The sequence below is a fragment of the Lampetra fluviatilis genome, chromosome 25 (genome assembly GCF_964198595.1).
Source record: "Lampetra fluviatilis chromosome 25, kcLamFluv1.1, whole genome shotgun sequence".
NCBI lineage: Eukaryota > Metazoa > Chordata > Hyperoartia > Petromyzontiformes > Petromyzontidae > Lampetra > Lampetra fluviatilis.
This window is the reverse complement of record NC_136299.1, coordinates 10058377-10202555: the sequence shown is the minus strand read 5'-3', so window position 1 is coordinate 10202555 and position 144179 is coordinate 10058377. Positions and strand designations below refer to the sequence as shown.

The 144179-nt window shown below is 49.8% G+C and overlaps 4 protein-coding genes across 8 annotated transcripts; all 4 read left to right on the top strand.

Annotated features, from left to right (window-relative positions):
* The first annotated feature begins 13598 nt into the window (after window positions 1–13598).
* Window positions 13599–33599, top strand: LOC144941907 (homeobox protein six1-like). Of its 2 annotated transcripts, XM_078868410.1 has the most exons (3): window positions 13599–14164; window positions 33083–33398; window positions 33534–33599. In XM_078868410.1, exons 1-3 carry the CDS (start codon window positions 13599–13601, stop codon window positions 33597–33599), a joined length of 948 nt encoding a protein of 315 aa, XP_078724536.1. The 2 variants fall into 2 exon arrangements, with proteins under 2 accessions (XP_078724536.1, XP_078724535.1); XM_078868409.1 differs by having other exon boundaries at window positions 33083–33599.
* Window positions 33600–72116: 38517 nt separating this feature from the next.
* Window positions 72117–114300, top strand: HIF1A (hypoxia inducible factor 1 subunit alpha). 4 transcript variants are annotated; one of them, XM_078868240.1, is made up of 17 exons: window positions 72117–72253; window positions 91791–91984; window positions 97704–97843; window positions 98549–98633; window positions 100106–100215; window positions 102276–102481; window positions 103676–103782; window positions 104785–104932; window positions 105348–105571; window positions 105798–106033; window positions 106482–106592; window positions 107259–107390; window positions 108219–108380; window positions 109012–109286; window positions 110002–110101; window positions 110812–110920; window positions 111498–114300. In XM_078868240.1, the coding sequence occupies exons 1-17, from the start codon at window positions 72228–72230 to the stop codon at window positions 111647–111649; spliced, it is 2517 nt and encodes an 838-aa protein (XP_078724366.1). In that variant the 5' UTR covers window positions 72117–72227; the 3' UTR covers window positions 111650–114300. The 4 variants fall into 4 exon arrangements, with proteins under 4 accessions (XP_078724366.1, XP_078724365.1, XP_078724367.1 ...); XM_078868239.1 differs by having other exon boundaries at window positions 100103–100215; window positions 109015–109286; XM_078868241.1 differs by having other exon boundaries at window positions 72122–72253; window positions 91794–91984; window positions 100103–100215.
* Window positions 114301–117301: 3001 nt separating this feature from the next.
* Window positions 117302–131777, top strand: SNW1 (SNW domain containing 1). The gene is made up of 14 exons (XM_078868237.1): window positions 117302–117389; window positions 118236–118389; window positions 119187–119348; window positions 120180–120275; window positions 121372–121478; window positions 122328–122432; window positions 123723–123792; window positions 124197–124262; window positions 125316–125432; window positions 126993–127134; window positions 128494–128596; window positions 129063–129183; window positions 129581–129738; window positions 130584–131777. The coding sequence occupies exons 1-14, from the start codon at window positions 117373–117375 to the stop codon at window positions 130789–130791; spliced, it is 1626 nt and encodes a 541-aa protein (XP_078724363.1). The 5' UTR covers window positions 117302–117372; the 3' UTR covers window positions 130792–131777.
* Window positions 131778–141351: 9574 nt separating this feature from the next.
* Window positions 141352–142239, top strand: LOC144941906 (type II iodothyronine deiodinase-like). The gene has a single exon (XM_078868408.1). The coding sequence runs from the start codon at window positions 141352–141354 to the stop codon at window positions 142237–142239; it is 888 nt and encodes a 295-aa protein (XP_078724534.1).
* Window positions 142240–144179: the final 1940 nt, after the last annotated feature.

Below are 144179 nucleotides of genomic sequence, written 5' to 3'. Positions count from 1 at the left end.
GTTGGAATTAGGGGTCAATGTTAACGCTGTGGTTAGTGTTATATAACAATAATAATACAAAAAGATGTCAGATCATGCGTCAATTCACTACTGGATAAAGATCCCCCACGCCGAGTCAGCCACGAAAGCGTATGACCATACTTCACCACGCCGGTTCGCGCGGGTTTGTGAAACGGCGGTGTTGGGGGGTGCGTGGGGGAGGGTGAGTGGGTGTCACAACGAGGACGTGCTCACAAATCACTCGCCACCGATGTTAACCGTGGGCGGAAATCGAACCGGAGAGGGCTGGGTTCACATCGCTGCGCGCTAACCACTGCGCCACCGCTCCTCTACCCCACCCCCCACCCCGTCTCTCTCTCTCTCTCACCAGGGTTAGTGTTACACCCAACCCCTGCATTTGGAGCCGGATTCCAATTACAATGCAATCTGTGTACGGAGCTCGGGTTACGCAGCGCGTCGCTATGATTACTATTTCTCAGAGAGCGAGGTTTGCCGATCGCGTTTCTTCCGCTCCGAATCTCGGGCTCAAGTCTCCCCCGGCTTCTCCTCCGCCATTAATTCCCCCTTTTGAGAAATACAAAGAATAACAAGAACCTTCACTGACCCCGATTTAAACAAATATTGTTCTACGCCGAACAGAGCGCGTTCGATGATATTATTAATTATATTTTTAATTCATCATAGGCGCCCCTGGCGCTTGGGTTTTCAGTCACCCGGGGGGGCTTGTGGAGGTGGTGGAGGTTTTTTTTAGTTTTTCGTGGTTTTTTTGCTTGGACACTTACAGCCACTTCTTTTTTGCTGATCCACTGCTGGATGAGTTTCGCCTCCCCACGCCTGGTGAGCAGTGGGGGTTATTGGACTGCTCTTCCATCAGGTAATTTTTTGACCTATCGTCGTTAGCTTGGGTTCCGTTGAACCCCAACAACTACTCGTGTGGCCTTTTTTCGTCAATCCGCTGCTGGATGAGGGCCTCCTGTCTCCCCAACTCCTTGCGGTCCGTGCGGGATACAAGATATGACCATACTTCACCGGGCTGGTCAGTGCGAGTTGGTAAAGGTGGTGGTGGTGGTGGGGGTGCGGGCGGTAAGAGCCACAGTGGACGTCTCTGCACTGCTCTCCGCTACCCACAATGCCCACTGCACCTGACACCTTTGCGCAGGGCGAGGGTTCGTCCATCCAAGTACTGTCCAGGCTCAACAATCCGGCCTTAGCTTCCGAGATAAACTAAACTTTAAACTATTTGTATTTTTTTATTTTACCAGGTAAGACCCCACTGGGTTGTGTAGCTCTTTTTTAAATCATTTATATTAAGTTCACTTCTTCTTGGTTCTTTCGGTAAAGTCACGTAGAAGGGAAGTAATAAAATAATAAAAATAAAACATAATAAAAAAAAATTGTTTTATAATAAAACATAATAAAACAATTTTTTTTTATTATGTTTTATTTTTATTATTTTATTACTTCCCTTCTACGTGACTTTACCGAAAGAACCAAGAAGATGAATCCCTGCAGTCACGAAAGCTTTAAATCGAAAATTAAGTTCACTTGTTTGCTTGCTTGCGCGCTTACGACCGTGCAAATCTTTCGGTCGTTTTTTAACCCACTTCCCGTGATCCAATCGAGCTGACATTTTGCACACAGACTCGTTGTGCGTGACAATTTCTATATAGTTAATTACCAATTGCTTAATGGTGGCAGGCAATCATCTGACCCATAGGTGGCAGCCATCTCAAGCCAGAGGACGAGATGACTCTAGCCGCCACGCATATAAAGGATTTATAGTGAAAAACTTTGTTTTTACGGGTTAAATTTTTTCAGAAGCGACCTAGCGATCACAGATGATAGCTCAATGAAGAAGTGGCTTACCGTCGTGTGGACATTTATAGCAGCAGCAAAATAGTCTTAAAGCGAGCGATTTAGTGATACCATACCTGTCAACCCCTTATCAGTGCCCTACCTCATTACAGACCAATTCAGACCGCATTGGTCACCCCGTGCCGCTTATAAATCTCGACGTTCATCCGACAAAGTCCCATCACAAGGGAGAAACACAAACAAATAGATACGAAAAACGTTTTGCCCCGTGTTGAAACGGCTGTACGCCGTATGGACCTGACAACCCCAATTCTCCTGTTCAAGAACACGTGTGGGTTGGCAGCGATGTGATAGGCGCAAGTCCAAGCACAGACAGCCGTTGGTTTGTCAATCCACTGCTGGATGAGAGTCTCTCCACGCCGTGCGGGCCGTGCGGGTTGTCAGCGCGCGCAGCTCTGCGTGTTGATGGCCAGGGGGGGGGGCATAGAAGTGAGGTACAACGATGGCGTTAGAGCGGAGAACTGCCCTCTGCTGCCCGCTACTCGCTGGCACGGGGTTCGTAGCGCAGCGCGCTAACCACTGCGCCACCGCTCTCCACACAGACACGCGCCGAAACACACACACACACCACCAGTCTCTCTCTCTTTCTCCCGTCACCGATTCATGTATTATTCAAGATCCAATAAAGGCGCCGGTTTAAATGTCTTTTTAATATCCGAGCAGATATCTGTGTCGAGTTGTGAGCAAATGCGTGCAGGGACTCGGCGTGTCCTCTTACACCGTTGTACGCTACGATCCATGCGTCCTAATTGATGCGACATGACACGAGCGCTCCGCTCAGGGTTAAGCCGCAGACAAAGATCCCCCGTGTAGCCTTCGACAGACTTGGGGAGCGCTTAGTGCCTAGTATGCAGGTCCTTCCCCCGCGCAACGATTAGTAGCAACGGTTGAATACGTACGGTGCGAAAGAAGTTGAACGTATATACTCCCTCCCCTAGGCCGTGGCGATCGTCTGGGTTTAACGAGCGAACTTTACCACGCCGGTCAGTGCGCGGGTTGGTTAAGGATGTGGAGAACGAACCCAGGGCCTGTTCGAATGTGTCACTCGCCACCGATGAGTGGCCGTGACAGGTCATTTGAACTCGGGACGCCGGCTTCAATAGCGCGGTGCCCCAACCGCTGCGCCACCGCTCCCCCGCGCCCAGGCGCAATACGGCTATAACTCGTTGCACGCACGCATGGCATCAGATAAATCGGTGTGCATTGTACCGCAACAAACGTGGTCTACGGAGTATAACGCATTGGCGTGTTTGTAACCGCTGAGTTTGTATTCGCAAAGACAAAGATTCCAACGTCCCGCGTAGCCTTTGACAGAATGTTGGGGCAAGTGCTGTTAGCGAGCACCTATGATGGCCGGAACGGCGCACGAGGGGGTGGGTGGCGAGCACTACGCCCGGCCGCCTTTGTCTCCCGAGTAGCGATGTTTGCACACCGCACCAGTTACTCGCACGGGGCGATCACCAAGCCGTTTTAAAACCAGCACATGAATACTGAGTTTCATTCATTTCTCGCGTGTATGACTATACAGTATATATAACAGTTTGCATTTAACAGTAGCTGTTGACACGCGTGTATAGATATAGACCGAGATCTAAGCAAAACTCAATTGTCTGTCTCTCCACGCATGCAAATGCAACTCTTACGATGACGCCGTGCGAAAAGCGGCAGTGAGCGAGAGCTACAATCACGCGATATACCGTACTGTAGATGCAATGACATTTGTGTGCGCGTGTGTGCGTGTGTGTGGCCTTCATGATGGGGAGCGGTGGTGTAGCGGTTAGCGCGCTGTGCTACGAACCTTTAGAATCGGGTTCAATTCCCGCTCACGGCCAATACCAGTGACGATTATTTGAACCGGTTCTGAGCCTCCCCTAGGTCGACTCAGCCTCAAATCAGTACCTCGTGCGGTGTAAAAAAAAACATTGCCACTCAGGAGACAAAGGCGGCCGGGCGTGGTGCTGGCCATCCACCCCCTCGTGTGCAGTGCCGGCCTTCATAGGTGCTCGCTATCAGCACTTGACCCAACAGTCTGTTAAGGTTATAAGAGGGGACTTTGTCTTTGTATAGTAGCGCTCCCAACCATGCGAGCCGAGTTCGATTCCCGCTCACAGTCGACAAAGTCTTTGTTTTGTGAATCTGTGTGTGCGTGTGTGCGTGTGCGTGTGCGTGCGTGTGTGCGTGTGTGTGCGCGTGTGTGCGCGTGTGTGCGCGTGTGTGCGCGTGTGTGCACGTGTGTGCACGTGTGTGGCTGAGTATGGATGGACGAGCGATCGAGGAGGAAGAGATTATGAACGACTGCGAAGATGCAGAATGATCGAAGGAGAAATAGAGGGATGAAGGAGTTAGGAAGGAGGAATGAAAGAGCGTGGAAGGGATGATCGATAAGTGGCGGAGGAATGAATCGAGAGAGAGAATGAAGCGGCCTTGAAGGAGGAATGAACGATCGTTGAAGTAGGAACGAACATGCCACGAAAGGGGGAATGAAGCGAGAGAGAATGAAGGAGGAATGAATGATGAAGGAAGAACGGAAAACAAGACGGAGGGCGGCTCTTCCCCGCACCTCGGGGCGCGGATGGCGGAGGCGTGGAGGAGGTGCGGAGGGGAGGGGAGGTGTAGGGTGGGAAGGGGAGGAGGAGGGGGTTGGAGGTGTAGGGTGGGAAGGGGAGGAGGAGGAGGGGGTTGGAGGTGTAGGGTGGGGAGGGGAGGGGGTTGGAGGTGTAGGGTGGGAAGGGGAGGAGGAGGAGGAGGGGGTTGGAGGTTTTACGCGGCGCGATGTCTGCACAGCGTCAGCTTCCCTGCAGCGCCACGCGCTCGCGAAGACGCCGGAGCTCAGCGCCATCCTCCTGTCTCCTCCTCCCGCCGCCCGATCTATTCCATCTTCTATTCCGTCTTCTATTCCATCATCTTCTATTCCATCTTCTATTCCATCTTTTATTCCGTCTTCTATTCCATCTTTTATTCCGGAACTATGAAGCGCCCTTCTTCCAGGGCGCTTTTACGATGATCGCCGTTTATCGATTCGGCTCTCCGAGCGCCGCTGTGGCTCCCCCCCCTCACACCCCCCCCACCCCCCCGATCAGCATCCTTACACCCACACAGACGCAACGCACCCAGGAATTCCTCCCCCCTTCTCCCCCATCGGGAATCGCTCACAAGTCTCGGACGATGCGTACTGCTTCTTCCACCACCAAGTCTCTCTCTCTTGTTGTTGTTATCGTCATGATTGTTATTGTCTGCGCAATGGGGTTCGCGGGTGGGGGGGCGTCGCTCAAGTAGCAGCCGGAGCTCGCGACCTGCGCATTGCGCCCCCGTCTCTGTCACAAGGGGCCTGCTCAAGGCGCGGCTCCGGCTGGAGCACGCCATGTACCACACACGCGTGCCGGTGATGTGCAGCGCGTCTTCTTCGAACGCTGGGGAGCCGGACAAGCCCCTCTCTGTACCAGCGTGGACGGCAACCTCGTGGTGTTCACCTTCTGAAGCGCTCGCTCGTCGCCGTGGCGTGCGCGATAACCACCACCACCACGTGACTTTTCTTTCGTGTTGTGCGCGGTGCATTTATCGCGTGGATTTATAGCGATTATTTGTGTTGCTCGTGGCTTTGTGTATTTCGTATCGGAATCGCCTCCAGTGCTGTTGCTGCTGGCGGCAATAAAAGTTGTTTAAAAGTCAAAAGTTTCTCATAAGCTCAGCAGGCGAGAAAGAGGAGGAGGAGGGGGTGGTGGTGGTTGAGACGTCTGCCCGGTGCTCTGGACGAGTGAACGCCGTGCACGGCACGTGCTGCAGGGGCCTGCGTCGTGGTGGGGGTGGGGGCGGGGGCTACGTGGGCGTGCAGCAAAGCGTGGCGCGAGTCGAGTCATCTGTTGTGCTGTACTACGTCTATGCTCCTCGGCTTCTACCAAAACCATCCGCGTTGAACAGCAACTCCCCTGGACGGCGTGGAGAGCGGGCCCTCATCCAGCAGTGGATAGACAATGGCGGGGTGGGGACTGTGCATATACCACGTGTACTCGCTTAATATATAATCAGTAACACATTCCTGCGGAGGGAGCTGGTAGGAACGTTGGGTTGCTCGGTCAATGGCCAGGGTCAACGGCGGCGTGGTGTATTCCGCAAATATGCCCGACTGTGAGGGCGGGCACAAGCCGGCGTGAGTAGGTTAAACGTTGAGTTTTATAAGGGCACCACGGGGTGACCAGCCCCTCCCCACCCAGCCCCACCCCTCCCACCCCCCACCCAGCCCCACCCTCCCCACCCAGCCCCTCCCCACCCTCCTCTCCCCACCCAGCCCCTCCGCACCCTTTCCACCCAGCCCCTCCCCACTCTCCCCTCTCCACCAGCCCCACCCCTCCCATTTTTGGATGCACGACGGACGGACGGATACAATAATCCCCTGGGGGCTGGTGTAACCAGGAGGTTCCTACCAGTATAACACGCACGTTTATTCTAATAGAGTATACTATAGAGGTCGTGTTCCGTGTATACAGGCGTTGTGTTCTGAGGCCTGATTGCATTGTAATCGATTCGATTTGTCGGCTCTAGGTTTTAGGGGGTGTTTGCAATTAACATCGTGTTCATGTCACGCGCACGTCACGTTCAGTTCATATGCACGTAATGTTCATGTTACACACACACACACACACGTGTATGTCACACATCATGTGTATATCACACGTCATGTGTATGTCACACACACACGTCATGTGTATGTCACACACACACACACGCCATGTTCGTTATGTATATGTACACAGTGTTAATATCAGCCGCAAAAGTCCAGAACAGTGTTCAAGGGATACATATCGGGATGCCAAAATGGAGTCTATATATACATGGGGATGCAATAACAGAGGATTACTACGCACAGGCGTCATTTAAACTCTCGTGGTAGTGCAGATAATCACCGACTTCTCCCAGCCGGCCTCGCGGCATTTGGGAAAATATCGAGTGAAGACTTGCACGTGTACAGCATGTGGACACAAAAGTCGGCACATTCGTCAATAACACCGTGGCCTTCAATTGAAAAAAAAGTAGCAGACGACGTTTCAGGCAATGTCCCTTCTTCATAGCACATGTGTAGTATGTCGCCTATGATATATGTATATACATTTGTTTTAAAGCCACTGTGTTATTCACGAATGTGTTGATTTTTTTGGTTATTTCTACCTGTGCACCACTACTGAGTCACTATCAACATATAACTTGCCTTATGTATATACATTTACACCGTTGGAACCTCCTTTGCCAGTAGCTACTGGCAAAGGAGGTTCCAACGGTGTAAATGCTTTACCCCGAGCTCTCATACTCTGATGGTGCATTGCTTTTGAGTTGTGCGCCTTTTGGCGTCATCTGGTCCAACACCATGTGAGACTAGGCTCTAATAAAAGCTGTCTCGGGTGCGGACCAATCAATTTCAAGGACAGTGCATACATTATCAGAGTTGTGTTTTGTTTGCATTCCGACTGCAGGTATTGTGGTGAATGCAAACATGACTCCTTGTAAAAAAAAGGTGTCAGTTTTGTTGCCAGAAAAAAGGATTAAAACCAATTATTATATATACATTTATTTATATAAACTATGAAACTAAACTATGTTTTTTTTTTATTTTACCAGGTAAGGCTCACTGAAACGGACACAAAATGATAGCTCAACAAATTGGCTTATCCTGTGGAAATGTACAGCAGCCAAATATTCTAAACGCGTGGTGATGTTGAGTCTAAATGTGGAGGGCAAAACCGGAGGACCCGGAGAAAAATCTACGCGACCACGGGGAGAAATAAACGCACACTCCAACTATAGAGCAGGTGTCAGGGGTCGGGATCGAACCCACGACCTCCTGTATACCAGGCGAGGTAGTTAACATCTCTCCACGGTGGCGTCTCTATATTGTATGTGTGTGTCGTGATAGTTCAATGGTATCAAACATCTTAAACCAAGGCATCTCAAACGCTGGTCTCCGTGACTCGCCATGGCTCGTCACGTCACATCGGCCGGTCAATGATATAAACGCAAACTTACTCATGTTACACGCTGCACGCACCTGATGATTAGTCAATTTAAATCGGAGCTCTCTGCGCGCACGTGTCACGTGTTGAGCAACCGTCGGACTCCGGCGATTTCCCTCAAACGAAAGGAACGTTTAACTGTCGGAGGAGCATAGTTTGGTGAAACAAAACGGAGTTTCTATTAAACAACATAAGAGAGGCATTGAAGGCGGATCTAGATCAGACGTGTGGGCGACAGGAGGTTTGGGGTGCTTTGGGAAATGTTTATTTGATAGTTTAAAAAAAACAACAACAACAACAACAACTTCTAAATATCCTATCAACGCGTTCGTCACCTCAGTGTTCACCCGCTGTTGTTACGCACCACCGCCAAACAACAATGGAACGACATCTGACGAGTGTGAACATTGGCACGGGTAGATGGATGCACGTCCTGCGAATGAATGTGTGTACTTGTGCAATGTGAACTTATATAACTTAATCTGTTCATAGTGAGTGGCTTACTTTCCTATTTTTTTGCGCTCAGTTTAACACGTAGGCTTACAATATTATTCATAATAAACGTGTTTGGGTTAGATCGCGTTATTTATAAATGTGTCGTAACCCTCCACCACCCGACACGGCCAAACAGCAAAAAAGTGTCACGTTGACAAAAGATAAATAGTTCACTGCTTTAGCCCACCGGTGTGTTGAAGCGTGAAACCACACCATTTACAATTTTTGAGTTGTACGACGTTTCGGCGAATTGCCCGATGATGCTGGATGTAATTACCAGCGAAACGTCGTACTCAAAAATTGTAAATGGTGTGGTTTCACGCTCCTATCGTGGTTTCCTTTCGTCGTTTGTTGTTGTAACTTTCTGAGCCCGTGCCCCCTTACTACTGGACACGTGTGTGGGGAAAAAAGCTTCATAGCTCATCGGATTTCTCCACGATAAATAAAGATTCTGATTCCGAGGTAGGAGGGAGGAGCCCGCGGATGAGAGAGCATAGGCCGGTCAGGCACTCCGCAGTTGCGCGCTCGTGGCAGGACACGTCGCTCAGTGGGGCAGATGACCAATGAGCGAGACTGGTCACGGAATGGCAGTCAAACGACGGAAAGACTAAACTAAACTATTGTTTTAAATACTAAAAAAAAAATATCCAGGTAAGGCCCACTGAGCTCTGTAGATATTTTCAGAACTATTTTTTATAATTTTCAGAGGTGGCCACAAATGAGAGGTCAACAAAGCGCCTTGTCATCGTGCAAAAATGTATATAGCAGCCAAAATACTCTAAACGCGTGTTAATTTTTTTTTTTACAAAAGTGAAGGCAAAATAACCGGAATATTCTATATTTGAAGCTTTCGTGACTGCAAGGATTCATACTCTTAGGTTTTTTCGGTAAAGTGACGTAGGTAAAAAATAATAAAAATAATAGAAATAATAATAGAAATAAAATAATAAATCACGACGTTTCGGAGGCAACACAAGTCTCCGTCATCAGACGAGACCGTCACAGCTAAATTTACTGTATCAAGCGAGGAAAATTCAAGAGACAAGACCCAGAGAAAAATCCACGCGACCACGGGCGAGAGAGAGAGAGAGACACGCGCACTCCAAATATACAGCAGCAGCAGCAGGCGTCGGACTTGGGGAAGGAACCGACGACCTCCTGTGCACCAGGCGAGGCAGTCAACATCTCGCCACGGCAGTGCCCAAGGCACCCGCGAGGGGGCGACCACCGCGGAGACGGAACAGCGAGACCAGCTGGTGCCAGCAAGCGAGATGTCATGTGTATATCACACACAGATCGTGTGTATGTCACACACAGATCATGTGCATGTCACACACGCGGCATGTGTATGTCACACACGCGGCATGTGTATGTCACACACAGATCATGTGTATGTCACACACGCGGCATGTGTATGTCACACACGCGGCATGTGTATGTCACACACAGATCATGTGTATGTCACTCACGCGGCATGTGTATGTCACACACAGATCATGTGTATGTCACACACAGAGCATGTGTATGTCACACACAGATCATGTGTATGTCACACACGCGGCATGTGTATGTCACACACAGATCATGTGTATGTCACACACAGATCATGTGTATGTCACACACAGATCATGTGTATGTCACACACACACATCGCCAGGCATTGAGCGACAAAAACGACGCATGGAGGGGGGGGGAGAGAGATTGGTCTTCATCTAACGGTTGATAGAACATGGTGTTATGATCATCGTTGCTATACGGTATGTATTTTCAGGCCCGTTCACAGGAGGGTGCGGAGCCCGGGGAGAAATTCCACTGTCACCTCCTCCCTCCCGCCCCCTACGCTTTCAAAATAAACTGGAAGTATTACATCCGACGCTGCGACGTCCCCCAAAGCGTGGGGGCCCGGGGCGGTCGACCCGATTCACCGTACCCGAGACACGGCTCTGTTCTGTATAAACCCTTTGTTTATCTCTGTTACAGCACGCAAATAACAACAAAGAATCGAACAACAAACACTCTATACTGGCATGTACACAAATATTACATCATAATTATGAACACGTACGAGTCTGTCTCTGTATTATACAATCAACATTCATCTGTGCCTCGAGTTTACTGGCTGGCTGCTGGCTAGGCTCCTCACCACCCCCAACAGTACCTCTGTTGTTGTTATTGTTGTTAGCGGCTGCTGCAGGCCGTTGCCACCGATTCTAGCTGGGTAACTGGCTACACGGGATTTCCCGTGTAACAAATAAACATTGAATTGCGTTGATACGGTGGCAGAATAGGAATTTAGGAAGACATTTAATCATAGATCGCGACACCGAAGAGATGGAAGTAGCGAATTACAGGAACACGACTCCTTTAAAATTGCTCGAACTTTTAAATTTGTGCTCCTATCAATGTGACTGTCATTCTGTCGCCAGAATATTCTTAAAATCTTAAAGGAATATTTTTTGTAAAAAACCTCACAGTACATATTATCTGAGTATTGTATTATTACATTTTTTAAAAAGCTGAAAACTTTTAGTGCTCGCGGAGTACAGGAGGATTGTGAGCAGAGCTTGCTCGTGACAGCTGTCCTGCTCTTCGCGTGGCAGAGTGGCAGATTGTCGAATGATATAAATTTTAATTAAACGACTCTGCAAGTCCATCGGCCTATGAACCCTCCGGGGCAACTGTTCTCTGGGGGCTGTTGTCTGAAGCAGATGTCTCGGTGCAGGTTTCCACATTTCGTGTCTCATCAGCAGGGTGCGGCCCGACACACAGATGCCGCTTGCTTGTCTGACGTTTGAGGCAGGAGTGCTAGCCACCCGGAGGAATGTGTAGCGGTACGCTCAATCCACTGCCGGATGAGGCACCGTCCAGTACATTTGCCAAATCAGATATTAAGTTGATAATTGGTTTTTTACCCTTCTATCTGGCAACAAAACTGACACCTTTTTTTACAAGGAGTCATGTTTGCATAGACCACAATACCTGCAGTCATAATGCAAACAAAAACATAACTGATAATGTGCACAGTCCTTGATGTTGACAGTGCATACATTATCAGAGTTATGTTTTTGTTTGCATTATGACTGCAGGTATTGTGGTCTATGCAAACATGACTCCTTGTAAAAAAAGGTGTCAGTTTTTTTCCCAGAGAGAAGGGTAAAAAAACAATTATCATATTTTTTACTGGCAAATGAGGTTCCAATGAGATATTAAGTTAATCTGCAGTTTACAAACGACACGTGACAATCGCGTGTTCGATACAAAGCCAAAATTACACGACACGAACAATACTCTCGAAACCTACCAGCAGTAACGACACCACCGGCACTTACAATATCACCAACAACACCCACATCACCTACAGCCTAACCACCAACAGCAACACCACTAATCAACGTAAGCGCGACCGCCAATAGCAACAACATATTTATAGTCGCACCACCAAAACTTTAAACTCAACCACCAACAGCGCCACCACCAATACAAACGTCTCCGCCACCATCACCACTAACACCTACAATATCAACAATACATACAATACATTACAATACACAACAATACACTACAATACACAACAATACCTACAATAAACTACACTATAACCAATACCATTTCCCCTGCAGCAGCAGTAACACCACCAACACACAAAGACAAAGACCCCCCCCCCCCCCCGTATAGCCTCGAACGACTGTTGGGGCAAGTGCTTTTAGCGAGCACCTTACATACCACCTACATACAGTACACCAACACCCACACATACAATACCACTATCAACAACACATGCACCACCACGAGCACTCACTACCAACACCACCACCATCATCAACAACAGCAGCAACTGGGCGTAACAATGATAGCACCACCAACATTAATACCATCATCACCACCATCAAATGAACAGCACCACCACCACCACCACTTACAATTCTGGCTCTGAACAAGACAACCACAAAAGCCACCAGCAACACCTACGATGCCACAACCATCACCCAGCAGTAGCAAGGCAACCACCACCACCACCAACAACAACAGCAGCAACAGCAACGCACCGAAACGCGTGCGCTGTGTCTGCTGTGTCCGCTGCTGCTGCTGCTGTACCCGAGGAACGCCGCGCATCGAAGTCTTTGGAGCGGCCCACGGTCTCACTCCCTCCTGTGGGGTGAGGGCGCAGGGTGGGGGGGGCGGGGTGGGGGGCACGAGAGAGCGAGTGTGGGTGGGTGGGAGAGGGGCAGGAGAGAGCGAGTGTGGGTGGGTGGGAGAGGGGCAGGAGAGAGCGAGTGTGGATGGGTGGGAGAGGGGCAGGAGAGAGCGAGTGTGGATGGGTGGGAGGAACGGATGGGGAAGAGAGAGAGGGAGGAGACGGGGGGGGGAGATGATTGACGGATGAGAGTGGGAGAGAGGGAGGGAGGAGGAAGGAGGGAGGGAGTGACAGAGTGTGGAAGGGAGAGAGGAATGGGGGGGAGAGGATATCGAGGGGTGGTGAGTGATGGAGCGAGGAAGGGGGAGAGGGAGTGACGGAGTATGAGAGTGAGGGAGAGAGAGAGAGTCCGACGCGTGAGAGACGGGGAGGAGCCGGGAAGATGGAGGAGGAGGAGGTTGTTAGTGTGGAGTTACGGCTGGGATGATGCAGGGGAGGAAAGGGGGGGGGTGCAGTGTTTGGTGTTGACGGACGGACTGTTAGCTACAGCAGCAAAGGGGGGGAGGTGCATGGGTGGCGTGGGTAGCCGGGTGGGTGGGAGTGTGAGTGGGTAGGTGGTGCTGGTGGTGGTAGGAGGAGGAGGAGAGAGGCGGTTTCCACTTCGGCGTATAAACCGCGAATATTGCGCAGCGAGGTTGAGTGAGCGGAGTTCGTTCAGGAGCTGCTCGCGCGAGACCCGAGGAGTGGTCTCCCTCCGCTCAGCGTTGCGCAAACTTTGAATTCGCGTCGTCTCACTGCCCCACACGCGCGAAGGGTTCCCCCTGCAGAGGCCACGCAGGCTTGTCGATTTGGTGAGCGAGTGCGGTGCGGTTTAGTGAGCACCGCGCACAGACGGAGGAAGAACGCCGGAGCACCCCAAGCACCAACCCCACCCCCCACTCCACCCTCCGGCCCCGCACAGCTCAACACACGCTCTGCGTCGAGGGGCAGGTGCTGCTCGCCAGTGAGCCGCCGACACCGTCCCCGCGCTCGCGAACAACGCGCGCGCGCACGTGCAGACGACAGCGCGCGCGCGGGCGGGCGCACACAGCATGTCCATGCTGCCCACGTTCGGCTTCACGCAGGAGCAGGTGGCGTGCGTGTGCGAGGTGCTGCAGCAGGGAGGCAACATCGAACGCCTGGGCCGCTTCCTGTGGTCGCTGCCCGCGTGCGAGCACCTGCACAAGAACGAGAGCGTGCTCAAGGCGAAGGCCGTGGTGGCCTTCCACCGGAGCAACTTCCGCGAACTCTACAAGACGCTGGAGAGCCACCAGTTCTCGCCGCACAACCACCCCAAGCTGCAGCAGCTGTGGCTCAAGGCACACTACATGGAGGCGGAGAAGCTGCGCGGGAGGCCTCTGGGCGCCGTGGGCAAGTACCGGGTGCGGCGCAAGTTCCCGCTGCCGAGGACCATCTGGGACGGCGAGGAGACGAGCTACTGCTTCAAGGAGAAGTCGCGGAGCATCCTGCGCGAGTGGTACACGCACAACCCGTACCCGTCCCCGCGCGAGAAGCGCGAGTTGGCCGAGGCGACGGGGTTGACCACGACGCAGGTCAGCAACTGGTTCAAGAACCGGCGACAGCGCGACCGCGCCGCGGAGGCCAAGGAGCGATACGGGTGAGGGCGGGTGGTCACGTGGTCACGGTGGTGGTGGTGCTAGTCGCAGTGGCGGTGCGTCAAAGTAGTGGGTGATGGTGATAGCTGGTGGTGGTGCTGGTGGTCACAGTGGTGGATGATAATGATAATAGTTGTGGTGGTTGGTAGTCACAGTCGTGGTGGTGTTGGCTATGACAGTTGTGGTGGTGGTGGTGTTGGTGACAATGACAGTGATGGTGCAGGTGGTGGTGATATAATGATGACAGTGGTGGTGACGACGTTGGCAGTAGTGGCGGTGGTGATGACAATGGCATTGGTGATGGTAATGACAGTGGTGGTGGTGGTTGCGGTGGTGGTAGAAACCACAATAATAATTCCCGTCATACGGGAAAGCCTCGCAGAGTCTCATGACATTCTTTCCAGGGAATCCTGCGTTGAACCGATTGGCCAATTTAAGTATTGGGCTGCTTGGCTTCGTGTAGAACGGCACCACGGATTTGCCGGTGGCAACGACGCTCGAAACTCCGCACGGACGAATTCAAGAATCCATGCCTCGGTGGTAGTTGAACACAGTATTGAAACTTGACATTGCCGATGTGTGGAGGAGCGGTAGTGCGCTACGAACCCGGAGACTCGAGCTCGATTCCTGCTCACGGCCAACACCGGTGACGATTATCTGAACCGCTCCTTGTCCTCCCCTTGGTCGACTCAGCCTCAAATGAGTACCTGGTGCGGTGTGAAAAAACATTGCCACTCGGCGGCCGGGCGTGGTGCTGGCCACACACCCCCTCGTGTGCCGTTCCGGCCTTCATAGGTACTCGCTAACAGCACTTGCCCCTACAGTCTGTTAAGGCTATACGGGGGGGGGGGGGTCCTTGTCTTTGCGTGTGCATATCTGATTGTGTCTATATTCATGTGTATGTCTGGGTGTCTGTGTGTGTGTTTGTATTCATGTGCGTGTGTTTACATATAAGCGTTGTGTGTCTGCGTGACTGTGTGTGTGTCCATCCGTTGGTTTGTCCAAGTCCTGTAACAACGTCTGCTCGCACACACATAACCGAATAGTGTCAAATATACGTATAATTCTCAAGTTGACTTGAAGATTAAATTACCTGGTTGATTATTGTCCATTTAAAAACATTTAAAGAGACAAACTGAAAATAGCATCGCAACGCAGCGGCGTGAATTCCACACGAATGGAAACGTGAATCGCTTCGCAGATGCTGACTCTTCTCAATTAGAATCGATTTCGTGTATTCCTTCACGACAGCCAAAAGGCACGTGGCGGATATAATCTAGCTTAAAAAAATGACAACAACACGTTTTAATATACCTAGCGAATGAATACAAATATATATTTTAATGCATCGAAGTTACGTGCGTGTGTTAATGTTAATGTGCACGCGAACACATTAAGCGCAATAGCATGTTAAGGCTATACGTTGGGTCTTCGTGTGTCTAATTGTGTCTATACTTGTGCGTGTGTGTCTCTGCGTAATCTGTCTTTGTGAAGAACACACACAACGCACAATGTGCTCGTCAATAAAACGCAGCCTGGCTCTACACGTGGATGATTGAAGGAGCTCGGTTTAGCAATAACCTAGTTAGCTGCGTGCAAAATACAGCGCGTGGCGAGGCCAGGATAATCTACAAAGATCCCCCCGTATAGCCTTAACAGACTGTAGGGGCAAGTGCTGCTGTTAGCGAGCACCTACGAACGGTACACGAGGGGGTGGGTGGCCAGCACCACGCCCGACCGCCTTTGTCTCCCCAGTGGCGATGTTTACACACCGCACCAGGTACTCATTTGAGGCTGAGTCGACCGAGGGGAGGTCCAGGACCGGTTCAGATAATCGTCACTGGTGTTGGCCGTGAGCGGGCATCAAACCCGGGTCGCCAGGTTCGTAGCGCAGCGCGCTAACCGCTACACTTCCGCTCCGGATAATCTACACACACATATATACACACACATACACACACACATACACACATATACACACACATACATACACACATCTACACACACATACATACACACACATATACACACACATACATACACACATCTACACACACATACATACACACACATATACACATACACACAGATACACATACACACACACATATACACACATATACACACACGTATACATGCACACGTATACACACATATACACACACATATACACATACACACACATACACACACATACATACACATACATACACACATATACACATACACACACACACATACACACATACACACACATATACACACACATACACACACATACATACACACATATACACACACATACACACACATACATACACACATATACACACACATACACACATACACACACATATACACACACATACACACACATACATACACACATATACACACACATACACACACATACATACACACATATACACACACATACACACATACACACACATATACACACACATACACACACATACATACACACATATACACACACATATACACATACATACACACATACACACACATACATACACACATACACACATACACACACATACACACACATACATACAAAGACAAAGACAAAGATCCCCTGTATAGCCTTAACAGACTGTAGGGGCAAGTGCTGTTAGCGAGCACCTATGAAGGCCGAAACGGTACACGAGGGGGTGGGTGGCCAGCACCACGCCCGACCGCCTTTGTCTCCCTAGAGGCGATGATTACACACCGCACCAGGTACTCATTTGAGGCTGAGTCGACACATACATACACACATACACACACATACATACACACATACACACACACGTATACATAGAAAGGCAGTGTTGTGTGTGTTGTGTGTGTGTGCGTACTGCGAATTTAACCAAGCTACATATGTATAGATTATACCGATATATGTTTTTATATGCTTTGAGATTAATGTTATCTCGTTACAATTATATATGTATCTTGAACTTCTTTCGCACCGTACGTAGCCAACCGTGTTAATCATAACAGCAGCAGACACGTACTGCTATGCGAGTGAATACACCAGTCATACTAAAATCATTGTATTCATTATACATTATATTATGCTATACATGATACACGATCATAAACAATCGTGAATCGTATATAATGTATCTTTACAATACACAATGTATACATTGACGTGAGCGCATCATTATTATATCGTATAAGCGTGTGTATAAGTATGCCAGTAGCATTATGAACTATTATTCTAAGCGTGCGTCTAATTTTTCCTATAGCGATATGTGTACACACGCGTATATGTATCGGCTACACATGTATGTATGTCTGTATGTACGCGTGTTCAACTTTTTTCGCACCGTACGTAACCGACCGTGCTTAATCGGCGGTGCGGCACCCGTGCAGCAATTCCATGAACCCCAATTCCCTGCGTTCGATTCCCGGCCGCGGCTAGCATCAGTGGCGACTGATACCTGAACAGGTCCTGGGCACGCTTTCTTCACCAACTTGTGTTGACCAGCGTGGTGAAGTATGATTAAAATAAGCAAAAACCTTCCCGTGACCAACAGAGAATGGGGGAGGCATTCATCCGACAGTGGATTAACCGAGGGTTGAAACTGCGTAATACGTTGCATACGTTACATGCCCGTCAATACACGCGTGTGTAATGTACATATGTAAACGTGTGATGTGCTATATGTGTGCATCTGAGATTTATTAGTAATGTGTTTCTACGGGCAAGCTTAACACTGGCACAGGCTTCCCTCGCTTTACGCGGGTTCGGTTTGTGCGATTTCGTGTAGATGTCACGAACCTATTTCTACTCAAAATTCGCTATATGCGGTTTTAATTCACTCATATGCGGTGATGCCGTCGGACGTGGGACAACATCGTTTGTGGTGTATGTGTACTGTGTGTGTAGTGTGTGTGTAGTGTGTATATGGTGTGTACTATGTATACTGTGTGTGTACTGTGTGTACTGTGTGTACTGTGTATTGTGTGTGTACTGTGTGTGTACTGTGTGTGTGTGTACTGTGTCCTGTGTGTGTCCTGTGTATACTGTGTATTCTGTGTGTACACTGTGTGTACTGTGTGTACTGTGTGTGTAGTGTGTGCGTACTGTGTATACTGTGCGTGTAGTGTGTACTGTGTGTGTACTGTGTATACTGTGTGTGTACTGTGTATACTGTGTGTGTGTACTGTGTGTATACTGTGTGTACTGTGCGTGTAGTGTGTACTGTGTATACTGTGTGTAGTGTGTACTGTGTGTCTACTGTGTGTGTACTGTGTGTGTGTAATGTGTGTGTACTGTGTGTGTACTGTGTGTGTGTGTAGTGTGTGTACTGTGTGTGTACTGTGTGTGTGTACTGTGCGTGCACTGTGTACTGTGTGTGTATACTGTGTGTGTATACTGTGTGTAATGTGTGTATACTGTGTGTGTACTGTGTGTACTGTGTGTGTACTGTGTGTACTGTGTGTGTGTACTGTGTGTGTACTGTGTGTGTGTACTGTGTGTGTACTGTGTGTACTGTGTGTGTACTGTGTGTACACTGTGTGTACTGTGTGTGTGCACTGTGTGTGTGTACTGTGTGTACTGTGTGTGTACTGTGTGTGTGTACTGTGTGTACTGTGTGTGTACTGTGTGTGTATTGTGTACTGTGTGTACTGTGTTTGTGTAATGTGTGTACTGTGTGTACTGTGTGTGTACTGTGTGTACTGTGTGTGTACTGTGTGCGCTACTCGGCAAGGCAGCTGTCTCCGCGCGCGGTGCATTGTGGGTTGGGTGACCGTGCGTGCGGTCCACGCTGCGCGGTTTCACCTTTTAAATTTTGGAACGCATCTACTACCACTACTACGTCTACCGCGTAAAGCGAGGGGAAACCAGTTTATTTACAATTAAATTTTGAGAAAATATCTCGAAATGTCGCAGTGAATAACCTCGGTGGAGGCGTGTTCTCCTTTGCCTAACCCCCCTTCTAATGCCCTTGATGAATATGACATGTTTCATACAGGCTCGACTCATTTATTATACGTAATATATAGTTCATCAAACTAGTGTGCATCTTTGTTAAACAAATGATATCTGATGATGATGCTGCTGCTTTGGCAGATATGCACAAGTACAATTAACAGCAACACAAATCTCAACACATTCGTCAATAACAGTGTCTCCAAAATAATAATAAATATAATAGGCGACGTTTCGGACAATGGCTCTTCCCCATATGACATGACATATCTTCGTTCTTTTGAGTCATGCGGGTCTCTATCCAATGTGATGTACGTGTGCAATGTCTACTGAACAGCTGTGAAAAGGGCCTTTGTAGCTCATCGGATTCCTCCGGTATTAATACATATTCTGATGATGGTATAATCACCGGTCCTGCCTCTGCGCGGAAACCGAAAAGTCACATTCGTACACAAAAACCACAATCACCTCGCTGATCTCGTCAAGGAACATGTACCATCACACGAACGCCGATTATCCTCGCAGCAGCAGCCACGGATTTTGGCTGGCCATTGAACAAAGACGCTCACTGCATCGCGCACTTTCGGATGCGCTTCTGCGGCCGTCTGGAACGCTCTTCTACCAGATGTTAGGAATCCACTGGGAGCTTGACTCTTTTAAATCGAGATTGAAAACTGATTTCTTTCAAACTGCTTTTTTGTATTTAGTTTATTGTCCTTCTCCTGCACCTCCGATTAGCACGGTTGGCTAACGTACGGTGCGAAAGAAGTTCAACATACACACATAAACATTACAATGGCCCTGCTTACAACGTGCTCAGTACACGTTCACCATCATAGACTACGATCCCCCGTGTAGCCTTTACCACACTGTAGGGGAATATAAATTTCGATTTGAAGCTTTCGTGACTGCAGGGATTCATCTTCTTGGTTCTTTCGGTAAAGTCACGTAGAAGGGAAGTAATAAAATAATAAAAATAAAACATGATAAAATAATTCTCACGACGTTTCGGCCACAACGCAAGCAGCTGTCCTCAGGTGAAGACCAGGTCTGTCGGGGAGACAGCGTCAGACGCTGTCTCCCCGACGAAACGTCGTGAGAATTGTTGTGGCCGAAACGTCGTGATAATTATTTTATTATGTTTTATTTTTATTATTTTTATTATTTTATTACTTCCCTTCTACGTGACTTTACCGAAAGAACCAAGAAGATGTGGGGGAATAGGCGCTTTGAGCGAACACCACACGCACAGCGAGCACCGATGAAGACCCCGGTACTGCGCACGAGGGAAGGGGTTTGGCCATAGCACCACGCTGGGCCGCCTTTGTATCCCCGCTGCTGATGCTTAGACGCCGCACCAGGCGGCATGCATTTAGTGCTGAGATGATCTCGGGAAGACGAGGCCCAGAACGGGTTCTGACATTCGCCACTCATGGTGGTGGCTGTGGCCAGGAATCGCATTGACTTCGCTGGAGTTGAATTGCAGTGCGCTAACCATTACGCCACCGCTCCACCCGAACATTTAACAATATCAATGTATCGATACACACGCCGATTGTATTATCGACTGCGAGTGAAGAGGCAGTCGAGTACATTCCACTGGACCCCTGTACTTGTATTGTTATACACTCATAGAAAATACGGCCGTGAGCGAATGAGTGAGTGGACGTGATTTGCTTTGATGTTCTCGAAGGGCTGGACACATAATACGTACAGACGGATCGGCACTGAGCGTTGCATACAATAAGTAGATACGGTATTTGAAAAGGGCTAGAAAGCTGAAATTTGGCACAGACATAGTGGAGTCTGCGCTTATATAACCGGAAAATTCCTATAAAAAACACATCATGGAATGTGGATGCCCCCCCTCTCCCCCCCCCCCCCCCCCCGTTCCTTCTCCGAATAATCTACAACGGGAATTACATTGCGAACGGCGATGATTTGTTAAAGTCGTGAGGCCGGGTCAGTCTAAACCTCGACGAAGCGTTCACGTCTCGAGACGAACACAAGTAACTCGCAATCACGATGCCCCATCACCACCACCACCACCATCATCATCAAAGACCCGGCGAGGAATTGCTTTCTCATTGAGTGTGACGGGGAAGCCGATAAAAAGCGGGCGATTAATCACGACCGTGATATCGTCCCCATCATCAGTCGTGAGCCCCCTACCCCCCGCCCCCTAACGCGTCGTCGCAATCCCACGCGGTTTTTGCGAGGGATGCAACAATCCATGCGGCTCCTGTTTTCATCGCTCCATCGCCGCCGTGCCATTATTACTCTCAGGCGTGTCCCCCCCCCGCGCTCCCACCCTCCTTTGGCTGACATTCCGTTGCTCGTCTCGCCCACCGGAACACCACCAGAACCCCGCCACGTGTCTCAGCGCACAATCAAAGAGCATCCCGCCGAAGGGTCGACCCAGCTCATCATCCCTTTAAGGGGTCGATAAAGCACGTACCACGTTGTGGGACGCCAATAGCGAAATGTTGTGATGGGTAGACTCGTCCCCGCCATAGGAACGTGTACATTCCACCATCGGCTAAAGGGCAGCGAACAGATATGAACTCAGCTCGTTTGACCAGCGTTGTAAATGATCTAGAGTTCCCTCCGCAAGCAATTTATATACTGTATGTACATTTATACATTCAGTCGAGGATCGTAGATACTGTATGTATATTGGACTTCTTTCGCACCGTACGTGAGGTGCGGGTGCAGGACAACAAACTAAACACAAAAAGCAGTTTTAAAGAAATTACTTTTCAATCTAAATTATTTAAAAGTGCATAGCTTCAGTGGCTTCCGAATATCGGAAGGAAAAGCGCGTTCCAGACGGCCGCAGAAGCGCATCCGACAGCGCGCGATGCAGTGCCCGTCTGTATGCTACGTAGCCCGACCATCTGCATTCACGCATTATCGAAAGATATTGGACTTATATCCAAACGGAAGCTCCTGGCCTCCAGATGTGATAAATGGAAATTCAAATGACGAGCTGTGCGTGTTTGGGGGCGGGGGGCGTGATTTTTGTAAATTTAGTTTGTCATCCAAATTTTAGAGAGAGAAAGAGATGGAAAAATTTTTTCGAAAAAAATAAAAATTAAACATTTCGCGAACGCAAAAGCGACCGAGAGATTCTGCTGCTGGTGGCGTTCGCGACGAGGCTTCGCCACCGCCGCGCGAATGATCCTCGGGGATGGTCAAGTCGCCATCCGATTACCTACAACCACGACAAGACGTATCGAGCATTGACAACCCACGATTCTCGAAACCCCGGGTCGCTCCGACACATCCGCGCCTCCGATTAGCGCGGTTGGCTTCGTGCGACGCGAAAGAAGTTCAACTTATATAAACGTGCATTGCCCAAGGCACACCAAATCACCTTTAGGATGCATGCAGATTCACTGCAAATCAGAATATGTCTTTATACTGGAGGAATCGGTTGAGCTATGAAGCTATTTCTCACAGATGTCCAATGCAAATGCTAATACAGAAGTCACAAGCCAAAATTCAGGAAATCAGAGGAAGGACCGTTGCCTGAAACGTCGGTTATTATTTTTTATGTCAAGACAGTTTTTGATGAATGTGTTGAGTAACTCCCACGAGTAACGAGGAGGAATTTCCCGATCCGAGTTGCACGTCTGCCTTGCTTCGAGTGGGTACAAATATCACAGAGTGCGTCACGATGTGAATGTGCGTCTGTGTGTGTGTGAGTGTGCGGGGAGCGGTGGTGCAGCGGTTAGCGCGCTGGTGACAATTATCTGAACCGGTCCCGGGCCTCCCCCCCCCCTAGGTCGACTCAGCCTCAAGTGAGTACCTGCTGCGGTGTGCTAACCATCGCTACTAGGGGAGACACGTGTCGCTCTGGGCCTTCATAGGGTTGCTACTCGCTAACAGCACTTGCCCTAAAACTCCAGTTAAGGCTATACTGGGTATCTTTGTCTTTGCCTTGTGAAGCTATAATTATGACAGCGTGTCCGGTGTGAGTCACGAGATGCATTACCGACTCCTCCCATCGCTGGCTGTCTCCTCGGCGCGTCCGTTGGTGGCCCCCGTCTCTCCACACATATCACTCACGGCTGGTGACTCCCGATTAGTACGGGGTTGGCTGCGTACGGTGCGAAAGAAGTTCGACGTACGTCATCCTCGCGACACGAATACGCAGGCGACAGGGCCTCGTCTCTCCTCCTCCTCCTCCTGCTTCACGTATCTGTCTCTAAACAAGGATGTGAAGATTGGTACACCCCGGCCTTCTGCGAGTGCATAATTTTAGCAGCTTTGGTTCAGTTCAAGCAAATCTCTGGGGGGCCGGTGTCGGGTCCGTGTGGTTCGTGACGATGGCTCTGTGTAGATGGGAGTGCTGCAAATTGATGCGGAGGGTGAGATCATGTGGAGGGTGCGCGACGTCCATTCGCGGTCGTCGTTTCGACTCGTCCGCAGCAACGCAGAATGCGCTGTGCGTAATCTACCGCTGACCATGATCGATCCCCTGCTGAATGAAGGCCTCCCCACCGGGGCGTTGCCGTCCCTCGAGATCACGCGATGCGACGATTCATCCGAGCCGTGAACAATCCCCGTCTCAACACAACTCCCTCGATGATCGTTATAATCAAAGCGAACTCCACGCGGTCGTCAGTGACACTGCGGCATTTAAAAAGAGAGAGGTAAATAAGTAAATAAGTTGGCGACGTTTCGGGCAATGGCAGGCAGTTGAGTTTGGTTAGGGTCCATCGATTAATCAATTTCAAAGTCGATGTTTAAGCCCATGACTTGCGCAGCTTTGCTCGTACCGCACTGGCTAAAGCGATGATGAGCGAGGCAGTGCCGCATGGCGTAGCTCTCAAATGTGTGTAGGCGGTGCAACTGCACAAGGGGAGGGTGGGTGGGTGGGTGGGTGGGGGGGTCACGTCCCTCGGGCCACAAAGACAACGAGCCCCATTGAGTTGCCTGCAACCAGGGCCCGTGCGAGCCACCGCTACGCCACTGGGAGGTGGTGTGGTGGCCGGGCACGTTGGTGGTGGTGGGAGGGTCAAGTGCCGTCCGTGTGGGTTCGAGATGGCTATCAACTCCCCGCGCACGGCGACGGATGAAGGACGAAGCGTGGAGGAGATCAACAGCAGGGCTCGTGATAATTATCCGAACGGGAGGGGGTGGGGGTGGGCGATGTGCTTAACTCGCTGCCATGTGAACCCGGCCACCTGCGTTCGATCCCCAGCGACGGCTAACAACGGTGTCTTGAACCCTTGCCCACAACCCGCTTCTCCACCAGAACGACTCCCATAAACCGACACCACCTCCAACGCAACCATCAAACGTACGTGTGTTGAACTTCGTTCGCACCGTGCGTAGCCTACCGTGCTAATCGGAAACTACCAATCTCACCATCACCTACAAACAACAATCATCCCCCCTCTCCACCTATGACCTGAACATACTTTTTGGGCAAGTGCTAAACAGCGAGCACCTACGAAGGCCCGCATGGCACACGAGTGAATGAGTGGTTGGCTAAGATCACGTCCCGGTCGATTTTGCCTGCTTAGTGGCGATGCTTTTCACACATCGCACTAGGTACTCAATTGAGGGCTGAGTCGGCCTAGGGGAGGCCCACACCCGGTTCATGTAGTCTTCATTGATGTTGGTGACCCTGAACGGGAATCGAACTCGGGTCGCCGACCACGACGCGACCGCTCCCCGCGAGTGCCACCATCACCACCGCTACCAACACGCAATAAACCATCATCACAAATCAATACCACCGCTACCAACGCACAATAAACCATCATCACAAATCAATACCACCATCACCACCGCTACCAACACACAATCAAACATCATCACAAATCAATTCCACCATCATCACCGCTACCAACACACAATCAAACATCATCACAAATCAATACCACCATCACCACCGCTACCAACACACAATCAAACATCATCACAAATCAATTCCACCATCATCACCGCTACCAACGCACAATAAACCATCATCACAAATCAATACCACCATCACCACCGCTACCAACACGCAATAAACCATCATCACAGATCAATGCCACCATCACCACCGCTACCAACGCACAATCAACCACCATCACAAATCAACACCACCATCACCACCGCTACCAACGCACAATCAACCACCATCACAAATCAACACCACCATCCCCACCGCTACCAACGCGCAATAAACCATCATCACACATCAACACCACCATCACCACCGCTACCAACACGCAATAAACCATCATCACAGATCAATGCCACCATCACCACCGCTACCAACGCACAATCAACCACCATCACAAATCAACACCACCATCACCACCGCTACCAACGCACAATCAACCACCATCACAAATCAACACCACCATCCCCACCGCTACCAACGCGCAATAAACCATCATCACACATCAACACCACCATCACCACCGCTACCAACACGCAATAAACCATCATCACAGATCAATGCCACCATCACCACCGCTACCAACGCACAATCAACCACCATCACAAATCAACACCACCATCACCACCGCTACCAACGCACAATCAACCACCATCACAAATCAACACCACCATCACCACCGCTACCAACGCGCAATAAACCATCATCACACATCAATACGAGCAGCGGCGTCAGTACCCTTCCTCCCCCTGATCACCGTGACCCACCACACCGCGCACCTCCACACGAGGTTCACACAGTTCGCCCCCACCCTCCACCCACCCCCAGCTCGTCTAATTAGGTGGGGGGAGGAGGTGGTGGTGGTGGGGTGGGAGATTTCGTTTCGCGGAGTCGTGAAGTTGCCGCGGTCACTGACACCCAGAGGTGGCAGCGCGCACACAGAGTCGCCTAAAATTAGTGGACAAGCGGACAGGGCCACTGCCAGCCAGCCACCAGCAGCTCCTCACCACCGCTCACCACCGAGCCTCCCAGAAACTCACCACCACTCACCACCGAATCCCCAGATACTCACCACCACTCACCATCGAACCTCGCTGGTACTCACCACCACTCACCACCAAATCCCCAGAAACTCACCACCACTCACCACCGAGCCTCCCAGAAACTCACCACCACTCACCACCGAATCCCCAGATACTCACCACCACTCACCATCGAACCTCGCTGGTACTCACCACCACTCGCCACCGAATCCCCAGAAACTCACCACCATTCACCACCGAATCCCCAGAAACTCACCACCACTCACCACCGAATCCCCAGAAACTCACCACCACTCACCACCGAACCTCGCTCCTCACCACCGCTCACCACCGAGCCTCCCAGAAACTCACCACCGCTCACCACCGAGCCTCCCAGAAACTCACCACCACTTACCACCAAATCCCCAGATACTCACCACCACTCACCACCGAGCCCCCTGTAACTCACCACCACTCACCACCGAATAACCTGTAACTCACCACCACTCACCACCGAGCCCCCAGAAACTCACCACCGCTCACCACCGAGCCCCCAGAAACTCACCACCACTCACCACCGAATCCCCAGATACTCACCACCACTCACCACCGAACCCCCTGTAACTCACCACCACTCACCACCGAGCCTTCCAGAAACTCACCACCACTCACCACCGAGCCCCCAGAAACTCACCACCACTCACCACCGAGCCTTCCAGAAACTCACCACCACTCACCACCGAGCCCCCAGAAACTCACCACCACTCACCACCGAATCCCCAGATACTCACCACCACTCACCACCGAACCCCCTGTAACTCACCACCACTCACCACCGAACCTTCCAGAAACTCACCACCACTCACCACCGAGCCCCCAGAAACTCACCACCACTCACCACCGAGCCTTCCAGAAACTCACCACCACTCACCACCGAACCCCCTGTAACTCACCACCACTCACCACCGAGCCTTCCAGAAACTCACCACCACTCACCACCGAGCCCCCAGAAACTCACCACCACTCACCACCGAGCCCACAGCCACTCAAGAGTTGCCCATTGTGTGCTGACGTCATGGTTCAAATTTGACAAATTCAATCCCAGAAAAAGACTGGCTTGTGATTACACGCGACAGGACCCTCCTGCAAACAGCGTCATGAGACTCGGCGAGGCTTTTCTTGATAAACGAGCGAAATAATAATCAAATAATATATATTTCAAGAGTACTCGACATTGTTCGAGTAATGATTCTATTAGCAAACTTAAATCTGAGTATTAAGGAAGGATGTTTAAACTTGCTAGGTGCGATATACTGTAGTTTCATATACTGTGTGTATGTATATATGAGTAACATCAGCACTTTCTCCAACAATCTGTTAAAGGCTCCACGCGGGTCTTAGACATACATATGCGTAAGCATAGATTGATGCATATTCCAGTAAACGTACGTATTCTATATTTATTTCGTGTGTGTATGTAGAGTATATGTATGTATGTTGAACTTCTTTCGCACCGTACGTAGCAAACCATACTCATCGGAGGTGCGGGGGAAGGACAAGAACACTAAACACAAAATGATCATTATAAAATAATGAGTTTTCAATCGAGATTTAAAAGTGCACATCGCGTCCAATGGCTTCCTAATAACAGAAGGAAGAGAGCGTTCCAGACGGCCGCAGAAGCGCATCTGAAAGCGCGCGATGCGGTGACCGCCGCCTTGGTTCGATAGCCACACAAAAGTTTCTGCTGCTGCGAGGATGATGACCCGAGTTCGCGTGCTGGTGGTTTATGCTCCCTGACGAGATCAGGGAGGTGTTGTGGTTCATTTGCGGCAAGCGCTTTGTGTGTAACGAGTGCGACATTTTCAATGCAGAAAGAGCATATATGTAGAGTATTTGTGCAGCACTTGCCCCAACAATCTCTGCAGGGCTACACGGGGAACCTTTGTCTTTGTGCGCGTGAGCGCCCGCGCGAGCGTGACGAATGTTGCACCGCAGTCGGGAGGTGTGGACCATGAAAACTCGGGGGCATTTTTTAAAACTCAACATTTTAAATCCAACGACGACTTACGTTTCTTATTTTCTGAGTGTCACGTTACTTAATAAAAACCAAAATCATGCATTTACATGAATATAAGTTGAATTCATACAAATGTTCATGTTGGCCCAATTATAATAATAAAAAAATTGCGAAGTGAGTGTTTGCTTTAAGGGTGGGCAATGTTTAAAGTATATGTACAAGTTAATAGATGCATGGCTTTCGTCTTCATTAGGGGAACAATACCCATGAGTATGTGTCTTTATATATTTTATATATACGTATGCCAATGCGTGTGTGTGTGTTCGGAGCGGTGGCGCAGTAGTTAGCGCACTGCGCTACGAATTCGGCGAACCGAGATCGATTTCCGCGCGCACGATCAGTGGCGAATATTTGAACCGGTCCAGAGGCCTCCCCTAGGTCGACTCAACCTTAATTTAGTATCGGTTATGCTTTATGTAAACATCAGCACGGCAACTCGTTGTGCCCTGTCGGCCTTCATAGGCGCTGGTAAACAACACTTGCCCCCAACAGTTGCATAAGGCTATACGGAACGGTGGAATCTTTGTCTTTGCATAGACATACGCACAGTTACAAACACACCCTACATTACTCCGTGCATTTATCTGATGCCACGTTTGTTGGAATTCATCTGATGCTATTTGAACGTGCAACGGTTATAGCCGCATGTGCACGGGGGAGCGGTGGCGCATTGGTTGGCGCACTGCGCTATCAAACCCGGCGTCCCGAGTTAAATTTACCCGTCACTGCACTCGTGGGTGGCGAGTGACACCTTGAACCGGCGCTGGGTTTGTTCCCCAATACCCTGAGCTGACCAGCGTGGTGAAGTATGTTTCGAGTAAACCCCGCGATCGACAGGAAGGCCTGCGGAAGGCATTCATCCAGCAGTGGATTGAAAACGGGCTCCTGCACAATTGCGTTTACAAGTCGATTTTGGGGGGGGGGGGTTAGGTCAACGTATCATATGTCATTTACATTGAACAGTCGTACGGTATTTATGTAGTTTTAATTTATTTATACAGCCTACAATATCGTCTTTATACCCCGTAAATTATTCACGAGCAGAGTGTGCGCGCGTGTATTTACACGCGTACACGTGTCGCGGTATTGTATTACACACCCTGACCAGTGTGCAATATATAGACACGTACACACGCACACATCCAAATACTGCCCACGCAGAGACAAGCAGGCAAAGACAAGGATCCCCCGTGTAGCCTTTAACAGACTGTTGGGGCAAGTGCTGTTCGCGAGCACCTATGAAGGCCGGCACGGCACACGAGGGGGTGGGTGGCCAGCACCACTCTCCACGCACACAAAGGCAAATATCACCCGTATAGCCTTAAAGTATTATTGGGGCAAGTGCTGTTCGCGAGCACCTATGAAGGCCGGCACGGCGCACGAGGGGGTGGGTGGCCAGCACCACTCTCCACGCACACAAAGGCAAAGATCACCCGTATAGCCTTACGAGACTCTTGGGGCAAGTGCTGTTCGCGAGCACCTATGAAGGCTGGAACATGCACACGAGGGGGTGGGTGGCCAGCCGCACCACGCCCGGCCGATGTTGTCGCCCGACGTTTACACACCGCACCGGGTACTCATTTGAGGCTGAGTCGACCTAGGGGGAGGCCCACAACCGGTCCAGATAATCGTCACCGGTATTGGCCGTGAGCGGGAATCGAACTCGGGTCGCCGGGTTCGCAGCGCAGTGCGCTAACCGCTACGGCACCACACGTGCGGTGTTGGTATGCCCAGGATAACGTTCTTGCGTAAAAGCGGTCACTGTGCGATTTAGATTTGAAGCTTTCGTGACTGCAGGAATCCATACTCTTCTATCTACCACTGAGTGGATGTGTAAGAATAATGCTGTAGTAATAACCATCATCATCATCATACTTTGTATCTATCCGGGTAGAATCTCACCGATTATCAAGGCTCGTCAAGGAGGCGTTCTGCTACGCTGACATGTTTGGCAAGTTCCTTTTATTAAAATTTAAAAAGAGGATTTCGATTCGTGTCGCTGGTAAGCCGAGAACACGGAGGACACCTTAGGGAGGCTCACGGGAACGTGATGACGCTGCGATCCACGCCAGATGGAGCCACAAACCGTCTTGCTCTACTGCCACCCCCTGATCATCACGCAACCCCTCGATCAGCGCGTTTGGGAACTTTACCAATCTTTACGTGGTCCAGCAACCCTTGCCAACAACTCTCGCGACCTCCTCCCGACGCTCACGGGGTTCATCCCCGTGTCCGACCGGAGCCCTACAGGAACCCTTATTCGGGGTACCCCTTTCTATATACCCCCGAGCGGGTCTGGTCCCCTGACCAAACGTTCCCAGGGGTTCCTCTTTGTGTGTGTCCCCACGGGAAACCCCCCATCACCTACTTGGAACCCCTCCTCTGGGTCCCCCCCTCTCTCCCTGTGCCCCCCCCCCTACCGCGGACCCCTACTGGGACCCCTCCTCGCCCCCCCCCATTCCCCCCCGAGCGACCCCGGGCCATTGCCAATAATACCCTGACGAGACCGGGAGTCGCATTCGTCAGCCATCAATCAAGGGGGCAGCAGCAGCAGCAGCGCCGCCATCGCCGACCTAAACTTTGCTCTGCGGAATCCCGATCCGTTTCCTGTCTGCGGGGGGGGGGAGGGGGGTGCGGTGGTAGGGAGGGGGGGTAAAGGGGGGGGGGTCGTGCAGGGGTGATGGGAGGTGGTGGTGGTGGTAGTGGTGGTGGTTTAGAGGGGAAGCTGTTTCCCCGGCCACACAGCAAGGCGAGGAGGGCTGTGAGCGCGCCTGCGTTGGCGGCCAGAGGCAAGAGCTACGAACCCGGCGACCCCCAATTCGAGTCCCGCTCGCGGGCGAATGTCTGGACGGGGCATGGGCCTCTTCCCCCTAGGTCGACTCGGCCCTAAATGAGTAGTTGTTGCGGTTTGTTAAACATCAGCGCTGGATGGGGAGACAAAAGCGGCCTGGTGTGGTGCTGGCCACTCACCACATCGAGTGCCGGTCCTCAGAGCACTTTCCCCCAAGCGTCTGTTTAAAGACTATACGGGGGATCTTTGTCTTTGTGTGTCTTTGTGAGGGTGTCACGTGTGCCTGTAATTAAGATATGTATATGTGAGTATGGGCTATTATGTGTTTACGTGAGTGTGCGTGTATGTATGTATGGGATCCTTGTTTTGTTATATGTTTATGGGACGGTGTGGGTGTGTGCGGACCTTAATCGATGCTACTCGCTAACAGCACTTGCTCCAAACAGCCTGCGCAGGCTACACGGGGAAACTTTGTCATTGCACGTCGGCATCCCCATCATCAGCGAACCGAGTAATTCGCCTGCTGAATGGCTCTGTAATTGGGAACAACAACAGAGGAAGACAATATTATAACCCTATTACTCTTGCTGTTGTGGCTTGGCTCTCCATCACACCGGTTAGTGCTGTACTAGTGACGAATTGGCCACGTTCCGTTTACGTGACAAACCCTTACTAGTTGGCTGTGTCGGGTGGCGGCGGGTTTTAACGACACATTTATACATTTGCGCGATCTCACCCAAAAACCTCTATTATGGATGATATTGGTCGCACCTATAAACGTGTTAAACGCCCGTTTGTTTGGCTTATTATTTTGAAGGGCTTGACGCTAGAGCTGATAAAAAGCTGGCCGAGACGGAGAGATTTGTATGTGTGTGTATATATATGTGTGTGTGTGTATATATATGTGTATGTGTTTGGAGGGTTAGTGTAGCGGCTTGCACGCTCACGGCCAACACCAGTGACGATCATCTGAACCGGTCCTGGGCCTCTTCCCCTAGGTCGACTCAGCCTCAAATGAATACCTGGTGCGGTGTTTAAAATCATCGTCACTGGGGAGACAAAGGCGAACGGGCGTGGTGCTGGCCACCCACCCCCAGTGCGCCGTGCCCACCTTTATAGGTGCTACCCACTAACAGCACTTGCCCCAACAGTATGTTAAGGCTATACGGGGAATATTTGTCTATGTACGGCAGATGCTGGAATGAAGCACACCTTACCGCCTAAACCGCTGGATAAAGTGTGATGTGTGGACTGAGCTCTTAGAGTTTGCGGATGCCCTCTTTGCAGAGTTATATAAGCACCGTGCTCGATTAGTGTCGTCACTTTTTCCCCACTGTGGATCCAACCCGGACTGATGTCTCCGTCAGCAATGGGACTATCATAGCCGTGCAGTGTTACTGGGATACATTTCAACACGATACCAGATCTCGGGTACAAATCAATTCCTGCCACCCAACCACAGATGCCAACACCCGGACTGTCCGTTTCAAACCCGATATAGGCACATGAACTCGTTTTTATAGACCCATATTTATTGCATCATAAAAAAAAACATTTCTATTTAAATTATCTCGTTCAATCCCTGTTCCATTGGTTCGAGTTTATTCATTGGTGATGGCGGTCTGTCTGGACCCCAATGTCAGATATAGGGCGTCACTGTGGTGAGATGTTACGTACCTCGCCTGGTACACAGGAGGTCGTGAGTTCGATCCCAATCCTGACACCTGCTGTCGATTTTGAGTTTGCGTGTCTCTCTCTCCCCGTGGTCGCGTGGATTTTTTATCCTTGGTCCTCCGGATTTTCCATCCACGTTTAAAATGAACAATGCGTTCGTAGTTTTTGGCCGCTAAGACGAAATAGTTCGGTGGGCCTTACCTGGTTAAAAAAAGAAACTTCAATTTTTTTATTCAGTATTTGCTCCCATTGACTGCGATTCCGTCACCAGTCTCGCACATTGGCCAGTTTGTATGTGGCAGAAAAGCGACCTCCTTTCGACAGGTCTGGCCACCTGTTCTCCAAATTGAGAGGCAACGCCAAACGGCGAACGAGGTCTTTAACGTCGCTCCTTCGGCTAAAGACGCACCCCCCCCCCCCCATCGCCGTTCTCACGCCACAGACACTCCCTTCGCCGAACTAAACGTGGGATTGATTAATCACCCCCAGCGCGTGAATTTCCGCAGAGAAAACAACGAAAACGCCAACTCCAACACGGGCGGAGGTGGCGGCGGTGGCGGCGGCGGCGGCGTCGGTGGCGGCGGCTCCCAGCAGAACCAACTCACGTCCCCGTCTCTCAACGGTAGCAAGCACCTCCTGGCCAGCTCAGACGAGGACAAGAGCCCGGTGGGCACCCCGGACCGCGCGCACGTTTCCTCGGGCTCGTCTCACCACGCGGCCGCGGGCCCCGGTTCAATCCCCTTCCCGGGACTGAGCGGGCTGGGGGCCGCGGCGTCTCCGGCGACGGCGGCGGTTCTGCTGAGCGGCGCCGATGTCCTTCACCAGCACCACCATCACCACCAGCAGCAGCAGCAGCAGCACCACCAGCACCACCACCACCATCATCATCAGCAGCAGCAGCACAATCATCACCACCACCATCAACAGCAGCAGCAGCACCATCAGCAGCAGCATTTGCACCACGGTTTACAAGACTCTCTGTTAAGTCCAATGTCGTCTGGCATTGTTAACATCGGCTCTTAATTGATTGAGGCTGGGTCAACAGTATTGTATAAATGTACTCTTTTAAATGTGTGTCTGTGTGTGTGCGCACTCTGATGAGGTCTCTACGTCTTTCTCTCTCTCGTCTTTCATCTGTTCGCTCAGTAATCGCGTCTGTACGTGGGATCGCTTTGTCGGATTTGCTAGACTCGGGATACGCCGCTTTTCTACATCACGGCAATCGTAAAACGAGCACGTGGCGGCTCACCAGACAGAAGGTGGTGGTGGTGGTCATTGTTCGTGTTTGTACCTCTATGTTTGTGTGTCTCTCTCTCTCTCTCGTGTAGCCGTTCCGGCCTTTATAGGTGCTGACGAACAGCACTTGCCACAAAATATGTTAGCTCTATATGGGGAATCTTTGTCTTGTGTGTCTCTCTTTCCACCCACGGTTGGCTATGGGAAGCGACCCCACAGCACCCGAATTCGATTCCCGCTCACGTCTCTACCAACGAACCAATGGCGATTATCTGAACCGGTGCTGGGCCTCTCCTAGATCGACTCAGCCTTAGACGAGCACCAGGTGCATCGGTATTGGGGAAACAAAGGCGGCTGGGCGTGGTGCTGGCCACCCCCCTCCACCCCCCCCCCCCCCAAACCCCCCTCGTGTGCCACAGTGCCGGCCTTCATAGGTGCTACTCGCTAACAGCACTTGCCCAAGCAGTCTGTCAAGGCTACACGGAGCATCTTTGTCTTTGTCTCTTGGTGCCCTCCCGTTGTATATTCTCGGTGCCCCTCCCGCTCGTACACTCCCTACGAGGTCCGCTCCGTGTAATGTATACGGCGCAGAAAACTGTGGTGACAGCAGTTCCCCGGTTAACGTCGGGGATGCGTTCCTGAATATCCAAACGGGTAAATCAAAGCGATTTACGGGGTAAGGTGGCGGTGGTGGTGGTGGTGGAGGCTGAAAGGCGACGTAAAACGAGAAAGCATGTACGGACGAGGCTGTCAGCGACGTAAGGGTGGGTGGGTGGGGGTGGTCGAGGCAAACCAGAATCGGGTGGAAGCGAAGGTTGTTCAAGTTGCGTGAACGCGTTGCGGCGGTCAGGTCAGCCCCGGCCTGTGTGTTTACGCCTGTGCCATGGATCGAAACGATACTGCCAAACGCTTAATCGTTATCGCTGTTGTTGTTGTTGCTGTTGTTATTGTGTTTGTGACTGCGTATTATCACATCACGATGCACGCGCGCGGACATTATTTAGGTTAAAGAAATCCTTATTGATATTTTTTTTTATTCTAAGTTGGATAATAACTTGCTTAGCTATCTCGGCAAATTTGCACCTCGGATATAAAATAAAATAATAATCTTGAAACCAATAATCTTGAATCCACGGTTATGGGTTGTTTTTTTATTATTAGTCGCGCGCCTGTTACCTGTCAAAAATATCGGAATAACAAACGCTTTTCAATATCCGTCAGTGTACTATGAGAAGATCGTGGGGGAGCGGTGGCGCAGTGGTTAGGGCACTACACGAGCTCCATTCCCCAGCCTCGGCTCACATCAGTGACGAGTGAAATCTGAACCGGTTCTGGGCATGGGCCCAACCGCCCCTCACCAACCCACATTGACCAGCGTGGTGAAGTATGCACAATCAGCCCACGTGACCTGTGCGGTGTGGAGAAGGAATTTAATCCAGCAGTGGATCGAGAAAGGGACTGTAAAAGTGCGAGAGGAGTCGTCATGTTGTTGAAGCCCGACCTTTGATCACATCACACAATTACCGCTCGACCGCGCGGTATTGGCAATGCGTCTTGTTGATAATGATCAGAAACGCGCGTGCGCGTGTGCGGGTGGTGCGGTGTCTCAGGGGGTTCGTAATGACCGTGGCAGAGACACCGAACCGGCACCGCTGTGACCACGGGTTCGAATCCGGGGTCTCAACCACCTCCGATTAAACGGCGTTCTCAAGTTGCCGTGAAGGCGGTGGTCTGAGCCCGGTCACCAATGACTGCACGCACACACACAAATCCACCGTCGCGTCAAAGTTTGTTCATGTCGCTTTAACTTCATCACCATAAATTCGGCTCCTTCAAAATTCAACGTTTCGTTACGACTACCACGAGACGACTACTCCGTGCAGCACAACGGCGGGGAGTCACCCAACGTGCGGACACAACGGGCAGCTGGAGCGACCTCGGAACTAGTTCTGTAGTGGCCATCGTCCTCCGGAGCCGTTGTTCGTTGCAAGGCGGCGCACTGCTCGCTTGCGAGAGTTCACAAAAAAAACTAAACAAACAAAACGCCTTCGTCTCGTCTCCTGACGCTCGCCGCACATCAACATCATCACCAGCCGTCATCAATCCACTGCTGGATGAAGGCCCTCCCCAAGCCGTCGCCGCCTCGCACGCTCAGCTGAACGGTGTGGAACCTTTGGCCCCTGAAGCCCGCGGGGCAGCAAACACAGCCGTGGCTTCGTTCCGTACGCCCCGCGGACAACGGGGGATTGTATTTCGCTTCGAGACGTTCTAAGCACGGCATGTATCCGTCGAGGCGAGCATCTTATGCCGCACCAATCGGGCACTCGAGGGGGAATGGTTGTTTATTGTTTTGGTTTTTTTTCTCCTCTACCGTGCAACAGCGCGAGCTCCGCGTGTTAACGCGCTCGGCCGCACCTCTCACGGCTGCGGAGGCGAGCGCTCCTGCGTGTCAATGTCTACTGACTGTGGGTTTGCCCGCAAAGAAAAGGGATATTTTGAAAGTCCTCATCCGCGGCCATCTGCGAGGCAAACGCGTGCCACGTACCAGCCCGCGGGTCGCGTGCCGACAGCGTGGCCGCAATTGCATTCGGAAGAACAAACACACGAGCCCCTGCTCACGCGCGCACGTGCGAGTCAGTGTGTGTGTGTGTGTGTGAGTAGGGGATTTTATACAACATGGAGAAGGACCGTTGCCCGAAACGTCGCCTATTAAATACTCTCCCCCCACCCCCCCCCCCATAAGGCGGTGTTACTGACGAATGCGTCGATATGTTTTTGTTACTTGCGTGATATGTGATCGTGCACCGCTGAGTGTCAAAACAAACGTGTGGCCAAGTGAGGACTTACGACCAACCGTCGGTCCTGAAACCCGGCGGCGGTGTCTACGCCACGCGTGGCTCGCCTCGTGTCATCCAGCCACTGCGGAGGCAGCGGCGAGGGTTAGCGGAGCCCACGCTTCCCGTTGTGAAAGTCGCTTCCTGTGCGAGTCAAGGAGAAGAGCCGTGATACAGCAGCACGTGGACTCCAGCTGTTCCATCTGTACGGGGATCGAGCGTTGCCCCCCCCCCCGCCCCCTCCCTCGCACGCGTGAAGTTTTCTACGGGTGTTCCGATGTTTTATTTTTTGTTGCCCCACGTATAAGCACTCATTTCATTGGCCGAAAACACCTCGATATGCAGAGGACCGCAGAGCTTGGGTTTGAGAATGTGGCACCGGCTCACCACCGCGTGGCTCATGCTGCCGATTTCCACACCCGTCTGTGGTTACCAACCTCGAGTCTCTGAGTGGCCTTCTCTCTCTCTATATCTCATCTCTCTCGCTCCCTTCGAGATCGAGGAGGGAGACTACTGTGCAGTGGCAACGGCGCGTTGTTCCAAGTTAAAATCGTTTTTTATTGTTGTTGTTGTTGTTATTAGTGTTATTATTCAACGGCAGAACCGACGAGTCAGCTTTTGCATGCATTGAATGCGTATTTATAAAACATTGGTAAGAAACATCTCACACGTGCCGAGATCGTTGCGTTTTCTCTAATGTTGTGCGTACCTTGTACCGGGGGGACATCCAGCGCCAGGCTGTGTGTGTCTGTGTGTGTTTGTGTGAGTTTGTGTGTGTGGCCATGTACGTGTCTTTGTGTTTATCCGTGCATGCAACAACAAAATACAGCCGGTCTCCTTGTGAAATCCGCAGTGAATATTCGTGGTGTTTAACAAACAAAAATAATGGCACGCGAACATACTGCAGTCAACACGTGCACACGGCCGGACACATAAACGCACACATGCATATTTTAAATTGGTAAGTCCTCGCTTAACGCGTGTTCACACGACGCGTTTTCACAATAACGTGCTTTTTTCCATTTAAGAAAACTTCTCGCACAACGTGGAGCGCGCCCCGTTATAACGCGATTTCTGAGCGGCCGATGACGAAACTACTTTCTTGAGCAGTGTGGCTGAGCGGTATGACGCAGTTCGCGGAGTGATATGGTAACGCGCCATCTCACTGCGCGTGTGCGCAGTAAATGGTATATATCGTCAAACTCACCGCTACCACATTATTTATGGAGGAATTATTTTCGATTCACGCGTTTTTCGCTTAACGCGACGCTTTTCAGGAACGCGTCTACCGCGCTAAACGAGGACTCGCTAGATGCTCTAAAAAAACACACATCATATTCTTGGTTCTTTCGGTAAAGTTACGTAGAAGGGAAATAATAAAATAATAAAAATAAAACATAATAAATATTCTCACGACGTTTCGGCCACAACTATTTTATTATTTCCCTTCTCCGTGATTTTACCGAAAGAACCAAGCACATGAATCCCTGCAGTCACGAAAGCTTTAAATCGAAAACAACAACAACAACACATCGTTGCTGAGCACAAGGAGACAAAACAAACGTCAATCGGCCAGCTAATAAAGAGGCATCATCGACGTTTGAATAGAAAGCAGTAAACACGTTTCTACACTCGAGCAAGGTTTGAGAAAAGGGTTTTCCTCCTTTTTATGGCAACAAAAAAAACATTTTACAAGGAGTCATGTCTGCATTAACCACTATACTTGTGGTCAGAATGCAAACAAAAAACACACACTGATAATATATGCATTGTCCTTGAAAGTGATTGGTCCACACCAGAGACAGCTTTCTTTTGAGCTGTATGCCTTTTGGCGTCCTCTGGTCTAACACCCTTTGAGACGAGGCTCAAAAGAAAGCTGTCTCTGGTGTGGACCAATCAGTTTCAAGGACAATGCATTTATTATCAGAGTATGTTTTTAGTGTTTTCATTCTGACCACAAGTAGTGTGGTTAATGCACACATGATTCCTTGTAAAATGTTTTTTTTGTTGCCAGAAAAAAGTGGAAAAACCTTATTCTCATATGTTGGTACTGGCAAAGGAGGTCCCATGATCGAGAAAAGTTGTTATGCCAGCCTGGGCAAAAGAGGCAGGAAAAAACGCAAAACAAGTGAATTTTTTTCTGACCTGCAGATTTAAAGAACAGCACCGGATACTCATTTAAGGCTGAGTCGAACTTTCAGGTGGACGAGTTCGTAGCGTTGGCGTGCTTACCACTACGCAAACAAACGCGCACACACCAACAAGGGCAAAGATCCCCCGTGTAGCCTTAACAGACTGTTGGGGCAAGTGCTGTTAGCGAGTAACACCTCTGAAGGCCGGCACGGCACACGAGGGGGTGGGTGTCCAGCACCACGCCCGGCCGCTTTTGTCTCCCCAGAGACGATGTTTACACGCTGCACCAGATACTCATTCAAGGATGAGAGCGACCGAGGCAAAGCCTAGCTGTGAGCAGGAATCGAATTCGGACCAACGGGTGTGCAGGGCAGTGCGCTAATCACTACACTACCGCTCCCCATACACTCGCGCATTTCCACACGTGCACACGCAAATGCACACAAACGCTCACACCAAGAGGCGCCATTCGCCACACGTGAAATGTGGAAGGTTCGCTGACAGGAGGTCATGGGACAGACCCATGTGCCATGGGTTGACTGACTGAAATATCTGACAGATGCACCACCTGTGCTCCCGACTGTGCCAACTTGTTGAGTTTTTAAACTCCAGGTGATCCGCTCGTTGTTGTGAGCATCCTTTGTTGTTGCTGGAGGGCGACTGCCTCCAACTGCACGGTAGCGTCCTTCACGAGCCTCCTCCGTAGAGGCCGATCTTGACACCGCTGGTACCAGTCATCCATCGGTAAGTCCAATCAGCTCCACATCCTCCTGGACCGCATCGACCCATCTCTTCTCGAGCCCGTGCCGAGCCCGTTTAGCTTCCTCTGTCCGGCCAAGCAAAAGGTGCTTAGGCACGCGGTGGCTGGGTATGCGAACCGCATGACCCAGCCAACCCAACTTCGCCTGCCAGAGGAGCTCACCGATGGGATGGGACCATGTCCAGATCTTTCAAAAAATCTGCGAGCACCTCGCATACGCTTGCACCCAGTCACGCGCACGCACGCGCACGCACGCACGCGCACGCACGCGCACGCACGCGCACAGGTGTGTGAGTGACGGCTGTAAGCGCCGCGTCTCCCCCGTGGTGTCCGGTGAACGCCGCTCGACCTGCGGCTTCCCAATCCCCCCATGGCATCGCTCGCGTTATTATCCGCGCCACGTTACCACAAACACAATTACCACCCCCCCCCCCCCCCCTTCGTGTGTGTGTGCGAGAACACACACAGACACACTCAGAGAGAGAGAGAGGGAGAGGGGGAGCCGTAGCCAGACATTGAGGCGCCCGGGGCGAGGTGTCATCATCCTCCCTCGCATCTCCGTCGCGCCTCCCTCGCCCCGCTGATGCTGCTGCTGCTGAGGCGCCTGCACCGCCCCACCACCACCACCATCACCACCACCAATGTGTTTGAGCAGCAGCCACTCGCTCGCTGCCTTTTGCCGATAATTGGGCCACTCGTTCGAGCGGCACCACCCTCGTGATGGGCCCCGACCCCAACCCCGCCCCGCCCTCAACCCCGCCCCGCCCCTGCTACAGCACTGGACACGCAGTGAGTGAGTGAGAGCCACACACACAGACACAGATACACACACAGACACAGATACACACACAGACAGACACACACACAGACACAGATACACACACAGACACAGATACACACAGACAGATACACACACAGACACAGATACACACACAGACAGACACACACACAGACACAGATACACACACAGACACAGATACACACAGACACAGATACACACACAGACACAGATACACACACAGACAGACACACACACAGACACAGATACACACACAGACACAGATACACACAGACACAGATACACACACACACATATACACACATAGACACACACACAGACACAGATACACACACAAACAGACACAGATACACACACAGACACACACACAGACACATATACACACACACAGACACGTGCGCGCACAGATAAATAAACACAGACATCCACCCACACAAAGGTGCGCAGAGCCAATGACCTGAGAGACACGTATACACAACTACAAAAAACAAAGAATCCTCTATCGCCTTAGACTATTCGGGTAAGTCCGGTTAGCGAGCACCAATGAAGACCGGCACGGTACACGAGGGAATGTTTACATACCACAGCAGCTACTCATTTGAGGCTGAGTCGACCTAGGAGAGGCACAGAACTATTATTTGGTTCTTTCGGTAAAGTCACGTACATAGAAAAATAATAATACAAATAAAGTGAATAAAAATTAAAATGATAAAAATAAAATAATAAAAAGCAAAAAAACATTAATGTAGACTGTAGCCTGGTTCTTAATCGGAGTGAGTGTACTGGCAGTCAATAATGTAGACTGTAGCCTGGTTCTTAATCGGAGTGAGTGTACTGGCAGTCTATAATGTAGACTGTAGCCTGGTTCTTAACCTCGGTGAGCGTACTGGCAGACTATAATGTAGACTGTATCAATAATTATCAAACTGGTTCTTAACCTCGGTGAGTGTACTGGCACAGAACTGTTTCAGATAATCGTCACTGGTGTTGGCCGTGAGCAGGTTTCGAACTTGGGATCACCGGACTTACAGCGCAGCGCGCTACCGCTACAGGACTGCACACACACGCACACACGTGCACTCACACGCCACGTGCCACACTCACCACACCGCCACAGTCACCACCGCACCACTCACCGGCAGAGTTCGCTTGCCAAAGCCCCCAAAATTGCTTAAAGAGCGGAGCCCCGGGAGAGGGATATGATGAAGGAGGCGACTCGCAGTGCAACTCAGCTCACACGAGGTTTTGTAGAGCGACGGCCACGTGACACACACACAAACATCAAGACTCACACACACACACATCAAGACTCACACACACACATCAAGACTCACACACACACACACATCAAGACTCACACACACACACATCAAGACTCACACACACACACATCAAGACTCACACACACACACATCAAGACTCACACACACACACATCAAGACTCACACACACACACATCAAGACTTACACACACACACATCAAGACTCACACACACACACATCAAGACTCACACACATCAAGACTCACACACACACACAGTCTCACACACACGAAGCCTCACACACACACACACATCAAGACTCACACACACACATCAAGACTCACACACACACACATCAAGACTCACACACACACACATCAAGACTCACACACACACATCAAGACTCACACACACACACATCAAGACTCACACACACACATCAAGACTCACACACACACACATCAAGACTCACACACACACATCAAGACTCACACACACAAACATCAAGACTCACACACACACATCAAGACTCACACACACACACATCAAGACTCACACACACACATCAAGACTCACACACACACACATCAAGACTCACACACACACACATCAAGACTCACACACATCAAGAGTCACACACACACACATCAAGACTCACACACACATGAAGTCTCACACACACGAAGCCTCACACACACACACACATCAAGACTCACACACACACACATCAAGACTCACACACACAAACATCAAGACTCACACACACACATCAAGACTCACACACACACACATCAAGACTCACACACACATGAAGTCTCACACACACGAAGCCTCACACACAAACACACACGCATGTATATACAACAACAACAAACAAAGATCCCCCGTATAGCCTTAACAGACCGTTGGGGCAAGTGCGGACACATATGAAGGCGGAAACAAAGACACACAAACATACGTACATGCACACAGGCACGGTAATGATAAAGGTGCAGCCCTGCAATTACTTGCTCACGCCGCTGCTGGCGGAAGGAGCAGCTATGAAGGCCGACACGACACACGAAGGGGTAGTGTGGCCAGGACCACGCCCGACCGCCTTTGTCACCCCAGTGCGGATGCTTACACACACGCACCAGATACTCATTTGAGGCTGAGTCGACCTAGGGGATGGCCCAGGACCGGTTCAAATGTTCGTCACTGCGGTTGGCCGTGAGCGTGAATCGAATTCGGGTCGCCGTGTTCGTAGCGCAGCGGCGCTAACCACTACACCACCGCTCCCCACACGACCACACACACACAAACCCCATCACGTCACTCAATTCGCCCGTAATCTCGCGGATAAAGGGTCAACATTTTAAACACTGCACTCACTGTGTAAGCGCACCATCAAAGTGATTGTTAATCCCCCTGGGCGTCAAACGGTTGCCGCTAGGGTACAGACACCACGGCCGACTCCGCTAATGACTTTATTTGTCATCTAAAGCGGACATATTTCAAACGGTGCACAAGATAAAGATCCCCCATATAGGATTTAACAGATTGTAGGGGCCAGTGCTGTTAGCGAGCACCTACGAAGGCCGGAACGGTGCACGAGGGGGTGGGTAGCTCCCACCACGCCCGGCCGCCTTTGTCTTCCGAATGGCGATGTTTACACACCGCACCAGGTAACTTATTTGAGGTTGAGTCGACCTAGGGGAGGCCCAGAACCGGTTCAGATAATCGCCACTGGTGTTGGCCAGTGAGCGGGAATCGGACTCGGGTAGCCGGGCACACACGGGGGGAACACCTCCAGTGGCAATCCACTGCTGGATGATAACCCTGCTGACGCCGTGCGGATTCGTTCCGTCCCTCTCCGCACGATGGGTCCCGTGCACACTTCAAGCCAATTGCTACCGACCGCGGCGGCGTTGCGGGCGGATATTGATGATGACCCTTTAACCTCCTCGCTCCAGACCAAACGTCTCACGCATGCCCCAACTTCTTGACCAAGAATTCTCCTGTTTCCTGCCAACCATACAAAGTGTCATCATCGTCATCATCGTCATCATCATCCGTGGTCAATTTGCTGCCGGATGACGTTCTCCCCCAAGCCCCAGCGAACCACCCACGATCTCCGCAACGTGACCAGCCAATCATCAACGTACACGCGGGCCGCGTGTTCTCGTCGCTCCATCTCCTGCAGGCCGGACCGCCTCCTCGGACGCGTTCCATTCCTTCTTCCCGTGCGGTGCCTTTGCGTTCCGCACGGCAAGGCCGTTTTTATAATATATATTGGGGGTGGACACACCCCCCCCATATTCAAATATGCTCAAAATGTTGCCCCCTAATATATATTGCTATAAAAAAAAAATGTTATCATAATTGCTATTCTATGTAAATAAAAACAACAATTTGGTAAACTTTGGCCACAATATCTGGACTTGTCTTCATATAAATCAATGCATAGATTTATGTTTATATGATTGTGGTTATGGTTGTACTTTATTAATCCCTAATCTCAAACATCACATACAACTAAACAAGAAATATGTAAAAAAGTAAAAACAGAGCAATGTAATACAATACACTATGAGACAATATCGTAAAAAAAAGGTCCATCCCATGTGTTAGTGCATTTTTTTTTATTTTAGGCAGGAAATGGCAGGAAATGAGTTTTCAAATGTCGATTTTTTTTTTTTCTGGGTTGCGACCCCCTGGAAGATTTGGTCCCCCCCAATGTTGACTCCATGGCTACGGCCTTGCCGCACGGATTCATGCACACATTGCGACGTCGCATGCTTGTACCACCACGCTATAGGTGGGGAGGTGGGCGGCGGGGTGGGGGGGGGGAACATGTGTACTGCATATGTCAACGGGCCGGGCATGCTGTGTGTAATTGTGTTGATGAAATGCACCTTGGCACAGATTGGCCTTCTGGGTGTTGCGCCGGTGAGTGTGGAGTTTCCAGCCAATTTTGGCGAAAGGGCCCCGCGGACAGACGCACGGTGAGACCCCGACTGGGCACCCGACACCACCAACCCCCACCACCCCCACCACTCCCCCACCGCTCCTGCTACGACCACCGCCTCCACCCTCACCTCTTCGATAGTCACCTGGGGCCACTCACACAGCACGGGAAGTCGTAACGCACACCGCACGCTCGCCGCACACGCACGCACGCACGCAGATCAATCTCCATCACGCACATACTTATAGACGTAATGCAGTCACACAAAGACAAAGAGCACCCGTATAGTCTGCACAGACTGTTGGGGCAAGTGCTGTTTGCGAGCAGCACTCTACGAAGGCCGGCACGGCACACGAGGGGGTGGGTGTTCAGCGCCCGCGCCCGGCCGCCTTTGTCTCCCACGTGGCGATGAGTCGAACTAGGGGATGCCCAGGACCGGTTCAGGTCTCAGCCGTGAGCGGGAATCGAACTCGAGTGATCGGATTTCGTAGGGCAGCGGCTACACCACCGCACCGCACCTCCCTCCACGTACACACACGCACAGAGCAAACACCCCACCTCACTCCAAAACCGACCACAACGACCTCGTCACGCACCTCTTCCCCCCCCCTCTCCAAACACTCCCGCCCCCGCGAGCAGCGCGCACTCTCACGGATTCTGTTTGACGCGAGTTCTTGCCACAGGAAGGAGAGGATTTCTACAATTACAGGAGGCTCTGGAGCGCGGGCCGCGTGATTTGTGTGGTTCGTGTGGCAGGCGATGTAAGCATCGCCGCTAGGTGAGACAAAGGCGACCGGGCATGGTGTCGGCCACCCACCACCGCCGTGCGGTCGTGGCCGGCCTTCGGAGGTGCTCGCGAACAGCACTTGCCCCCAACAGTCTGTTAAGGCTACACGGGGGATCTTTGTCTCTGTGTGTGCGCGTGCGTCGTGGGGAGCGGCCGCGTGGCGGGTCGCGCGCTCTGCGCTCCGCACGTGGTGACCCGAGTTCGATTCGCGCTCACGGGCCAACACCGCTGACGGTGATGTCAACCGGTTGTGGGCCTCCCCTAGGTTGACTCAGCCTTCGAATGAGTAACCTGGTGCGGTGTGTAAACATCGCCGTTGTGGAGACAAAGGCGGCCGGGCGTGGTGTTGGCCACCCACCACTGAATGTGCCGTGCCGGCCTTCATAGGTTGCTGCTACTCGCTAACAGCACTTGCCCCCAACAGTCTGTTAAGGCTATACGGGAGAATATGTCATTGTATGTATAATGATGTGTATGTGTGTGTGCAGTATATATACTGCGTGTGTGTTTGCAGTGTAAATACTGCGTGTGTGTGTGCAGTGTGTATACTGTGTGGGGGAGAGCGGTAGTGTAGTGGTTAGCGCGCTGCGCTACGAACACCGGAAAAATTAATGTTGGCAAGAAATTAGTGTAGTGAGTGACTTTATGTTTGATTACATTACCATGAATGGAATAAAATTGTTTGTTTAACAATACGCAATGCATGCTGAGGCCTTTCCCTCCTATTCGCCTTATGTCCATCGTAGCATGAATTCGGATCTATTTTCACACAAATACGGACCCGTTAACGACGTAACTCCAACCTGCAAGTGACATTATTGTCCAACTACCAGTGGTTTACAAGCCACAAGTTATGAAGCTGCGTGTTTAAAGCAGTGGCAACGGTTAGCTTTGCACCAATCGAAAATGTGCGTGTGTATGCGGAACTTCTTTCGCACCGTACGTAGCCGACCGTGCTAATCGGAGTGTGCGGAAGGGGGGGGGGGCAGCAAACGAATCGAATGAAGTATCTTTGGTTACTTTGGTAAAGTCACGTAGGTAGAAATAAAATAAAACTATTTTATTTTTCTATCTACGTGACTTTTACCGAAAGAACCAAAGAGTATGGATTCCTGCAGTCACGAAAGCTTCAAATCAATAATGAAATGAAGTCTAAATTACGTGGTGGTTGTTGTTGTTGTAGGAAGCTGTTGAAAGATCGCGTGCGTTTCATTCTGGGCTCAATGAAGATTAACCAGCGCCGTTGCACTCCGTGGGAGTCTCTGTGATGAGAACCCTGGCGTCGAAGGCATGCACTTCTTTTTTGACGATGCTGCTGCTGCGTCGGCAGTGGTGCACAAACAACAACAAACGTAACAAATTTGTGGACTTCAAAGAAAAAAAAATCAACGACGTTTCGGGCAATGACCCTTCTGCACAGCACATAAATACGTACGTTATTAAATTTAGATTTTCTGCAGGTATTCATATTCTTGGTTCTTTCGGTAAAGTCACATAGAAGGGAAGTAACAAAATAATAAAAATATAAAACAATACAATTCTCACGACGTTTCGACTGCAACACAAGCAATCATCATCAGGAGAATTGTATTGTTTTATATTTTTATTATTTTATTATTTCCCTTCTACGAAAGAACCAAGAATACGTACGTACTGTTTCCTAATGGAACATCTTCGCCGGTTACAAACATTTCGGCTGGCCTGCTAACGATCCATCCTGGGTTTAACCATATATGTGTGTGTGTGTGCGTCTAAATAGATGTGTTTCTATGTGTGTGTGGGTCGATGTCTGTGTGTAAGTCCACGTGTGTGTCTGCCTTTTTCGCCCGCGCAACGCCAGGTACTTACCGCTAGTAGCACATAAATACGTACGTACTGTTTTATATTTATAACATCTCTTAAGGCAGTGCTATTTCCGAATGTGCTGAGTGAATTTTGTTTTATTAAGTTGGCGAAAGTGGGAGGAATTCTTATTTTGGCGGAATTAACCAGGGCTGCCCTGAGGGCTAGAACACATTTTTGCTGTTGTCAAAACCTCTCGGTGTTTTTCCACGTAATTATTTGGTTTTACTTTTTGGAACAAGCCGCTAACCGGCACCACAATTCACGCCAGCGCATTGGCAGCCATGTCGGGTAAACGCTCTGCAATAATAGAGGACGTTTTTACCAACATATACACACAAGGCAAGGACAAAGATCCTCAGTGTATAGCCTTAACAGATTGTCGGAGCAAGTGCTGTTAGCGAGCACCTTTTAAAGCCGACACACACATGAAGTCTCACACACACACGAAGTCTCACACACACATAACATCTCACACACATGATGTATCACACACAGACACACACGCATGTATATACAACAACAACAACAAACAAATATCCCCCGTATAGCCTTAACAGACCGTTGGGGCAAGTGCTGTTAGCAGACACCTATGAAGGCGGGAACAAAGACACACACACAAACATACGTACATGCACACAGGCACGGTAATGATAAAGGTGCAGCCCTACAACTGCTTGCTCACGCCGCTGCAGGCGGAAGGTTCCCCCACGAGCTAGAAGTTTCTGGAAGTCTCTAGCTAGAAGTTTCTGGAAGTCTCTAGCTAGTGGGGGCCGCCACTTACAGCAGGAATTGTGGGCCTCCTCTTCCGGCACGTTGTGTTTGGGGAAGAGGTGGTAGTGGCCCACAATTTACCCCACCAGACGCCATCTGGTGGGTGCTGTGCGTGTTGACGGCGATGATGGGTGAGACAGTTGCATTAATAATAGTGGGCGGGGTTATGAAAACGTGCAACCCTTGTTTCCGCCTGCCGCGCCGCTGCACGGGAGATCGAAATTGAACGCGCGAGCTCCGGATTGCAAGTAGGGCTGAACGATTTGGGGGAAATATCTAATTGCGATTTTTCTGACAGATATTGCGATGTGATTTACGATTACAATTTTGTAAGTCAAGCTTCAGTTCAATATTCACTGTGTAATAGATTTAAAGCATGTGATGGAGCATTACCACGTGATACCATAAAAATATGAACTGCTCTATATATTTTAATGCAAGGATGAGAACTTAAAAGATATGAATTGCTTCCAACATGTATTTATTAAAATATTTTCATCTAAATAGAACAATCAAACATAGAACAATTGTTAAGTTAAATAAATAAAGTTATAATTATAAAAAAATAAAACAATTCAATAACAAAGTAATATGACTTTTCAAATCGCAGCCTTTGCGATTTGCTAATCGCATTGTTTAAAATTGCGATTAATCGATTTGAAATCGATTTGAAATCGATTAATCGTTCAGCCCTAATTGCAAGTGCGGTGTGCTAAACCACACATATATATATACACACAACTACAGCTAGATAAACGCATCTATGTCGATCTCAAGCCATGGGTGTAACCTATCAATTCAAGTGTCATATTCGGAAGGAAAATCTCGACCAGGACGTATTTTACGGCCTCAGTTCTGCTTCTACGCAATCAAATTCGATCAACATTTTTAAATAGGCCCTGTAACAATAAATTGTTATATCTATTTGTGTATATAGGTGTTCATCATAAACACTTCACGTTTGTAAAACCACGTGTTCGTGTGCTTATTTAAATAGATACTAATTAGAGCTAGAACTTAAAACAAATGAAGTCTGGTCGCACTTGCGCTGGGTATATTAACCCTTGGAGGTCTCATGGAAATCAACGACAATGACCATTATTACAATGCCCACAATTACAATACCCATTATTACAATGCCCATTATTACAATGCCCACAATCACAATGCCCACAATTACAATACCCATTATTACAATGCCCATTATTACAATGCCCACAATTACAATGCCCATTATCACAATGCCCACAATTACAATGCCCATTATCACAATGCCCATGATTACAATGCCAGTTAAAACAATGCCCACAATTACAATGCCCACAATGACAATGCCCATTATCACAATGCCCATGATTACAATGCCAGTTAAAACAATGCCCACAATTACAATGCCCACAATGACAATGCCCATTATCACAATGCCCATGATTACAATGCCAGTTAAAACAATGCCCACAATTACAATGCCCACAATTACAATGCCCACAATTACAATGCCCATTATCACAATGCCCATGATTACAATGCCAGTTAAAACAATGCCCACAATGACAATGCCCATTATCACAATGCCCACGATTACAATGCCCACAATTACAATGCCAGTTAAAACAATGCCCATTATTACAATGCCCATTATTCACCCTGTTGCTGGCTGTCGGTGTTAATTCCAAACGTGCGCATCTCCCCCCCCCCTCCTCTCTCTCCACGCTCCTTGGGGTGCCTCTCCAGGGTCGCTCCGCGTCTTCGCTGTCCCCACGTCCGCGCTTTGCTCTGACGCGCGCGCCACGCAGAGCGCGGGTAACGCGCGCTGATTACAACACGGGGGAGGGGGGGTGGGGTGGTGTGGCTGGGGGGGGGGAATGTAAAACACGGAGTGGCCGACTACAAACCTGGGGCGGTTGTCGAAGGCGGTTCGGGAGCAAAGTGACGGAACGAGGACGAGGCTGGCGACAAGAAATATTGGACGCAATGATTTATTGCAGCATCATCATTTTATTATTTCTTCTATCTACGTGGCTTTACCGAAAGACCCACGGAATATCATCATTGTTATTATCATGTTCAAATCAAGATTATTATTATGATTATGTTGTTATAACACTGAGCTCACAATTCACGCATTGCCGCTCGGGAAAAGTCGCCACCGCCGGTCGTCGACGATGCCTCTACGCGGGCATCAGCAAGACAGCCGTGTGGGGTGTCCGCTACGAAGCGACTGCGTAGGCTTCCTCTGTTTGTTGGTTTAAGTTGTGTTTGAGTTCCAGTCACGGTGGCTGCTGAGCGCAGGACGATGACTGCCAAGGGGCCAGCGACAAACGGCACCGCCGAAGGTGTTGATGCGAAGGTGAAAACGCGTAACGGTGACGGGTAAAGGGTGTCAAACCGAAGTGATTTCTCACGCTGGCGGAAGGAGGTCATCTTCCTATGGACAAATTGTAACGCTAACCACTGCGCCACCGCTCTCCACGCGAAGACACGAGCAGACATCAGACACTGAAACGAAGCGAAAGATCCCTCACATTGTCTTTGCCAGAGTGTTGAAGCAAGTGCTGTTAGCGGGCACCTCTTGAGGCCGGAACGGGAGTGGGTCAGCCAGCACCCCGCCCCAAATGCTGGATGTTTACGCACCGTACAGTAAGCAGGTCCTCATTTATAATCATGCCATGAGTCGACCTCGGGACACAAAGACGGGGACACACACACACAACAAGACAAAAATCCCCCGTATAGCCTCAACAAACCGTTGGGGCAAGTGCTGTTAGTGAGCACCTATGAAGGCCGACACGGCGTACGAGCGGGTAGGTGGCCAGCACCGCGCCCGGCCGCCTTTGTCTCCCCAGTGGCGATGTTTACTACACACCGCACCAGGTACTCATTTGAGGCTGATTCGACCTAGAGAAAGGCCTAGGACCGGTTCAGATAATCGTCACTGCTGCTGGCATGAGCAGGAATCGAACTCGGGCCGTCAAGTTTGGTAGCGGGGCGCGCTAACCGCTACCACGACCGCTCGCACACACAGAGACTCGCACACGCAGAGACACACACAGAGACACTCACACGCAGAGACACACACGCAGAGACACACACAGAGACACACACACAGAGACGAGCACACACAGAAACACTCACACGCAGAGACACACACAGAGACACACACAGAGACACTCACACACAGAGACACTCACACGCAGAGACACACACACAGAGACACACAGAGACCAGCACACACAGAGACACACACAGAGACACACACAGAGACACACACAGGGACCAGAGCACACACAAGGACCAGCACACACAGAGACGAGCACACGCAGCGGTCGGACGGTGGACTGACTCATCATCAATGGCATCGCGCAGCGAATGCGCCAATCAAGCGGACGAGAAGCGCTCATGAAGCGTCATCACTCGACACCGTCGTTAATTCCCATCACTCGACGCCGCTCCGTCGGCGGGTGGCGGCTCTCGGTTCGAGGGGTCACGGCCCCCGGCGACTCCAAATCATTCATCGCTGGGGCGGTGTTGAGCGGCACAGCGGGGCGTTGGGGTGATGAGGGTTGGGGGCGGCGTGGTCGGTGCTGATGGTGGGGAGCGAGAGGTGTTGGGGGCAGGTGGGAGAAAACTTAATTTGGAGCTTTCGTGACTGCAGGAATTATTATTTGGTTCTTTCGGTAAAGTCACGTATAAAGATAAAATAATAAATTCAATTAAATACTAGCATACGACGTTTCGATTGCAACACAAGCAATCGTCATCAGGTATAAATTAAATAGAAACACAAATCTAGTGTACTTAGAAATGTAATGTAATACAACAGAGAGTCGGATAACATAACAGTCAACACCCTGCCTGGTTGATTACGTAGGTGGGAGTTTGAGACGAGATATCCAAACCAACCCCGACCATCGATGGGGCAGGATATCGTTACGTGCGCATGAGTCTGGACATGTGTGAAGAAGAGCGCCATAGCTCATCGGATACCTCCAGTTTTAAATTTGTTTTTTTTATTGTTATTCTGGTTCTGTGTTCCACAGCACACGAGGTCTTGCTGGAGCCGCAGACTTCTCAGCCACCTCCTTCCCCCTCTCTCCTCGTCCTCCTCCTCCCCCCCAGCCACTCAGCACGGCCGCGGCTCCTGCCTGCATGACTGCGCAAAGTAGCTGGGGTCGAGTTTCACCTGTACAGAGCCTGGCGCGATATAGGCTCCCAACACACGCACACACACACACGTGTACACGTATATACATAAACAGAGACAAAGATCCACCGTATAGCCTCAACATACTTTTAGGTCGAGTGTACTTAGCGAGGGGGTGATTGTATCCCCCGGTACTCATTTGAGACTGAGTCGACCTAGGGGAGGCACACGACCGATTCAGATTATCGTCGCCGGTGGCCGTGAGCGGGAATCGAACTCGGGTGGCCAGGTTTCATCACCGCTCCCCACGACACACGTGTACACACAAAGACAAAGATCCCCCGTATAGCCTGTAACATACTGTTGGGGCAAGTGCTGTTAGCGAGCACCTATGAAGGCCTGCACGGCACACGAGGGGGTGGGTGGCCAACACCACGCCCATCCGCCTTTGTCTCCACAGTAGCGATGTTTACACACCGCAGCAGGTACTAATTTGAGGCTGAGTCGACCTAGGGGGAGGCCCACGATCGGTCCAGATAATCGTCACCGGTGTTGGCCGTGAGCGGGAATCGAACTCCGCAGCGCGCTAACCGCTACACTACCGCTCCCCACACGCACGTACACACAGACATACACACACACACAACTACACACTGCACTCGCACGCGCCTCGCTCGGCCAATGTAAATGTTGTACAATGGCATCTCTTACGCTCAGCTCTCGCCGGTATCTCGGGCTCTTAGGGAGAGTCTATTGTTCGTGTGCTTTTTTAATTCTTTCTAGTCCGCGCTGATATTTTTAGTGTCAATTTTAGTTTTTTTTGTTATTTACATTTTAGCTCATCCGTGCTCCGGACTTTCACCTCGTCGTGAAATGCATCCGTGAGTCACGTCTTGTTTGTACCTGCAGCACCTGCTGTTTTCTTGATTTCGTTATCCACGAGAGCCACCCGGAGCCGTAGCACTTTTGGTGCAGGAGGATCCTGCCGCTACATTTGGGGTGTTTTCTTTTTACATCTTTAAGATGTTTTCAGACAATTTTGCACGATCGATGTGACACGTAGCAGGCTTTCGCGACAAATATCATACGTCATAAAGGATTACTCGTTGGTTCTTTCGGTAAAGTCACGTAGGTAGACATAAAACAAAATAAATCAGCAGACATCGCGGCTATCGAGATTTTCACCTGAAGACGGGCGCTTGTGTTGCGTTCGAAACGTCGTGATTTATTTTGTTTGATTTCTACCTACGTGACTTTACCGAACGAACCACAGAGTATGGATTCCTGCAGTCACGAAAGCTTCAAATCAAGATCATAAAGGATTGTTTTCGTTTAGATCGCGTACAGTGATGCCATCATCCAGATCGGAAGCAGGAAAACTATTTCACAATTCTGGCAAACCGACTGCTGAAGCTGGCTGTAATCACCTGCGAAACGTCGTACTTGAATTTTTTATGTTGTGGATTTACGCTTCAACACATCGGTGTGCTGAACTGGTAACGAATTGTCACGTTTTGTTCGCGCGAAAAAAACATCCACACGAATTGGCTGTGCCGGGCGGTGGTGGGTTAACGACACATTCTCTACGTCCGCGATCTAAACCCCAAAACCTCCAATACGAATATTAACGATGAGCGTTCATTAGACAGTCGACGCGAGATAAAATCCGGGGCCACGTGGCCACCTTGCGCGTCAGGTGACGCCACCGCGTGTGTGTTTGTGACGCACGCAGCCCGATCGAGACCACCAACGCAAAAGAGTCAAACGCGTGGCCATGTGACTTTAAACAGCAGCGAGACGTGATGAGACGTGATGGCAGGGCCGATCATCGTGCGGGCTGGGGTAGAGGTGGGAGGGGGGGCGATGGGGAGGGAAAGAACGAGGTGGTGGTGGATTTTTGTATGAGACGGTGACGCGCCCGATGTGGGGGCACACACGTGGCCGTGCACAGGGAGAGGAGCTCGCAAACTCATCGACGTCACTGCACTTCCAAGACGAAGGAACGAACGCGCGCGTGCTCTCTCGCGCCGCTCATGGGTCCGGGTCTCGCTCCGCGAAGCGGTTGAGCGGCGGCAGCTGAAACCGAAGACTTTTTGCTCCGCGGGGCCACTAACCCCGCCCCCCTCATCGTACCCCCCACCCCACCCCTCCCCTTCTTCCTCCCCCCCCCCGCATCAACCCCGTACCCCCGACCCCCCCTCCCCCCTTTCCACCCCCGGCCCCCAAACTCACGGGGAAATGAGATTCGCAACCCGACTCCAGAAGAGAGAAAGCGCGGATTAGGGAGGGAAGAGTGGAGAGGGGGAGATCGGGGAGAGGGGGCGAGGGAGATGGGGGGGGGGGAAATGGAAGATGTATAGCAATCAGAATAAAAATATTTATTTTCCTGGAGGAATCCGATGAGCTATAAAGCTCTTTTTCACAGATGTCTAGGAGCCGAACACAGAGACAGAGAGAGAGAGACAGATCGGAGGAAGATTGGAGCGAGTGAGAGAGGGAGAGAGATATTTCATAGAGGCCGTTGTCCTTCCCCCGCACCTCCGATTAGCACGGTCGGCTACGTACGGTGCGAAAGAAGTTGAACGTACATCCACACAAAAACGTGGGCGTCTGACGGAGTCGTTGGCACATGGCGGGGCGATGGGAATCCATGAAGATCCCTGAAGAGAAACCGCGCGCACATCGCCCAGGAATGAGATCGCATCGGTTGAAGAGGAGGCAGTTCCGGTTGGCACACTGGGAAAAAAATCAACTCCGCCCTTCGCAATTATACAAATTATTTGGTGACGCTGCCTTGGCAATGGGTGCACAACCTCACTTTGATTTCTCAGATTTCTCAACCGCAGGAATGCAGGGTGCCATTAAAATCATTTTCATTGAAATCGTAACAGGGCCCCAGGAATGTGCTGCTCACAAGAACACATCTATCCCACAATGCAATGTGCCAGCAACGTTTTTATCATTTTAATTTTCATTCTAAACGGGTTCGTTTCGTAGCAATGTTTTTAGATTATGGAAGGGTTTGTCTTTTACCCAATAGCTAACTATTAGTGTAACTAGTGACACGACAATTTAAAAACTGGTTTTCAGAAAGGGTTTTCAAAAAATAATTTCTCATCAGGTCCCACGGTGTAAATGATCATCTCTAACGCTTACCAACAACTCAATCTCTCGATTGAACCTCATATTTACATGTCATGCAGAAGGAAGGGCCATTTCCCGAAACGTCGCCTATCACACAGGGTGGCCCAAAAGTCACGGGGCTTTTCGTTCGTTCGCTGTACACTACTATACACTGCACTTTACACTACTATACACTACACTATACACTACTATACACTACACTATACACTGCACTTTACACTACTATACACTGCACTTTACACTACTATACACTACACTATACACTACTATACACTACACTATACACTGCACTTTACACTACTATACACTACACTATACACTACTATACACTACACTATACACTGCACTACTATACACTACTACACTACACACTACTATACACTACACTATACACTACACTTTACACTACTATACTATACACTACACTATACACTACACTTTACACTACTATACACTACACTATACACTACACGTTACACTACTATACACTACACTATACACTACACTTTACACTACTATACTACACACTACTACTATACACGACACTATACACTACACTATACACTACTATACACTACACTATACACTACTATACACTACACTATACACTGCACTTTACACTACTATACACTACACTATACACTACTATACACTACACTATACACTGCACTACTATACACTACTACACTACACACTACTATACACTACACTATACACTACACTTTACACTACTATACTATACACTACACTATACACTACACTTTACACTACTATACTATACACTACACTATACACTACACTTTACACTACTATACACTACACTATACACTACACTTTACACTACTATACACTACACTATACACTACACTTTACACTACTATACTATACACTACGCTTTACACTACTATACACTACACTATACACTACACTATACACTACACTATACACTACACTATACACTACTATACACTACACTATACACTACACTTTACACTACTATACACTACACTATACACTACACTTTACACTACTATACACTACACTACTACTATACACGACACTATACACTATTATAAACATACTCCTCGCTCTTCCTGGGGAATTCCCAGGCGTTCCCAGGCCAGCCGAGCGACGTCGTCCCACCGCCAGCAGCAGCAGCAGCAGCAACAGCAGCAGCAGCAACAGCAGCAGCAGCAACAGCAGCAGCAGCAACAGCAGCAGCAGCAACAGCAGCAGCAGCAACAGCAGCAACAGCAGCAGCAGCAACAGCAGCAGCAGCAACAGCAGCAGCAGCAACAGCGTGGTCCTGGGCCGGCCCCGGGGGTCCTCACCCAGTGGGACGTTGCTGCTGCTGCCCGGTAGAGTTCCAGAGGGAGTTCTCCCGGGGGGAAATACATTCACATGGTAAAATATAAAAATAAAATAAAAAAAATTAAGTTAATAATGATAATAGATCCAATATTAACTTAAAGAAAAAAACAATGACACTCTTTTAATGCGAGTGTGAAAACAAATTAAATAGCCCTATGTGTCCTAACCTTTGGGCCACGCTGTATATGTCTTATATCAAGACCGCATTGATCATTATTGATGAACTTGCCTGAGTTTGTTCTGCTCTTCGCGGTGTCAAAAGTGTCTGGGGGAGGGGAGGATGGAGGGGAGGGAAGCTCCTGACCCCGATGAAGTATCCCGTGGGCATCATCATCATCATCAAAGCAGTGGGGACCCACTGATGGAACAAAATAAAAAATTCAAATACTGAAATACTTTGGTCAATGCGCAAGTCGCCGTGCCATTCGCCACTGCCGACGGCAGTTCCTGCGACCTTGATGATCTGACAAGCCCGAGAGGAACTGTTTCTCTCTCTCTCTTTCGTTCCTTTCTCTGTCAACTACTGCAGATTCTAGATTTGAAGCTTTCGTGACTGCAAGGATTCATACTCTTAGTTTTTTCGGTAAAGTCACGTAAGTAAAAAAATGAAATTAAAATTAATAAAAATTTATTTTTACAAAAATATTTTATTACTTTATTTTTATTAATTTTAATTTCATTTTTTTACCTACGTGACTTTACCGAGAGTATACTGCTGATTCCTTGCATTGCATCGACGCCGTACACTCGGACGTGGCTCGTTCCTGCGCAGCGTTCGCAATCAAGTCCAGCACCGCGGGCTCTCTCCGGCGGTTTATCAGCCTTGAGCGTCACACTCAATCATAATCACCACCGCCACCACCACCATCATCATCAATCATCATCATCGGCAGCCATGATCTATCAACTGCTAGACGAAGACCACCCACGCAATGTCTCCGCCGGTCCGCAGACACGAAGCGAGACATCGCAGCGCGCTGCTCCTGACGCCGTCATCTGGGCTTTGAGCACCCGCGATGTGAAATTGTTGTTCGTTGTTGCTCTGCCATCTACATCAGCAGCCGTACGAAAGAAGAATGAGATGAGGAGGAGGAGGAATAAGGGAAAGGAAGTAGAAGAAGAAGACACGTCTTCAGCGCGCGTTCCCCGAATTCACGTGGCAATTCACGTGGCAATTCACGGCCATATTCCAGTTTGGTTCACAGCGGTGGTCTTCACTCATTTTCAGAAGTGGTGGTGGGGGGGGGAGGGGCAATGTCGCCGATAAGACATCGTCAGTGTGAGGGGTCGCCACACCGCCTGCTGCTACTCGCTCGCCTACTCTTTCATTATCATCGTAGTGGTTTGACGAGCTTGTGCGAGCGCACGCCTTTTTTTCGTAAACTGACACCTATTGGTGGAGTTACGTAACTTTTATTCTTCACGTTAGGACACTCATTTGAAACAACAGCACGGTGACGATGGTGATGATGGGGGGGGGGGCGTGTTCAGTGTGTGTGTGTTGTCGCTAGTGGCCGCGAGTCAGGTGCCGCACTGAAGGCCACCAGAGGCCACCAGAGGCCCGCGGGCCTTGCGATAAAGAACGCAGATTTTCTGTGTACAGGAGATTGCTGAAATAACAAACACGTTTGTGTGAGGTGTGCGGTGGCAGAGGTGGGTGGGTGGGGTGGGGGGTGCGGTGCCATCCAGGTCTCGCTTCTCTCGGAGCGGGCAGGGTTCAGCGACAGAGGCGCCTTGTCGTGACCACGTGCAACTGCGGCTAATTTTAGGGCGTTGCGCGGGTGGAGCGGTGGCGCAGTGGTTAGCGCGCTGCGCTACGAATCCGGCGATCCGAGGACGAATCCCGCTCACGGCCACGGACGTCAACCATCGGTATCTGAACCGGTCTTGTGCCTCCTTTCCGATACTTGACACTGCTATCGCGTTTCTGTGTGTTGTTGTCACGTTCTGACATGCACCTTACTGGACATCTGTAAAAAGAAAAATGGCTTATAGCTCATCGGATTCCTCCAGTGTAAATAAATATTCTGATTCTGACTCACCCTCGAATGAGTACCTATTGCTACGTGTTAATAATTGCCACTGGGGAAGACAAAGGCGGTCGGGCGCGATGCTGGCCACCCCCACCCCGTCGTGGGTGTGCCCGTGCCGGCCTTCATCGGTGCAACTCGCGAACGGCACTTGCCCCAAAACGTCTGTGCAGGCTATACGGGGGATCTTTGCCTTGTGTGTGCGCGCGCGCGCGCGTGTGCGTCTGCTTTCAAAGCGTCCCTTCTGCAAAAAGGCGGCGCGCTCTGGACCCGATCGCGTTTCCACGCCGCACGGAGTGCACAGGAAACGAGATCGGGTTTCCACCCCGAGAAGGCCGAGCGAAGCCGGGAGAGAGAGCGAGAGCGAGCGAGCGAGCGAGAGAGAACGACCCTGAACCCAGCCCAAGCAAAAAGCCCACGCCTCTTCCCGAAGTACACGTCCCACCCCGGCCCAACCTCCACAACAGTGGGCTTGTTGTTTGCTGCTGCTGCTGCTGTTGTTGCTGTTTGTAAAAAAAAAAATCTTTGTCGTTATTCCAACACTCGTCCGGCGTCTAATTCACACAGGCACCCACAGTGGCTTGTTCCCCCCCCCCACACACCCTCCTTCTCAAGGCGCCAGGTTCATAGGCACAGTGCGCTAACCACTTGCACCAAAAACAAAGATCCCCCGTATAGCCTTAACAGACCGTTGGGGCAAGTGGCTTTTAGCGAGCACCTATGAAGGCCGGAACGGTACACGAGTGGTGGGTGGTCAGCACCACGCCCGACCGCCTTTGTATCCCCAGTGGCGATGTTTTCACGCACCAAGTACTCATTTGAGGCTGAGTCGACCTAGGGGAGACCAAGGACCAGTTCAGATGATGGCCACCGATGTTGGCCGTGAACGGGAATCGAACAGTGGTGGCCGGGGACGTAACGCAGCGCGCTAACCGCTACACTACCGCTCCCCAGACACTTGCACCACCCTCACACACAAAGACAAAGATCCCTCGTATAGCCTTCACAGACTGTTGGGGCAGGATGCTGCTAGCGAGCACCTATAAAGGCCGGCACGGAACACGAGGGGGTGGGTGGCCAGCGCCACGCCACCCTCTTACACACACACAGACACACGCACACACACACAGACACAGACACACGCACACATACACACAGACACACGCACACAGACACACGCACACACACACACACGCACACACACACACGCAAACACACATAGACACACACACGCACACACACACGCACACAGACACACACACGCACACACGCACACACGCACACACACACAGACACAGACACACACACACGCACACACACACAGACACACGCACACACAGACACACACACACGCACACACCAACACAGACACACACACAGACACACACACACGCGCACATACACGTGCTTCACCGACAGGCACAACTTGAACCCTTACTCGGCCGCCCACCCTCTCTGCCTTCGTGTGGATGCAGGAGCTCGGAGAGAAAGTAAAGCCACGTGTGACCGTGGCACCTTTGAACAAACATAAAGACAAAGATCCCCCGAATAACCTTAGAAACGACTGTTGGGGCAAGTGCTGTCCGTGAGGCCCCCCCCCCCCATGGCACACACAATGGGGTGGGTGGCCAGCACCACGCCCGGCCAACTTTTATCTCCCGACTGGCGATAATTTCACACACCGCACCGGGTACTCATTTGAGGCTGAGTCGACCTAGGCCAGGCCAAGAACCGGTTCTGTTAATCGTCACTGGTGTTGACCGTGAGCGGGAATCAAACCTGGGTCCGCCGCCGGGTTCGTAGCTCAGCGCTCTTAACCGCCGCACAACCGCGCACCTCCGATTAGCACGGTTGGCTACGTACGGTGCGAAAGAAGTTCAACGTGCACACACCCACGAGCACAAGCGCATCCGAGTGTGACCGCATCCTTGCTCGAGGCGCCGTCTCGAGACGCGAACTTCTGTCGGATTTCATTACAGACTCCATTCCGCTCAGGAGGAATTCACTACCTGAGGTTGTAGACTCTCCCGAGATGAGAGAGAAGGGAGAGGTGGGGAGGGGGGGAGTAGAGAGAGAGAGGGAGGGGGGCTTAAAAATGAGACGCGGAGAGGATAAAAGTTGAGAAGACTCCTCGAGCTGTCAACGCGTTCTTCAACCCGGAGCCACAGACACCACCGATGACTGTCGTCATCACTCGAGGTATGTGGACCCTCGACCAAAAATAAAATAAAATATAATTTCGGGAAATCGTCTGCATTGCCTTCGGGCTGTTTCGGTGACAGCTGAAAGTGACTGAGTGGATGAACGCACAGACTGCCTGATTTTTGTTACACGCTCGTGCTGGCTGAAAATGCAGGCAGTAGTTACTCACGGTTTCCTGAAAGGTTGTTGCGGTGGCGCTGTATAGCTCAGCTGTGCGATGTGTTTACTGAAAGAGGCTCACAGCAGGTGGAGCGAAACGTCGGACATCATTCGAAGCACCAAAACGCATCGGAGAGCCTGACTTTCTTACCAGAAGTCTCGCATGGAATGGTTGAGACGTCAATGGGACCAACCACCTCTGAGTAATGATCGCACACAACACCACCATCCAATCGCTCTTCCTCCTCCTCCTCCGTCCTTTGATGCATTGTCACGATTCGGGTCCCATTCGATTTGTTTATTTAGTCCGATTCGGACGGTTTGCTTTGTACGCGCTTCTGCGGCCGTCTGGAACGCTCTACCTTCCGATATTAGGAAGCCACTGGAGCTATTCACTTTTAAATCTAGATTTCAAAACTCGTTATTTTAGAATTAGCTTGTTGTGTTTGTTCCCGCACCTCCGATTGGTATAGTTGGCTACGTACGGTGCGAAAGAAGTTTAACGTACACACATTAGGAAGACACTGGAGCTATGCACTCTCAGGAGCGGTTCAAATATCACTCGCCAACCGATGTCAGCCGACACTCAGGTCGCCGGGATCAGTGCGCTAACCACTGCGCCACCGCTCCGCACCGGAAAGTAAGGTGATGATTTTTTTTACTTAAAAAAAACACAGCCTCGATGCGTAATCTGCGTGCCTCGCGCCACGAGAGCGAATCGGCTCCCAACAACAAAAGCCAAACCGCACGTGGCGGGCACTTCCTTCCGCGAGGGGGCATTTGGAAGCGATTTTCCGAAATGTATTTGCACTTAGCAAGAATAACGGAGAGTCTCGCGGCGGCGAAGGCACCTTCGGAGTTGACCCAGAGGGACACCCCTCACGTTCACTCCGCTCGCCGTTTTTTGCCGAAGCTGGAATTCACTTTCTCCGTCCGTCACCTTAATCCCTTCCGGACGTGACGTCCTGCTAGCCAGCCAGAAATCCAGCCAGCCAGCAAAACTTTTTTAAAAATAATTCTAGTATAATATGAAATTCACTTTTGTTTTATTCTTCAAATGAATGCGTGCAAACAATCGACTGCAAGGTTGACGCAAAAATAATTGGTCAGTAACACAGTTTTAAAATAAAATATATATTTAAAAGGTGATGTTTCGGGCAATGGCCCTTCTTGTGAATTGTTCTTGTGCACCGCTGCCAACGCGATAGCGACAACGCCAAATATAAGCCAGTTATGGAAATTCCGCGTTCCTATGGTGGGAGCGGATCCGTCCACAGAAGAGCCGCCTTGACTTGCCCACAAAGTGGTACTGATTTACCGGCCCCTGGTGGATGATGGGCGGAGTCAACCCCTCCCTTATCAAACCAGGATGTGAATTCGCAATGTAAAAAGTATAAAGGCACGTGCATTTGTTTACAGCGAGACCTGCGTTGAAAACCAATCACAACTTAACAGGCAAAACAATTAAAATAAAATAAAAATCAACACCCGATTTACTGACACAATTATCCGCATAAACCCGGGCGAATAAATCACCGTGTCGAGCGCCTCGACGTTTTGCCGCAAGGAATAATCTTCTTCCCTTCCCTCCTCCTCCTCCTCCTTCAAAGTGCAGTGAAGACGAGAAACACGTTCCACGTGGGTAAGGTTCCTCCTTGAAGCAGTGTGTAACCCCAACTCCCTCCCTCCCTCCCTCTACACCACCACCTCCATTCTCCCTGCACAACCCCGCTTCTTTCGCGCCGTACGTAGCCAACCGTGCTAGGCGGAGGCGCATCATCATCATCGACACCACCACATCATCTTCATCATCATCACCCAATCAGCAATACCACCTCTACCACACGAATTATCCACCAGGCATTTCGCCGTCACAATTAGGCCTGAGTCACAACGACAAAGAACCCCCGTATATCTTCTTGGTTATTTCGGTAAAGTCACGTAGAAGGGAAGTAATAAAATAATAATAAAACATAATAAAATAATTATTTTATTATGTTTTCTTTTTCTTTTTATTATTTTATTACTTCCCTTCTACGTGACTTTACTGAAAGAACCAAGAAGATAAATCCCTGCAGTCACGAAAGCTTTAAATCGAAACCCCCGTATAGCTTTATACATTCTTTTGGGGCAAGTGCTGTAAGCGAGCACATTTAACGGCCGGTACGGCCGGCACCACGCCCTGCCGCCTTTGTCTCCCTCGTGGCGATGTTTACACACCGCATCAGGTACTCATTTTAGGCTGAGTCGACCTAGGGTAGGCCCAGGACCGGTTCAGATAATCATCACTGGTGTTTTCCGTGAGCGGGAATCGAACCCGGGTCGCCAAGTTCGTAGTGCAGCGCGCTAACTGCTACACTACCGCTCCCCACTACACACACACAGACACACACACAGACACACACACATACACACACACGCACGCACACGCAACACACGCGCGCACGCACCCACGCACGCCGAGGCTGCAGGCTCGGCGGTAAGAGGATACACGAGGCTGTGTTGGCTGGCTGGCCACTGGTTCGCTGTTATTGCATTAAGCAGCGTGCACCTCGCGCTCTTTGAAGCGTTCTTGCCTTACGATTAATTGCTTAAAGGGAGAAAAAAACCGCTTCGTTCTTCGCGTTTCCATCTGCCACGCGCATATGGTCATCCGAGATGCAGGGGGTTGAAGGGGGGGGAGGCGGAGGATGTGGGGGGAAAGGGGGGGGGCAGGCAAAGGGGTGGGGGGAGTAGTAAGTTTTTATTAAGCACGTATAATATTTGCATTATTTAACGGTTCGTCGAGAAGAACACGGCGTTCGCCACGCGCGGTTTGGAAAGGCGTCTCTGACACCACACACACACAGAGGCTGCACTTGCAGCACTCAGTGATCGGACTCAAGTGCGCAAGTTCCATAGCGCAGCGCGCTAACCACCGCGCCACCGCTCCGACGGATTTCACCGTCAGAAGTAGGAAACTAGTGGAGTCGAAACCAGCTTTCATCCGCCTGTGATTTAACAGGGGATTCAAGTGCAGCGAGTCCATGGTCCAGGCCCGATCACCAATGACCATAAAACATTCCTGCGGAGGGAGCTGGTAGGAACATTGGGTTGCTCGGTCAATGGCCAGGGTCAACGGCGGCGTGGTGTATTCCGCAAATATGCCCGACTGTGAGGGCGGGCACAAGCCGGCGTGAGTAGGTTAAACGTTGAGTTTTATAAGGGCACCACGGGGTGACCAGCCCCTCCCCACCCAGCCCCACCCCTCCCACCGCCCACCCAGCCCCACCCTCCCCACCCAGCCCCTCCCCACCCTCCCCACCCAGCCCCTCCCCACCCTCCCCTCCCCATCCAGCCCCACCCTCTCCACCCAGCTCCTCCCCATTCAGCCCCTCCCCACTCAGCCCCTCCCTGCACGACGGACACAATAATCCCCTGTGGGCTGGTGTAACCAGGAGGTTCCTACCAGTATAACCGTACCGAATGCAGACCCAGCCATGTTAAATATGTATTTTCACTAAAATGTGGCTAAATTCTAGCTTCATCAATGCAGAAATAAATGTAGGGTTGATTACCATGCGACGAACATTACTCTGTAGCAGAGTGGTTGAAATTGTGCTGCTGCAGATTGTAGCCAGGCCGTGGTGGCTGCCACGCCTGCGTCCTCTGATGCTGCACTTGTAGAGGCAGCAGCGAGGGTTTGGGGATCACAGAAACGTTGGGGAGACTCCCTCCCCGTGGATGGACGTCGTGGAGTTGCCATACTCTGGCGCGCTCCGGAGAATGCGAGACAGCAAAAAAGTGTGGACTCCACCTGTTCCGTTTGTATGGCATACAAGTGTGGCCCCCTCGCACACGTGGGCTAATTGTCCGACAACACCTTAATATATAAGTTCCATCAACAACAAAAACGCCGTCGATCGTACATACATATATATTTCCATTTAAAGCATCGTTATTGACGAATGTGTCGAAGGTTTTGTTGATTTGTTACGAGCAACGGTGAACTGCTTAATTAAATTTGGTTTCAAGCCTCCTCTCGACACCGGTCAGGGCTCGTCGCGGCTGGAAAGGAGTCTTCATCTCGAAAGGATCGGGACGCATTCCAGGATCGGATTGAACTCGAAACATTATTTTTTGGTTCCGCTTCGGAGTTCAGCAGCACCCATGCAGCGTCACCTATAATCCGCGCGTCACGCGCGCGCGCGTTCATCCACGGGGACATCACCAGCAGCAGCCTCTCTCTCTCTCTGCTGGATGAAGGTCTTCCGCACGCCGTGTCGCCGATGTGGGGTTGTGTGGACATGTATGCATGTATGTATCCATAATATAGGGTGTTTTTTTAGATAGAGCGCGTATATATAAATGTGTCGTGAACCACCCGACACGTAAACCGAACGTGCAAATGCGTTACTAGTACAGCACTAACCGGCGTGTTGGAGAGCAAATCCACAACATTTACAATCTGAGTACGACGTTTCGCCAGTAATTACAACCAGCTTCATCAGGCGGACAGCCAGATTTGTGGAGAAATCCTCCCGTTTCGTTCCTTTAAAAGCGGGATAAATGTGATTACTTTACTTGTGAGCCCTTCGTGCGAGAAGGGGGGGACTAAGTACAATGGGTATCCGTTGCCGGTTAGGTTATATGTATGTTGAACTTCTTTCACACCGTAAGTAACCAATCGTGCTCATCGGATGTCACATTTCGCCGCGCCTGCTGGTTGGTGAAGAGGGAATCCCAGAACTGTATTTTTAAAAAACTATTTTGTTTACCAGGTAAAGCCCACTGAGCTATATAACGCTTTCTCAGAAGCGACCTGGCCACAAATGACAGCTCAACGAAGAAGTGGCTTATCGCGTGGAAATGTATAGCAGCCAATTAATCCCTAGGCGTCTTGATTATCCATGTGGAGGGGGGGAAACGGGAGGACCCGGAGAGAAAAAATTCCACGTGGGAGAACACGCAAACTTCAAATGTACAACAGGCGTCAGGGTCGGAATCGAACCCACGTCCTATACAAACCCTTTGTTTTTAAAGCCACGGTGTTATTGACGAACGTGACGAGTGTTTTTTTTCATGCTATCTTCGTTATATGCGTTATTCCGCGTCTCTCATCGCCCAATGAACGGCGCCGACGTCATAACGAAATCGCGGCGCGCGCGACACGTGACATTTTACGCACGTTCATCGTCCCGCTGCACGTGCTCGCCTTGACCAATGATCTCATCGTCCAATCATCTATCAAAAACCACCGCGTGGATGAGAGGATTGCGGTGGCGGCGGTGGGGGGGCGGCGAGGAGGACGGCCGTAAGAGCATTTGAAAGGAAGCAGAGGACGGAGCGACCCATCATCGTTCCGCGCGCGGGACGGAAGTTACGGAACGCACCGCGCTCATCCAGCAGTGGATCGAATTGAATGTCCATGACACCAACACACGTACAGCGCCTCGCTTTGGTACGTCGAGGCGGCGGCTCATCGTATCGCTTACAGAGGCATTCAGTGGCGGCGTAATCCAATTCCTCTGTGTTCCCTCCGACTCTCTCAACTCCACGCGGGCCCCTTAAAAGCCCGGCTCTGAGTTGACAAAAATCAATGGGTCATCGCGGCGACTGAAAGGCGACACCGCTGCTCCGTTCCGTCGCCTCGATTCATGGGAACCCGCAGGTGTGTGTCGGGGGGGGGGAGTCGAGGATTGGGGGGGGGGGAGTCCACGTGTAGCGCAGTGAGCTAACCACTGCGCCACCGCTCCCAACGTAAACACCCCACACGCATGCCAACCACCACCCCTGACACAAAAGATAAATATCCCCCGTATAACCTCACAGGCTATTGGGGCGAGTGCTATTAGCGAGCACCTATGAAGGCCCTCCCACCCAAAGACAACGATCCCCCGTACAGTCTTAACATGCTGTTGGGGCAGGTGTTGTTAGCGAGTACCTATGAAGGCGGCGACGGCACACGAAGGGGTGGGTGGCCAACACCACACCCACACACGCACACAGACATACCTCCCTAATCCGACACACACACACACACGTATTACTGTAGAGCATGTACACAGCCCGACTATTCCGCAGGTATCGTGTGACGCCGGAATTTTTGTAATTCTTTACGCCGGACCGTGAACAACAACGCACACCGCCCGCCACGCAGACCCAAGCCCCCCCACCTCGCCGCTACTCAACCAGCTTTAGCGGCCTTCCGATGTTTTGAGTCCTCGTTCATGCAATGTGGTTTAGCGGTACACGTGAGCGGCTCGCCATCGAACGATTGCAGAGTTAAATTCGAAGTTCAAATCAAAAGGCGTGGATTAGAGAGCGGCCTGCCAGCTTAAAGGCCTCGGGCAAACTGTTCAGAGGGGATCGGGTATAGGACACCGTCGCTGGCAAGGGTTTATGGTCGATGGTCGAGGCGTGGTGACGGAGTGCCAGCCGGGATTCTTCTGGGATAAAAATAGAGATGCTGATTTTGCATGGAGATGGAGCGATGAAATGGGCTCGTGTGTGCAGGTGCGAAGGGTGGATTGTGGTGGCGACGGTGTAGGGACCCCCCCCCCCCCCCCCCCCCCACTTCATCTGGCAGTGGATAGATCATGGCTTATGATGAGACGCGGGAGTTGAACGCATGCGTGGCATTGCGTAAGATCCGTTGCATATGGATTGTGAGACGTGAATGTTGTATGCAATGGGTTGGCGTGGCCAATAGTAATCGCGACCAATCCATGATTTTGCCGTGCTGTTTTTTCGGTAAAGTCACGTAGGTAAAAAATAAAATAAAAAATAATAAAAATAATAGAAATAATTATAGAAATAAAATAACAAATCACGTGATTTATTATTTTATTTCTATTATTATTTCAATAAAGTTTATTTTTTATTTTTTTATACCTACGTGACTTTACCGAAAAAGCCTAAGAGTAAGTTTTTGTTTAATCAAGCAAATCTCTTCTGGGAATTTGACGGCATCGATCTTATATTTGTAGAGAAACTGAAAACAAATCTCAGGAACACAGCCCGCAGGAGAAAATAAAAAATGAGTGACTTTATATGCAATAGCCCTTCAGAGCACAATGGGATGACTTTTCATCGATTAGTTATTCATCAATACATTACTTTTTGTGAATTGGACTACATGTAGTTATATTGGAAACCCAGTTATTGATACTTGACATTTAAATATAAATGAATAGTAATGAAAAATACATGACTGAACAGCCCTTCCTCAATCTAAAGTAGGTTCTCTCCATGCAGGGTCGGCAATAGGGGGTTATCGGACCATACTTCCCCACGTTGCTCAGTGCGGGGTTTGTGAATATTACCCAGGACCAGTTGATACATCACTCGCCACTGATGTTATCCGTGGTCGGTATTGGAGCTCGGCTTGCCGTGCCCCGGTTCATAGCATGCACGGTGCAAATCACTGCACCACCGCCCCGCGCATGACGAATGGCACACCCACACCGCACAAAGACAAAGATCCCCCAAGTAGCCTTCAACGTGCTGTTGGGAGAGGTTGCTGTTCGCGACGGCCGGCACCACGCACGGCCGCCTTTGTCTCCCCAGTGTTGACGTTTACTACTCCACAAGCGCACGCAGGTACTCAAACACGCACGCACACCGCCACCTCGTGGCCAGATGTCTGCGATGCAGCGTCATGTTAAAAGTCCGGCTTGCTGATGAGACCCAGGGAAATCGAAACTGGACCACAGTGTCGTGTTTAAGACACGCGGGAAGTATATTGTTGGATCTTTCGGTAAAGTCACGTAGAAGGGAAATAATAAAATAATAATAAAACATAATAACATTCTCACGACGTTTCGGCCACAACACAAGCAGCCGTCCTCAGGTGAAGAACAGAGCTGAAGGAAATACAGCGTCTTAATGACGCTGGACGCTGTCTTCTTCACCTGAGGACGGCTGCTTGTGTATGTGGCCGAAACGTCGTGAGAATTGTATTATGTTTTATTTCTATTATTTTATTATTTCCCTTCTACGTGACTTTACCGAAAGAACCAAGAATATGAACCCCTGCAGTCACGAAAGCTTTAAATAAAAAAATATATCTAGTTCAGTTTTAATTGTATGTTTTTTTTAAGTGATTCGTTTTACCTCTCCTATGCTCTGCACTCCTGTCGTGTTTGTTGTTGTAACGTTGTGACCCGACCCTACTGGACAGTTGTGAGAAAGAGCTTCATAGCTCATCGGATTCCTCCACTATAAATACAGATTCTGATTCTGAACGCTCCATCTGTAGCTCGTGCGCACGATCTGATCTCATCGCCGGATGTCCTCTCGAGCTCGTTCGCTCCTTGGGCTGCCACTCTGTAGTTAGTCTCGACCATCGGCCACCCTCTCTTCTGGCGACGCCTCCTGCCCCCCCCCCCCCGTATCAGTCGACACGACGTCTCCAACTTGAGCATGTTCTCTAATCCACGTGTTTCTCTTTCCGCTTCTCTCTAATTTAATCTGTCGCACGGAGCAGTATGCAGGCCTAATTGGCACATTCCCCCGACGTTTCAGGCCATGGGCCATGCCCAGCATTAGAGGCAATAACTCTGCAATGACGAGCGAAGCACGGCGAAGTGAGTACTGTAGTAGAGGACAGTGCAACTGAAAAGCCAATCGTTGTACCGTACTATGCTGCAAAGTCTATGCTCCCCGACTAGACCTCCGATCCCCTGGATTGCATGTCCAGTGTCCTAAGTATTGCGCCAAAGGTCAAGATCACAGAGACTCGAGGAGTTTCATCATGGATGTCACCCGTACTCAGGAGTGAGCGGGAAAGTCTGCTCAGAAGACAATGGTATATCATCGACAGGGAGCAGCACAGTTCAATTCAGACGGCAGTCAATAGTCGGCTGGCACCATCAAAGACGATATTACTGCGCTTGATGACAGAAAATATGTTCAGCAGATAAATGCCAATGTCTGCTAGCCACCACGACAGGGCTGCAGGTACTTTTGCATTTCCTCCGAGACCATCCTTTGTAACGTGTTGGGAGTCAAAACATTTTCAAGTCAATTTACGATCGGACCAGGAGTGGCAGTACAGCAAGGCGGTCAGGTCACAGACTCGATGGATCCTTGACCTCTGGTCAAGTTCAAGTTCAGTGCCGAGTGCCTCTCTCCGTACAATGTAAATACACCCCGTGTGTCTGTGCAGCGTCTTTTAGACGCAGTCGCATTTCGACCTCTGCTTTGCAAATCTGACCGTGTCCCCCGTCCGGTTGCGTAACGAATGCATCATAGGGTCGCACTCATTACACACACACAAAGTGCTCGGCACAAATGAATCACAGGACCTCGCTGATTTCGTCATGGAGAAAACTGCGGTCGTACTCGCAGCGGCTTTTGGCTCACCGTCGAACAAAGGCGGCGGTCACCGCATCGCGCGGCGCTTTCGGATGCGCTTCTGCGGCCGTCTGGAACGCTCTTCCATCCCATATTAGGACGCCACTGGGAGCTTTGCACTTTTACATCCAGATTTGAAACTCGTTTCTTTGAAACTGCTTTTTGTGTTTGGTTTGCTGGCCTTCCTCCGCACCTCCAATGAGCATGGCCGGCTACGTACGGTGTGAAAGAAGTTCAACGTACATACACACATACAAATCCGCGTTCTATTGTTTGGGCGAACAATGCAACGTGACGGACACAACGTGGGCGAGGTGGTTTCTTCCAGCAGTGGATCGATACAAATCTGTGAATGATATTGCGATACTAATACTGTATTGTTAATATTATTTTAATGTACAGCCCTTTGGGCCGTCCATAAATTACGTCACGCACCTGGGGGGCGGGGGGGGGGGTCAGACATTTGTGACGATGCGTGACGAGGGAGGGGGGGTTTGAGAAATGTGACGTCACATCAAAATGTGCAACTTTAAATAAATATAGACAACACGTTCTACTTAATTAAATAGACTTTTTAATAAATGTTTTCTCCTACAACATCAGAGTGCAGCGCCACATTAAATACGCACTACAATGACAATAGTTTAAAGCGATTTGAAGCACGTTTTATTTTCAAAATGGAAATATGGTTTTGGGGGGGGGGGGGCAGAGCTTTGTGACGTCATATTTGAGGGGGGGGGGGTCTGACTTTTTGTGACCGCCGTGTGACGAGAGAGAGGGGGGGGTTCAAAAATCGTCCAAAATCGCGTGACGTCATTTATGGACGGCCCCTTTGTCAACACAATTGTCATGCGTTCACGATCAGTTATTGCCCATGTTTGTGTTTGGCGATGCTGCTGCTGCTGCTGATGCGTTGGCAGTGATGCACAATCGACAAAATAACTCAAATGTCTGCTGCAGCATTTGGTGACTAACATTGACATTGACATGTAGTCAGGAAAACATTTTGGGCAAATCTAATTCTCCTACTCTGTCAATATCCGCAAGCCCTACGTGTCATGCAAAATGTCCATAACTTGCTTTTAAGCCAATATTATTGACGAAAGCGAGTGCTGTTGTTGTTTTTGTCGTCGAATGATCTACGATTGCTATTCTGGATGTTGATCTGCATGATAGTTATCGCGTTGCATCAGAAGTTGCTGACGTGGGAGAAATGTGAAACAGATTCCGGGTGACGTCATTAGCCTCGCCTGCTTTTGATAAATAAATAAACGAGACCGCACACGCGTGACGTCACCTCCGGACCCTTGTTGTTCTTGACGTCATTACGCACAGGGGTTTCTTCGTAAGCCACGCGACGACTTGTACGTGACGTCATCGCGCGCAAAGTAAAATCGGGAACGCGAACACCTTGCGCGTGACGTCATCGCACACAACGTAATGTGGGCAACGACGCGACGCCTTGCACGTGACGTCATCGCGCGCAAAGTAAAATCGGGAACGCGGACACCTTGCGCGTGACGTCATCGCGCGCAAGGTAGTGTCGGGAACGACGCGACACCTTGCACGTGACGTCATGGCGCGCAAAGTAAAATCGGGAACGCGAACACCTTGCGCGTGACGTCATCGCGCGCAACGTAATGTCGGCAACGACGCGCCGCCGTGCGCGTGACGTCATCGCGCGCAACGTAATGTCGGCAACGACGCGACGCCTTGCGCGTGACGTCATCGCGCAACCCACACGTCGTAAACCGACGTGATGTCACCGCGCACGCAGTGACGTCATTACGCGCGAGCAGCCCTTCCACCCCCCCTCCACGCCACTCGTCAAAGCCTCGCCAGCAGCGTTGTCGCTCCCGCAGCCTTTTGTGCGCCTCGCGTCTTCCCGGCGATGTCGGCGGATAAAGAGAAAAAGAGGTGAGGGCCCGGCTGACGACGACGACGTCGCGGTGGCTTGAGGAGGAGGCGGGCGGCGCCCCCCCCCCCACCTCAGCCAGAGTCGAACTTTAACGCGGGGAAGCAGCCGCCGCGGCCCGACGAGTCGTGGGGGAGCGGCTCCCCCCGGGGGGGGGGGCTTCTGCTGGAAGTGGTTAGCCCGGCCGCCTCGTCGAGGGCCGGAGACCGTCACCCCCCCCCCCCCGCGGAGTTTGTTGGATGCGGCGAGGGGAACTACGAGCTCGCAGCGCGAACGTCAATCGGAAACGGCTCCCCCCCCCCTGCCCCCCTTTCTCGCGCATGTTGAACGTCGATTCGTTGAGAGAGTTTTTTGGCTGTCGCTTTGGCGGTGTGGCGCGTCCGGTGGGGGGGGGTCGAGTGGGGATCGGGGTGGGGGGGGGTCTGGTGGGGGGGTGGTCGGGTGGGGGGTCGGATGTGGGGGGGGGGGGGTCGAGTGGGGGTCGGGGGTGGGGGGGGGGTCTGGTGGGGGGGGGTGGTCGGGTCGGATGTGGGGGGGGGGTCGAGTGGGGGTCGGGGGTGGGGGGGGGTCTGGTGGGGGGGGTGGTCGGGTGGGGGGTCGGATGTGGGGGGGGGGGGTCGAGTGGGGGTCGGGGGTGGGGGGGGGGTCTGGTGGGGGGGGTGGTCGGATAAGGGGGTCGGATGGGGGGGGGGTTGGATGGGGGGGGGGGTCTCCCACCACTCGCCCACCACTCGCCCGAGCCGCCCACGGGGAGGAAATGTGAAGAAAGGGGGGCCCGACGAATTTACCCTCAAAAGTTGTGCGATTTAACGCGGCGCCTCGGTCGCGGGTCGAATCTGCGATGTGTTAAAGTCCAGGGGGGGTGGTGGTGTCGGTGGGGGGGGGGAAGGGATCGATAGTTATCGGAGAGGAACGATGGAGAAGATCTCCCGTCCCCCCCTCTGTCAAGAGTTGCCTAACAAACGCGTCGCCATTTTGTACTGTACAGTGCGTGGTGGTGCTGCTGTTGTTGTTGCCACTGGTTGTTGTTGTTGGTGGTGGTGTGTGATGGGCACGTGAGAGGCCGCAGCCTCGAGTTTATCTCCAGGCGCGGCAGTTGATATAAAATCCACATTTATTCGTCAATTCCCACCCCCACCTGCCTCGTTATCTGTACGTGGGGCACGCGTGCAGGCGATCGATTGGGCAGGTGGCTTCTCTGGCGGAATAAAAGTGTGTGGGTCACTCGCACCGCTCCACAATACAGCCGTGGCAGACGTTGGAAAAGTAGGCCAAATACTCTCCTCCCAGAGGGCCCTTCTGGTTTGCTGGCAAGTGGCGTGTGAGGAAGCGGTTGCAGGAATGTTGCCCCTCCACGCAGTGTATCATCCATAGCTCGCAGTCCCACCACAGTCCACGTGTGCGTGTGTGTACACAGGTTAGTAGTGGCAAGCAACACCAACAATATGATCCCGATTCCCGGTCACGGTTAAGAGTGAGCGAGTGATTTCTGAATCGATCGTGATCGAAGGCCACCATCACCGTCACAAACCCCGCATTGGCCAGCGTGGTTTTGTGTGGTCAAACAACCCCGATGATCGACAACATTCATCCGTCAGTGGATACACAACCGGCTGTTTATTGTTGTTGTTATTATTAATAGAATGTGTGTGTGTGTAAAGGTGGAGCGGTGGTGCTGTAATGTGGGTCCCGTAGTGCGCCATGAAGCTGGACTGACTCGAGTTAGATTCCCGGCCAGGATCGAGATGAGTGACCGGTGGTGATGGCCTCAGTCAGTCCTAGCCGCTCCAAAAGCTTTGATTTGGGCCTCGATTGTGTGTTAAACAACAGTAAGGGAAACAAAGACGGATGGGTTTTTGTGTGGCTTCACCCCATCGCGCACCGTGCTGGCTTCAATAGGTGTTAATTGTAGATTTGAAGCTTTCGTGACTGCAAGGATTCATACTCTTAGGTTTTTTCGGTAAAATCACATAGGTAAAAAATTAAAATAATGATAGAAATAAAATAATAATAAATGGAAATAAAATAATAAAAAGTACTTATATAAATAAAATAATAATATATGACAATTGCTCAATTGATTTATTTATAAAAAAATATATAAATAATGATAGAAATAAAATCATAAATGAAAATAAATCAATTATAAGAAAAATCAATTGATTTCTTTTCATTTATTATTATTTTATTTCTATCATAAATCAATTGATTTATTTTCATTTATTATTATTTCTATCATTAAAAATGTTTTACCTACGTGACTTTACCGAAAAAACCTAAGAGTTTCAATAGGTGCTCGCAAACAGCGCTCGTTCACTTTGGTACGTGTCTCTAAACTGGGATCTTTGTCTTTATATTATTGTCTTCTTACCTGGGAAATGTATAAATCGGGTACCGTGGCATATACATGGCGTGCGGGGGGTGGCCTTTATTCGGCGGTTGACTGAGAATGAGCTTGGCATTATTTTCGATTATTAAGAGCCCACATTCTTGGTTCTTTCGTTAAAGTCACGTAGAAGGGAAACAATAAAATAATAAAATTATAGAAAGAACCAAGAATATGAATCCCTGCAGTCACGAAAGCTTTAAATCAAAATATTAAGAGCCCGTTGAGACCAAACGGTCCGAGGGTAGATTAGGCATGAAAATCAGTCATTAATGTTGTCTATCAGTCAACATAGGTTAACGATTGATTGTCTTGTTACTATTCAATTTGGTCAGAATAGTTAATTAATGTACTGGGCTGCAGTAAATAATTGAATGAATGTAGTGTTTGGATTTTCTCGAATTATTCTGGTACACGTCTGACAGATGCAGTTGTCATGATGCTGTTTTACTTTGGGAGCAAATTAGCTATCGTCTGTATGAATAAAGACCTTAATCTGTCTGTCTCAAAAACCTCTAGGGTACCTCCCGACCAGTTAGAAAGCTGACATTTCGATTTTAAGTGCCCCATAAACGTTTTTGTGCCTGGCGTCATTCAGAAAATGTTCAAAATATTAGATTGCGGTTTATTTTCGTTTGATAGAGCCTTAAACAGTAAATAAAATTAAAGCGAGAACCATTGTTCTATCTGTTATTGTTTATGAGATATTTCTTATTAGAACGAAACAAATACGCATTTTATGATGTTGAAATCTGAATACCGGTAATAAAAGATAGGAGCTTCCTCTCCTAGAGTATTAAGTTCATTCATTTTTGTTCTTTCGAATAAAAAAAGGAACTGATTCTTTAAATCGAGCGGTTTCCGATGAGTAGGTATTTAAATATAGGAAATTTAATCAAGTAGTCAATAATTTGTGTTTTTTTTGCGGTAAAATACATCTTTTTGGAGTAGTGTCTGATGGTAGATAAAAAAAAATCGTATCAGGTTAATTATATTTCATTTAAACTTTTCCCTGGAGAAGACAGGCTTAATGAACTCGTACAATATACACATGAAGCTAACCAGGGGGTCTGTGTGGTGTAATTATGGCTAGATGGTTATACAGGTAGGAACAACAGGTTCCACATTGCCCACCGGGGATTATTTGTCTGTCGTGCATATTTGTCTGTCGTGCACGAAAGCGCTGTCCAACCAAGTTCCTACCTGCCCACTCCGAAGGAACGTGTTTTTTTTCCAATGTACTTTAATATTCTTTGGGTCTTTCGGTAAAGCCACGTAGATAGAAAAACAATAATAAAAATATCACGACGTTTCGATCGCAACACTCAGCAGCTCTCCCGCGATACTTTTTCATCTGATGACGATTGCTTGTGTTGCGATCGAAACGTCGTGATATTTTGTATTTTTATTATTGTTTTTCTATCTACGTGACTTTACCAAAAGACCCAACGAATATGAATTCCTGCAGTCACGAAAGCTTTAAGTCAATGTACTTTAACGTAAATTTTTATGTAAATTTTGCTCTTGCTGTCATGGCATGATAGGTTTCCATTGGTCTCATATGAGACGAAATATCCATTCAAATCTCTCAGAGGAGTGCAATCTTGGGTGTTCAGAGAAACAGCCCTCGGAAGCAGATATCAGTGGAGATACCTCCGTCCAATGGATCCTTTTAATTGTTGGAGCTGGAAATGCAGCCAAATTATGTGCGCAACCAAATAAAAGTGATTTTTTTTGTGCGCAGACATTGATAGCCGGTATGAGATCATAAACTCCACTACACTCTGAGAACCCAGTTGAATCACTTGGTTTTGAACCAAGGATCTCAGTGGTGCCAAGCTAGGCACTCTGACCACTGAGCCACCACGTCTAAGTGGGTTTTTTTTCTCACAAAAAATATTTTGCTCAATGTTTATTCCGAATTGTCGTGGTACCACCTGTCTTGATTCTGCATGCAACAATCCGCTTAGCACCTGCACACGTTCTGATTGCGGGACGTTCCATTCCTTGGCTGTCTAATTATCATTCCTTAGTAATGGCTGATAGCTTTATGGATACCTGCATACATACATGCACACTGTAATTAGCAAAAGCGGTGGGCTGCATCACATTATATCCCTGGATAATTAGTTTGTGGTGTAACCTAATTTAAGAGCTAACTTTCCAGTCGTCACACGAGTGCAAAATGTGGAGTGACTAAGCCAAATGATTTTGTCATGATGTAGTTGGGATTTAGCAGTTTTACTCTGAAATTTGGAGCCACGTGTAATTCTGGTAAATGGTCAGTTTGTGCCTTGATGGAGTCAGATTTGGTCTGGTACCCAATTAAAACACACTTCAACTTCCCTAGAGACTCCCTCCCACAACTCTCTTTGAATCTGTGTCCTCTCGGTCTCTGTCCGTCTCTCTTTTTGTCTGTTACGTTTAAAAGAACGTCTCCCTCTGTGTGTGTCTCATCTCTCTCTGGTTGTTTCCATGTTAGTCTGACTGTCTCCCTTCATTCCTCTCCATTTCCCTATGTGTTTGTTTAACACATTCCTGCGGAGGGAGCTGGTAGGAACGTTGAGGTGCTCGGTCAATGGCCAAGGTCAACGGCGGCGTGGTGTATTCCGCAAATATGGCCGACTGTGAGGGTGGGCACAAGCTGGCGTGAGTAGGTTAAACGTTGAGTTTTATAAGGGCACCACGAGGTGACCAGCCCCTCCCCACCCAGCCCCACCCCTCCCCACCCAGCCCCTCCCTACACGACGGACGGACACAATCCCCTGTGGGCTGGTGTAACCAGGAGGTTCCTACCAGTATTATGTTTCTCTCTTGCTCACTGTGTCTCTTCCCATGTTTTTCCATCTGTGTCTCTGTCCTTGTTACCGCTGTCTATTTGTCTGTGTGTCTGTCCCGCTATGTCTATATCGGTCTCCCTCTGCATCACTCTCTAAGCTCCATCTTTCCACAGTCCTCAGAGAGCCCCACTTGGTGTGGCGATGGCTCTGGTTTGAGCCAAACACGCACTGCATGTTGGTAATAATCGGATATTATTACGTCTAATTTTTTTTTTAAATCCTTCATTGAGGAAGTAAAAGTAAATATTTCTTCTTTGTTTCACATTTTTAATTACTGTGGTGACATCAGTGTTACACTTTACCAGCCGCGTTAATGCTGCATTGATTCATCAATTTTTTTTATTCCTATGCTCACGACTTGCACTTCAAATCACTTGTCTTTGGATCAATGTTTTAACTCGTGTTTGTTGCACGTAACACATTCATGTGTTCCCTGTAGCCACTGGAGATGCTACGTTTATTGCAGTGAAAGGGAATTAAATCTTGAATGGAATGTGACCTTACATTGTGACAATTCATCGAAGGGGACACATAATTACAGGCTTCCTTTCTCTATACGCCGACCGCAGTCTATGGTTTCAGTCCAAATAAGTACTAAGCTCATAAATTGACAGATACCTCGCTGCCATGAGGACACACAAATTTCTTACGCTATGGGTCCTGCCAGAAACGCTTAAAATTCTCACAACCATTCGCCGGGCTTATTTCACATCCAGCTGCAAACCTGTAGCTGGGCAGTTCCGAATATTAGGCAACGTTAGTCAAACACCTCCTCTTCATTGATAAGGTAATGATCAATAACAATGCTGGATTAATTTTTCCTCGTGTCTGTCAGTCATGGGGGTTGTTTGACCATACTTTACCATTGTAGCCCCAATGGCATATATATGCTCCCCCACCTTCACCAACCTGCAGCGACCATCATGGTGATGTATGGTCCAAATAACCGCCCCACAATCCGCATGGACATGATGGGGGGGGGGGGGAGGCCCTCATCCAGCATTGGATTGACAAAAAAAATACATTGAATATGTAATAAGAACACAGTCATAATAATGGTGATGAGGGCGGTAATGAAATAATAATAACAGGCTTTTTTTAGCAGGGCTAAAAATAAAAATTAACTCGTTGACATGTCCGTTATGTTTAGGAAGGCTGGGCATGAGGTGACATTTCGGATGGATTCAGAACTTGACGAGCACGCTCTGAATCCCGGTGGCGTAGAGTGGTGGGCATGGGCCCTGGTGTATGAAATGGGACCCTATCCCGCTGCCCCACCATGTCCAATTTAACCTCTAGCCTGGGGCTACCTGCAATTGCCACACCCCCTGCACACTCAAGCAACGCTATTGCACTGGACGTACGGAGTCGTAGTCCGGTTCCATGAGCCTCTGTAATTAACGCTGAACCCCTGTGTAGCCTTCGTCTGACTGTGTATGAGCCATGCTGTTTTACTAGGGCACCCAGTGGCGTAGAATGGTTGGCACGGGCCCTGGTGCATATGCGAATGAAACCTCGGTAGAGAATATACAAATGAAAATATATTTTTTACAAGCACCATTCATTGCGTGTATGTTGAGCTTGAGAACCGGTATTGATCTTTACAAGCTATATAATTTAACTTCCAATGAATGCAGAGGTGGAGCGATCCGATCAACTCGTGTGCAGAAGTGGGGGTGGACTTGCATTGCGAGAGCTTGCGGGCTGATGATGACCTGGGGAGGCATCTGCACACCATTGCCATCAGCAGTGGATAGATCGTGGCTGATGATGGCAAGGGGGAGGCCTTCATCCAGCAGCGAATAGATGATGGTTGGTGGTGATGAGGATAACAGCAGCAGAATTATCCGACCGTTGCAGCTGTAGAAGTGGATACAAAGGTCAGGATCATTTATAAATTTCCACCTTGTTTCAAACGATATTGCACGTCGGATCGATGCCGTTGACAGATTGTGAAGCAGCCGTCATTTTGTGCGACCCCTTTTAATGACACTTTTCTGCCGCAGTGTCGCCCAGCCCGAAAAATTCGAAAGTTATTTTTGTGGAAACATTGAACCCATGCCACGTCATACCTGTGATGAGCGGGTGGATTGCCCCTTTTTCCTCTCATAAGCTACGTGGTCCATTATTGCATGGGGTTGGCTGCTCAGATGATAGTCCATGTACTTATATTCTGCGATCCTCGAATTACCTCTACTATCCTTAAATAGAGATGCATTCACTTACAAATCATAGGCTTGCACAGAGACCCACAGACTCGCATAAGGTCAGCTGCTCACATAGTCTCAGTCTTCTTTCTCTGTTCTATTATTTGCCTCTTATCTACTCGCATTCACAATCTTCGGCATCACGTTCCACCACATTCTTCCATCTCACCCTCGGTCTCTCCTCCTCATGCCCTGCACGGCTGGCAATTTCCATAGTCCTCCTCGTTGCATCTTATTTGTCTCTTTTCAACACGTGCCCCTTCCATCTAATTCTGACTTCTCATCGTCTGGCAAATGTCACCCCTGCGGTTTTCACCGTTTTATTTTCTATTGCTCGTTAAACCAACACAGTTAAAGTAGGCAAAGAATTGTCGAGTTGCACAGCTCACGCTAGGTTTAATTGGGTCCACGCTTTCACACCCTCAGCACCCCTATTGTTTTATATTTAGAAAGTCAGGCGCATTACGAGCTGATCCGCTGATCCGCGCGTGATTGGTAAGCCTCAGCGTTGCCCCGGTTCGCGAATAAGTCTGTAAACATCCAAGCGCGTTCATTTTATAAACGGCTCACGCTCTCCGCCTGCACAGATGGCTCTTCCCGTGAATGTAGGTGGCTAACAAAGCCGTTTGGAATAAATGCGACGAATCAAATCGCCCTCTTATAAAATAAAATGGCCTCTCTCGTCTTTCCCACCGTCAACTCTTCTTTTTATCTGCACCGCCAACTTCACCAATGCCCCCCTCTCCCCCCCTGTTATGTGCATTGTGTATCCAGTTACCAGTACATTTACTCACTTATGTGTGTATATGAGGAATTATCTGGAAGTTGTAACCAACAAATTCTGCTCATATTTGGGCCAATCGACAGTCCATCATTCACCCTTTTGTCCGGGCCCAGTCGCTGATAAGGGATAATTTGGGGATAAGTACCTCCTGAAGTGGGTACATATATGTTCAACTATCTATGCTCGAGTGTAGCGAGAGCAACCTGACAGTGGTGACAATTTACCCGATTTATTTCTCATTTGTTTGGCAGGCTGAGTAACTCGGCAGTGCTGAAAAATTCACCCTCTCTGAGCACCTGCACACGCCTTCAGAGGAGCAAAATGCACGGTTAATTTGATCTTCAAATAGCATCGCACAATATTGGCGCGAAAAAGAGGCTTTTCACCGTAACTCAAATTTGCTGTGCATGGCGATAGAATTCGAAATAGCAAAGACCTTTGGCAAGGTCATTTCAGTGAAGTCAAGTGGGTTTGTTTACATAGCAACTTGACCATTCCCTCCCAAGTTCACTTTATAAAAAGCTCCCAACTGTTATGGCAGTGGTGGCGGGGGGCCAGCTTGATCATTTATTATGGCGAGCGACTTCATACATTTGGGAGAAGAGAAAACAATAATGGCCGTGATGGTGATGGAGAAGAGAGAGTGGATGGCAGCTGGCGCTACTGTAATTTTATACCAGCACTGCAGCGGTGCCTGAAGGCATCGCCAGTTACCTAAAATGTTTCCCATTGTGGACACAAACAAATGCTTTTTTTTTAAGTGCTTGGCGGTACGCAAACTGGCGGAGGTCTATGATGTTGGCTGGTCCATCGTGTTGGCTGATTGGTGCTAAAATTAGACGTGTGGATCTGCTAATGCATGCGGTGGCGGATGGAGCGTTGGCGCCCCGTGCTCTGAATCTGACGTCCCCAGTTCAATTCCTGGTCATGGATAACTGCCTTAGCGAGTGATATTAGAACCAGTCCTTGGCCTCTCTCACCCCTTCACCAATGCTCTTCCATCCTATGTATTTTTTGGAACGCTCTTCCTGATATTAGGAAATCCCTGGAGCTATGCACTTTTAAATTAAGTTTGAAGAAAAAAACGCACTGACCAGCGTGGTTAAGTTTGGCAAAAAAGCAACTGACCTACGCAGCATGAGTTGGCCTTTATCCATTTGGCGTTTTGACAGTGGCTGGGATTGAAATTCGCGTGGCATATTTGGCTCAACATCCTGCAGCGACGAATGGGTGTCATGAAATGTGGTTTTAATTTCATTATAATTTAATTAACAAGTCTCGTTTTTCCATTTCGACATTATTTGTATTGTGCTGAATTTGCCAACTTTTATTTGGTCATGTGAACTCCGACATTTGTTCTGCATTATTTAAATGAATGAAAGATATATAATATCATGGTCTTTTGAGACTCTATGCCTCTTTAAGGGTTGTACCTGGTCCAATATTATATTTTTAAGATAACGTCCAGGGGCTTTTAGCATTCATAACTTTGCACTTGACACGATTCCATTTACGTGTCGGCCAAAAACCAAAACAAAAAAACTCCTCCAGACCAGTAATGAAATTCAGTGCAACAATGATGTACTCAAACATTTACAACTGACCTTTGTTCACGCATTGTCTTCGAGTCACGGACAAACATATCCCCCGCCAAGTCGCACTCCTCTCTCTCCATTGTCACCCGCCTGCCTCAGTCAACAGTTGGAGGGGGGGGCGTCTCCCTCTCGAAAAACCAAACGGCAGCAACAAAAACCCCACACTGGCCGGGCCAAGTATTGCCCTTCACAATTCACTGCTCCCTCCCGCCACGGCAATGGTGGGACGACTCGCGTCGTGACATAGGATCGCTCGACGATTTAAAGAAGTGATTCCTGTTTTTTGTTTTGTCTCAACCTGCCTCGTTTGCATTGTTCATCATTCGCTCTTCTCTGCATTGGTGGAGTGGTTTGTTCACTTCTTATTCGGACTTGGTTAGCCTCAAATAATAATTGTGCCGGTTTAGCACTCGGGATTTGTCTGCGAGTTATTTCCCCATGTTGTTCGGCATGAAATACGAGCGACGTTTTCGCTCAATGTGCTGGGAGCTTTCAGTTATTCTACCCTGGAATGCCTCGCTGAGTCTTCAGTGGGAGTTTCTTGGTCACCTGTCCAAATACTAACAAGTTAAAACCTCGCTTGGCTTTCAAGGTCCCGATGCGATTTGGAACGCTGGTGTTCATTTGGTCGTTCCCTAAATCTGGCAAACTGTGGCTATCCGAGAACCTGTAAACAAATCTACGTAGATTATTAATGTCCAAATTGGATAGAGTACAAGGTCACCACTTCCCATGCGCCCCCCCCAAAAATGTGTTAGCCACCCCCGAAAAATATTTCCACTCACTCCCTGTTCTGACAAGTGACTCTGCCTGTTGAGCAAATTCCAGCGAACCTGACCGGGCTGTCAGTCATCTGGCACGAGGATAGCGCAGAGCTGTTGGCACGGCGTGGGTGGGTAGGGGTCTAGAGGTGGGGATACGAAGGTGGCAGTGAGCCACGGTGGCGTGACCATGCGATTTTAAACGCCTGTGCCCCCCCCCCCCCGACTGCACGGTCAAATGTGGTCACGACTGCCACCACGCCACTTACGGCTGGATTTATTGGCCATGCCAACGTGAGCACCGTCCCAGCCCTGTGTGTGTGTCTGGATATAATGTAATTCTGGACGAATGCCTCCCCAGGTCAATGGGGTTGTTTGACCATCCTTCACCACGCTGGTCAGTGCGGGTTGGTGAAGTGGTGTAGCCCCAGCACTGGTTTCTGTTATCTCTTTTCGCTGGTGTTAACCATGTGTGTGTGCGTGTAGCGTGGGGAGCGGTAGTGCATTGTTTAGCGCGCTGCGCTACGAACCCAGAGATTTTGGTTCTATACCCAACCTTGCCTAACATTGGCGGCGAGTTATCAGAATTGGAGCGGGCCCTGCACTAGGTCGACTCGGCCTTAAAATTGAGTAGCTGTGTAAACAACCGCACTGGGAAGAGGGAGGCAGCCGTTCGCGGTGTTGGCAACACCACTCCCTCGACTGCCGTTCCGGCTTCAAATAGTGCTCTCACACAGCACTTACTTTCCAAAACAGTTCAAAGGCTACACGGGGGATCTTTTTAAATCCTTTATATTAAGTTCGCGTGCTTGCTTGCTTGCGTGCTTACGACCGTGCAAATCTTTCGGTCGTTTTTTAACTCACTTCCCGTGATCCAATCGAGCTGACATTTTCCACACAGACTCGTTGTGCGAGACAATTAATGTTCGTGAAAAATTCCCAAAATTTTACACTTTTTAGGCAAAATGTTTTTATTTTACATATATTCAAATAGAACTCATTCATGGCTTTGGCTGAACGTCACAGTGTAAGAGCCCAGAGCGTAACCCCTCCACAGGCCGTGGCGGAGTAGCGCAGTTGGTAGCGCCCTCGCTTCCCATGCCAAAGGTCGCGGGATCGATCCCCGCGTCCTCCACAGGCAAATATATTTTTAAATCCTTTATAATAAGTTCGCTGCCACGCATATAAAGGATTTATAGTGAAAAACTTTGTTTTTACGGGTTATACTTATTATTTGTGTAATATAATAAACAGCTCTTTACCAATCCACTGCTGTATGTATGAAGTCCTCTCCGCTACATGTCAGTCAAGGCGGTTGTTTTACCATACATTGCTACTCTGGTCAGGACCGGTTCAGATATCACTCACCACTGGTGTTCGCCTTGGTTTGTGTGTGTGTGTATGTATATATTTTTCACTGTCAAGGTCTTTTGAGGCCAAGGTTAGAGAGAGCACTGGTTTCATTGCCACTGCGCATGGGGCCATGGCGCCAAAACAAAGTTACACATTCATCACACAAAAAAACTCATTATACGCTGCTGTGGAGGATTAAGAATAATAATAAAAAATATATAATGTGTACGGCCCTTTGTCAATCTAGTGCTGGATGGAGGTCTCCCCATACCACGTCAGTCATGGGGGGTTAGGGGGGCGTTCGTTTGATCATGTTTCACCACGCTGGTCACTGCACGTTGGAGAAGTTGGGTGGGTGGTCGGTCCTCCCCTATCTGTTCGGATATCGCTCACCACTGATGTTAGCCGTGCCACAGCAAAAGGGGGGATTAGCGGTGATGGGTCGCGTGTTTATCGCTTCGGGTGCAAGCCAGCCTTGTCAGTTGTATGAACTTCCTTCGCACCGCACGTACGTAGCCAGCCGTGCCAGTCGGAGGTGTGCGGGAAATCGGAGGTGCGCTCACGTTACCTCTCCACGCTGGCCGCTTCTACGCAAGTCACGAAGCTTCAATTAAAGCCCGTTTCCTTCGTGTTTTGTCGGTAGTCGTGGACAGCGGTGTGGGGGCGGTGTTCGGATTGTGGCCCTTCAGCCCGAGGGACACTGGTTTCAGTGGGGTGGGGGGGGGTGCCCAGTAACCTTGGCAGTTGTGGCTCTGTTTGGTAGGTGCGTGCGAGACACAATAATACTGCGCATCCTGCCTGGGGTTAAAAGGGAGATGTCGTCTTTAGCAGGAAGTGACACACGCTTGGGGTTTATTGCCAAGGCTCATTCGCTTGGGACAATAACACGGACTGTGCGGGTGGGCAGGTAGCGGTGGTGGTGGGGGATGTAGATTTGTGATTATTTTTAAGAGAGCGATTTGGTCTGGTGAAATTAATAGGGTTGTTTTGTGCTTTGCCATACCCCGTTGTGGCCGTGAGTTTTCTCCAGGCGCTGCAGGTTTCTTCCGTGTGCAGCATACTCGTTTATATAATTTAAAGGCGTCCTAATCGTATTTATATTTATAGAATGCCTTCGCTGAACTCGCTTGACATGGCTTACGATGCAGGACCCTTCGAGCAAAAGTGCCTTGAGATTAATCCGGAATGTCATTAATTTGCAGCATTTTCAATCCACTTCTGGATAATGGCTACCTCGACAATCGTGGGGGTTGTTTGACCATACTTAGCGAGCTGGTCTGTGGGTTGGTGAAGGAGAGGGCGGGAGGCGGTGATCGGGGGACGGCGACCAGAATCAAACTTATGTCGCCAGGTTCATAGTGCAGCGCTTGGTCCACTACGCCAACACTCGCCCCACCTCTCATTTGTATATGCATTAAAATTGGAGCTTGTTAAGTGACAATGGAAGATCAGAGCTCGTGAGGTTGCTTTAGTTAAGAACATTCTAGACGTGGTTATCGGGTCAAACAGCGCCGCGGGTGAAGGGAGGCAAACGTGTTTTTTTTAAGCATAACTATGTTTTGCTTGTGTCTTGCAATGCAACTATTATTCAATTTGATATCAATGCTTACACTAGTGATGCACGCTGCAGCACCACCAGCGTCTACGATGCATGCAGGTTGCACGCGAGTGCATCCTTTTAGGACAATAGAAGCAATGACAGCCGAGCAAGCAACGGAGAAAGAATGCTGGAGACAGACAACAGACGTGACTTGAGAACAACATCGAGGCAAACGCTGAAGGTTACTGTGGCACGTGTGACGTTTGACGTCATTGCCTTGGCCAGCAGGGCGAATAGTTTTTACTCCCGGTTTTTTTTCTGTGCTGTGTTTTTTGGCAGCCTCCTTTGATCAGTTTGGCCGCTTTTCTAGAGGGGGCACTTTGCCTAATCGAAAAACACAGCTTTTCGCAAAGGATTCGTTCCGTCTTGGCTCATCCTTTACGAGAACTAGTGCGTCCCAACCTGTTTCAGGCAGACCAGATGGACAGCGCTGGTGCGCATTGACACTTGGAATCTCGGTTGGAAAGCGTAACAAGAACAAAACAACTACAATTGATTATTGAATGGGATCATCATAATTTGTCAAATCTCCAGAAAGGTTGGGTATTGCTGGATGCCCTGCATTCGCACCCCACGCGCCATCGCCTTAATATCCCATTACCTCATCTGCCTGCCAGGGGCTTGTATCTTTTAAATCTCGGTTACACCCTCGTTCATATGTAAGGTGTACAAGCAAGTTCTGGTTCACGTGATTTCTATTCTTTACATCCCCTTTGTCAAGCCACGAGAGAATGAACGCTTACTCCACACCTTGTCATTCTTGGGGGTTGTTTGACCACACATTGCTCCGTTGGTCGGTGCGTGTTGATGAAGAGGTCTGAACTGTAACTGGTTCGGTTATCAGCCTCTGCTAATGTTGGCTGTGGCCGGCATTTGAACTGGGGTCAACCGGGTTCAGAGTGTAGTGAACTAACCACTGCAGACGGGGCTCAGTAGTGTGAACTGATGTGTGTAGCTGTGTAAGGCTCGCACACCTTTCGGAAGCTGTGCGCGTGTACACTGTCAGGGCAACTCTGGTAAGTAAGGTTAAAATTCAACCAGGGTACAATATTTTTACCGACTTATTTTTGTGTGCGCTTCACGTAATGGGTGATAGAGAACACAGTGCACCGTATAAACCGTACTCCATGCCAAGACCACACCGACGGTCTTAACGTCGTCAAAGTGGGGACCGCCCTGACATCCATTCTCCCACGTCTCTGCTCTCTGCCTGCACCGATCCGCACCGACCACCGCCGTGAAATGTGCTCGCATAACCCCATATGACCGGCACTTGTGTGTGGAGGCCCTTGTCCAGTAATTGATTGATAAAGTGCCATGAATATATATTAGCATTAAAAACAATCACCTTTTTGTCTTACTTAATAAGATTTTTTCATTTCATGAGAAAAAAAACAAATTCCATCGGGAGGGAACTCGGCTGAGACCCATCAAGCTCTGCACTTGAGAACGTAGTTTAATTTAATCTCGTGTGAGCTGCTGCCAAAGTACATGCACGGGACCTACGCGATGCTGGCTCTGTTGACCCCTGACGGACACGGCCATTTCTGGATCTGCATGGGCTACCTGTCAGACCAGACGTGCACGTGTGTCAATTTGTTTGCAGAGATCCCCTCCCCGGATAACAAGTGTCGCAGTTTGGCTACTTTCCCGCACCTCCGTGTAGCCACGGTTGGCTACGTATGGCGCGAAAGATGTTCAACATACAAACGTAACCTTTACGAGGTGGTTGGGGCATGCGCTCTTAATGAGCTCCTATTAAGCTTGACACAGTGCACAGAGGTGTGGTTTGGCCAGAAACCAGCCCGGCCACCTTTGTCTTTCTCGTGCTGGTTGCACACCGCACCAGGTACTCATTTAAGGCTCATTTTGAACTCGGTGAGGGCTCAGGATCACTTCAAAAAATCACAAGCTCAGGCCAGGAACATCGATGGCTGGGTTCCTAGCGCAGTACGCTAACCACTAAGCCACCACTCACAAACGCGCACAAAATATAAATATCCCCCATATAGCTCTTATCAGACAGTTGGGCAAAGTACTGTTAGCGAGCACTTCTTAAGGCCTCGCGTGGCGGCACGGACGGATGGTGTGGCTGAAACCAGATATTCATTTAAGGCTAATTCGACTTGGTGAAGGCCCAGGAACGGAACGGATAATGACACTTGATCTTCTGGCCATGAATTGAACCCAGGTCACCGAAATTGCAGAGCAGTGGGCGAGCTAAATACACGCGCAAACGAGTTCACGCTTGCAAAGGAGTTTATCCTTGTCTCTCAAGTTCTCACCTGGATTAACAAAACATAATTAATCTACTTAAACTGACCACGCACACAAACTCCTCCGCACCGTATACACACCCTACATTCCACCACCACCACTCTCATGTCAGCCATGGCTGGGAATCCAACCCATATAACCTGGGTTCGGAGTGCGTTGCTATAGAGTATTGTGGGTACAAGCATATCTCATTAACGGAACTCTCACTGTCCATGAATAAATAAGCAGAATCAATATATCAGTACATAAGCAATCCGATGATCTATAAAGCTCTTTTTCACTGATGTCCAGTAGGGGCGGATCGGAAACAATATGGCCTGTCGGACCTATTGGCTTTCCAGACCAAAGTTACCCATCAGTATTTTGTTTAGGCAAACAAACTCTGAACCGGTTTCGACATGCTGAGTTGCATCAGCAAAGTCGGGCAGTAACTATCACCCTCATAGCTTTAACAGACTGTTTTGGGGCAAGTGCTGTTAGCAGGCACCTATGAAGGCCGGCACGGCAGATGAAGTGGTGTGGCCAGAAACACGCCCGGGCCACCTTAGTCGCCCCAGTGGCCATGTTTACACATTGCAGCGGGCACAGTCCTAATTTAAGAATGAGTCGCCCTAGGGGGGGGGAGACCCAGGACCGGTTCAGATAATCGTCACTGGTGTTGGCCGTTAACTGGGATCGAACTCGGGTCGCCGTGTTTCTCGCGCAGCGTGCCGCCAACTGCACGACGGCTCCCTCGCGCGCACAGACACACGATTGTGTGCGTGTCTGTTACCACAAACGCGTGCGTCACTAGTGTTGCTCACGAGGGGGCTTTGTGACATTTCCACCACTTCCTGTGCCGCGAAAGGGAGAAAAAAAGCGAGATGGGCTTCACTGTAAGCGGCGCGACCTTAACGTGACCTTGTATCTCCCTTGCGGTGGCGAGACACACCCCCCCTTGCTGCTCGCTCGCCGGCTGTTGCTGCTGCAGCCCTGGCTGGGTTGGTTGGAAGGGTTTATAACATTATATATAATAAAGAGGGGTGCGTTAAGTAAATATATAAGGTGAAAACATTTCAGAGGATTGTGCAAAAACGCAAGCTTGCCTATGTGGTTTCCCATGTCTAGTTTCCACTCAGACGCGGTGATCAATTAGCCCGTGATGATTTCGTGCGTCTGAATTGATGAATTGGCCCGATTCTGGGGTCAAGATTCAACTCTAGAATTGTCTTTTTTTACATGATGGTGGTGGGTTGTTGTTGGCACCTTGTTGTTGCTTGAGGGTCACATGAACTAACTAGAGATGATTCGGGCCTCTTCATCGATTCGCTGAATTCTCACGATTTGCAGTCACTTCGACTGTAAAATAGATTTGTTTTTTACTCAACTATAAAAAAACTTTTTCTTTTACCAGGTAAGGCCAACTGAGCTATAGCATTTTTTTGTAGAAGTGACCTGGTTATCACAAAGGGACAGCTCAACGAAGTGGCTTATTATCGCGTGGAAATTGATAGCAGCCAAATACTCTGAACGCGTGACGTTGATTCTAAATGTGGAGGGAAAAACCAGAGGACCCGGAGAAAAATCCACGACCACGGGGAGAGAGACGCGCAAACTCCAAATATACAGCATACAGCAGGTGTCAGTCAGGATCAAACCCACAAGCTCCTGTATACCTGGCCAACGAGGTAACATCTCGACAGCGTCGGGTTAAAGCTCGTGCCTCTTGCGGCTACAGGGGTCACACAATGCTAATTACGTACGACATAAATGGTCTGAAGACATATGCTTCACACGCACGATTTGACGCATATATAGTGAGTGTAAGAATCGATTTTTAAATCAATTGAAATGTATGCGTCGTTAAACCCATAGTAGGATTATTGTTGTTTGTACTTGGTTGTATTTTATGCGATATTCAGGCAGCTGATTGGCATTCCGTGTGTCTCGATAATGTATGTATGTTGAACTACTTTCGCGCACCATATGTATAGCCAACCGTGCTAATAACCTCATTTTTTTCAAGGCTCTGTTTGCTGTTTAATAAAAAAAAATCTCAAAGTCGCTACCCTGACAATACTTACTCATGCCGCTGCTAGCAGAAGGGCTTCTCTGAGAGGCAGCTTTAGAGAACCCCTCCAGAGGATGTCTTGGAAAAATTGGTCGTACTCGCACTTTACCCCAGCGTACGAGACCCGCCGATAAACTAGCTCTTAATGTTAATAAGAAGCTCTTAATGTTGGTGGGTGGACAGAGGCAGAGAGTTGTAATAAACTTGCAGCGTTGTTTCAACTGCCACACCCCCGGGATAATCGAATCGAACTGGTGAACTGGATTGCAAGTCCAGTGTCCTCATCTCTAATCGTTTTTGGCTGTGCAAGAATGGAATCTGCAATAAGGCTGAGACACCATTACAGCACAATCTGTTTGATCTGTTCTCCGTGCTCGACATTGTTATCTGGCCACAGTGATAAGAATCTGGCTGCTGCGGGGTGAGTTTGCAGTTCTCGACGGTGTTTTTCTTTTTGTTTCCTTGCAACTGTGTGTGGCGGTAGTTGTTTGGAGGGTCAGAAACCCGGGCCACCACTGTCGTTTGGAATTCACCCCGGATACATTCACGTGTTGAGTTTTCCACAGTTATTTAGTACGCATTGTTTTGACAAACACAGGCTTGGCCACTGGCCGCCCATCCACTCCCCCCCCCCATGGCACTCCTCGTTTGCACTGCACCACCACGCGCGTTACCAAGGTGCTCTGCCACACCGCACCAGCTTCACGCGGTGACGCCCTGGGCTTATAATTACAAACCGCCGCGGTCACAGGAGTTGCATGTCAATCCACTGCTGGATGAGGGCCCCCCCCCCCCCCCACGACGGCTTTGTTTGACCATAGTTCGCCACACCGGCCAGAGCTGGTTGGAGAGTGCGGGAAGCATGGGTGCCGGTGCGTGGAATTGCAGAACAACAAGTGGGTTTGTCTGCACCATCCTCTGCTAATCATGCCTCGTGGCCCCACGACAGCCGGCAGTAAACCGGTCTTGCACGGCGTTGGTCGACAAAGGAGAGTTAAACCAGCAGTGGTCTGAATGTGAAAATGCATTTATTCAACGCATTCATAAAAAAACGTCTATATTGTTATCCCGTTCCAGAGGAGGATACGTTTTTGAAAGGACGTTTGCATTTTTATTCGTTAAATGGACTTGCCAAAGAACACCTTTTTAAGACGAATGTACAGCACTTCAATAGGAACAAATGTGAAAATTGGAAACCCAGAAATTGTCGTGTTAAACGTGTCGGTACTGGTGACGATACATTTATCAGAGATACACCCGCAAGCCCAGGGGTGGGAAAAGGGGCAGTTTCCATTCAACGCCCCCATTCCCAACAATGTTTTTTTAAATAACAAAAGCATGTTATTCATTTGATTATAATAAATATGAATGTTTCTATATTTCATACATTGAGTCAGCGATTCGAGTTTCATTTGAAATAAAAACCAAGTTATGCAAACTTATTTCTGACTTGGTACTCGTGATAGGAGAATTACCTTTTGCCGGGCGCACCCCTTGCACTGAACGGAGCTTTACTTTGGTTGGGACACACCACACGCGCGACGGATCCCGTCCGATCAGAGCCACGCGTGACCAGTCGCAGACGCTCGTAATCGCGACTCTATTTTAAAAACGACCTTTTTCCTCCTCCACCTTCCGACCCACACGCCCACCCCCCCTTCCACCGCCCACCTTATCCCTCCCAAGCAGGGTGAACTCTGAGCGGCGGAAGGAGAAATCTCGCGACGCTGCGCGATGTCGGCGCAGCAACGAGACGGAGGTGTTCTACGAGCTCGCCAACGAGCTGCCTCTCCCCCACAGCGTCACCTCGCACCTCGACAAGGCCTCCATCATGCGGCTCGCCATCAGCTACCTGCGCATGCGCAAACTGTTGCACAACGGTGAGAGACGGTGCCGCCGTGACCTCCGACCCCGCCCCTACCCCACCCCCACCACGCTCTTCCGGCCGTTGATTGTGTCTGCGTGTTGAGGACTTCCTCACAATTCTGGAAATTCGCCTGATGAAGCTGGTTGTAATCACCAGCGAAATATCGTACTCCATTTGTAAATGTTGTGAGTTTACTCTCCAGCACACCCAAGTAAATAGTTGGCACGTTTTGTTTACGTGACAAATCTTACTATTTGCCTGCATATTTATGCGATCTAACCGTAAAACCTTTATGGTGGATAATATTGGTCGCGAAAGCCTATGTGTTAAACTATGTTCAACTTCTTTCGCGCCGTACGTAGCTAACGGTGCTAATCGGAGGTGCGGGGAAGGACAACAAACTAAACACAAAAGCAGTTCTAAATAAATTAGTTTTCAATCTGGTTTTAAAGGTGCATAGCTCCAGTGGCTTCCTAATATAGGAAGGAAGAGCATTCCAGTGCTTTAATGTGAAAATCGTGGTGGTTGAATGAGGGTGGTGGTGAAAGTGGTGATGCTGGTTGCAGAGAGGTGGTGGCGATGCTGGTGGTGGTCATGGTGGTGGTGCTGCTACCACCTGTGCTTCAGCTGGTGGTGCTGTTTTAATTGGTAGTGTAGTGTTGGAGGTTGTGGTGATCGAGGTGATGATGATGGTGCTGCTGCCGGTGCCGGTGGAGGTAGCGAAGAGTCACGGTGACACGAGAGGAGTGCGTGTGGCTAACTTGCAAAATCTGGAAACAGAGTAGGCGCGCAGTCCGTTCCCTCGCTCGGCACCCCGCTCCGTGTTCTGGAAATCGTTTGCTTTGGACACCGTGATGCTGCTTGCGTGCACACTGCTGGCCTCTATGATCGGTTTCTCAGTATTTAACTTGTATATTTATATGTTACTTTTCTCCGGCAGTCATTTTCCCGCCAGTGAGTCATGTCAAAGTATTCTCGACAGACAGCATTTCACTTTCCAATGGGTTTTATATTTTTATTCTTTGGGTCCTTCAGGTAAAGCCACGTAGATAGAAAAAATAAAACAATATCACGACGTTTCGATCGCAGCCACAAGCAATCGTCTTCGGGTGAAAAAAGAAGAAGACGATTGCTTGTGTTGCGATCGAAACGTCGTGATATTTCTATTATTTTTTCTATCTCCGTGGCTTTACCGAAAGACCCAAAGAATATGAATTCCTGCAGTCACGAACGCTTTAAGTCTGGGTTTTATATTTGTTTTACAATATTCCTGCACTGTAACTTTTCCACCCGCACGACATGGGGAGGCCCTCATCCAGGAGTGCATTCACAATTCGTCCATATATACATAAACCTCTTAATTTTCATCATCAGCCATGGTCAATCCACTGCTGGATGAAGGCCTCCCCAAGCCGTCACCACCTCTCACGAGCCGATCACGTAATAATCCACCTGGCACCTTTGCTCGAGCTGATTTAATCGCTCAGTCTCCTCCTTTCAGACGCGTTTCATTCCTTGTCGACCATTACTTTTTTTCCCCGCTCGTATTCAAGCGGTTATCTGGTGGATTGTTGCATCACAGGACCCGTGAGACGTGGCTTCATGCTGGCCGATAGAAGATGATCTGATGACGTCTATGTCAGTAGAAATAAATATTTGACACCATGAAAGCGGTTTGCCAGGAGCCGGTGGAGATGAGTTTTGTTGCTTTTGAGCACATTCACCGTGGTCGGCACCTTGCCCACAGATACAGACCGGCTTGTGGCTGCTGTGCCGCTCAAGCCGCGGTAACAGCGGTGACTCACTGTCCACGGAATCGCAAGTTTCAATCGCTCCCCTTTTTTATACGCAATGGCGAGCAAATGCCTCTTGTGCCCACTTGGATCCCGAGCCTGGGCGCCAGCGGATGGTGGGCAGGGAAGGATCTGTTCATAAATGGGGTGGGCAGCCGCTGAATGATGGAATTAATGTTGGTTATTCAGCTGCGTGTTATCCTGGATGGGAGCCACTCCAAACTGTGGATCCAGGCTGCATTTGCGTGGTGCTGTAAGAATTCTCACTCGAGTGACGGGCTCCATCGCGGAGTGGTTTGCCAACACGATCTCCACGTTGCTGGATTACGTTGCGTGCTTCCTGGCATAGATTTGTACGATGAGTAACCCGAAGAAAGTAGATGAATTGCCACAATTCATGGTCAGGATTCCATTGAAGGATGGCTCATTACAATCGCTCCATTTAGACGCAATGGCAAGCAAGCAGTGGAGTGGTCAGCGCCACTGTGCCCATGTGGAGCCCGACCTCGGCATCGTCGGATCCTAGGCAGGGTGTAGGGCCTGCTCAGAAATAGCGCGGGCAACTGTACCAGGCGGCCCATTTACAATAGATGGTGATCATTTCTGGGCATGATTTGAATTTTAGGATCGGATGCTTTGCTTTGCTTTGTTATCTGGCTTGTGCTGTCCCATTTGCCAGTCATCTCGGTCAACTTGTAACACCAGGTACTGTCCTCTGACCCCCTTGCAAGTCGCAAGCCTTCTTCCACACTTCATGTGGCCTCAACATGCACGCCTATCATGGCACAAGCGCCCTGGTGACATCACCGCCACTTAGTGGCTAACTGGCGGCTGTTGTCGTCGCCCTGTCCTTTGCACGCGCTTTGTCGCGTACAGTCTGTCTCTAGTTTCATTCATCTAAAGAAAAACACCGCCTATAGTTTGCGTCAGCGATAAATAATAGATTATTCAATGCACAATTGGATGCATGGATCTTGAGCTTCATTTCAGTGTGTGCGTTGATTAATTGTTGCATGTTTATCCCGGAAGCTGACACTCTTGCAAATGAGACTATCCTGGTCTTCTTAAGTTCTCTCACTTGCTTAAACGAATAAATGTTTCTTAACTTTAACCCAAACCCTTAATGATGAGCTCTATTTTATACAGCGCCTTTCCGATCGAAATATCTCAAAGCGCTGTACGTAAATAAATTGTAACTACACTCACAAGTATAGATAAAATGTAGGCGAAATAGAAAGCTGATAATAACAATATCAATGACACTACACTCAAAATACTAATGAAATGAAGAACACACTATGATGAAAACGAATAATAATTATTAATCATAATAATTGCACAGCAATCCAATCGGACAAAAGGAAAAGCCAATGATTAAGAATTGCTTTTAAAATCTTTCCTTACGGGGAAAGCCAGTGCAAATAGATGAGTGTTAAAACATAATTTTTCATATAAAACAGACTCAGAATCCCAACTGGACCAAGGAAAGAGATTCTATATTAATTTACCCCTCGTCAAACTAAAACTAAACTTTTTTTATCTTACCAAGTATGGCCCACTGAACTTATATAGCTCTTACAGAAGCGACCTGGCCACATATGATAGCTCAACGAAGTGGCTTATGTGGAAATTTATATCAGCCAAATACTATTTTAAGTGCACGTTTCTAAATGTGGAGGGAATAAACCTGAAGACCCGGAGAAAAATCCACACGACCACGGGGATAAACATTCAAACTTCAAATAAATAGGCGTGAGGGTCTGGATCATACCCATGACCTCATGTATACCAGGTGGGGTAGTTAACATACTGTCCCAAAATGCATGACTCCACATGTGAGCAGGCCTTCTCAGGGCAGCTCATTTGAACCTGAACCCCATCAGAGCAAACATTAAGAGATGATGCTCTGTCACCTGAGATGCTGTAAATGTTCATTGCCCTCTGCACTTTGGATTGCAGAGCTTTTAACAAGGCAACCAAAAAAAGAAATCAGTAAAACTCTATGGTTAAGAACTTTCTCAAATCCACCCAGCTACAGATGACAGTTACATATGACATTGTGGCATTAAACCGTTGTAAGTTCATTGCCGTTGCCCTGTGCGTCTGCCCTTGTGGGTATATGTTGTTGTCCTTTTCCCGCAGTTTTGTCCGGATGGTTGCATTGTAAGGTCAATCATTCATCTTTTTTCTCACTGAGCAGTGCAGCCCTCTTCCTGTTAGAGAATACCTCTCTGCTCGACACAAAGCAGTGAGCAGCACTTCCCCACCCGCTCTACCATTTGCGAGTAATGTTTGTGGCATGAAAGCCGATATTTTTCATTCTCAGAGCTCGAATTTGGCCAAATTAGGTGCACAATCCGATTGAACGTGGTGACTGGGCTGACACACAAACTTGCAAGACTTTAGAACCCAGTTTATAATCCAATCCAAGATCTTAGTGGTGCCAGATTCTGTACTCTGACTTCTGGGTCACTTTGCCCCCCCCCTCGCCTATCTGGGCTGTATTGTTTTCATACTCATCATTGCCGCTGCTTTCACCACCCCAGCACTCTCCCTCTCCATCAAGGAAAGGTCATGATTAATGGTCCTATATTTAAACGGCTACTTGCCTGCGTGTCAGGAGGACCACCGTCTGCATCGCCACGCAGTTTGGGAATTTGGCGCACGTCGGTATGGGCGCAGCGGGGGGGGGGGGTTGAATATGAACACTGCACCCGTGCCACAGTCCCCCACCCTGTCCCCCCCACACGTGTGCCAGTCGCGTCAGCGATGATAACAGCCAAGCGCGTGTCACCCGTCACCCGCCTGAGAATTCGTAATCATCATCACAATCGGCGCTGAGTAACGCACTGCTGCATAGAAGCCTCCCCAAATCAACACCCCCCCCCGCTCATTGCCCTGCAATGTAACGACACATCTGCCACCCACGCATTGGCCGATTTCGTCGCTCCATCTCCACAACGCACGTTCTCTACCTCCACTGGCTGCCACTGCCAACGTTAATCTCGGAAACAACGGCCATCACTCCTTCTAACGGCGTTTCCTGCTCAACCCCAGTTGTTTTAGCGGTCAATATTGTGACGTCTCTAATTTGCTTATGTGCCTCCTCCTGTCTCTCAAAGTACATTGCAAGCGTGCACTTACCCATGCTTGTATGTGCACTTTTCAGATTTTGTTTCCGTTTTCTTCGTCACCGTCTCTTGTATTTCTGATACATTCGCCAAAGCGGGTCATTCGCACCTATTAAAACCATTATTTCGGTGTGTTCCATTTCGTTATCAAGTTCATCTTTTCAAAAGCACCCCAAACCCGCTCTTGTCCGTCAATTTATTTCATCATTTTGATCGCGATTATGTCACTGAAAATGCAGCCGCTTCCCGCGTTTCTTGCACTGTCTCATGCACTTATCCCGGTCTCGAGGTGATGGGGTAGTTGCCGTGGCAACGAGGGGGGGGGGGATATAGGTGCGGTGGGGGTCGCGAGCGGCAGTGGCAGTTGATGCTGTAGGATCAGACGATAGATAAATGGGGGGTGGTTGTGGTGGCGGGATTAGTGCTTAAATTTGACCAAATTGGCTGAAACAAATGGGAGGCTGCTGCTGCTGCTGGCTAGATGACCGTGCAAACCAGATAGAGAATCGCACGCACAGCAGCACGAATGAGACATTGCGAAGCCAACCAACAGCAGCAAAAAAAATACAAATTTTAGAATCAAAATGCAATTCCGATTTGTGGGAAGTTACTAAATCACTGTAGGGAGCGGGAGGTGCCAAGCTTACGAAGGCTCAGGGTGTTTGGGGAACATTAATACGGGCTGTGCTACTGCTCGTGGGAGTTATAACTGGCCTGTTCCTGGGCCAACGAAGTACGGTCCCCAGTGCTCGTGTAAACGATGCTTTAGAACTCACTGTGGCCTCTCTCTGCCCCGGCTTGCTTGCAGGAGCGGTGGTTGAGGACTGCCAAGAAGAGATGGACAGCCTCTTCGGCAAGGCCCTGGAGGGCTTCGTCATGGCCCTCACGGAGGAGGGCGACATGGTGTTCCTGTCGGACGGTGTCAACAAGTGTGTGGGCCTGGCCCAGGTGCGATCAGTGGCTTGCTGTGACTTGTATGAACAGTGAGTGGGTGGCTGAGTGAGTGGGTGGCTTAATACACGAGTGCATGAGTGTGTGTTTGTGTGTGATTTAGGGTTCGATTGCTGCTCACGGCCAACACCAGTGACGATTATCTGAACTGGTCCTGGGCCTCCCCTAGGTTGACTCGGCCTTGAATGAGTACCTGGTGTGGTGTGTAAACATCTCCACAAGGAAAACAAAGGTGGCCGAGTGTGGTTCTGGCCACTCACCCTCTCGTGCGCCGTGCCGGCCTTCATAGGTGCTTGCTAAGAGCACTTGCCCCAACAGTCTGTTGAAAGCTATACATGGGATATTTTTATTTATGGTGTCAGCGAGTGAGTGAGTGAAGGAGTTAATAACGGAGTATGTGGCTGGATGGATGGATGGGTAGGTGAACGATTGATTGGACGAGTAGTTAAATGGCTGAAGTGTCTTGAGTTGGTGAGAGTGAAGGTAGGAGTGATTTACGGAGCAATTGGGAAACTGAAAACGCAATTAATGTACCGAGTAAAGAGCAATGGGTCACTTGGTAACTGCATGATTGAGCCATCGACCGAGTGACTGAATGAGAGACTGAATAATTGCAATGAGCTCACGAGCGAATGGCCACGCGGGGACGATTAAAAACATCGCCCCGTGACACTGGTCGTGATTTGTTCTCTCATCTTGTAGGTGGACCTCATGGGTCACAGCATCTTCGACTTTGTTCACCCATGTGACCAAGAGGAGGTGCGGGAGATGCTCGTATACAGACAAGGTGCGTCGGCGAAAGCCCCTCCCTCGGAGGTCTGCCAGCGATGTGGCATCCCCTATGAGGCAACACGAAAACCCCCCACCTTGCTTTCAGAACATGCCTGAAGCCCGCAGCGGGTCCTCGCTTGTATTCGGCATGCAACAGCGCAGTGATTCGTCAATCATAGAGTTTTAACGCTCGTTGTAAATGCATTGAATTGTGCCATCACGACAAGCCATCCGTTCGTCATGCAAATGAAATTGATGGTAAATTAGAGAGACACACAACATAGACACACAGACAGACACACAAGCAGAGAGACAACACGGAGACACAAGCAGAGAGAGACACACAACATAGACACACAGACAGACACACAAGCAGAGAGAGACAACACAGAGACACACAGAGAAAGACACACAACATAGAGACACACAACATAGAGACACACAGACAGACACACAAGCAGAGAGAGACAACACAGACACACAAGAAGAGAGAGACACACAACATAGACACAGACCCAATGCCTCTGTGTCGAGGCCTTAAATAGAGAGAGGGGGGGCAGAGAGAGAGGTGGGTCTGCTGGGGCAGCTGCTGGAGCAGAGAAATTAGCTTGTGTGTCTCCGTGTCTGTGTTTTTTCTCTCTCAAATTGAGTTCTACCTGATAACGGTTGCTTGTGTTGCAATCGAAACGTCGTATTCTATTATTTTATTTATTTTCTTTCTACGTGACTTTACCGAAAGAACCAGAGTAATTCCTGCTTCAAATCACGTTTCTGTACGTTGTGATGTGTCAACACTTGGGCGAACACGTGGGCGGAATATCTGGTTCGTTTCCTGTCGACGCTAAAACTCGGGACGGCGCCCGTCCTCCAATGAGCACGAGGGAGGCACTCGTTTCTTTTTGCTGCTCAGTGGTGAAAATTCCTGTGGTGGAAAGCCACACGTGGGGTGCGTAGGTGCATGCGGGGTCATGCGCCGCATCATGAACCTGGCTACCCGGGTCCCGGCCATGGCTAACATCGGCAATATCTGAACCCGCCATGGGGCCACTACCTAGCTTTTTCCCAACCTGCACTGACCAACGTAGATAAATGTGGTCAAATAATACCCATAACCGACACAGTATGGGATGGGAAGGCCCTCATCCAGCAGTGGATTACCGAAAGGGCATTACTTGTATACTACCGAGTGATCAAAATTGCCTCGAAAATACACAGCTTTGGTGTGAACATATCCCCAAGGAGTCCTCTAACACACAGCGGTGGCTCCCGCAGTGAACCATTGAGCCACCTCTAAAAAAAGAAAAACACGCACTTAGCTGTGTGCTTTGCAGCTATGCTTGTGTTTGGTTAACTTTGTGTAGCACTGACTTTTGACTGCAGCCATCGAGCGATGGCAAACGTAACGCCTGCTCTGCGTGTTTGCGTGTGCGTGCGTGTGTGTGTGCGCGTGTGTGTGTGCGCGTGTGTGTGTGCGGTGCTCGGCAGCAGCGGGAAAGAAAGCGAAGGAGGGGAGCACAGAGCGAGACTTCTTCATGAGGATGAAGTGCACGCTCACGAACCGCGGGCGCACCGTCAACCTCAAGTCCGCATCGTGGAAGGTGAGGGCGTTTCATTGTTTCGTGTGTGTGTATTTAGGTGCGTCTGTATTTGGCACAGTGGGGAGCACGTGGTGCATCTGTTGAGTCATTTCAGGCAGTTAACACACAACTCTTGGGTCTGTCCCGTGTCCTCGTGTCAACGAGCCATCGACACTTCACATGGCCTCAAGGTGCACCGAATCTGGCGCAACGGCTGTGATGACATTACCAGCACTTGGTGACGAATGGCGGCTGTTCTTGATGTTGCCTGGTTTTTTTTCTTCCTGTGTGTTTGTGTGTGTATATCGTGCGTAAAACTCACCCACCCGGTTAGGGTGGAGCCGTGATGATGTCGTATGGACGATTAAGACAGATTTTACTGCGTGATGTTAAGTTTTGATATCCGGTGAAGATCTTTGGGAGATGCGGAGTTCGCATGCTTTGGTGAATGCGAGGAGAAATGTATCTGCCGAGCTGGGTTGTATTCACGTCAACGGCTAACGTCGGTGGTGAATATCGGAGCCGGTACGTCACCTCCCCCAGTTCTACTCAAGTCTCTCATGAGTACCTGGTGCGGTGAGTAATTGTCAGCAATGGGAAGCGTGGTGCTAGCCACACCACTCGCCCACGCATGCGCGATGCCGACATTAATGGGTGCTCACTATCAGCACTTGCGCTACCAACCTGAAATGCTAAATGGGGGGGAGGGGGTGGTGGGCGGGGGAGGTGAGGGTGACACATCTCTTTCCCGTGTATTGGCATCGTTACATTGAATGGGGTTGTAAAACACTCCTTAACTGGGCAGATTTTAGATGTGATAGGATGAGATATTTGCCAATAATCTAGGCTGCGGTTGTTTCATATGCTTCTGTCATGTGCTGCTGAAGATCACTAAAACAAAAAAAAATATTCTGGGAAAAAATAACGCAAGTACAAATCACGAACACCGTGACAAACGTTACAGTTACAGACTGCTATCTCAGTGTAAATTCTCAGATGGCTGTGTTTTGACTGTTCGCAATATGCTCCCACGCACGGTCATTTCCTGCGTATAAAATAAATAAAAAGCAACCCAGCTAAAGTCTCCCTGAGCTGAATTGCATTATCGCCGCTGGTCAGTGATGATGCAATCTGTGCGAGCCCGGCGTGTGTGTGCACGCTGTTTGTCAACTGTCTGTCCGTCGGCTGTTTGTCAACCCGGCTGTCAATTGTCGCCGGTTTCTACGACAGTGCGTGACGGTGCGCGTATTTGTGTCGCTCGTGTGTTCAAGATTCGGCAGGAGTCTACCAAGTATCTCGCATATAAGCACACATCAACACACAATAACCATAAAATCCACACTTAAGTCTTTTTTAGCCGTCGCCTGTTAAGGCTTTGTCCTGAACCCAAACGGGAGATAGGATCGACACCATAACCCCAAACCATATATTAGCATCATTACGCGAGGTTTTCCCCAATAAATATTCCCAGCCACATTTTGTTTCCGAGCACGGAAAAAGACTCATTTTAGACCAAGTTGACCCGAACGATGCCAATCTCAGGTTCGGGTTCTGTTCGTCCCCCGGTGTGCATGTGAAACCATGGCTGGGAATTTAACCCAGGTTATTGCACAAACAATACCACCACTTGCACACAAAGACAAAGATCCCCCGTATAGCCTTGAACAGACTGTTGGGGAAAGTGTTGTTAGCAAGCACCCTATGAAGGCCGGGACGACAGGGTGGGTAGCCAGCACTGTGCCTGGCCGGCTTTGTCTCCCCAGTGCCGATGATGACACACCGCTCCAGGTACTTATTTAAGGCTGAGTTAGCCTAGGGGAGGCCCAGCACGGGAATCGAACTCGAGCCGCCGGTTCCATAGCACAGTGTGCTAACCACTTAAAGACGCATGCATACATGCCAAGCATGTACACCCTTGTCCATTTGCGGGTGCATGCAAATGCGGCCGGGCGCGGTGCTGTCCACCCACCACTGCCATCGTGTGCATTGCCGGCCTTCATAGGCGCTCCTCAACAGTACTTGTCCCAAAGGTCTGCTAAGGCTATACGGGGGATCTTTGTCTTTGCGGCCGTGGCGCGCAGGTGCTGCACTGCAGCGGGCACATGAAGCTGTACGAGGGCAGCGCGGCGAGCGCCGGCGGGGGCGGCTTCCGGGAGCCGCCGCTCGTGTGCCTCGTCATGACCTGCGAGCCCATCCCGCACCCGTCCAACATAGAGGTGCCGCTCGACAGCAAGACCTTCCTGAGCCGCCACAGCATGGACATGCGCTTCACCTACTGCGACGAGAGGTAACGGGGACCGGCAGCGGCTGCCTCTTGCCCAGCGCCTCCGATTAGCACGGTTGGCGACGTACGATGCAACGGAAGTCCAACGTGCATCTGTGCGTGCGCGGCGCTTGACCGCGTCAAGCTGGCCGCGGTCGGTGTCGTCGCTCGCTCGCTGTGCCCCGCCGACTGTCGTCGCCACGTTCGTCTTCATCCTCGGTTGTTGTCGTCGTCGTCATGACCGTTGTTAGCATCACTCTTATCCCATGTCGGAATAGTTGCAGTCATCGTCGTAAGTGCTGTTACAGCCGTCGTAAGTGCTGTTACAGCCGTCGTCATCGTCGTCAGCTGGCATCGGTTTTGCTGTCCTCGTCATAACCATAGTTATCTTCATCGTTGTCGTCACCAGTGTAATTAGAATTGTATCCCTTGTTGTCATCATTCATCATTGTTTTAGTCATCATTCATCATCGTCCTCTTTATCACCATAATCACGATCGTTGTCACTATCGTCATAACAATCGTCATAATTGCCACGACCGTCTTTCAGCATAATCATTCTTGTTGGAAATGTTTTTCATCTTGCCACATTATGTACGGAATTAATAAATAAATAAAGCATCTCGTTACATTACATTGGAGTTGCATCACCACCATCATCGTCATTGCAAGTTCTGAGGATTTCAGCATTTGGGAGGAACTATGAATTCCGAGAAATAGTTTTTGTAAGAGTGATTTCCCGTTCAAGAGCATGGAGGTGGTGCTAATCTCCTCTTCACAGCCCTAAGTTCAGTGGTGAAAGTTCCACATTGACATGGTGGGGTCAAGTCTCTGCAACGAGGAACCACCGTTGACTTCTCCACAAAGTGATGATCATTTTATCGACCCCTGAGGGATGATGGGTCGAGTGAACCCCCAACTAGGATTTGAACTCTCTAATAGATCCGGATAATGATGATGAAGCTGATGATCACAAGAGGAAGGCAATACCAGTCTGTATCAGGATGATGACCATGCTGATGAAGAAAGCATTGCCAGTCCATTTCAGGATAATGATGATCATGTTTATATTGCTGATGCCGATAAAAGACAATGGCAATCCACATCAAGATATGATGATGACGATGAAGGCAATACCAAGCCACAGGATGATCTTGATGGATGCTCATGACGATATTGTATTATTGGCCTTAACTGTGCTTGAAATGTGCCGCACAGGATCACAGAGCTGATTGGCTACCACCCCGATGAGTTGCTTGGCCGTTCAGTCTACGAGTACTACCACGCCCTGGACTCGGACCACATGACCAAGAGCCACCACAACTGTGAGTCTGTCGCATCAAGTTTGACTTCTAATGCAGAGCAGAAATCCCCCGGCGAGACGCACGAACCAGCAAAGTGGAAAGTCCCTGGTCTGGTGAGCTGAAAAGTCCGGCTAGCAGCTGCAACAACGAGTGTCGATGCCACTCAACGTAAATGAATCCTGAACAAAATGATGAAATACAAATATAACAACACATTAAACTTTCAAACGTTCCAAAATCCACGTGTGAAATGTAAGAAGGGTGGTTTTTAACACGAGCCGGAGATCTGTTAAAATGCCTTGGGTGCTGTATATTTACGGTGCGTGTGTGCTGCACTGAATGCACAGCTGAGCTTATTTTGATGCTCTCCGGCAAGTAAATCACACAACACGGCATCGGAGTGACATGAAGCCGAAGGCGACGTGGCTGTGAAGGGTCGGGGCTGATCATGAAATTCCTCTTGCAGCATTTGCATAAAAAAATTGCACAATTTTTGACTTAAAACTTTCGTAACTGCAGGAATTCATATTCTATGGTTCTTTCGGTAAAGTCACGTAGATAGAAAAAATAATAACAATAAAATAATAAAAAGTTAAAATAAAGTGAATAAAAAGAATACAAATATCACGACGTTTCGATCGCAGCACAAGTGGTCGTCATCAGGACTTTACCGAAACGAACCATAGGATATGATATTGATGAGAGCAGCAAAGTTCCCTCCCGGAAGAGTTACACTTCAGTGCAACGCCCACGAGCGCCACGAGTTTCGATTCCCAGCACGTGACTAACATGAGTGGCGATTGGCATCTGAACAGGCCCTGGGACTCCCCCCTGTGTTGAGAACGCGTCAGTGCATCGTGTAAGCTTTAGCACTGGGGGAAAACGAAGGCGACTGAGCGTGATGCTACAGGCCACACTGCACGCGCGCGCCCCCTTCTGTGCTGTACTGGCTGACAGCGCTTTGCCCAGCAGCTTGTTAAAGGCTACACGGGGGGATCTATTTGTATCCGTGATGTCACGCAGTGTTTACCAAGGGCCAGGCCGTGACGGGGCAGTACCGCATACTGGCCAAGGGCGGGGGCTACGCGTGGGTGGAGACCCAGGCGACCGTCATCTACAGCTCCCGCAACTCCCAGCCGCAGTGCGTCGTCTGCGTCAACTACGTGCTCAGGTTCGGCCAATGTGAGGGAAAATAGTCGGCACTGAGTGGCCGGCCTCGGAATGAGCGCGCTTGGCTACATACGGTGCGAAAGAAGTTCAACATGCGTACGTACTCGTGGCATCGATGTTGAAGGATGCTCTTTCAGGCCATGAGGTGGTGGATGCTTATGGCCGTGTGGCTGCTGTCCCAGCCGTCAGCCTCTTAGGTAAACCAACTAAATTGGAGGTCAATTCTTCTCTGCTGCTGCTGTTGCCCACAAAGACTAAAACTCCCTGCCATTTTTAAATGTTCCCGAGTAATTGACAACAACAACAAAAGTAGTTGATTACAATCTTTTAGCCGATCGATCCAACCGACCATCGTGGCTCCCAATTGCTCGACGAGATGCCAAAGCTCGCTTGTCACGCGTGTCACCCGTGCGTAGCGGGATCGTGGAGAACGACACCATCTTCTCGCTGGAGCAGACCGAGCGTCTCTTCAAGCCCAACAAAGCGGCGGTGGCGGTGGTGGCGGCGGGAGAAGCGGCGAGCGAGGGCACGGACGAGGAGGAAGACATGGCGCTGCTCTACACGCAGCTCAAGAACGAGCCCGACGAGCTTGCACAGCTGGCACCCACGGCCGGAGACGTCGTGGTGCCCCTCGACTTTGGTAAGCGGCGCTCGCTAACTCGCTTCGCGCCCCCCCCCCCCCCGCACACTCGCTCACCTGGCTCGATCGACCGATTGCTAAGCCCGACTGTCCGCTTGCTCTCTCACACGCCCGCTTCCTCTCTCTCTGTTGCAATCGCTGCCGATCCCTCTCGTCCCGCACGCGATCGGCCACCGCGTCGCATCTCCACGCCAACGTCGTCGTTGCCGCCTTGTCACGCGAGCAGGCACGGGCCTTGCGTCGTTCGACGACGTTCCGCTCTACAATGACGTCATGATGGCCGCCTCGCCCGAACCCATGCTGTCTCCGGCGACGCCGATCAAGGCTTTCGCCGAGCTCCCTGCGGCGGTGGTGGCGGTGACGGAGGCCGGCCCTGTGGGCGACTCGTCCCTCACGGCGCCGCAGCATTCGTCCGGTCCGTCGTCGCCCTCCGGCTCCCCGGCAACAGCTCCGTCCACGGCGGTACGGCACGCCCCCCGGCACGCCCCCCCCCCCCCCCCCCCCCCCCCCCGGCACTCCCCCCGGCACTCCACTCCCCCCGGCACGACCGCAAGGTCGCTTACGTTTGTGTGGTGGCGTGGCAGTGATGCAAGACATCGGATTGTTGAGTTTCGGAAAAGCCATTCGATGGCCTCTGGATTCAACAGTTGGATTCCATTTGTAGCGCCTGCAAAAACGTGTGCTGTTCGGGCAACGGTCGCCAGTCGTGATCCAAGTTACGGAGCCCACACAGTGAAGTTGCGGTCGCAGTTCGGCGACTTTCTTAATTCCGTGAGAAATTAATCCTTGTTGCGGGGGTTGGGGTGGGTGAACAGGTATTTTGTGAGTTGAGAGGGGTGGGATATTTTACCCGCTTGTTCGCTGACCGCCTCGTACATTAACGCTGGAACGCCGCTCCCTCTGTGTGCAGCCGAACAGCCCCAGTGATTACTACTCGGCCGTCGGAGGTGACCTGAAGGTGGACCTGATTGAGAAGCTGTTTGCCGTTGACTCGGAGATCAAGGAGGGCAGCTTCAAGCACGTACGTGAATCGCCTGCGCGCCGATCCTCGCAACACGTGGGGGCATTCTTCCATTGCTCGGGAGGTGGTCGAGTGGCTCGAGAGGGTCGGATAAACTGAACCAGCACCGGCCAGGCCCTGGGTTCGGATCCAGGTTTCGGGCAGCTGTGGTTAAACTGGGTTCTCAAATGTAGCGAGTTGACAGTCTAGTCATGACCGCGTGTGAATATAATGATTGATTTTATTCACTTATTTTGGCAATCTTTCCTCTCTGAGAATTAAAGATACATTGGTTTGATAGCCATGCAATGGACATGTCTACAGCAATTCACGTCGCAAAATGCATTTCCCCTAGTGTGGACAAATGATTACTTGAATTTATTTTATTAGTTCTTACTGGCAATTAATTAGCACGTTTGGCTCCGTACGGTGCAAAAAAGGTTCAACATACATTGAGAGTGACAAGGAAGCGACTTTGCGACTGCGAGCAGCAATAAATAAGTACAGGAACGGTCATTCAACTGTGAACTGCCTCTATTGAATTCTGTCTTGTGGGTTAGCCGGGTAAAAAGACTTGTGTGTTTATGTGCGAGTGTGGCGGCACACACGCGACAATCGCCCAAGAGGCCTGTGTCAACAAGGTTGTCCTCCCTCGCTCCCTCCCTCCCCTCCAACCCCATCCACTAGGATGACATGGACCTGGAGATGCTGGCACCGTACATCCCGATGGATGGCGACGACTACCAGCTGTGCACGTTGAGCCTGCAGGACTCGCTCACGCTGCCGCCCGACGGGTCCACCCTCTCCTCGCCCGGCCAGGTCAGCTCCGCCGGGCGGCCGGTCCGTCATCCGTTAGAACTTTGTACTGTCTTATTTGTTTTTTGGATGGCATTGTGTCGTGTGATTTGAAGCTTTCGTGACTGCAGGAATTACTCTTTGGTTCTTTCGGTAAAGTCGCGTAGAAAGAAAATAAATGAAATAATAGAATACGACGTTTCGATTGCAACACAAGCAGTCATCAGTTAGAACTAAATTTGAGAGGGAGACAAAGCACAGACACGGAGACATACAGACAGACACACAAGCAGAAAGAGAGAACACAGACAGAGACACACAACATAGACACACAGAGACCCAATGCTTCTGTGTCGGGGTGGATTTCCATACAACTCTCTCTAAAAATGTTTTACCAGACTTGCTGGGTCTTTCTCTCCCCCTGCTGCCGTGGGGTGGATTTCCACACGGCTCTCTCATTTACATGCTAATTTCTCTGCTCTAGCAGACCGACGTCTCTCTTTATTTAAGGCAAGGCTAGGTGCACTTTGAGGCCACGTGAAGTGGCAGGAGGTCGCGGGACAGACCCCGGTGCCATGGGTTGACTGACTGAGATGACTGGCCGTGCACCACCTGTGTGCCCCCTTCTGCGCCAACTTGCGTTTTAGCCTCTTGTTGTTGTGAGCGTCATTCTTCCGCCCTCCACTGTTGCTGGAGGGCGACTGCCTCCAACTCTCCAGTTGCATCCTTCACTAGCCTCCTCCACAGAGGCCGATTCTGACAGCGCTGGTACCAGTCATCAGCAAATCCACTCAGCTCCACATCCCTCCTCTCCCCCCCCCACCCCCCCCCTCGTGCCGCACGCATTCACAGAGCGAGCGGTCATCATCATCGTCAACGGTGGACGCTCCGACCCCGGCCTGCGGCCCCACATCGTTGCCCCCCGCCGCCCCACAGCCCCCGTCGCCGTCGCTGGCATCACCAGAAGGCCCTGCCTCCCCGTCGAGCCGGCACACGGCCACGATGCCGGCAGAGGTGAGAGGCTATGCGGGCGCGGCGGCGACACGCGCACGCGTTGAGGTGCCGCACCCTTCGTGGGGTCAGGTGCGCAGTTGCGTTTGCGTAATTTCACATTTGTTTTTGCTGTGCTTGCAATGAACCCATTTTTGTTCGCCCGCCGCTGGACGAGGGCTTCCGCACGGGCGTGGGAAGGCCGTCGTCCAGCAGTGAGTGAGTTGACAGGCAGGTCGGCGCACGTGTGGACCACTTTCTTTGTCAATGATTGCATCGTGCGAATTTCACCTTTTGCAAGTGTGTGAAAAGATTGCTCCTTCTGGCACCCGATTTAGTGCGGCTAAGATGTTTGCAGCGTTAGGTGAATAAATCAATCAATCATAGTTTATAGGTCTCGTACACCGTTAAACTGATGTTATAGCAGGTGCAGCGAAATGCTTGTCGTCAGCTCCACAACATTACAAATAATCAACAACAATTTGAAAAAATGTGGTCTGCAGGCCGTTTCAAAGAGGTTGGCCTGGTTTGGCCTCCCTCTTTAAATCTGGCTGTGGGTTCCCTACCCCTGGCCTTAATTCCATTAAAGACTGAGATGGTGTCTCTTGCACCTTGGTAACAACATCCTCATCTTCCCTCTCCCACAACCTCCCAGCAGGCTAACTTAATCGTCACGAGCAGCCAGAGCAAGTTAGCGCCGACAGCGCTGCCGCCGTTCACCATGTCCACGGTGCACATCCTCATCAGCGGCACGGCGCCGGTCGGCACCACGCTGCCCGGCGGACTCGTGTCGGCCGTCCCGTGGTCCGGCACCGCCACCACCACCACCACAACCGGCGTCGTCGTAAGCGCGCCCACCACCATTGTCCTGCTGCAGCAGGCGCCACGTGTGCAGACCGTCGCCTCCCTGCCCAGCACCGTCGTGGTCAGGTGAGTGACCCCCAAGGGGGGGTTCAATGGAATGGTCAGTGATCCTCATCGTCGGGAATTGGATGTATGGAGTGTCAAAATGTGTCTGCATCTCACGGCACTGTAGAGAAATGGTGGGAATGTTATTTTATAGACGCAGTCAGTCGTAGATCCTGATGTGTGTGTCCCTAAACGAGACTACGTGAAGCTATAGGTCTGTCAGTCTGCGAGTCCTTGAGTCGCTATGCGAGTCTGTCTGCATGCGAGACTGTGAATCTTTGGGTCTGTGTGAGTTTGTATGGTCCCTTCACAAGTCAAAACAATGTTGGTACAATATATTTAAACAGTGTCTGCACGCAACCGCATCTTGTGATGCCGTACACAAACAGTGGACGCATTTATTTCATAGAGAGGCAGTCAGGGGGTGGGGGGGAAGGCGTGGAACCTCTAATTCAGCAGGCTTCGAGAGCGATTGGGTTGTGACAGGACAGTAGAAGTGATAATGGCTGGTGCTCAAGACTAACAACAGTGACAGCCAAAACGGAACACGCCCCACAATACTCCCACCGTGGAGATGGGACGATGATATCGGCTCGTGTACACAAGCCAGATGGATCGCTGCGTCGTCGTGAGATCGCGACACAGATGGGCGACGGCTTTGTGGGGAGGCTTTCATCCAACGGTGGATAAATTCCGGCCGCAGACGATGCTGACGCGGTGATTGTCGATGTTGCAGCGGCAGCGACGTGAGTCTCACCAAGGCGTCGCTGACGACGATCGCAAGCGCCGTCAAGCGCAAGTGGCAGACGGGCACCACGGGGCCCTTCCTCCAGCAGGTGGCGGCACTTGCCCACAATGCACCAGCTGCTACACTTGCGCGGCAGCCGCACCTACAGATGTGGATGCGATTTGATTGAAACGCATTCTTCCGCTCGTGATTGACGCGTCTTCAATTGTCGTGTGTGAGGATCGTTAACGGTTTTGTAGAAGTTATATGACAATGATGTGCTTGTTTTACGTTTTAAGCTCAATGGAGCAAGAAAAACTGCACCTCCATACATTAGTAGAAAACTAAAAATGAGAAACAGTAAACATGATCTGGTACAAATGAGACATCAAAGAATCAAGTCAACAGTCTGAATATTCACAATTGACTCTCCAGATTAGAGTTATAATTATCCTTGTTGTGATATGCAATATATTTCATATACTTACGAATAGAAATACATGTCTATACAAGCATAATGCAATGTATGTATCAGAAGTGTAAGAATCTCAATGATCGTTTAATAATCTCTGGCCAATTAAAGCCACACCAAAAGCATAACATTCTGAGCAAGAACGTACACCTTAATTCAATGTTACCAACGCATTTTATCGAACACATTCACAGGCTCGCATCTTGAAGGACGAGGCCACATTGCACCACCTCGGCTTAATTGCACCGTCGCTTGAGGAGGTCGGCACCTTTTAACCGCACGTCGGATGAAGATGAACGCTTGCCGCCACTCTAATCGATCTCCTTGTCCTCTGCGGATGCCCCCAGGTCGTCATTAACAAACAGGAAGGTGCCAACAAGACGCAGTTCCTGGCGGAGTTGCCGTTGAAACGGAGCAAGGCATCGCAAGACGTGGAAGCGGAGGCACTTACGTCAGGTAAGCCGTTTATATAGTCTTATATTAAAGAGAAAATCACCCCAAATTTTATCTCAAATTGTGCTGTTTATTGGTGTCATGTATGTGTGTATGGATGTTGAACTTCTTTTGCAACGTGCGTAGCCAACCGTGCTAATCAATCGGAGGTGTGGGGGGGAAGGACAACAAATTAAACAAAAAAAATAGTTGAAGAATCAATTATTAACTCTTGTGCTGCATTACAAAACCCCCACTCGGTGTTAGAGCGCACGGCCCGTGAAAGCTGGTACCACAGAACTACTTCTGATCCACACGTGAGAGGGGCAGCACTTTCTCTCCCACCCTGCAGCAGAGTTTAATTTATTTACACGGGGGCTTGTTATATCTGCTTCCTTCGGCCGTTACGAATTGATTTTTGGCCTCGCGACATCACTCCAAGAGCACAATCGGGGCAATATTAAGGATAGAGATCAAACGTATAAAAAGCAGCAAAATGTGACCCAGCATTGAAAATGTATCCGTAGCTACATGGACGCTGTGCAATATGATGCGTGCGTGCGTTTTGAAGTTTCTCCCTTCGCCGTGGTTCAATGCACAGACCTCGTCAGCCGGCTGCTGGGCCCGACTCTGGAGGACATCACGCTGCCGATGCTCAACAGCTACGACTGCGAGGTGAACGCTCCGGTGCAGGACAGCCGCACGCTCCTGCAGGGCGAGGAGCTGCTCAAGGCCCTGGACCAGCTGTCCTGAGCCGACCTTTCACCTCCTCTACCCCCATAACGTCTCTGCTACCCCCCCACCACCACCAGCCCAATATATCTCCCCATCCAAACCTTTCCTTTCGACCCCCCTACCAATGTCCATTTAAGTGTCTCTCGCCTTGCCCCCCTCTCCGTGTGTTTGTCAGTCGTTTGGGTCACTCGTAAAAACATTGGCGGTGATTCCCGCCATGGGTTGGTGTGTGATTTCCCCCCCCCCCCCCCCCCCCGCGTGGCACAGGCGGAACAAGTTGGCAACAGTCACTTTCCGCCGTCAAGACTAGAGAGATGGAGAGAAAAAAATGAAAGTAAAAACATCACAGTTCAACATTTCAACCGACGATCCCTCCAGGACAATGCCTTATGTAAACTTTCAGAGATGGGTCCATCGAGCAATTTGTCTCTTTGCACAAACATGTGAGCATGTTACTCACCCGGACATGGACACACATACGTACACCCCCTACAATCCGTTCCTTTTGTCTCTTTGCCACAATTGTGATGGGTGTCAGAACTTGGTCAGGGGTTTGACGACAGCCAGGCTTGTACAAACCGACAGAGGCAGCAACGCTGCAAATGTAAATGTTGGAATCTCTACATTTCCCCTTGTTTGTGCAGCTATGAATTGTATTTTCCTGTATTATTTCCACGTTTTTTTGTTGTATCGTTTCAAAGCGCCTGTGTGGCAATTGACAGAGGACGATCCTGTGACTCAAACCCAAGCAGACCAGATGATCTGGCCGAGTTTTGAATTTTGTGTTTGCGTCCGTGTACTGTCTTGCACGGCTTTGTCTTGTGGTAACAGACGTCCTCTTAGGACGTGAATGGATCGGGTGTGCCACAAGTCCAGAGGGACTCATAAATACCGGCTTTTTTTTTTCTCCAGAAAATATAAAATATAATGGTTAACTTATATAAAAAAAAAGTTAGAATAACAATCTAATAGATAAATGGGGGAGAGAGAAAAAAAATCTTTTTTTAAACACACCAGGGTAGGTTGAGTGTATGTGCTGTCATTTTAATTATCACCATTTGGATCAATACGCAAATGGAAACATTTTTACAAAATAATACGCAGAAGTAATGCTTTTATTTAGATTGAGTATTTTTTCATAGATGCCTGGTTGAGTTTATTGTTATTCTGCTCAAATATATATTATGGTGACCTTCAAGGTGGTATTTTTTAAGTTTCCATGCTTGCTTTAGTAGTGGCATAGTGGCGACCCATTGCTTCCACGAATAATAATAATAATGGTTCTTTTAAACATCGAGAATTGACGAGGATCACGAACCGGCTTCCAGGGTGCGGCAATACGAAACTCGCACGTCTGCCTGCTTCTCTAATGCTTCTCTTTCCACTGTACAACCGAGCCACACCCGTGCCGAGCCAGCCCGGAGCAGCTCGGGAGAGGTTTTTCTAGCGCAGAACCGGAGCCATGCCGCCAACGTGGGACGCACTGAATTGCACGCGTGTCGTCGGCGTTTTGCGTTGAAGCGTGTCGTCTCAACGCAACGTATGACGGCAATAATTAACCCCCTGTCCGCTGGGGGGGGGCCCTCCTTGACCTCGATCCAAATTCCGGTGTATTGCGAGTTCACCGTATCACGGTGTTTTGTGTTCTGGCTTCGGTTTTGTAAAGTTGCAGGTGGAAAACCGGTCGGTGTGTATGGGTGTGTGAGGGGGTTCTCCCCGCGGTGGCGCGGCTCATATGTGCCAGTGGAAAAGGGGGGTGGTGGTGGTCAAGGGCTGTCCAACGCTGACACGCACAACCTGGGACAGTACTCGCCCTAAAAGCGGCATCTGCCACTGCCCAGTACAGAAAGCAAAGAGCGGAATAACGGTTCGGTCTCACAAAAGTGCAGTCGCGAGAAACGATAAAACCTCGTTTCCGAGCTCGGATCTTTCATATGCCAAAAGATTTTTACAACCGTAAGTTAACGTCGACCAATTGGGATGAAAATTGGGGTTCTATGTGCGGGGTGCCGAGTGGAAATGCAGGATTCTGCTTTTGACTTTACCTCACAATGTTCGCATTCGATACGATGCATGCGTTAAGTAGGGTTTGATTTGTTTCCCTTCCGAATACTAAGCACCTTGAAAATTTAACCATACTGAACTGTCTGCAGTAAGGTTTCAAACCATTTGTAGCTGATTACAATATCTGTGAGTGTAATTGGTAAAGGGAGTGAACGCGTTTGTTTTCATTTGAGTGCAATTTATTTTCAAGGCTGCACAATTTTGATAATTATGGTTGCCAGTGTCATGTTCGCTTCATCGCGCACCATTTAAAATGGGGGTTCTTTTCACTCGTTGAATATTTTCTCCCAAAATGATATCTCGATGAACTGTCTTGAGCAGCAGCCATGTGTTGTGGTGTGACTAGGGCGTGACTGCTGGTTATAGTAACTAGTATGTAAATGCCACACACAATATAAATTTAGTTGGGTTGTTTATTGGGTCTTGTTAGGGAGCAATAACAGGCTGTTACAATCCTAACTTCGTGTATTGTACCTTGTAAGTTTCCTTGGTTTTAATTTGACACGAGCTCTTCCACGCACTATCACCTTTAAGAGACGTAAATTTGTGACATGTACGTTCTAGTTGTCATCTGTATTTTAAAATGAAATAAACGAATAGTTTTAGTCATATTTCTGTGAAACTTATTTCTCCGTTCCGCAAGTGTTGCTGGCACAATTTACACGGTTCAATATTAACGTCATGCATTGCCCGAGTCGTTCCGACAAAAGGAAACTTGTGTGGATATATAATGGGCAACGTGTTGGGCAATGGACATTATTCACAGCAGAGGTAAGTAACAATGCCCCTTTATTTCATTTGGGCTCTTTGGCCTTGGGACTTTTGAATTAAATGAACAAAAGCATTCTGAGTAAAGTCAGTGAATGCTAGCTTAACGAAAACAAAAGTTTGAAAAAAAAAACACCCTGTGGTTACAGGAAGCTTTGAGTACTGTGAGTATACGTTCTTCTGCTCCAAGCTAGATCTCGCAATCTAAGCGGGGTTCAGATGGGCCAGTGCTTGGATGGACAACCATCAGACGTAATAGCTTGAGCTGTGGAGGGAGCAGAACAAAATTAAGTGCCCTGTATGTCTATGCTCCCTGGTGAAGTATGGCCAAATAACTCCACGATGACTCAAGTCGTGGAGAGGGGGGGGGGCTTCATCCAGCGGTGGCTTGACAAAGGGCTCTAATTGTTAGAAGTGCTACTGTAATATGCTTAGGTTTTGTCGGTAAAGTCACGTAGGTAAAAAATTAATAAAATAAAAACATAAAAATCACGACGTTTCGGAGGCAACACAAGCTTCCGTCTTGTGTTGCCCCCGAAACGTCGTGATTTGTATGTTTTTATTTTACTTTTATTAATTTAAATTTTTTTACCTACGTGACTTTACCGAAAAACCCTAAGAATATGAATCCTTGCAGTCACGAAAGCTTCAAATCTAGAATGCTACTGTAATAACACATTCGAACAGAAGAGGGCGGTATGAGTAATGCAAGGCTGGCAGGACGGACCACTGGTCTTTGTTTTTTTCAACGTGCATTTGTAATGCAATTTAAACTTGCGACGATAAATGAGGAATCTACGTTATTAACGCTTCGCAATTACACTTAGTGATTGCTGTGCGATGCAATTATAGGGAATTGTCAATGAACGAGCGAATGACCAGGGAAGTTTGTACAAATGAATTGAAAGTGGCGCACAAGCGCAATGAACAAACAAGTAAACCCGTAAAAACAAAGTTTTTCACTATAAATCCTTATATGCGTGGCGGCTAGAGTCCTCTCGTCCTCTGGCTTGAGATGGCTGCCACCTATGGGTCAGATGATTGCATTGCACCATTAAGCAATTGGTAATTAAATATAATATTTTTGTCCTAAAAAGTGTAAAATTTAGGAAAAAATGTTTTTAACGAAAATTAATTGTCACGCACAACGAGTCTGTGTGTAAAATGTCAGCTCGATTGGATCACGGGAAGTGGGTTAAAAAACGACCGAAAGATTTGCACGGTCGTAAGCAAGCAAGCGAACTTAATATAAAGGATTTAAAAATAAAAACATTCGTCAACAACCACCGTGGCCTTTAAGGGGCGATTATATACACTGAAGTGAAATACACAACAAAGTGTACTACAAGAATGCTGCGCGACTGATGGGATGCTAAATGCTATATGTGTTTTCACATGTATAGACGCCAAATTGTGTGCTTGAATTGATGTATGAGAAAAATAATTAGCGTCGTTGTGGAGAATTAAAGTATCAAAAATAAGAATAGATTTTCTCTTTCTGGCAATGATAAAACAGGGTTTAAGATATTCTTGGTTCTTTCGGTAAAGTCACGTAGATGTAATTATATAATTTTATTGTTTTATATTTGTATTATTGTATTATTTCCCTTCTACATGACTTTACCGAAAGAACCAAGAATATGAATCCCTGCAGTCACGAAAGCTTTAAATCGGGGTTTAAAATGTTCAAACATCAAATAGAAACATTTTGCAAGGAATCAAGGCTGCATTAACCACACAGTACTTGTCAACATGCAAATACAACCTTGCCCTAGAGAAGGCTGTTTCTTCTGCAGGCCAATCAGTTTAAAAGACAATGCAATTCTATTATCAGAGCATGTTTTATTTGCATGTTCACCACAAGAACCGCGTGTGGTTAATGCAGTAACTTTATTAAATTGCAAAAGGTTTCCATTTGGTGTTTGAACATCTTAAAACCTGTTGTATTATTGCTATAAAGGATAAACACCTATTTTTTATACTATAAATCGTATGAAAATATAAGAATAGGTTTTACCCTTTCTGGCAATAAAACAGGTATTTTTTTTCATGTTTGGATACTGGCCAAAAAAAGGATCCCAGATTAATATAAATCTTCAACACGTAGTGGGCTTTCGCGACAAATATCCATAATACAGGTTTTGTTGGGTTAGATCGCGTAAATATAAATGTGTTAAACCCCCCACCCACCCGACACAGCCAATGAATAAGGGTTGTCACATAAACAACGTGCCAATTCGTTACGAATACAGCACTAACCTGTATGTTGGAGAGCAAAGCCACAACATTCACAACACGTTCCTTCGGAGTGGGCAGGTAGGAACTTGGTTGGACAGCGCATTCGTGCACGACAGACAGACAAATAATCCCTGGTGGGCAGTGTGCAAGCTGTTGTTCCTACCTGTTTTGACCCCCCCCTCGTCACACATCGTCACAAATGTCTGACCCCCCCCCCCCTAGGTGCGTGACGTCATTTATGGACGGCCCCTTAGCATACTTCCCGACATGCAACAAACTTGACATTTGGCATGTGGGCAGCTTCCAGACTGTACACAATGCAAAACGTATAAAAATAGACTTTTGTATTTTTGGGGAGGGGGGGAGGCACAATAATGGATTTCATATTTTGCACGGCAAGTGAGCGGTGACGTCACATCTGTGATGTCACCCGCATGCGGCAGCATCACGCAGTGTGCCTGCTGACGTCACGCATTCCCCCCCCCCCCCAACCCTCCGCGTAGGCCGTGCATTAATCCAAGACAAGAATTTAAGTCTCGGGCGAAGCCGCAGTATTAAAAGCGAGTTGTAGAATTTAATAATTCGCGTAGGGTTTTATCGTTGTCACGTGGTTTCCGGTCGGAGCCGGAAGTGGAGGCGGAAGCCAGTGTGACGTCACGCATCGACTCACCATGGCGGCGCTGGCTAGGTGAGTTTCGTGTCCGTGGCGGGCTTCCTCTTGTCCAAGATTCTTGTCTGTTTACGTTTCTTTAAAATGTTTCAACGGCAACAACATCGAATTCCGCTGGGACACGGGGGCCGGTTGCGCGCGCCGGCGCTCTTAATACGCGTATCGGCAGTCGGATTGGCGTCCGCGTCTGGCCAAAGGAGCGGTCTAGGCCAGACTAGGCCGCGGCCCCGTGTGTTTGAGAACGCGGCGCGCGATTAAGGCGAAGCCGCCGTTCGCTAAGATCACTGCCAGAGGCGAGCACATCTTTACCCCTTCTTGACGTGTTGTAATTGCCATTCGTCAATGCGTTCGCCGCCCTTCGATTCGCGCGCGTCGATGAACGTGAGCGCGGTTTACCTCCCATGTGTATCCCCGCCTGTAGCGCTTCATATCGCTGTGAGCCTGTGGTTGATGTATTATTATTATCAGCTCTAACTCGGCTCGGAAGATGATGGGCACTTACCAACGCTCTTCTTGTGTTCATAGTTTGAATATTGGGAAGTGTTGGCGCAGTAATTCTCCTGCGTTATGTGCTTAGGCTTCATTCGCATCCCGGCCACGGCGACCATCAGTGGCGAAGTGGTCCTCTCAATTGTTACCAACCTCGCTCCCTTAAACGTGGCTCTCGGCCTTTTCATCCAGCAGCGGGGGGAGGACGTCCCTACACCCAGCAGTCGATTAACAAAGGGCCTGCACGTGTTCCCCCATTGTGTACCTCTTCATCTCGGCTTGGCAGGACGCTCCTGGAAGAGAAAAAAAAGTATTTTGAGACTCGAGCGAGAGGCTTTCGTGGATAAACACAACGCGCGTTGTCCCCCCCCTCAGGCTGCTGCCTCCCCCGACGCAGATCTCCCAGGACCTGGTGGAAGCTGAGGAGCGACTGCGCGCCCAGCGGTCGCGTCAGCTCGCCGTGCACGGCTCGCGTCGAGAGCCGCCTCAGTATGGCAAACGCAGCGGCTGGATTCCTCGTGCCAACGATGTGAGCTGCTCTCCACTTGGAATGTTATTACCCTTACGACACATATATATATAAAGATGTAACATATCCCTCAATGATACAGCCTTTAAAGAGAATGTGTGTGTACAATGGGCGACGTTTCAGGTAATTGCTCTACTATAAAAAGTGCCATTGTATGTATGTTGAACTTTCGCATCGTACGTAGCCGACCATGCTAATCGGAGGTGCAGTTCTTCACCTGAGGACGGCTGCTTGCGTTGTGGCCGAAACGTCGTGAGAATTGTATTTTATTATGTTTTATTTTCATTATTTCCCTTCTACGTGACTTTACCGAAAGAACCGAGAAGGACAAGAAACTAAACACAAAACATTGGTTATAAATAAATTATTTTAAATCGAGTGTATGTAGCAGAAGGGCCTTTGCCCCAAACATCACGAAATGTTTCCTATTCGAGCAGTGGTATTGGTGATTGTGTTATGTTATTAATTTGCATGTTGTGAATTTCATAATTTTAGGCTATATGTCATTGTGTAATTCCACATTAATTGCAAGCACAATGTAACTCATTTTTAGCCAGTAATTCTGCTGTAATCGAGCCCCAGATCTGGTACAAAGTACAAACAAGACAAAACACGGAACTAATTCCCGAGTCATGATACCAAACTCGCAATGAATTTGATCGTGGCTCGATTCATTGTTACGTCCTCAAACATACAACACAGTGCCATACCACGTAGCATCTTTGCCTGGGATCTGCCGCTTTGTGAGGCTGCACTGAGTGAGTGGGTGTGCATGTGCGCGTCTGCTCTGCCCACAGGATTTCTGCGATGGCGGTGCCTTCCCGGAGATCCACGTGGCCCAGTACCCACTTGACATGGGCCGCAAGAAGAAGGCCTCCAACGCTCTGGCGCTCCAGGTGGACGCCGAGGGGAAGGTCAAGTTCGATGCCATTGCACGCCAGGGAGCCTCCAAGGACAAGGTGGGCGTGGGGCCGAAGCGAAGCGTTGGCACCATTTGAGATGCACAAATAATAGTTCAGAGGTGGCCAGGTGGCTCAGACATCAGAGGAGCAGAGTTACCATTCCTTAGGCCCTGGGTTTGATGATAGCAGCTTCTCAAGTGTAATGAGTGAATGGTCTCGGCGAGGTTATCATTGATGGCGCTGAAACAAATGTGTACCATTACATTTGGTTCTGCACTTAATTGGATCAATTCTAGCACTAATAATTAATATATCGGTTTGACTCATGCGGCGAACATTACTCTCAGTGGCAGAGCTGATGGGATAGTCCTCCTTCTGTGTGGACCAGAGGACACATGATGGGTTCTCAGATAGATCTGTGAGATCCGCTTCTGTGTTGGCATTTATTGAACAAAAGTTGTACTGCTCTGCGAGAGATCCGATTGGATAATTTGCCTCATGACTTGATGACGGCAGAACTGAGATAAAATTTGGGGAGAAATATAAAAATAATTAGGTGTTACTCTGAAGCTAGAATTAAACATCCCTCTTCACTACCCTTCGTCACCACTTAGAGCCTCATCGTTTAAACGTAGAGTGGTTGTCATCTCTCTTTTATGTAACCCTACCTCTCACCCTTTCCTGAGGTTGGTCTCCCGTTGTGTCATGTCCTTTTCTAGTTGTCCCTTTGTGGATTGTGTATTCCCGTATTTAGTTGAAATGTGTCATTCTATTTTTTTTTACCATAGTCTCCCTCACAAAAAAGGGGCGTGCAGTCTCAACAGACACCTGGTTATAAATAAAGCTCGCAAATTTCAACGCATCCGAATGTGTGTGTTATCATGGCAGGTGGTGTACAGCCGGTACACGGATCTGCTGCCAAAGGAGGTGATGAACGATGAAGACCCAGAACTGCAGCGCCCTGACGAGGAATCGGTCAAAGAGGTGAGTGCAGTGCACCAAATTGACCCACGCAGATGTGGGGGAGGCCCTTGTGAGGCACCGGATTGACAAAATGGCTGAAAATGTGTATGGTGGCATGTCACGAAATAGACAGTGATTCGTACTCTTAGATTTTTTCGGTAGAGTCACGTAGCTTCAAATCTAGACAGTGATTGGAAGTTGTTCAGAAGAGTTGAAGTTGTAATCATATGCAAAATGGAAGAGGATGGAGTAAGCCCCTTGAAGGTTGGGTATAAAAAGTGGGAGCAAATAATTGTAGGTGTAAATCAGAAATCTTGCAGAGGTTGTGACGGGTGGGACACAATTGCAAGTTGGAGGCGGGCAGTTTACCAGGATAGACATGGGAGAGTGGCACCCAGAGGTAGGCAACCTAAGGAAAGATCAAATGCCAGATGGTGGTGGTAATGAGACTGTAAAGAATGTTTTTTGAAGGAACCTAAAGCTTGATGGTGGAGTGGAGTAGACATTGAAGGTATTGTTCAACTCTGCTAAAACTACAGGAACTAGAAAAAGGAAAAACAGCACTGGCAGTGTGTGGTGGCATCGGCAGCATTTACTATGATGATGACTTCATAATCTTGAGATGTGTGGATACTGAACCTGGTGAAAACTCTGGATTCATATGCTAGAAGACCACGCACCGATTTTATATTGCATTTTTAGCCTACTCACAGTTTAGGAGTTTTAGATCACTGATTGGAAGAAGCTTTTAGGATAATTTGTATGAATATATTGAAGGCAGTATAGAAGTGCAATTATATTATAGATGTTCTATATGTTTATAATGTGGAGGTCTAAGTATTAGGTACGTAACAATTCCACACCGGCTCCTTGTCCATCATTCAACAAGTCACTATTTGGGGGCCACAATTCTCACCAGCAATCGGCAAAGCCAGAGGCATCAAAGCTCAACTTTTTTTGCGCCATACGTAGCCAACCGTATTGATTGGAGGTGCGGGGGAAGGACAACAAACTAAACCACAAAAAGATTATCTACTGCTTCAGACCTCGGGGCTGTGTGTTGTAGTTGCACGCTGCCTGACACTGAATTCCCGCACGTGCGCTGCGCTCCTCCCAGCTCACAGACAAGACGCGGACGGCGCTGGAGAAGCAGGTGGCAGAGAAGGTGGCAGCTGCCATGCCAGTGCGAGCCGCCGACAAGCTGGCACCGGCGCAGTACATCAGGTGGGTACCTCTCCGAGTCCGTCTTATTAATTAACTGGTTGGGGAACCTTTTCCTTCATTACTGAGAATTGAAACATCACTTTCAGTTACATTTGGGTGGTCCACGCTCTAGCACCCATCTGAATTACTTGTTTCAGTGACGGAAGTGGCAGAAAATGTCAACATTTTAAACAATGTTTCTGGTTTGAATGTATTCCTCTCTAGTGTCGCAATTAGTGCAGCTAAGATGATTGCAATGACATATAAACCATCTTTTGTGGCCATTTCAAAGTGGTAGGTCTCATGTGGTCTTGAGGCTGTGGGCCATAATTTGCCTGCCGCGAGTCTTAATTAATGTAAACGACTGACTGGGTTTCTTATGAACTGACATTCTTTTCGCATAAATCAATCAAGTCCTTGATTTCTGAATTGGGTAAGAGCAATGTGGGTGGAGCGGTGGGGCAATGCTTCGTGCACTGTGCTATGATTCTGGCGACCTACGTTTAAATCCCGGCCATGGCTATAACGTCAGTGGCGAGTTATGTCTGAACTGGTGCTGGGTCCTTTACCCCCTTCAGCAACCTGCAATGACCAGTATGGTGAAGCATGGTGAAACAACCTCCATAACTCAATTGGTTTGAGAAAACCTGCATCCCTCAGTGGATTGACAAAAGAACTATGATTATTGTAAAGAGCCCAATGAGACTAGAGGTTTATTTTTCTAATTCGGTCGGCGTTACATAAAAATGCAACTTAAAATAGCGGAATACAGGGGTACATTATATTTTTTATTCAGCAATTCTGTGTTTTTATTTTGCCTTGCAACGTTACCTACTGTTGACGCTCGTATCTATTTTGTTTCCCACGCAGATATACACCGGCCCAGCAGGGGGTCGCTTACAACTCGGGCGCCAAGCAGCGCGTCATCCGCATGGTGGAGATGCAGAAGGACCCCATGGAGCCTGCAAGATTCAAGTAAAGCGGTGCTGCAGCGCTTGCACGCTCGTGCCGACGACAAACTGTGAAAGCGTTTACTTGAAACAAGAACGTTCAGTAGCCGCTTACCTGGCAGTCATTTTCAGATGTCCTATGCCAGGCGTCCGTGTTTGTGTAAACGAAATTGCATGGTATTTTTTAAATATTTGAATTGGTAAGTCAAAGCAATGCATTTATAAATGAGTCCATTATTTCATATAGCCGATAGTCGCATGCTGCTGTCTTCACAAAGACAAAGAACTCTTGGATAACCTTTGCAGGCGCTTGTTTTAAGGCCAGTGGAGTTACGTATCCAGTATCATGACACACTGGACTGAGTACTTAGTGGGGAGTGCTTACAGAGTTCTATTTAGGTTAATTTACCAGATACCACTGGTGCTAACTCTAACCCAGACTTTCTGGCATCGCACTCTCGGGCATGAATCAATTGTCCACCACCTATAAACTGCTTGTGCGCAGATACATTACCTAAAGGTAAAACATTGCACACACAGACTCAGTACGCACACATTGATTCACATTCCTTATTGCTCCAACTCTAAACTTTTTCAGAGTTGGTCCCTACTAGACACTCGAAGGAGGTAGTTAAACAGTTACTTGGTTATGCTGTTTTAAAATATTCCCTTGTGTCGTGTGTACGTAAAGTACGCTCAACACCCCCACATGACCCGCGCAGGTGTGGGGGAGGCCCTTATCAAGAGGCAGATTGACAAAAGGGCTGAAAATATGCATATGTACACTGGCGAAATGTTAAATACCTTGCCTGGTATACAGGAGGTTGTGGGTTTGATCCCGACCCTGATACCTGCTGGAGAGTGTCAGTTTGCATGTTTCTCCCTGCGGTCACGTGGATTTTTCTACGGGTCTTCAGTTTTTTTTCCTCCACATTTAGAAACGTGTGTTTAAGAGTATTTGGCTGATATACATTTCCACGTGATAAGCCACTTCGTTGAGCTATCATTTGTGGCCAGGTCGCTTCTGAAATAGAGCTATATAGCTCAGTGGGCCTTACCTGGTAAAATAAAAAATAATTTAAAATAGTAAAAAAATCCATTTGTGCACATTTAGTTTTTTTTCCCCCGCACCTCCAATTAGCATGGTTGGCTATGTACTGTACGACAGAGGTTCCACATACGTATGTATGTATATGAGTGCAGGTGGTGTACACAACCGTGGGCCTATTTCAAGTGCAGTGTCGCGCGTTGTGAGCGTGATCTACGTCGAACCCTGGGGTGCCGCTTTAACCGGGGCGTGTTTGCGTTTGCTCAGGATCAACAAGAAGATCCCGCGTGGCCCTCCATCCCCGCCGGCTCCCGTCATGCACTCACCCAGCCGAAAGGTAGCGCGTCGCAGGCACTGGCAGACATCTCGTAACCATTGGCCACTGCCTGTTATGAGAGCGAACGCTTTGCTTTCCGGTAGGAAGACGGTAGTTTCCTATTCTGTATTACTCGTGGGAAGGTAAATAGTGCAATCAAAATTGTATAGTATCGAAATGTGACCGCATCTCAAGATACTATGTGTTAGAAACAGTGGGTGTATTTTATAGAGGAAGCCGATTGTACGTTCCTTGTGAGTCTTTGGATTCTATTGAGAGTCCTGGGGTCCTCATGTTGGGGTATGTGCATCTGAGTATATTAACCTCTTTGTAATCTATGGATCTCTTGTGTAAGTCAATACAATCAAGATTTGGAGCTGTTTGCAACATGATCGCATATCCACGTTGATGTTTGCCATCTACAGATGACTGTCAAGGAGCAACAGGAGTGGAAGATCCCTCCTTGCATCTCCAACTGGAAGAATGCAAAGGTGAGAATCCCTCTCCCAGGGCTTTACCACTGCTGCGTGATGGTGGTGTAGTTTAATGGTTGGTGGTGATGTGTGGTGTTGATTGGGTGTGGTGTGAGTTGGTGGTGATGTGTGGTGGTGATTGGGTGGGGTGTGAGTTGGTGGTGATGTGTGGTGGTGATTGGGTGTGGTGTGAGTTGGTGGTGATGTGTGGTGTTGATTGGGTGTGGTGTGAGTTGGTGGTGATGTGTGGTGGTGATTGGGTGGGGTGTGAGTTGGTGGTGATGTGTGGTGGTGATTGGGTGTGGTGTGAGTTGGTGGTGATGTGTGGTGTTGATTGGGTGTGGTGTGAGTTGGTGGTGATGTGTGGTGTTGATTGGGTGTGGTGTGAGTTGGTGGTGATGTGTGGTGTTGATTGGGTGTGGTGTGAGTTGGTGGTGATGTGTGGTGTTGATTGGGTGTGGTGTGAGTTGGTGGTGATGTGTGGTGTTGATTGGGTGTGGTGTGAGTTGGTGGTGATGTGTGGTGTTGATTGGGTGTGGTGTGAGTTGGTGGTGATGTGTGGTGTTGATTGGGTGTGGTGTGAGTTGGTGGTGATGTGTGGTGTTGATTGGGTGTGGTGTGAGTTGGTGGTGATGTGTGGTGGTGATTGGGTGTGGTGTGAGTTGGTGGTGATGTGTGGTGTTGATTGGGTGTGGTGTGAGTTGGTGGTGATGTGTGGTGTTGATTGGGTGGGGTGCTTGCGCTGAACTGGCATCTCTGCTCTGTCATTTTGCTGTCATGCCCCGGATTGTGTGTTTAGATCATTTGTCCCTGTGTACGTGATGTCCCTCATTTGCCGTTCTTTCACACATTTTTTTTCCCTCCGTTCCAATCTCTTCCCCTAATGATGCATGCGTGTGTGTATTTTTACGGTGTGATGTTTCTGTTCGGCACTTTTTAGAGATGCTACCACGTTTAAGATCCTAATGAATGCAAACCGCTATCCTCAATATCCACACGTCTTCCCCCGCGAGTCGAGCAGTGTGCTACGTGTCTTTTTCTCACGCCGAGATTTTGTGTCTCGCTCTGCAGGGCTACACAATCCCTCTGGACAAGCGCCTGGCTGCCGACGGCCGAGGCCTGCAGACGGTCCACATCAACGAGAACTTCGCCAAGCTGGCTGAGGCGCTCTACATCGCCGATCGCAAGGTGCCGTTACTAGTCAACTAAAACTAAACTTTAATTTTTTACCAGGTATGGCCCACTGAGCTGTAGAGATCTTTTTCAGAAGCGACCTGGCCGTAAGACATACTCAACGAAATGGCTTGGCACGTGGAAATTTGTACTTTTAAACACGTGATGTTGATGGTAAGTGTGGAGGGAAAAATCGGAGCACCCGGAGAAAAATCCACACGACCACGGGGAGAGACACGCAAACTCCAAATATGCAACTGGCATAAGGGTCTGTATCGAACCCAGGACCTTCTGACCCCGCGCCCACTGCCCCCCCCCCCACCAGTTACTCCAACCGAGGTTGGAACCCTCGTGTTAACGCATTCTTATTGGCGGACTGTTATTATGTAGACAAAACAAGATTTATGGAAAATTGTCAATTCACTGCTGGATGAAGCCCTTTCGATGCTGTGTCAGTCGCGAGGGTTGTTTGACCATACTTCACCACGCTGGTTAAGTGTGAATTTGGGAAGGGTGGAGCGCCTAGGACTGGTTTAGATATCGCTCACCACCGATGTTTACACCTGGCAGGGAATAGAACATTTTGGCACCCTACTACTTAAAAAACCCAGTAATAATTTCCTGTGACTTTGTGGCAATAAGGCTGAGCAAAAGGCACATTGTAAGATCAAATAACCAAAACAATAGGATGAATTATTGCATATATGGCAGTCACACAATTTCTGTAGTTGGAGTGTGGTGCTATATTTACACCCTTAAGCCAGCGCTCTGGAGGCCAAGGTTGATCGATGACAGATTTGTGAAGCTCCCAGACTTGCCAGGAGATGGCAGTACAGCATATTGGTTCGTTACCCATCTCTTGAGTGTTATTCCTGAGCTTATGTACATTTTATCTGTCGACTCCAGTTTCCTCCCACATAACAATCCCTAGGCTTCCCCCTAGAGAAGTGATTTGCATTTGTTTGAATTGAAGCGCTGTCTTATCTTGTTATGTAAATTCTCCTTGTGCAGCACTGCATGTGTGTGTTTTTGTTGCACCGTGTTGTATGTTGTGTTGTCTTCTCTTGTGCTTGTTGTGTTTTTCTAGTCCTTGCACTGCACCGTGCTTGGGTTTTATCTAATTCTGTGAATTAAATCTCTTGCCATTGTGCTACACGGCATTTGTGTGTGTTGTACTGTTCTATACTGTGTTGTTTTCCTGTCTTCCTATTCTTATGCTGCACTGCGTTCACGTTGTATTCTGTGATTTAATTATCTTTGAGCTGCATTGTGTTTGTGTTCATGTTGCGCCAATTTAGCAATGAGCACACTTAAATGCTAAATATGGTTGTGAGAATCGTTCTCCCAAACTCCCTGGCGAGTTGAAATAATAACAATTGGGTGCATTCGACACTTCTACGCGTGACCGTTTTAATTTGTTTGGGTTGTGGAGATGTCTTCTACCGATAACCTGGCCACACATCATTACGTGTGGCCCAACCCAAAAATGTTCATCGTGAATCTCCTACGACGTCATTTGCCGTGTGTCTTCATTGTCGATGTCGTCGTCGTCGCCGTGCCGTCCTCGTGGCGCAGGCGCGCGAGGCTGTGGAGATGCGAGCACAGGTGGAGCGCAAGATGGCGCAGAAGGAAAAGGAGAAGAAGGAGGAGAAGCTGCGTGAGCTGGCGCAGCTCGCTCGAGACAAGCGCGCCGGCATCAAGGGGCACGTCGAGAAAGGTCGGGCCCCAACGCCTTTCACCCGTCACCGCTCTGTGTCGACAACGGTGCCGGACACCACGGGGGATACATTTATCCGGGGTGGGGTGGGGGGGATCCAATATTCGTTTACACCGGGCTGTCTGGTACTAAACGCTTCACTTTTAGTAATATGGCTTAGGTGCATCTTAATGAACTCTCGTGACAACGTGGTGTTCCTCGCGTACACATTTTTATTATATGCCCGTGCAGTGTTGTCACTGTGTAATAATCCTTCTTGAGACGGCTTCGGAATCAGTCCTTTTTATTTCCACTCCACAATACACTTTACTCACTCACTCTCCGTTGCTGGCAGACAACGGAGAGAGGACAGACTTCGCACTAAGTCCCCACCGCGCACGTGGCACCCAGAGCCCCCGTCCGCGCGTGACCCTGCTCTTGTCAGTCTCCAGTCTGCTCTCGATTGTTCTCTCTCACTCTCTCTTAATCCCTTCGTCACGTGGTCCCCCCAGCCAATCGTTCATAGACAGCTTCGACCATTATCGATGGTTCCCTGTCAATCCCGGGACCATGCCCCTCATCCGGCTCCCCATTAGCTGGGGCCCCGAATGGCTAGGCCAATCACTCCTGATGACATGCCGTGATCACGCCTGGGCCATGGTCCCTATCTCAACCCTTATTGGCTACAAGCAGGACCGGCAAGCCAATCCCCACGTGAACCCTCTATGGCTGTTATTACAACTGTACTGTGTTATGAAGGGGTGCCTGATTATGATTTTTAAGTTTCTCTTCTCATCGACGTAGCTTCGGGCTCATGTCACAGAGTCCATGGCACAGCATGGGCGTGTGTGGGTGTGTGGGTGTGTGTATATGTGTATGTGAACAAAGGCAACGGTGGCTTAGTGGTTAGCGTGCTGCGCTACAAATCCGCTGACTTTAGTTCATTTCCCACTCATGACCAATAACAGCAGCGAATGTTGGAACCAGTCTTGGTCCTCTCCAGGGTCGACTCAGCCTCAAATGAGTACCTGGTGCGGTGTGTAAACATCACTACTGGGGAGACAAAGGCGGCCGGGCATGGTGCTGGCCACCCACCCCCTCGTGTTCCGTGCCGGCCTTCATAGGTGCTCGCTAACAGCACTTGCTCCAAAAGTCTGTGAAGGCTATATGGGGGATCTTTATCTTTTTTTGCATGAAACAAGATCTCTTTTTGTATGTGGGACTACATCTTTAATGAGCCTGTGGTATTGCAAAACCTCGCGTCAGTACAGGGGACGGTTGTTGTACAATTTCGCAAGGGTGGCGGTGGTGGTGGTGGGGTTCGTCCTGCGGTGAAGCTCACGGCCTTGTGGTTTTTTTTTTTACTGCTCCACCCTGCAGAGGAGAACGCCCCGGACGTAGTGGAACGCGATGAGATCCGCAACGACCGCCGGAAAGAGAGGCAGCACGACAGGAACATCGCCAGGGCTGGGCCCGAGAGGAGGTCGGTTCTTACACCAATTTTAACATGAAACACCACCGCGCTCGGGTCTCACGCGTAAACAGTGCACCGCTGGGTGCCAGCGTCGGACCGCACGCAATGACGTTGTGCGCCGCTCGCGCGTGTACCGCAGGTTGGCGTGTACCGCAGGTTGGCGTGTACCGCAGGTTAGCGTGTACCGCAGGTAGCGTGTACCGTGCTCGAGCATGTCCCGCCTATTCATGAACGTGCGTGTGTAAGCGTGTGTGCGCGCAGACAGGAAGTGTTCCTCCACGTGAGTGAACGCGTACCTCTTGCGTGTGTGTGTTTGCGTGCGTACCGCGCCAGAGCGCGTACTTGTATCGTGCGCGCACGCGTGTACCCTTGCGTGAGCGTGTACCATACCGCGCGAGCGTGTTTTTGTGCACAGTCGTACACGGCACACGCGTCACCGTTGCCACCACCCCCCCCCCTCACTTTGCTCGCATAGGTCACGGCTGCAGCGCGACCAGGACCGCGACATCAGCGAGATGATCGCGCTGGGCGTGCCGAACCCGCGTGCCGCCAACAACGAGGCTCAGTATGACCAGCGCCTCTTCAACCAGAGCAAGGTACTGGGCATCTGTGAAAAAAGGAGCTTTATATCTCATCGGATTCCTCCAGTATAAGTGAAGATTCTGGTTCTGAAGCTACCACGACCCTCCAATGGCAGCCCCCGCCCCTCGATTACAAATTGAGATGATCGTTTTTCGTACACGGAACCGTCATCCTGATCGCAAATTAAATTGATCGCGATTACAAAGCGATTCAGACATAGATGATGCAACGCAAGTATCGTGAGCGTAAGAATCTATCTGTCTACCAATGAATTGTTACGTGCCCGGTCCCGGGTGAGATATAGCTGTGACTGACGGCAGTATCTACACACACACGCACGCGGTCACACAGCCCGCCGTGAGCCCAGCATCATCCTCCCTCCTCACCCCCCTCCCCGCCCCTTCTCCCCAGGGTTTGGACAGTGGCTTTGCGGGCGGAGAGGACGAGACCTACAATGTGTTTGACCAGCCCTGGATGAGCCACAAGGAGGTGGGCAACAGCATCTACCGGCCCACCAAGGAGAAGGAGCAGTACGTGGACGACGTGGAATCGCTGGTGAAGAGTGGCAGGTGAGACGCGTGGCCGATGTCCCTCCGCTGTGTGGTCTGAATGTCAGTTGATAATAATAATAATGTCAGCATAGTCTAGTAATACGTTTTTACCCTTTCAACTGGTACAAAAACTGACACCTTTATACAAGGCATCATTGTTTGCAATAAGCACAGCACAAGCAGTCAAAATGCAAACAAAAAATAAACAACTCTGATAATGATATGCGCTGTCCTTGAAGTTGATTGGTCCACACCCGAGACAGCTTTTCTTAGAGCCTAGTCTCCATTGGTCGTCATCGTTATCAGCCATTATGCCACTGCTGGATGAAGACCTCCCATCAGGCCATTTGGGCATCTTGATGCTGGTTCGGGAAGATGGGCGGGGGGGGGGGCAGGATTTCGGTCGTCACTGATGGCAGCCGGAATTGGATTCAGGTCACTGTTTTGTAACTCAGTCTACTAATTCACTGTCCCACCAATCCAATCGTAGCAATATGGCCTTTTATGTGTGAAAGCCTCACAGAGTCTCTTATTCAGCAGGAGGGTGCTGCATGGCATGGTATGGGTTGTCAAGTCAATTAATTTAGCAGCAGTTCTGGCTCTGTGCTTGCTCCAATCTGGCTATTATTAGCCCCTCATTGATCCACCCAACCACCACTTGGAAAACTATTCAACTGGACAGCTCCCTGTCAAAAGTTGATTGACATCCTTTCCAGTTTTCATGACCGTTTCACTTTGCAATTCAGCTCAATGGTGGCGACGACAACGATGGTGGACCTGTCACTGGTGGCCTTTGGCGATGGTTGTGCTATTGGAGTCGACGGCTCGCTTGCCTGACAGTGTTGCGCGTCTCACGTTCGCAGGGATCGCTTCGTGCCCGACAAGAAGTTTGAGGGTGCCGAGGGGCGGTCGAGGCGCGACGGCCCCGTGCAGTTTGAGCGCGAAGAGGAGGATCCCTTCGGCCTCGACAAGTTCTTGGAGGAGGCGAAGCAGCACGGCGGCGGGGGGAAGCGCGCCGCCGAGGGGCGCTCCCGCGACCACGACGACGGCAAGAAGCGCAGGAAGGAGTAGCGGCGATCCGGGCGCGGCGTTCCGGGGGGAGATGAAGCGTGAGACGTGAGAGAGCGAGAGAGAGAGAGCAGGCACACGAGGGGGGGGGACCTCTTCCTCCTGCGGTAGTTCGTGTGCCGCATGGAGGGCGCGGCGCGTCGAAGGGGTCGCCGCCGTCCCGGCGCCGTTGTTTTGGTTTCGTTAAGACTCGACGAGCGGCTTATGAAAACGATCGGTGAAAAAAAAATGTTTGGGGTTTTTATTACATGCGGCGGTCCCAATATTTGTCAGCGTTTTGTACGCTCGGAACGTGGTGGTGCGCGTGTTCACGCTGCGGCGCCGGCCGGGCGACAGTCGCCAAGGCGGTCGCTCGTCGCTGTATCCAGGCGAACGAATCGTGATGCCTTAAAACGCTTGGAGTGGGCCCTCGTGCCAGAAATAAAATGAGGGGGTGGCCCCCTTGTCCAATTCCCTTCCTCCTTCGTAGCCTGGCGGCTGGGCCACTGGCCAGTGGGCAGTGGCGCGGCCTTCGTACTCGGCAGCCACGCCACTGCTTCAGCGGCGTTTGCGACGGCAAAAGCCACGGACGGCATTGTCGTGCGGCCTGTGACGGTGTGTGACCGGCTCCAAGCTCTGTAGAATAAAACAAAAAAGTATGTAGTGTATTGACTGATTGGAAAGGACAGTTGGTCAACATTGTGCTCTCCGTCGCCATGGCGGTATTCTTTTGCAAAGCCACCGCATTGTCGTGCTATTTCCGACTGAATTTAAATGCGTACCTTTACACTTGTATTGATAAACCATTGTCCATAAGTTACCCACCGTTGTTCTTTATCGGATTCGTATTTTATTTCCTGATGACTTGTTTCAAAGTTCTTTGGATTTGTAGGCGTTGCGTCTGTGTGTGTGTGTGTTTTATATGGGTTGGTCAGTAATAACCCAGTCTGTTTTCACAAGCCCTCGTGTGTTCATATCGCCCCTTACTCAATAAAACCGTGAATTGTAAATTCTGTTCGCAATGTTGGCCTGTGTAACTGTACAAACATACCCGGTAAGTGTATCGGCTGCATGCATCAAATGCTTCTTTTGTCAAAATTGTGTCACTGTTTTCTCAGCTACTCTACACATGCATCAACAACACTGCCCCAGAAGGAAAATATGTGATGGGGGCAGTGTTCTGTCGACGGATGTTGGGTTTTTTAGTTATTTGTGCTTGTGCTACACTGCAAATGCTTTATCGCAGCAACAACATTCTCAGCGAACGCGTTCTTGACATTACAACACAATAATTAGCGACGTCTATGCATGTTTATACATCTACCTTGAAATACATTGTAAATAACATTTTGATTGATGATTTACAGGCCTGCAAATATTTTTTATTACCAATTTCAAGTGTGGGGTGTAACCAGATAACGAGAATGGGATGAGAGAGTTTGTGGAGGACAGAATGTTTTGTCAGCAGTTTAAGTTTGTGCGCCGTGGTTGGGTTGGACCCCGTGGTGTGGGCTGTGGTTGGGTTAGACCCTGTGGTGTGTCCTGGGTGGAGTCGCGCACCGTGCGTGTTGCCACGAGTTGTGTGACTCCAAGTGCCTGTCGTCAAGTTGGCCGTGAATCCATCCCAAAATGTGCCAGGCCCGATTTGGCTTCGTGGACTCGGCAATAATGTACAACAAGACACGCGAGTCAAACATTTAGTGGGTGGTGGGAAAATGTTACCAAACGTTTGTTTTAACGATCAGAATTTGACTCGCACTTTTTTCGGGGCAAGTTCCTTCCAAGTTTATTTTAAAAATTCTTGCACCACTGGCTTGGTAACAAATGCAAATCATGGACACGGGACGGTCTCATCTACTCGCGTTGTCCTTCAACTGGGGATGTTGGATAGAACGGCGCAACGCGGCATGGTCGAAGCCACACCTTGGAAGTTGTTATCGCAACATTTCCACGGTGCCGTGTGCCACGAACATTTTATAGTTGTACTTTTAATACAAATTTGCACTGCCCGAGAATTTTCGTGGGAATCACGGATAGGGTGGAGTGTCTGGGTGGTTGCGGGGGGGGGGAGAGATGTGACTCGGCACGTACGAAACCGGCTCAACGCTGTGCAGTGTGGTGACCTCACTACCACGCACTCGCCTGCACGGCGTCTTCCAGCCAGCAAAACTTTTTTTTTCTAATATAGTACAATGAGTTTAGAAAAACTTTTTTTTATTCTTGAAGGTTGTGTTCGATTAAGTAACTTCATATGCCAATTTTAAAACTGATCATCACAATTTTTTTTTATAGATTTAAGTCTAAAGTGCAGTCTCCCGAATTATTTCCGCCCTGCTATGAAGAAGGGCAATTGCCCAACTGCCTCGGATATGATATATAATTTTTCCGTTTCAGGCCACAGAATTATTATCGAGGCATGCGGTTGAGGGGTTTTTTGTGGGTTAATTGTGCCTGTGCACCTTTGCCAACGCAGCGTCAGCAAATCATACTTCTAACGTGAAAGTTGGAATGTGTGTGAGGGTGGGGAGCGGTCGTGTAGCGGTTAGCGTGCTGCGCAATGAACCTGGTAACTCGAGTTCGATTCCCGCTCACGGCCAACAGCAATAACGATTATCTGAACCTGTTCTGGGCCTCCTCCCCTAGGTCGACTCAGCCTCAATTGAGTACCTGGTGCGGTGTGTTAACATTGCCACTAGGGAAACAAAGGCAGCCGGGCTTGGTGCTGGACACCCACCCACCACCTCGTGTGCCGTTCCGTCCTTCATAGGTGCTCGCTAACAGCACTTGCCCCAACAGTCTGTGCAGGCTATACGGGGGTTCTTTGTGTGGGTGCCTACTGTTGACCGTGGTGTATGTGCTGACCAGGGCGTAAAAATGTTGTGGGTGTCTCCTCGCCGTATCTAAACATGACGGGGGGGGGAGGTATCCGGTCACCCAACGGTACCCACTGTGGCAGCAGTGCCCCTGCAACTTGGGCAACAATTGGTTCGACTAAAGTTGATTGTCCGTTAGAAAGGAGCCATCGGTATGCCAGTGGGAAGTGTGTTTTAATAAGTCCATGCGCTGGGGGAAATTGCTCAATTGGCTCGGTTGTGCGCACCTGCTTTGAAAGAATAGAAAACAAGAATTGCTAACCACGAGTACCTTCTTCTTGGTTCTTTCGAAAGAACCAAGAAGATGAATCCCTGTAGTCACGAAAGCTTTAAATCGAAATTTCACGAGTACCTTCTTGGGATATGCGCTATTCAAGTTTGCACGTTTACACTTTGACGAGTCGAAGCGACCTTTGCAGTGCGCCGATGGGACGCGCGTGCGGTGGTGGTAGTGGTGACAGAATGGCAGTCGAACAAGGGGAACGGCACAGAGAGGGCGACCCGCCGTGGCGGCGAGGGAGCTTCACGCGTTCGAGCGAGAGATGCGTTGTGGCGTTGCAGAACCGTGAGGGATGGCAACGGCGCGCACGCACGTGCGTTTAGGCCTTCCATCTAGCAGTGGATAGATAGCTACTCGTGACGATGGCATTTAAGACATGTACACATTATGGATGCTTCGTGGCTGTTTTGACACCGTGCTCTTGATGTTGATGACCCAGCACATTCGTTGTCTGTACCCACAAAATGGGCACATTTTTTTGTTTTGAGGGCAGGGGGCGGGGGTGGTGGACACACACATACACAGGTACAAAGGGCGTTCTTTTTAGGACATTAAAATACGGTGGCTTTAGGCTTTACTAGAAGTCCCCGTCTTATCTACTGATGACAGGATACGTGGAGGGGGGGGAGGGCGGGAGTGGGGTGGGGTGGGGGCATTGCCGCACTGGTCAGTGCACTGTGATGCCAGCAACCTGCGCTGGAATTCCTGGGTACGGTCAACATCGACGAAGAGTTATACCTGAACCCAGTAGTGGGCGCCACTTTCCTTCGCTCGCCCACACTCGGCAGTGTGAAGTTGCTCAAACAGCCTCCGTGATCAGCAGGGTGTGGGGGAGGCCTTCATCCAGAAGTGGGTTGATCAATGCTGATGATTGGAGGATAAGCGCAGTCGGTTATATTGGTGGCAATGAGCTCTCATAGTGACTTGTCGATTACAATCTGCATTGGCAGATGACGTAGAATTGCCTTCCCGTTCTCAAAAGTTCTCAAATTCTCAAAAGTGTTCAGGGGGTTTCGTCCCTTCGCGGTTGTGAGCCAGCTGTGGAAGTTTCACATTCCTATGGTCAGAAGCTGCCCATTGCAAGCCTGAGCTCCCAACAATTGGTGCTCGCCACGTCGCTTTTTTGTGACCATATTCCCGGAGGGGTGATAACCGATGCAGTGTTCACCTTGGTCGGGATGTGAACGCACGCTTGCACGAGTTGAGAGAGGCCCTGCTCCTCCACCGAAGGAAGATTGCGGCATCCTCACGAACTTGTGACCCAGAGCTGGCTTGGTTTCATGCAGGTCTGCGACCTGGAAAATATCTCCAGATCCGGCACACCACGTCCAGTATTCTTATATCGCAATGAGAAATGTAGCCCTGCTGAGGACCCGCAGGCACGTCCGTGCATTGGGATTTGTAATCGGATCTGCGATAGAGCTCGCAGCTCGCAATCAAAAGGGTTGCGAATTCAAAATCCTGGTGGTGATTTGACACAGCCCATCATCTCTGCACCGTCGATAAAATACGTACCATTTTGTGAAGAAGTGAATAGTGGTTGCCCTCTGGATGTAGCGCTCAACCGCTGCTATAAACGTGCGGATTTCCCACCGCTGACTCGGGGCTATGAAGAGGTGATGAGAATCGCCTCGATACTGATTTGAGAAGGAAACCGCTGGCTTGAATTCTGACCAACACGTGAGAGAGACGTGTGTGTGATCTGTGTCTTATTTACCGATTTTAATTTGTGTAATTGCTCATTTAACTCGTGTAATGAGTTTTTGCGCAGCGAGGTAAATGGTCCAAAAAAAAAACAGTCCCCTATCCGTCTATTATAAATGTGCACCACACCAGTTCGGTTATTGTTCAACCTTGACGTCAAATATTAACAATGTTTTACTTGACGTTAATCAAACATTTGAAAAATAAATACATATGCAAAGATGTCAGTTACTTTTTGACTACCTCTTTAGTAAAAAAAAATAACTCGACATCTAAAATAAATAAGGACGCAAAATGTAACTTTAAAACTTTGACATCCACTTGACCTTTTGGTCCGTACGAGTTTATGGCCGGGCAGTGTGAACCCTGTGATAGCTAAAAAAAAAAATGCATTCCAGCATTTTTTTACTCAAGTTTAGTTCTCTGCCCCCCCCCCCCCCGTCTGTCCTTCGCAGCTGGGTAGATGGTCCAGTGGTCAATGCGCTGAGCGGGTAACACTGAGATCGTGCGTTCGAATCCAGTGTTTTTCAAGCAAACCTGCGATTAAACTGTTCTCTCGGGTGCACAGAGAGAGAGCGCCGATGATCTCAGCCCAATCGCATTCAGTTTGGCTCTGCACTTCGTGTGGCTTCAATGTCAGCTCTTCGAATTCACACAAAACAAACATGGGCTCGAGTGTCGCTCGACAAACGTTACTCTCGGCGTGGCTGGGTGGGTGGGAAAGTGATGAGGTCTCCTGAAGGGATCTCAGCGGTGGCCTCGCCGGGTATGCAGGAGGTCGTGGGTTCGATCCCGACCCCTGACGCCTGCTGCTGTATATTTGGAGTTTGCGTGTCTCTCTCTCTCTCATCATCATCATCATCGCAGTGGGTAGATGTTAACTACCTCGCTGAGTGTACAAGACGTCGTGGGTTCGATCCCGACCCCTGACGCCTGCTGCTGTGTATTTGGAGTTTGCGTGTCTCTCTCCCCGTGCTCGCGTGGATTTTTCTCCGGGTCCTTCGGTTTTTCCCTCCACATTTAGAAACACGCGTTTCGAATATTTGGCTGTCTTAAGTTTCCACGTTGTGAAAAACCACTTAGTCGAGCTATAATCTGTGATAGCCAGATTGCTTCTGAAAAAAGAGCTATATAGCTCAGTGGGCCTTACCTGGTAAAACAAAAAAGAGTTTCATCTTCTTGGTTCTTTCGGTAATGTCACGTAGAAGGGAAATAATAATAAAATAATAATAAAACATTATTAAATAAAATTCTCACAACGTTTCGGCCACAACGCAAGCAGCCGTCCTCAGGTGAAGAACAGGGCTGTCGGAAAGACAGCGTCCGAATGTATTTTATTATGTTTTATTATTTCCCTTCTACGTGACTTTACCGAAAGAACCAAGAAGATGAATCCCTGCAGTCACGAAAGCTTTGCATCGAAAAAAGAGTTTCGTTGAGCTCTGGCATTCCACTTCAGTGCGCCGCCCTCTTACACGAGGGGATTGCACTGGGATTCTTTGCAGTCATTCTCGTAAGGGATCGGTACGGTACAAGCATCGGAGCCTACTGCTGCCCCGTGACCCGGTGGCTTCTCTGGGACAAGTCCTGTACGCTCGTGGTGAGGACAGTACAATCTCACATAAACCAACAATGATGGAAGGAAAGGCACGTGTTTGCAACCAAATGAGTGCAGCACAACCAAGGTATCCAGTGAACGTGCATCAAGTGCGATTCGCGCACATTGCGACGACAACGCCGATCTTCGCAAGCCGCCAACCAACAAACGCTACGCACGGCTGCTGCACGTGTGGCCGTAGAACACACAGGAACATCGCGCCGATCGCTCCACCAAACCCACTGACTGCAACTGCTCTGCAGATTCTGTCTTACGGCTGCACCGCCGCGTGATTCACCCACCACCTCATTGCTGCGTTTAAATCGCCGGCCGGATTGTGAATGTCCATTGTGGTCACACGTGGCCGATGATAATCTCTTTTAAAAAAACAAACGAGATTATAAATCGTCGATGTTAAAAGTAGGAAACTGCGCGAGTTGACTGTTTCGCCCCTGGCCAGGTTTGGCAAACCAGCGTTCAAACAACGTTCAAATTCCAACCCGCGCAGTTTTGCGTTTCGTTGCAAGATGTAAACACATCCATTTGTATTACTTGACATGATGACAATACCCCTGTGTGTGTGTGTTACATCAGGAATGTGTCACTGGGTCACGAGACAGCTTCACAATGAGCCCCTCCTTGACAATTGCGTTCTGTTGGATGCACGTGTGTGTGTGTGTTTAACTTCCAATTGCACCGTACGGGTGGAGGTCACTCTTGCAAGCGACGCCACATTCTGCTCCCTCGAGTTCTCACCTCGTTCAATAAAGTAAACTTGAAGGTCTTCCCTTGCCGTTTCAGCAGTGGCGGAGGAGGGGAGGGTTTAGTTCTAGATTTTAAGCTTTCGTGACTGCAAGGATTCATATTCTCAGCTTTTTTCGGTTAAGTCACGTAGGTAAAAAATTAAAATTAATAAAGTAAAAGAAAATAAAAAAAAATCACGACGTTTCGGATATACAGCTATCGTGCTGTGACGGTTCCACCTGAAGACGGAAGCTTGTGTTGCCTCCAAAACGTCATGATTTTTATTTTATTTTACTTTTATTAATTTAAATTTTTTACCTACGTGACTTTACCGAAAAAACCTAAGAATATGGGAGGGTTTAGCTTGGCCATATTTCACCATGCTGGTCAGTGGGGGATGGTGATGGTGACGGATTGTCAGCCGTGGTTGGGAATCAAACTCATCTCAGGTCGCCGGGTCTCTCGTGCACTGTGCCCGCGGCTGTACCACGTCCATAAATCTGAACAGTCGTCATCGCGCGCTCTGAAAAGTCCAGTCCATCACGAATGTACGCGCCTCTCTACTATATATACGCATGCATGCTGAACTTATTTCGAACCGTACGTAGCCATCCGTGCTATGAACGGGTAAATACCTACACAAATTACGCAACGCGTTAAAGTTGTTCCGTTAACGCATTTGCAACAATGGACCAATTTTTCTAACGAGTATTTTAAAAAAAAATAGTTATTGACAGCGTTTGTCGAGAATCGTGTCCCTCCTGCGCCGTCTCTGCGAGAGAGCAACAATTGTCGCTCGCCTTGACGTCTTACGCAGCTCAATGATGTAACGAGGCTCTTTGAGGAAGCCTCTAGTCGACGGGCACACTCAGTGGTTGAGAGTTCGCGAGGCTGCCAGTGCTTGTGTTTGTCCCGGTTTACTGCAAGCACTCGGAAACGCCGCTAAATGTTTAAAATAGAGACTTTGAGCGCCGTAAAGAAGCCCATGCGTAGGGCCCGCCGATAGCGTCTCGGTCGGTGTCGTGGACACTCGCTTACGACTTAGAACTGGCGAGGTCGGAGTGGGATGACTGCCTTGTAGCCCTCTTTGCACGAGTCGTGAAACGGTCGCAATTCCAAGTCCACCCCCACTCCCCCCCCTATGGATTGTGGTCACTATTGAGCAATGACATTTGTTTTCAGTTGTAAACGGTGGAAGAGAGAAACAATAAACAAAACCCTCCATGATAATACTGCGCGGCAGCTCGCCAACTTTCACAAACTATTTACTGTTAAGTGCCGTACTGCAATCAAATTCCAAACTGCATTGCTATCATTTCGTTCAGCATAGGGCTTAGTGTCACTGGGTCTCTTCGTGTCACCGGGGGGGGGGGGGGTCTCTGTGATGGCAACAAATGATGTGTACTAATATGACCGTTCGTTTCGAGCTGTTGCCATCTGGCACCGTAAACACTGCGAATTGCCCGCGATAGCCTTGACCAACAGCTGCGTGCGTGACCCCCGTCAAGCCGTGACTCCGTGCCAGAAGAGAGGGGAGAAACTCCCTCTCTGGAGGGTCCCACTTGGCAACGTTTGGCGAGGTGTTAGCTACCTCGCCTGGTATGCAGGAGGTCGAGGTTGTCCGACCCCCGGCGCGTCGCCTGACTTAAAGCGACACCTCCGCTGCCAAAAAAAACGGAGTTTGGCCATAAGGACACTGCCCGGGTTTGGAAAGCTCTCCACTCTCTTCCACTCTCTTCACAATTGCCCCCCCCCCCCCAAATCACTCATGGGGAGTGGAGAGGGTGGATTATTTGATGGGATAAAAAATACTCTGGCAGGTGCTTTTGGTGCTGGGGTGGGTTGAGGGGGGGGTCATGGTAATGCCTCATCTCTTAGTAGCACGCTCCTGGTTCAGCAATAGAGTCTCCAACTCATCAGAATGAGCAGCAATTACCAGATCAGCCTCCCCTTCGTGTCTGTACCAGACGGAAATTCCTCCGGCGCAGCGGTGGGAAGCGTCTCGAACTACGTGGTCAAATAAGATGTTAACCATTTTTGGGGCCAGAGGACATCCCTGTTGGGGCCAGAGGACATCCCTGTCACGCACAGGGAATGGCTCTCGGCCAGGCAGCTTTACCCGGGCTTGCCCACCACAATGAAGGTCCTTAATGATTGTGAGCAGTGGGTCAGAGACCCCGAAAGCACCAATAATAACCCAGCGCCCTCACCTATTGGTGCTATGACAGGCCTTGACCAGTTCAATAAAGCAGAGATGCAGGCACTGCCACGCGCACACACACACATACACGCTGACGCATACACACACACAGACAAAGATCCCCCGTGTAGCCTTAACATACTGTTGGGGCGAGTGCTGTTTGTGAGCAGAACCCACACGCAGGCACAAACCCTCACGCACGCACACCCCTTGCTTGGCTGGCTTTGCACGGATTCGGTGCAAACCTGGACGTGTGGACCCTCCCTCCCCAACACCCCCCCCACCCTCCCAGACCTTCGCCGAACGCGCGTTATCTGTGTCTCGTGTGTTTTCCTCTACCGCGCACCGACTGCAGGCCGAGCGAGTCGTTACGCAACTGTTACCGGCGTTGTGTAATCTCGACGGTTCTACGACCCTCTTCCAAGATCAAGTACAAGCACCAGACCCCCCCCCCCACGTCTCTCTCGCCCGCCACCCCGCCCGACGCAGACCCACGCACTCCACCCACCCCCTTCTGTCCCCTATCTCTACTCTCCCCTACCTCTCCTATCGCTCTCCCGTCTACCCCACCGCCCTCCCTCCCTCCCTCTGCACTCTCTGCTCCCCCACTCTCTCTTATCTCTCTGCCGTCTCCCCCCCCCCCTCTCTACTTTATCTCTTATCTCTCTCCTACCTTTCCTATCTCTCTCCTGTCTTTCCTCTACCCCCCCCCCCACCCTCTCTCTCGCTCTCCTGTACATTTCCCTCTGTTTCTCGCACCCCCCCCTCCCCTATCTCCATACCTCCACCCTCCCCTCCCGATCTCTGGCGCTCGCGGCAGACGCGGTATAAGCTGGGCACGCGAGCTCGCCGCGTACGGAGTGCGTGAGCCGCTCTCGGGGCCAATGAGAACTCAAGATCCGAGCGCAGAGAGAGGGGTCGGCTGCTCTCACCCGTAGCGTGGCTCCTGCTCCTCCCACCACCATCATCATCATCATCGCCGTTCATCACCTCCACATTTAAAAGGCGAGAACCCATCACCGCAAGGGGCGAGCGCGCTCCTGATGGGAACCTCCGTCCACGCGTCTCCTTAAGAGGGGGATCCCCAGCCTCCTCCTCCTCCACCACCCCCTCAACCACCACCACCACCAACCTCATCGACCTCCTCCACCGGACCATCGACGCCGCCTCGCCATCGTCGTCCACGATGCCGCACGTCAACCTCCTCGTCGTGCTGCTCATCCTGCCGGGCGTCTTCTCCAACTGCCTCTTCCTGGCCCTCTACGACGCCGTCTCGTTCCTGCGCCGCGCGCTCCAGGCGTCGCTCACGCACTCGGCCAAGGGGGACGCGCAGCACCCGCGCATGCTCACGGCGCAGGGGATGCTTTCCGTGTGGCGGAGCTACGTGCTCGACGCGCACAAGAAGGTCCGCCTCGGCGGGGAAGCCCCCAACTCTAGCGTCGTGGCGCTCGGAGGCCACTCGTCCTCATCCCCTTCGTTCTCCTGCGCCGCCGCCGCCGCCTCCTCCTCCGCTCACGAGACGCCGACACCACGGACAACGGCAGAAGCAGCAGCGACCGTCACCACCTCAACCACCACCACCAGCACCACCACCTCAACCACCACGTCAAGCAGCGCCGCGTGCCGCCTCCTCGACTTCGCCAGAGATCACCGCCCGCTCGTGGTGAACTTCGGCTCGGCCAGCTGACCCCCGTTCGTGGAGCAACTCGGCGAATTCTGCGACCTCGTGCGCGACTTCGCCGACGTGGCCGACTTCCTGGTGGTCTACATCGAGGAGGCCCACCCGTCCGACGGGTGGCCCGCGCCCGGCGGCCTCGAGGTGCCCCGCCACCTCGCCCTGGGGGACCGCTGCGTGGCCGCGTCCCAACTGCGCGGCCTCATGCCCCCCCTCGGCCGCTGCCCCGTGGTGGCCGACGCGATGGACAATAACGCCAACATCGACTACGGGGTGTCCTACGAGCGCCTGTACGTCATCCAGGACGGCAAGATCAGATACCTGGGCGGCAAGGGTCCTTTCTTCTACAGGGTGCGTGAGGTGAAGTGTTTCCTGGAGAGCTTGAAGGCCTCCAGATAAGAGCAGCACTCAGAACGGGGAAGCTCCCTACTTTCCCCCCCCCCCCCTTTCTCGCTCGATATTTTACGGAACGCTTGCTAGGAACCTGGCTCGGAATTTACGCCTTATCGGCGTAAGGCACTACCACTAGAATGCAGTATACACCCATCGATATATATATATATAAATCCTCATACTGTTTTACCCTATATTTGCCATAATCCTATTAAATAGGTTTATAAGAGCGGGTTCGTTGGATGGATGTGACGGAGTGCGAAAATTATTTCCGTACCAGGGTTCGGGACTTATTCCGGGTTCAGGTTGGGCACTCGCTCGGCGTGACGTGTGGGACGGGGGGGGGGGTCGCGATGTGGCGAGGCGTGAGCGAGTGCCGCACTTGGGGCTTTTCGTGTCGTTTTTGTGTCAAAGAGACGACGACGACGCGGCGTTGTCTCTCTGTCTGTCTGTCTCTCTGTCTGTCTCTCAGTCTGTCTCTCTGTCTCTCTGTTTGCCTGTCTCTCTGTCTGTCTGCCTGTCTTTCTGTCTCTATGTCTGTCTCTCTGTCTGTCTCTCTGTCTCTCTGTCTGTCTCTCTGTCTCTCTGTCTGTCTCTCTGTCTCTCTGTCTGTCTCTCTGTCTCTCTCTCTGTCTCTCCGTCTGTCTCTCTGTCTGTCTCTCTGTCTCTCTGTCTGTCTCTCTGTCTCTCTGTCTGTCTGTCTGTCTGCTGCTGCCCCGTGGGCCACTGTAAGACGCAGTGCGTCCGAGTCGCAGTATTTGTCAGAACGTAATTTCGTTAAAAAAAAACGAAGAGGTACCCACCCAACACCGAACCACGACTCGGCCCCTTGACGATTTTGCCAATAATACTTCTCTCGTTCGCCTTAGTTTGATCGATTCCCAATTGCGAATTGCGTTGCATCGCGCCCCTGCACGCGCCTGATGATTGGTAGCCGCGCAGAGGCGCACCCCGCTGCGGAACCGCGGCCGCTAGAGTTTGAGACGCGCTGGGCCATGGGTCTCGAGTGATCGTGTGAACACGTGGGACGTCTCGAGAGACGGAGAGACTTGGACAGTCTCTGTTGGGCATTAAACACGGTCCACTCCATTCATGATCGAAACTGGGTTTTTGGTTTTTATTTGCTGCAAAATAATCCCAGATTTCAATAAAGCTCAACGCATGCGTCAATAGCACTGTGGCCTTATAGGCGACGTTTCGGGAAATGGCCCTTCTTCATAGCACGTTATTTTTTCAATGATTGTGAAAAGGGAGCGGAGGGGGGGGGGCAGTGGTTAGCGCACTGCAATATGAACCCGGCCACCCGAGTTCGAATCTCGGGCCACGGCCAAAATCAGTGGCGAGTTGATCCCTGAACCGGTTCTTGGTGCCCTTCGCCCTCTTGACCAATCGGCACTTACCGGCGAGGTGAAGTATGGTCACGTAGGCCACACGACTTGGCACGGCGTGGAGAGGCCTTAGTCCAGCAGTGGATTGACAAAGGACTGTCACATGAATGTATTCTTATTTTGTTTCAAACAATGTGCCTTAAACTGACTGAGCAATTGCACTGAACGTCACCCGCACTGCCTTCACCCGCGCGCCGCGTTTCCAACGCTCGGGATGCAGACCCCCCCCCCCAGCGTCCACTGCTGGACGTCTGCGTTAAAGAGCTTCACGGCTCATCGGATTCCTGCTGCAGTCTAAATAAAGATAAGGGGCCCATCTCGACGATGCTCCCCGATACCGACGCCGTAGTTCTCGCTTAGTCGCCCTTATCCGAGACGCGTGTTCATCATTCCATTGCATCGTACCAGAAATCGATCGCTCTCACCTTTCGTGAGCAGATGTAGAAGTATGCGTAATATCTGAAACAAATGGACGTGCAATGTTAAATCACCACCCTCCCCCCCACCCCCGCTGCTCCCCCTCGCCCCGCCTCTCCGCCCGCGCATCATTATACATTG

Excerpts from the sequence above, each read along its gene's own strand:
- HIF1A (XM_078868242.1), top strand. The coding sequence starts at position 72,228 with ATGTCGGCGGATAAAGAGAAAAAGAG. Across the intron at positions 105,572-105,797 it reads CGTGGTGCCCCTCGACTTTG|GCACGGGCCTTGCGTCGTTC; the intron begins GTAAGCGGCGCT and ends TCACGCGAGCAG. Across the intron at positions 106,034-106,481 it reads CAACAGCTCCGTCCACGGCG|CCGAACAGCCCCAGTGATTA; the intron begins GTACGGCACGCC and ends CTCTGTGTGCAG.
- SNW1 (XM_078868237.1), top strand. Across the intron at positions 124,263-125,315 it reads CCAACTGGAAGAATGCAAAG|GGCTACACAATCCCTCTGGA; the intron begins GTGAGAATCCCT and ends CTCGCTCTGCAG. Across the intron at positions 129,739-130,583 it reads TCGCTGGTGAAGAGTGGCAG|GGATCGCTTCGTGCCCGACA; the intron begins GTGAGACGCGTG and ends TCACGTTCGCAG.
- LOC144941907 (XM_078868409.1), top strand. The coding sequence starts at position 13,599 with ATGTCCATGCTGCCCACGTTCGGCTTCACGCAGGAGCAGGTGGCGTGC. Across the intron at positions 14,165-33,082 it reads GAGGCCAAGGAGCGATACGG|AGAAAACAACGAAAACGCCA; the intron begins GTGAGGGCGGGT and ends GAATTTCCGCAG.